Source organism: Staurois parvus, unplaced genomic scaffold (assembly GCF_062004578.1).
Source record: "Staurois parvus isolate SC_StPar_1 unplaced genomic scaffold, SC_StPar_1.0 ptg000390l, whole genome shotgun sequence".
Lineage (NCBI taxonomy): Eukaryota > Metazoa > Chordata > Amphibia > Anura > Ranidae > Staurois > Staurois parvus.
In genome coordinates, this window is record NW_028318186.1 from 7,211,516 (window position 1) to 7,355,694 (window position 144,179).

General features: G+C 42.8%; 1 protein-coding gene across 1 annotated transcript; it reads left to right on the top strand.

The window, feature by feature from the left end:
- Window positions 1–21,920: 21,920 nt before the first annotated feature.
- Window positions 21,921–115,205, top strand: CDC5L (cell division cycle 5 like). Its single transcript, XM_089686060.1, has 16 exons — window positions 21,921–22,143; window positions 34,145–34,248; window positions 36,688–36,849; window positions 37,442–37,569; window positions 45,965–46,064; window positions 46,160–46,378; window positions 50,355–50,502; window positions 52,155–52,343; window positions 56,258–56,406; window positions 66,382–66,544; window positions 70,011–70,175; window positions 72,023–72,103; window positions 73,515–73,760; window positions 79,072–79,269; window positions 106,568–106,780; window positions 114,533–115,205. Exons 1-16 carry the CDS (start codon window positions 22,099–22,101, stop codon window positions 114,635–114,637), a joined length of 2,415 nt encoding a protein of 804 aa, XP_089542186.1. The 5' UTR covers window positions 21,921–22,098; the 3' UTR covers window positions 114,638–115,205.
- The last annotated feature ends 28,974 nt before the right edge of the window (window positions 115,206–144,179 follow it).

Consider the following 144,179-nt stretch of genomic DNA (forward strand, 5'->3'; position numbering starts at 1 on the left):
GAATGTTTACATGTTATGTGCAATTAAACCATGGCAACATCTAATGTTTGTGTAGTATTTTGTTCAGCAGACTGTGTTCTTCTATTGTTGTGACTTAGATGACGTTCAGAGCACATTTTATGCCCAATTCATGCAAAATTCCACGTAATCCCAAGGGGTTCACATACTTTTTCTTGCAACTGTATATATATATATATACATACATATATACATATACACACACACGCACACACAAACTATATTGCCAAATGTATTGGAACACCCCTCCAAATCATTGGATTCAGGTGTTCCAATCACCTCCATGGCCACAGGTGTATAAAATCAAGCACCTAGGCATGCAGACTGCTTCTCCAAACATTTGTGAAAGAATGAGTTGCTCTCAGGAGCTCAGTAAATTCAAGCGTGGTACAGGGATAGGTTGCCACCTGTGCAAATTTCCTTGCTACTACATATTTCACTGTGCAGACAGACAGAGACATGATAGAATTTGGGATGCACTCTTGGAGCTAGTGAAGTCAGGAAAGGCAGTGGCAGAGCGGGATTTTGGAGAGGTAAGGAGCAGTGCTGCTCTTCAACTCGTGTGGACAGCAGGGCTGGCAGTCTGGAGCGCACATAGAGGAGTTGTGAGCAGGACCGGTGCTAGACTATTGCCCTAGGCAAGACTAACTACTTGCATCACCCCCCCCCCCTCAAAAAAAACGTTTTTAAAAACAGTAGAAAATATTAAATCAACAAAACATGAATCTACTAAATTTATTTTCATTTCCAAGAATAAGTGCCATTAGATGCCACCAGCACCACCACTAGACAACATACCGTATTTTCCGGCGTATAAGACGACCCCCTACTTTTCCTGTTAAAATATAGTGTTTGGGCTATACTCGCCGTATAAGACTACCCCTCTTCCAACGCACACCAAATAAAAATTAAAAAACATCAGATTTGATTTCAATATGGTATGGTATTTCAGTATGGTATTCCAATGATGGGGTGCTATTCCTCCCACTGACACCAATGATGGGGCACGAGTCCTCGCTCTGACACCAATGATGGGGCACTATTCCTCCCACTGATACCAATGATGGGACACTATTCCTCCCACTGACACCAATGATGGTGTCAGTGGGAGGAATAGTGCCCCATCATTGGTGTCAGTAGGAAGAATTGTGCCCCATCATTGGTGTCAGTGGGAGGAATAGTGCCCCATCATTGGTGCCAGTGGGAGGAATAGTGTCCCATCATTGGTGTCAGTGGGAGGAATAGCACCACATCATTGGTGTCAGTAGGAGGAATAGTGCCCCATCATTGGTATCAGTGGCAGGAATCGTGCCCCATCATTGGTATCAGTGGGGGGAATAGTGCCCCATCTTTGGTGTCAGTGGGAGGAATCGTGCCCCATCATTGGTGTCAGTGGGAGGAATAGTGCCCCATCATTGGTGTCAGTGGGAGGAATAGTACCCCATCATTGGTGTCAGTGGGGGAAGGAATAGTGTTCCATTGTTGGTGTCAGTGGGGGGTGGAATAGTGCCCCATCGTTGGTGTCAGTGGGGGGGGGATAGTGCCCCATCGTTGGTGTCAGTGCGGAGGAGGAATAGTGCCCCATCGTTGGTGTCAGTAGGGGGAGGAATAGTGCCCCATCGTTGGTGTCAGTGGGGGGGAGGAATAGTGCCCCATCGTTGGTGTCAGTGGGGAGGAGGAATAGTGCCTCATCGTTGGTGTCAGTGGGGGAGGAATAGTGCCCCATCGTTGTTGTCAGTGGGGGGGGAATAGTGCCAATAGTGTTCCAGCATGGTGCTGCTGCACACTTACCGGCCACTCCCTCACTCGATTTTCGCAGGGCCGCTTGGCTCCGCCTCCTCGCTGGTGATTGGCCGCCTGTGTGCCTTTCCTGAGCTACAGTTCTGACGCCCAATCACCGTGAGGAGGCGGAGCCGAGCGGCCACGCAAACATCGAGCGGCTGAACTGAATGAAGGAGCAGCCGCGCTTCCTGGACTGGATCGTTGTGGGACTGGGACCAGGTAAAAAACAGCAGCCCCCTGCCCGCCCCTGTACTTAGTGTCCCTTCCAATGGAAGGGGGGGGCGGCACCGCGCCGCCCCCCGAAAAAGTGCTGCCCTGACACCGGCTCGCTGTATTTCGGCGTATAAGACTACCCCCGACTTTTCAGAAGATTTTCATGGGTTAAAAAGTTGTCTTATACGCCGGAAAATACGGTATATATTAACCAAATATAAATGAACTCAATTAACCCCTTCCCACCGGTGCCTCCCGGCCCTCTAAGAGTTTCAGACGCTGGGAGGCGGGGTGGGTGGGGCGTGGTTTAGGGATCATGTCACCTCTGATGGCTTCTGCTGAGGTGTGGAGTCCTGGCTGCGGCTCTCAGTGAGGACAGGCAGCCTCCCAGCACTACACTGCTTCCCTCTCATACAATTGGATCCCGATCATCCTACTAACATAGGGTTAACCCTGCAACCAGAGCACACCCCCACCTATTGATTGGCTCCAGCTGTTTAGAAGAAGGTGGAGGCATCACTGGGCACGCCCTATGTGGTCACGAGCCAACTTCCTGTTACAGCTGGAGGATTGTGTGTGCCAGCGTGTGTACTGGAGATGTACGGACCGATCCTCTGATCAGAGACTGCTGACTGCTTGGGGTCCTGGGCTAATGTCATCACTTCCCATCCTAGGGGGAGCCAACACTTCACTGCTACATTGAATACTGATATATATTCTAAATGGTCGTGTGTGAACAGCCTGTGAGACAATTGTGCAGAGTAAAGATACCATCATTCCCTGTGTATGAGGAGAGGGGGACTCTGCAGAGAATGAAAAATTCATACAAGAGGTCCATAGGCCACACAGAGAGAGTGCCGGCCTGTGCTGCCCCTACGTGGCAGTGTGCCCTAGGCTGCTGCCTAGTTTGCCTAGTGGAAGCACTGGCCCTGGTTATGAGCTGCCTTCCACTGCAGCTCAGATCAGGAGAGGAGGAGAGGACTAGAATAAAAGTCACTAGGGTGTGTGTGCAGACGGGAAGCAGGAGCTGATGTGAGATCTGGTGCTGCAGAAAAGCAAGGAGCCATGGCTGTGGGCTTGTATACTTTGCAGCTTAGAAGAGAGACCAGGAAAGATGCAAGGAGCGGCACTGGAGAGGCTGACAGAGTCCAGGAAGGTGGTGGCTGTCTGAGCACAGGTGGATCAGTGGGGTTTACTTACAGCTCTTGAACGTCTGAAAAGGTGGCTGAGAAGAGGAGAGTGGGTCAAGTGTTGAGCCTCTGAAAAGTATGAAGCGGGATCCGGAGTTGGGGGGCAGAGCTGGGAGGTCCTGAAGCGGCTTAGACAAAGGTAGTTCCTTCCTAGTGTGTGCTTGCAAAGCACGTCATCAGTTGCTAAGACACTGGTGGTCCTAGCAACCAATGACTGAAAGGAGGGTTGACATGGAAGGGATAGCGGGAGAGGCAGAGAGCGCAGGCATGCAGGAGTGCTCACTGGGTGTAGTGTGTGAGAGCATGCACTGCATCCTTTGAGAATGTTCCCACTGAGTGAACCTTACTGGTTGGTTGGAAACGCTATTCTGGGGGAGGGGGGGATCAGACCCCCCAGACCCTCCCTTATCTACATCCCTGAGCAGGGGCACAGGATCGGGACCCAGGAGTGGAGTCAGAGCAAAGATCCTGAGTCTTGTGGTGCCACTGGGCGTCACAGTCCATTCGAGTGTGCATGCTCATGAGTGCTCATGCGCATGTGTAGATGCACGCACAGCCCTGGTCCTGTACACAGTTCTGTGGACTGTTCTTTGCTCATGCACATTTCTATGAGCATGAGCTCAGGTTTCCTGACACTGTTTCACTGAAATGTATTGGAGTCAATAGGGAAAGTAAAATCAAGGTGGTACTTTTTAAGATTTCAGTTGGATTTAATTTATCGGCTTCTGATGATTACATAAGCCCCTTTTAATTCTTAATTAAAATTTTATTTTAGTTTGTTTTTTTTGTAAGGTGGTTAATGGCTTGTTTTAGTGGCAATTGGCACTGTCATGGCTTTGTTGACAAAACAAGCCATGTGATTTTGTTTTCTCAAGCAAACATTTTCCCAAGTAGTCTGCAATGGTAACAGATTTTGTTCAGTTCTGAGTTCTAGTAGTAGCATTTCAGTGGTTCTTACCTGGCAGCATTATTCAGATGGTCATCACTTGATTGAAGCTAGTGAATACCTGCCTACCTGGCTGTGTCACTGTTCATACTCTGTTACAGTCTCTGTTGGTGGTCCCACAATGTAAACAATGTCCATTAATGGTGTAAGTGAATAAAGTGTATGTGAGTTCTACCAATTACATTCTCGTTTGTGTTTCAGTTCAAGATAAAAGTGTTTTGTTATACCTGTTTGATAAGAGAAAAAAAAATAAATTTTGATTGTGCCAGAAATCGAGCAAACTCCAAGCTACCCTAGCACTCTCCAGTGTTAGCACGAGCAATGTTTACTAGCCCTGCCTAGCTCATCTCTGCAAACTACAAAACCCATTCTCCATTTTATGGAGAATGGAAAGGGAGAGGTGTTCTGTAGTCCTTCCTGTCCAAGAGTGACCCTGTTAGTACTCTTTAGTAGAGTGAGTGAGCATTGTCACCCTAGAACCAGAAGTATGTTATTGGTAGGCAGGGGCGGACTGACAACTCATGGGGCCCCCGGGCAATAGGGGATCATGGGGCCCCTGTGTCCTTGCCCAAACTCAAAAAAGCCTATGAAATAGGTACCAAGGGCATCTCATGGGGCCCCCTACTGACCCCGGGCCCTCGGGCAGTGCCCGAGTTTCCAAATGGTCAGTCCGCCCCTGTTGGTAGGATCAACAGGAAGGAAAACAAGCCTGAAAAAAATGAAAAAAATCATGTGAATGCAGCCACCACATCTAAGGACTGGTAAGCTGGAATATAGTACACTTTTTGTCTTGAATTTAGATGCATTTTATTATAACCATATATATAAGGCTCATATCCAGGAAACACTGTTTTGTACAAGTTCCCCTTTTGTACCTTGAAAGCACTATTGGAGGAAATATGCTATCTAATCTTTTAATAAAGTTTACGGTTTAACCAGCAAATAAAGGAATGGAGAGATCATTTCATGTTTCCTGATCAAAAAAAGGCCTTTTGACTCCTTTCAACATTCCCTGCGCCCCTTTCCCCTACCGTTCTGTTGTTGGATTTAGCCACTAATGTCCAGAGATGGCCACAAGAAGGAAGCAAAATAATTATAAAGTTATCACAACTCTGCTCCCCTAGACATTAGCCCATTTGTAACACAATGACAAATACAGCCCTGCACATGTTAGTGGGAACCCAGCAGAGGCAGCAATTTCAAAAAATATAAAAACAAAGCAAAATATTTTGGAAAGTATATAGGGCTGTATTAATCATACATTCACTGGATGTTTTGCTGATGTGTGATTCTTGCTAAATTGAATATTGCTAATATCTAAAGTACAGTAAAATTGTTTTCATATTTCTTTTCTTTTTTATAAAGGTGTTTATTTAGTTTATTTTCATAAAACAGTTACAATAACAAAGAAAGAAAAACAAACAACAACAGCACCCCCGAACTAAGGACATAAGAATAAGGGTTACATAAAAAAGGGGAAAAAAACAGTAAACAGGTTATTGCCAGGGCTGCCTTGAGCCCATCTAAAAGAATGGTGACAGTTACATATAGAAATATTCCATAATAAAAAGAGAAACCAAAAAAACAAACGCATACAGTCACAAACAAACACAAACTCACACAACCACGCATCCACACATGCGCCACCTATTCCTCATAAATGACATGAGAGATAAAAAGCCCATAGCCGCCACTACAGTAAATAACAACCTCTTTCAGGTTGCGGAACCCTGTGACAGTGACCATGATAGTGGAATATCCTCCCAGAAAGAGTCTGAAATGTCAAGCCAGGGTTGCCATATTTTTGTAAACTTTTTAGAGCAGGCCTGACCTTTGTAGATCAGCTTGTATTTAGGCAGATCAAGATTAACCATTCAGTAGAATCTCTGTATAGAGGGCGGATTGGCACTTTTCCAATTTAACAAGACAAGTTTTGTAGCATAAAACAGCATACATATTAATATTCTAGGCTGAGTTTGAGGTACAAAATCATTCAAAATACCCAAAAGGCCAACTTCCAGTGTATGTGGAACCAGCAAATGTAGAGTTTTTTTCAAAAAAAGTAAAGAGGTTCTGCCAGTATGAAGCAAGAGCCGGAGAAGCCCAAAACATGTGCAACAGATCTGCACACCCAAGGCCACAATGAGGACAAGAGGCCACAGATCCGAAGCCCATATGGGCCAACCCAGCCGGGGTGTAATGAAGATGGTGGATGAACTTGAATGGAGTAAACCTATCAGCAGTGCTGATGAGATCTTGGAAACAAACCTCCACTGCCTTCTCTCAACCCTCCTCAAGCAGCCTAGGAAGCACCGCCTTCCACTTATGATGAGCATCATGAAAAGGGTTAGTTCTGGCTGCCTGGAGATGGGAATAGAAGGTACTGACCAACTTAACAATATCTGGGTCTGACAGTAACATTTCAAGGGATGTTTCAAAGAGCTCGAGGGCCAGAGTCCCAAATTGTACCCGTATAGCATGGCATAGCAGCAAAAATGTATAAAACAAAATTTGTTAGTCACTTTATTCCGGGTCTTTACGTGATCAAAAGATATAAAGCAACCATCAATAAAAACATGTGAGAGATGAGTAACACCAAGACAACTCCATCAACTTGAGACAGGGTGACCTAGAAGCTCAGGGATATTAGGGTTGTGCCACAGGAGAGATTGTAGGGACACTCTAGGAGATGGGGATAGCACCTTGCTCCCCTGGCCAGCCAGCTAGTATCTATCGGAGAATGGTGGGAGCACTGAGAAACAACAGACCTGTGAAAAGTGTCCCAAAGAGAGGCTGCAGAACCATACTGGGCAGATAGGAGAATAGTGGATGAGGCAGGAGAGGAGCCACGAAACCAATGATACACATAGGCAAGCTGGGAGGCAATAAAATTGTTATGGAAGTTAGGACACGCCAAGCCCCCATCCACTTTGGGTGCCTGAAGTGAGGACCTGGCTACTCATGAGTGTGATCCATTCCAAAGAATAGACGTCAAAATGGAGTCAATTTTTTAACATAATTTTCTAGGGAGAAAAATTGGCGAGGCCCTGAATACATATAAAAGTTTGGGTAAATATATCATCTTGAAAATGTTAATCCTTCCAATTAAAATAAGGGGTAACATAGCCCAGGTATGGACTCTAGTTTCCATGTGTGTAACAAGGGGCGTCACATTGAGAGATTCAAAGGCAGTGAGATCAGAGTGAATTTGAATACCTATTTAGCGAAATTGGTTTGAAAGTTGTAACTTAGAAGTAGATGAAAAATCATAGGGGACCATGAGGCCTATAGGAAAGGCTAAAGACTTGTCCCAACGAACTCGAAGGCCTGACACCTCCCCAAACTCCTCCACCACACACATCAGACCAGAAAAATGACTTTGCAGAGCCATCCAAATTTACCAGTGCATCATCTGCATAAAAAGTGGTAGTGCAGCACTAAAATTGATAAATTGATACGTAAACAACAGACTAATTAGATAAAAAAAACGCACATAAATGATAGGTGCGTTTTTACCATATAGAATTCACACAGTATGGTGATAGGTGTGTAATGACCATATAAAATTCATAAAATGTATAAAATGGTGAGTCCAACTCTGGGTAACAATACTGATACCAAACGCATATACGTGAAAAGCGTTCAACTCATAAATGTCATTAAATCTTAAAAAACGGATCGCCAGGTGATTTAATTAAATCTCAGTGTGTAGATAGTCCTCAGGTGGGTGTGCCGATAAATATATAAAATGCGCACTCACCAGATGTGCTAATAAAAAGCGCGTTGTATCATATAAGGTAGATCAGTCACAGGTCCCTTCTAAGGGTGGTCCGGGATGTAGCCTAGGGGTGGATGGCCTTCCTTAGGTAACAGGATGTTAGATAAGCCAGTATATGTGGTTCAGCCTCTTCCAGGCACTGGGAAGTTCACCGGGGATCGCTAGGGGATTTAAAGTGCTCGGTACAGAGCAAAGAATAGGGATAATCCCATAGTCTAGTATTTCAATAGTACTTTAATCGTAATGGTTAAGAAAGGATACATAAAAAAAAACGTACAAAAATTGCAGTGTAAGACAGGAGCAATATAATGACAATTGCATGAAATACGAACTAACCAGCTGGTGTCATAGGGTGTGATCCGGCGGCTTGACGTCAACGGCTTGCAGGGGCTCCTCCTTGGCACGTTTCGTACTACAAGTTCATTGTCAAAAGGGGTATGCCTATTATAGGATACATATCATGTTTAGTCTCTTTCATATGATAATGATCGTTTCTGTTTATTAAAGCAGACCTTCACCCAAAAGGGGAAGTTCTGCTTAAGGCCTCCTCCCCAACTACTGTTTGTGAAATGGGGCTTTTGGGGAGGAGGGGGAGTGGGTAACCGATTTCAACAGGTACCCACTCCGACTTCCATTCTGATAGCTGTTCTCCTTCCCCCCCTCCCTCCCACAGTCTCCTGGGACAAGTGACAGATCACAGAAGAGTGCAGGACCATTTACAGTGCACAGCGCCATTCGCACATGTGCAGAGGGCACCCAGCTGTGAATCTGCAAGCTGTCACAGCCAGGTGTCCATAGTAAAGATCCCGGCGCCAGGGATAGACACCCAGGGTGAAAACGGCGGGGCCGAATATAGCGCTGGAATGCAGGACAGGCTTTCAGGAGTCAGCTGCCGGGCCAGGGCCTAGCCTTTACATTTTAAAATTGTCCTGCTGCTGGCCAATTTTACACCGATTTGTCATCTGTGGTCTCTTAATTCTTGTAGCAAAACAATTATCTGTACTCTTTTCTCTAGTACATTTCAGTCAATTCTTCCCCAAGAAAAATGTCCTGTTGCTGTCCAATTTTGCACTGCTGTATCTGTGGTCTCCTAATTCCCAATGAGAGCTTGACAGTTTTGCATAAGCAAGAACAGGGACTGCCTGTTGGTACATGTTCCCCTTTGCATAGTACATGTTTATTAGAACATGCTTCCCATGCCTTTTTACAGTAGTTTGCCTATTATTGTTTCCAGTGTCAACTATCAAACAGTCCAATACAGCTTTTAATGATTGTTTCTGAAAATATAACCTCTTATAATCTTTGTATCCTTCATGTACCTGCAGCTGGCACATCTGAAATTCTTTGCCTACTGTACTCTAATTGAATTTATTGTTTGTTTTGAAATAGTTACATTATGAAAGGGTGACATTATTTTCAATAATTCAGCATTCAATAAAATCCATTCATTCAGCAATACATTATACTCATGAATAGCTCAGTGGCAGGTGTCCTTAGCTGACCTGTGTGCTAGGTAAAGATAATAAAATGTCAGGGTAATCAGCTTGTACCTATGTGGAGGACGTACATACAGTTCAGTACATATGGTCATTCAGTACATACGGTCATTCAGTGTCACAATATACTTAGAACACTTTGTGGCCTACTCCAAAAAGAGATTTTAAAAATCACATAACTATTTGTGCAGCAAAACTGCATGTAATACTTTCTATGTGAAATAATCACACTTTTCTCATTAAGTGCTAATTATTACTCGTGAGCTAATATGGTGAAATTCAAAAATATTATAAACCAAATTAAACAAAACAACAATCTTTTAAATATGCACAAATTGGTTCGCTAACACCCTACACCAACTCATGAACAGTGTTAATAACTGAATATAATCAAACAATAGTGCTGCGCTCCCGTGCTAATTAATTATTATACTAAAGAATTACGAAAAAAATTTTTTACCATACAATTGTGTCAAAAAAACAAAAATTATTTATATCATCATTGAAACTCGTCAGACATTTGGAGGCCTACAGTCCCCAACAGCCATCATCTAGGGAGATTGGACCATGCTGTCATTTTTGTGATGTGCTTTTTGAATTTATTCTTTTATGTGGAGTTTTGGAGTTAATACAAGGAGGAATAGACCCCTGGAGGAGAGAAGGAGAAAAATCCATCCATCCATTTATCCTCAGACCAACATAGGATAGTATAAAGAGGAGAGACACCAGGTGGATGATTAGAAAATCACAGCGTGGAACCATCCAAAGGAAGTTAAGAGCAACATTGTACTCATCTATCCTTTTAGGATAAACAGCTATTTTAGCCTATATATTGGGCTAGAAAAGGAGGTGAGCGCACAAGAGAGCATTATTTATTCCACAGCCATCCACGTGTTGGAACAAATCCATTTGTTTGTTTTTATAATATTTCATGAAAGGAGGACTTTTCTTTATTATGTTTCTGGACACATGATGATGGGATATATTGCTTATGGATTGAGGGAATTTATTGGTTTTGGTCATTAATACATTTCATTTATTTTAGGAGGATGATATAAATAATTTTTGTTTTTTTGACACAATTGTATGGTAAAAAAATGTTTCGTAATTCTTTAGTATAATAATTAATTAGCACGGGAGCGCAGCAATATTGTTTAATTATTGTTGGTTATGTGTTAGAGAAGACACTGGTAGTGATAGCAGAATTCAGACTTTACTTGTGTGGCTTAAGTTGCAAACATACAGAGCACATTTCTCAGCAGACATATATTACTTCCTGAAGATGATAGAGAGAAACCAACAAGTTTTCACATATATACAACAAGTAACCTTTAGTGTACAGTGCCATCTACTGGTCAAGTGATATTAACACACAATACTATATATAGTACATTATAGTACATGCTGTTGCATTCCCAACAATTATACACTTTTCTCATTAGTTTTAGGGATTTGTAACACACTGTGGCTGTTGTGCAAATCAGGCAAAATCAAAAGTTCTTTGGGTATTCTCTCTCCTGATCAAATGTTCTCTGAGTATTAACTCTTCTCATTTAGGGCCCATTTACATCTTTGCTTTGGCACCCCAAGTCACTGAGCCAACACATGGGGTGCAGCAATGTACCCTAGTGCATTGTCGTACAAATTTTTTTGGCACATCCGATTTTGAGGCCATTGTGCTGCAATGGCAGTCTATTGAGCATGAAAGTGGGCTTGGGGAGAAGGTGGGCAGAGGTGGGTAGAAGGGGTGAAAGTAAGGACAGAAATGTGGGAGATGGGAAAGGTCACCGCACATGTCGACTCTTGTTCATTGTTCTGTCCACGCTATGTTTCTCTGTGTGTAACTCAGCATGCAGCTAAACCCTCCTATACTGCAAAATGCCAGACTGAGTGTAATCTTGAAGCTTTATTAACAAAACAGGGTGGGTAAAGCTATTAAGAAAAATCAGATGAGAAATACATACAATCAATGTAAGAACATACAGAAAACACAATGGACAGTTAGGCTGTAGATGGCAGAAAATATAAGCCTACTAGCGGTTCATCCCTATGGAACCAAGACCCTACAGACCACTCTGGGGTTATACCCACCATGACATGTTAAGCCTGGACCCTCACTAGGAACCAGTGACATGAATTGGTAAGATAGGGTTGCCCTATACTAGACTGATACTGTAGTCTCACTTATTACAGGTTTCCCAAATAGTATTTGTTCTATGTTAAAGCTATCAGGAGAATTATGTTTGAATATTTGGTGGTAAAATTCCACCTTTCAGATTGTAATCACAGGTGAAAAATAGGTGTCACATCACTCCACGGGTCACACAATTACCACCACTTCTGCCTAGATGAGGTACAACTAGATTGGGAAATTTATGACAATTTGGTTATCCCTGAAAATATTTTGACCGCTCCAAGAATCATTGCTGAATGCTATCCAATGGAAAAGTTCTCCAAGAAGTGGTCTGTTCCAATAGTAGTCTTAAACATTTTATTGTGCCTATATAAGATGTTCCTTCCTTTAAAGATTCTGTATGTGCATAATCTTATGGCTAAAAGCCTGGAGAGCTGAAGGTGATTGCAAATGTCACTTCTCACGTATACTTTTTGAAGAAGGATGTGATTATAGAGAGGCACTTGACAATTCACAGGAGAAAAGTACTTCTTCCACAATGGAAGGTTCCTAAACCATCATCCTTGGGAAGCTTCTACCTCCACAAAAAAAAGTATTTGTCCATTGCTCTTCTCAGGCTTCATCTTCAAAGCCAAAAATGTAGTCCTTCCTATTAGCACAAAACTTAAAACACAAAACCTACCACCCTAAAACCCTCTTTGCAAGGAAAGAGCACCCTCGAGTTGGGAGGGATGTCTGTTACAATTTGCATTTCTCTGGGTTACCGACATCCCACTTCTGTGGGTTCAATCAGTTGTTTCAAAGGATACAAAATACAGCTTAACCACTTGCCTACCGGGCACTTATACCCCCTTCTTTACCAGGCCAATTGACAGCTTTCAGCGCTGTCGCACTTTGATTGACAATTGCGTGGTCATGCAACATTGTACCCATATGAAATTTTTATAATTTTTTTCTCACAAATAGAGCTTTCTTTTGGTGGTATTTAATCGCCGCTGGGCACTTTACTTTTTGCGCTATAAACAAAACAAATGCAAAAAATGTGAAAAAAAACGTTTCTTTGTTTCTATTATAAAATTTTTCAAACAGGAAATTTTTCTCCTTCACTGATGTGCATTGATGAGGCAGCACTGATGGGCACTAATAGGCGGCACTGATGGGCAGCACTGATGTGCACTGTTAGGAAGCAATGATAGGCAGCAATGATAGGCAGCACTAATGAGGTGGCACGGATAGGCGGCACTGATAGGCAGCGCTAATGATGTGTCACGGATAGGCGGCACTGATAGACAACACTGATAGGTGGCACTTACTGGCATCGCTGCTGGGCACTGACTGGCGGCACTGATAGGCATTGACTGGCACAACCACTGGGCACTGACTGGTGGCACTGACTGGCAGCACTGCTGTGCTGCACTGGTGGGTGGCATTGGTGGGCACAGGTGGGTGGCACTGCTGGGCACAGATAGGTGGCACTTCTGGGCACAGGTAGGTGGCACTGCTGGGTGGCACAGGTGGGTACACTGCTGGACACAGGAGGGTGCACTGCTGGGCACAGGTGGGCGGAACTGGTGGGTGGCACTGCTGGGCATCGATCATCAGGGTGCTGATCATCAGTGCCCTGATGATCGGTGCCAATCCCTGCTCTGACAAATGCCGGTTCTCGGTAGTACTTTCCTCACGCTCTGACAGCGTGAGGAAAGTCCAGCCGAGAGCCAGCAATTGCATTTCCCGGTGATCAGCGTGTCATTGGACACGGCTGATCATGTGGTAAAAGGCCGCTGTGATTGGCCTTTTACCACAATACGCGATCAGCTGTGTCCGTAGGACACAGCGATCACGGAGGTCACCGGGGGGGCACGCAAGAGAGTGCGTTCTGGGAGGACGTCATATGATGCCCTCCCAGAACTGGCCGGCCGCAGTGTAGCTGTCGGCTATCTGCGGTTGGCAAGTAGTTAAAACTCTACCCTCTCATTATTTTCTTCTCTCAAACCAACCAAAATCTTTCTCATGGGCATTTAAATTTGCAGACTGCCCTGAACCATCGGTTGTCCCAAACCTGTCCACGGTGCCAAAACCCAACAAGGGTATTCATTCTAGCCTAGACCTAAAATCCCAAAACAAATACCTACATGCTCTAAATTTTCACATAGAAACGACAAGGGCAGTTGCCTCTGAGAAAAGGGGAATACTGTCAGGGAAAACAAAGTATACCTAGGCGCACAGCTATGCGCCAGTGCCGGTTACCAGACGGACTATTTCAACTGCTGCTGCACTAGGAATCCTTGCCTTCTGGTCTACCACATTCCCTTATCTGCTGTCTCTTGTATCCTGATCCTGTTGCTGACCTGATCTGTCCTGACTTCGCTTGAACTCCGCCTTGATTCTGACGATGCCCTGCCTGCTCCCCCCTGCTATCTACCTATGATTACTGACTTCTGGCTTGAACTTCGACTATCCACTTACCTGCTCCCTGTACCTGATAGATCCCGACCTGGCTTGTCTGACTCTGCTTCTTCTCCAGCCTGTGCCTTGCTATCCGCAGTTTCTGCTAGAACCTGCCAGCCGGTGCTCCTGCTAATCTGCATCCTCCACTCACCTGCATCCTGGTCGTCCGGAGTACCCACCTGTCAGCTGACATTATAGACTTACCAGGCACTAGTACCACTTCGGGTTCCCGTGCTCTCTGTCTGCTCTATCAGAAGCAACGAGCAGGCGGTGCAAGCGGATACCCTCATCTCCACGTCAGGCTCCCCTACCTGGTACTTAACAAATACTAGGCATCAGTAAACATCCAAGAAGCTTAGAGTATTCACAAAGGTAATTGAGCTTCTTCGTCCCATGGCTATTCAGATAACATGGTACCCAGGCAACCTTCTCCCAATGGCCTCCTCTTCCCATCAACTGGATGCTAACATCCAAAAGGACTATTTAGATGCTTCAGACCTTCGGTTGGGTAATCACATTTCAAAAGTCTGCTCTCCAACCTTCCTATCACCTAGAATACTTAGATCTCACTCTGGACACAGCCCAAGATAAGGTCTTTCTTCCAGAAAGCAAAATTTTCTCTATAGCATGTCATGCTCAGATCTTAAGATCAAAGACACATCCCTCCATGAGATTCTCTGGGAGTTCAGGGCTTCATGGTAGTCTCATTTGAGGAAGTACCCTTTACTCCATTCCTTTCAAGGCTTTTCCAACACAACATTTTGTTGGCCTGGAAAAAGCTTGCTCCGCCTCTCAACCTGCCTTTGTGCCTCTCCAGCCAAGCAAGTAACTCCCTAGCATGGTGAATTTCCAGTTCAGCCTTGACAAGGGGGAAGTCATTTATATTGCATCCGTGGAGGGTGAAAACAAATGCCAGCCTCACAGGCTGAGGAGCAGTGTTCCAGTCCCTCAAAGTTCAGGGAACATAGCCACCCAAGGAAGCTCAGCTCCTTGTCAACATCCTGAAGCTCAGAGTGATAAAACTAGCTCTGAATCACTGGACCCCCTTCTTCAGAGTCACCCGATTAGGGTACAATCACTCAATGCCATGACTGTGGCTTATATCAACTACCAAAGGGGTAAAAGGATTTAGGCAGCCTTAAAGGAATAAGTCTGATCATCTCACGGACAGAAACACACTGTGTAGCCCCCTCTGCTGTTCACATCACATCCTTTACTCCAGGTATAACTATCATGTGTAGCCAAGTCTAAGGAACCTCTAGCACTGAGATTGGATGTTCTCATAATTCCCTGAACCCTATTCCATTTAATATAAATCATTCCTCCAGTGCAAAATCTGCCTTAACTGCTCTGCAAAATACAGCAAAGGAAGAAAACGGTGGTTTTCATTGCACCAAACTGGCCCATAAGAACCTGGTACACATACAGACATACTCTAGGAGATGATCCCTGGCCTTTTCCAAGCAGGCTAGACCTTCTTGCTCTGGGCCCCCTTTTTCATTCTGCTTCTCAGTCACTGGCTTAAATGGTATAGCTGTTGAAACCCACGTCTTGAAGGACAGGGGTGTTTATAGTTCTGTTATTCCCATATTGTCCAGAACCAAAAAAGTGACTTCCAGAAAAAAAGATGCTATCACCACTGGAAATCCTTTTTTGTCTGGTCTGAACACAGGCATTTCAATTCCAGCTATTTCTATGTGCCTCATATCTTGGCCTTCCTATAGTCGGGATTTGATGAGAATTTGATGTTAAGCACTCTTAAAGGGTACGTTCACCTTTTATAACATGTTACTGCTGCAGCTGCCCCTACGAACTCCCCCCCCCTCCAAGTCCTCGCTGTGACAGCAGGCTGGGGATCTTTTCCACGTGCCTACTGTCACATTTAAAAAACGTCCCAAAAGACCGCGTCATTCAATCAAAGAGTTCTGTGAATGGTAAACTACAACTACTGCCAGCCTTTTCAGCTAACGGCTTGTAGCACTCAAGGTAGTTCATTGATGCTTCCTTTCATTTTTTAACTGCCTGCCCATACGAGGTACGAGCAGACAGCTTACACTGACATATATTATATAGGTAACATGAGCTTAGTAGTACATTCCAGTGGACTGTACCACTAAGCACTGGTTACCTATATAATGTAGATCTTACTTACCCAGAGGGGTAGTATACATAATTTTTCCAGCAGCTGAGAATTCTCTTTAAAACTCCTCAGCCGCTGATTAATTATTTGATCTAACCTACACTGAAAGTCTGCAGAAGCTCTGCATAGCACCCATGATTCTAAAGGTCAAGACACCTCCAAGATTACATAGTTAGTCTGGCTGAAAAAAAGACAAAAATCCATCCAGTTCAACCATTTAAAAAAAAAAGTTATAATCCTACACCCACAGTTGATCCAGAGGAAGACAAAAAAACCCCAGCAAAGCATGATCCAATTTGCTCCTGCAGGGGAAAGAAATCCTTCCTGATCCCCCGAGAGGCAATCAGATATTCCCTGGATCAACTTTACCTATAAATGTTAGTATCGAGTTATATTCTGTGTATCCAAGAAAGAATCCAGGCCTTTTTTAAAGCACTCCACTGAGCTGGCCAGAACCAACTCTTGAGGGAGTCTATTCCACATTTTCACAGCTCTCACTGTGAAGAAACCTTTCCATGTTTGAAGATTAAATTTCTTTTCCTCCAGATGTAAAGCGTGCCCTCTTGTCCTCTGTGATGACCTCAGGGTGAATAACTCTACACCGAGTTCACTATATGAACCACTGATGTATTTATACATGTTGATCATATCCCCCCTTAATCTCCTCTTCTCAAGAGAGAATAAATTCCGTTCCTCTAATCTTTCCTCATAGCTGAGCTCCTCCATGCCTCTTATCAGTTTGGTTGCCCTTCTCTGTACTTTCTCCAGTTCCCCAATGTTCTTTTTGTGAATTGGTGCCCAAAACTTAACTGCATATTCCAGATGAGGTCTTACTAATGATTTGTACCGGGGAAATATGATATCTCTCTCTCTGGAGTCTATACCTCTTTTAATACAAGAGAGGATTTTGCTCGCTTTAGAACCCACAGCTTGGCATTGCATGCCATTATTAAGCTTGTGATATACCAGAACCCCCAGATCCTTCTCCACCATTGATTCCCCCAGTTGTACCCCCCCAGTATGTATGATGTATGCATATTCTTAGCCCCCAAGTGCAGAACCTTACATTTATCATCATTAAACCTCATTTGCCACATAGTTGCCCAATTACACAGAGCATTGAGGTCGGCTTGTAAATTGGAGACATCCTGTAAGGACGTTATTCCACTGCACAGCTTGATGTCATCTGCAAAGACTGAAATGGGATTTTTAATCCCAGACCCTATATTGTTTATAAATATATTAAAAAGTAATAATCCCAACACTGAACCTTGGGGTACACCACTGACACCCCTAGACCATTCAGAGTATGAATCATTAACCACTACTCTCTGAATACAATCTTTTAGCCAGTTTTCTATCCATTTACATACAGATTTTTCCAAGCCTGTAGACTTTACCTTACACATTAGCCATGTGTGGGGAACTGTGGCAAACGCTTTTGCTAAATCCAAGTATACCACGTCCACCACCACCCCTTTGTCCAAGTATACCACGTCCACCGCCACCCCTCTGTCCAAGTATACCACGTCCATCGCCACCCCTCTGTCCAAGTATACCACGTCCACCGCCACCCCTCTGTCCAAGTATACTACGTCTACCGCCACCCCTCTGTCCAAGTATACTACGTCTACCGCCACCCCTCTGTCCAAGTATACCACGTCCACCGCCACCCCTCTGTCCAAGTATACCACGTCCATCGCCACCCCTCTGTCCAAGTATACCACGTCCACCGCCACCCCTCTGTCCAAGTATACTACGTCTACCGCCACCCCTCTGTCCAAGTATACTACGTCTACCGCCACCCCTCTGTCCAAGTATACTACGTCTACCGCCACCCCTCTGTCCAAGTATACCACGTCCACCGCCACCCCTCTGTCCAAGTATACTACGTCTACCGCCACCCCTCTGTCCAAGTATACCACGTCCACCGCCACCCCTCTGTCCAAGTATACCACGTCTACCGCCACCCCTCTGTCCAAGTATACTACGTCTACCGCCACCCCTCTGTCCAAGTATACTACGTCTACCGCCACCCCTCTGTCCAAGTATACCACATCCACCGACACCCCTCTGTCCAAGTATACTACGTCTACCGCCACCCCTCTGTCCAAGTATACTACGTCTACCACCACCCCTCTGTCCAAGTATACCACATCCACCGCCACCCCTATGTCCAAGTATACCACATCCACCGCCACCCCTCTGTCCAAGTATACCACATCCACCGCCACCCATCTGTCCAAGTATACCACGTCCACCGCCACCCCTCTGTCCAAGTATACCACGTCCACAACCACCCCTCTGTCCAAGGTTTTGTTCACCCCCTCATAAAAAGAAATCAGATTAGTTTGACAACTTCTGTCTTCCATGAATCCATGCTGTCTGTTGCTTAAAATATTTTTTTCCAGCAAGAGCTCATCTATGTGGTCTTTTATTAAACTCTCCAGTATCTTCCCAACTATAGAAGTTAAACTAACAGATCTATAATTACTTGGTAAAGATTTTGACCCCTTTTTGAATATAGGCACTGCATTAGTCTTACAACAATCCAGTGGTACTATGCCATACATTAAATAGAAACAATGGCTTTGAAATGACAGAGCTCAATTCTTTAAAGACCCGTGGGTGTATGCCATCCGGTCCAGGTGCTTTATTCACCTTTATTCTGTCTAAATATTGCTGGATCATATCAATTGTGAGCCAATGTGGATTAGAGTTTTTCCTCACATCAGAATACCCCCCCCCCCCACATCAGAGTCCGCAGAGTTCCCCCCTTACACTACGGGAGCTAGGAACCCTGAATTAAGGGGGAATGCTGGGAACTCTCATGTAAGGATGGACACAAATGACCAAGAAACATTACATCAGAGTTCCCCTTTATACCAAAATCTGCAGACTTTCCCCTTATATCAGTGCCCTCCTCATCCCCTAGTGCCCCCGTAACTTAGGGTCCCCAGAGTTTCTCCTCACATCAGAGCCCCCCCCCCCACATCAGAACCTGCAGAGATGCCCCTTACATTGGGAGAGATAGGAACCCTGATTTAAGGGGGTATGCTGGGAACTCTGATGTAAAGAGGGACACAAATGACCAAGAAACCTTACATCAGAGTTCCCCTTTATACTAGAATCTGCAGACTTTCCTCTTCTATCAGTGTCCTCCTCACCCCCTAGTCCCCCCTTAACTTACGGTCCACAGAGTTTTCTTCACATCAGAGCCCCCCTCCCCCCCACATCAGAGTCCATAGATTTCCCCCCTTACACTGGGGGAGCTAGGAACCCTGATTTAAGGGGGAATGCTGGGAACTCTCATGTAAGGAGGGACACAAATGACCAAGAAACCTTATATCAGAGATCCCCTTTATACCAGAATTTGCAGACTTTCCCCTCATATCAGTGTCCTCACCCCTAGTGCCCCCTTGACTTAGGGTCCCCAGAGTTTTTCCTCACATCAGAGTCCCCATGCCCCCCCCCCCCCAAATCAGAGTTCCCCCTTTACGCTGGGGACGCTAGGAACCCTAATTTAAGGGAGAATGCTGGGAACTCTGATGTAAGGAGGAACACAAATGACCAAGAAACCTTAAATCAGAGTTCCCCTTTATACCAGAATCTGCAAACTTTCCCCTTATATCAGTGTCCTCCTCACCCCCTAGCCCCCCCCTTAACTTAGAGTCCTCAGAGTTTCTCCTCTAATCAGAGTCCCCATGCCCCCCCCGCCCCCCCACATCAGAGTTCCCCCCTTACGCTGGGGGTGCTAGGAACCCTAATTTAAGGGAGAATGCTGGGAACTCTGATGTAAGGAGGAACACAAATGACCAAGAAACCTTAAATCAGAGTTCCCCTTTATACCAGAATCTGCAAACTTTCCCCTTATTTCAGTGTCCTCCTCACCCCCTAGCCCCCCTTAACTTAGAGTCCTCAGAGTTTTTCCTCACATCAGAGTCCCCATCCCCCCCCCCAAATCAGAGTTTCCCCTTTACGCTGAGGGCGCTAGGAACCCTAATTTAAGGGAGAATGCTGGGAACTCTGATGTAAGGAGGAACACAAATGACCAAGAAACCTTAAATCAGAGTTCCCCTTTATACCAGAATCTGCAAACTTTCCCCTTATATCAGTGTCCTCCTCACCCCCTAGCCCCCCCTTAACTTAGAGTCCTCAGAGTTTCTCCTCTAATCAGAGTCCCCATGCCCCCCCCCCCCAAATCAGAGTTCCCCCTTTACGCTGGGGGTGCTAGGAACCCTAATTTAAGGGAGAATGCTGGGAACTCTGATGTAAGGAGGGACACAAATGACCAAGAAACCTTACATCAGAGACCCCTTTATACCAGAATCTGCAGACTTTGTCCTTCTATCAGTGTCCTCCTCACCCCCTAGTCCCCCCTTAACTTAGAGTCCTCAGAGTTTCTCCTCTAATCAGAGTCCCCATGCCTCCCCCCCACATCAGAGTCTGCAGAGTTCCCCCTTACACTGGGGGCGCTAGAAACTCTGATTTAAGGGAGAATGCTGGGAACACAGAGTTACCCTTTATACCAGAATCTGCAGATTTTCCCCTTATATCAGTGTCCTCCTCACTCCCTAGTGCCCCCTTGACATAGGGTCCACAGAGTTCCTCCTCACATCCGAGTCCCCACGGTCCCCCACATGAGTCCACAGAGTTCTCCCCTTACACTGGGGGAGCTAGGAACCCTAATTTAAGGGAGAATGCTGGGAACTCTCATGTAAGGAGGGACACAAATGACCAGGAAACCTTACATCAGAGTTCCCCTTTATACCAGAATCTGCAGACTTTCTCCTTCTATCAGTGTCTTCCTCACCCCCTAGTCCCCCCTTAACTTAGGGTCCCCAGAGTTTCTCCTCACATCAGAGCCCCCATGCCCCCACCCCACCACCACATCAGAGTCCGCAGAGTGCCCCCTTACACTAGAGGCGCTAGGAACCTTGATTTAAGGGAGAATGCTGGGAACACAGAGTTACCCTTTATACCAGAATCTGCAGATTTTCCCCTTATATCAGTGTCCTCCTCACTCCCTAGTGCCCCCTTGACATAGGGTCCACAGAGTTCCTCCTCACATCCGAGTCCCCACGGTCCCCCACATGAGTCCACAGAGTTCTCCCCTTACACTGGGGGAGCTAGGAACCCTAATTTAAGGGAGAATGCTGGGAACTCTCATGTAAGGAGGGACACAAATGACCAGGAAACCTTACATCAGAGTTCCCCTTTATACCAGAATCTGCAGACTTTCTCCTTCTATCAGTGTCTTCCTCACCCCCTAGTCCCCCCTTAACTTAGGGTCCCCAGAGTTTCTCCTCACATCAGAGCCCCCATGCCCCCACCCCACCACCACATCAGAGTCCGCAGAGTGCCCCCTTACACTAGAGGCGCTAGGAACCTTGATTTAAGGGAGAATGCTGGGAACTCTCATGTAAGGAGGAACACAAATGACCAGGAAACCTTACATCAGAGTTCCCCTTTATACCAGAATCTGCAGACTTTCTCCTTCTATCAGTGTCTTCCTCACTCCCCTCCTCCATCTGTACCCACCCCATGCAGGCTGTAGGACACTGCGGGCTGCCCACGTGAACATCTACTCGCTCTGTCCTTGATGCGTGCTGTGTGAATGTGACATCTAGCCAGCAGAGGGCGCACTATAAACACATATACGTGTGGTCATGGGCTCGCCTGTGTGAATGTGACATCAGGCCAGCAGAGGGCGCACTATAAGCACATACACGCGCTCTGTCAGGGGCTTTTCCTGTGTGCCTGTGACCTCCGGAAGGTAGATGTCGCTCCTCGGAACAGTGACCCCCATCTACCCAAAGTGTCTCTTCTCACTGGTGTCGGACGTAGCGCGCGTCACCGGCAGTCACAACAAGCGGGCCTGGATCGTGCGTGTCCCCGCCGCCTGCGTGTGTAGAGAGTCCTCGGTGCACCACGTGACAGAAACACCGCCAACATGCCGCGGATTATGATAAAGGGCGGGGTGTGGAGGAACACCGAGGTGAGGAGGGGCTAGAGCGGTCAGGTGTGCTGTTAGCTGGTTACCCTGGTGATGGGTGCCGAGTCTTCTCCCTGTATACTGTGTGGACTCCCCCCTGGGGATGGGTGCCGAGTCTTCTCCCTCTATACTGTGTGGACTCCCCCCTGGTGATGGGTGCCGAGTCTTCTCCCTCTATACTGTGTGGAATCCCCCCTGGGGATGGGTGCCGAGGCTTCTCCCTCTATACTGTGTGGAATCCCCCCTGGGGATGGGTGCCGAGGCTTCTCCCTCTATACTGTGTGGACTCCCCCCTGGGGATGGGTGCCGAGTCTTCTCCCTGTGTACTGTGTGGACTCCCCCCTGGTGATGGGTGCCGAGTCTTCTCCCTGTATACTGTGTGGACTCCCCCCTGGGGATGGGTGCCGAGTCTTCTCCCTGTATGGACTCCCCCCTGGGGATGGGTGCCGAGTCTTCTCCCTGTGTGGACCCCCCCTGGGGGTGGGTGCCGAGTCTTCTCCCTGTATGGACCCCCCCCTGGGGATGGGTGCCGAGTCTTCTCCCTGTATGGACCCCCCCCTGGGGATGGGTGCCGAGTCTTCTCCCTGTATGGACTCCCCCCTGGGGATGGGTGCCGAGTCTTCTCCCTGTATGGACTCCCCCCTGGGGATGGGTGCCGAGTCTTCTCCCTGTATGGACTCCCCCCTGGGGATGGGTGCCGAGTCTTCTCCCTGTATGGACTCCCCCCTGGGGATGGGTGCCGAGTCTTCTCCCTGTATGGACTCCCCCCTGGGGATGGGTGCCGAGTCTTCTCCCTCTATACTGTGTGGAATCCCCCCTGGGGATGGGTGCCGAGTCTTCTCCCTGTGTGGACTCCCCCCTGGGGATGGGTGCCGAGTCTTCTCCCTGTGTGGACTCCCCCCTGGGGATGGGTGCCGAGTCTTCTCCCTGTGTGGACTCCCCCCTGGGGATGGGTGCCGAGTCTTCTCCCTGTGTGGACTCCCCCCTGGGGGTGGGTGCCGAGTCTTCTCCCTGTGTGGACTCCCCCCTGGGGATGGGTGCCGAGTCTTCTCCCTGTGTGGACTCCCCCCTGGGGATGGGTGCCGAGTCTTCTCCCTGTGTGGACTCCCCCCTGGGGATGGGTGCCGAGTCTTCTCCCTGTGTGGACTCCCCCCTGGGGATGGGTGCCGAGTCTTCTCCCTGTGTGGACTCCCCCCTGGGGATGGGTGCCGAGTCTTCTCCCTGTGTGGACCCCCCCCTGGGGATGGGTGCCGAGTCTTCTCCCTGTATGGACCCCCCCCTGGGGATGGGTGCCGAGTCTTCTCCCTGTATGGACCCCCCCTGGGGATGGGTGCCGAGTCTTCTCCCTGTATGGACTCCCCCCTGGGGATGGGTGCCGAGTCTTCTCCCTGTATGGACTCCCCCCTGGGGATGGGTGCCGAGTCTTCTCCCTGTATGGACTCCCCCCTGGGGATGGGTGCCGAGTCTTCTCCCTGTATGGACTCCCCCCTGGGGATGGGTGCCGAGTCTTCTCCCTGTATGGACTCCCCCCTGGGGATGGGTGCCGAGTCTTCTCCCTGTATGGACTCCCCCCTGGGGATGGGTGCCGAGTCTTCTCCCTGTATGGACTCCCCCCTGGGGATGGGTGCCGAGTCTTCTCCCTGTATGGACTCCCCCCTGGGGATGGGTGCCGAGTCTTCTCCCTGTATGGACTCCCCCCTGGGGATGGGTGCCGAGTCTTCTCCCTGTATGGACTCCCCCCTGGGGATGGGTGCCGAGTCTTCTCCCTGTATGGACTCCCCCCTGGGGATGGGTGCCGAGTCTTCTCCCTGTATGGACTCCCCCCTGGGGATGGGTGCCGAGTCTTCTCCCTGTATGGACTCCCCCCTGGGGATGGGTGCCGAGTCTTCTCCCTGTATGGACTCCCCCCTGGGGATGGGTGCCGAGTCTTCTCCCTGTATGGACTCCCCCCTGGGGATGGGTGCCGAGTTTTCTCCCTGTATGGACTCCCCCCTGGGGATGGGTGCCGAGTCTTCTCCCTGTATGGACTCCCCCCTGGGGATGGGTGCCGAGTTTTCTCCCTGTATGGACTCCCCCCTGGGGATGGGTGCCGAGTTTTCTCCCTCTATACTGTGTGGAATCCCCCCTGGGAATGGCACTGATGCAGGAGAGCCACAACTGTCTATAGTGGTTGCTATTACTGGAAATGCTCATTGCCTGGCTCTTCTGAAGATTCTCCGGTCTCAGTGCTGTTTGGCAGGCAGGGCCAGGACAGGTCTGCAGATCAGAAAGTCAGGCTCCAATCACATTACGGCATTGTGAATCACGGGCAGAATCACCGCAATCTCCAAACGTTTAAATGATAAATCACAGAACCGTGTGTTCAGGAGCCATTCTTTGTAATGGTACATTAAAATGCGCTGTGTGTTTTCCACGCAGTAAGTCGCAGCAATCCGTGTTGTTCAAAAGTAGTTCTTGAACTGTGGGCTACATGCTTTGTGCAGTCCTGCATTGATAAACTGAGCTTCAATCGCAGTAAATCGCAGTGTTTTGAGGTGGCAGTAAAATGAATGGCTCTTGAACACCTGGTTCTGCGATATTTTTTTTTTTTTTTTTATGCAGAGCGTTTAAATCAAGGGCAGAAATGCGGCAATTCTGCCCCGATTCTCAGCGCTATAGTAAGCCCCTTTCACATGAGTGGATCAATCAGGTCCGTCTGTCCGTTTTTCGAGTGGCCCCGATCGGACGCTGCATCAATGTCTATGTAGCAGCGGGTGTAAATGGACATGTTGGTTTACTCCCACCCACATCCAAACCAATCCTGTCTGCTAAAAACAAACGGGTGTGGATCTGTTCTCCATCCGCCGATCAGATGACAGTCACATGGAAACAGCCCATAGGGGACAGCGGGCTGCGTTTGCTCTGCAGAAGTGGAGCGACTTGAACCTGTCATCCACTTGCTCAGCGGACAGATTCCCCTCTGGGCAAGTGGATCCGCTGACAGGTTCACCCCGTGAGAAAGGTGCATTATATTGTACAGCGCTGAGCAAACCTTTTAGCTCTATATAAATACTGTATAATAATAATTATAGATATATACAGTATCTCCCAGAAGTGAGTACACCCCTCACATTTTTGTTAATATTTTATTCTAGCTTTTCATGTGACAACACTGAAGAAATGACACTAAAATGTGACGTAGTGAGTGTACAGCTTGTATAACATGTAAATTTGCTGTCCCCTCAAAATAGCTCAACACACAGCCATTAATGTCTAAAGCGCTGGCAACAAAAGTGAGTCCACCTCTAAGCGACAAGGTCCAAGTTGGGCCCAATTAGCCATTTTCCCTCCCCGGTGTCATGTGACTCGCTAGTGTTACAAGGTCTCAGGTGTGAATGGGGAGCAGGTGTGTTAAATTTGGTGTTATCGCTTTCACTCTCTCATACTGGTCACTGGAAGTTCCACATGGCACCTCATGGCAAAAAATTCTGAGGATCTGAAAAAAAGAATTGTTGCTCTACATAAAGGTGGCTTAGGCTATAAGAAGATTGCCAAGACCCTGAAACTGAGCTGCAGCATGGTAGCCAAGACCATACAGTGGTTTAACTGGACAGATTCCACTCAGAACAGGCCTCGCCATGGTCAACCAAAGAAGTCGCGTGCACGTGCTCCGCGTCATATCCAGAGGTTGTCTTTGGGAATTAGATGTATGAGTATTGCCAGCATTGCTGCAGAAGTTGGAGGGGTGGGGGGGGAGTCAGCCTGTCAGTGCTCAGACCATACGCCGGACACTGCATCTAATTGGTCTGCATGGCTGTCATTCCAGAAGGAAGCCTCTTCTAAAGATGATGCACAAGAAAGCCCGCAAACAGTTTGCTGAAGACAAGCAGACTAAGGACATGGATTACTGGAACCATGTCCTGTGGTCTGATGAGATAAACTTACGGTAATACCTCGGTTTTCAAACGCCACGGTTAATGTAATTTTCGGTTTACGAATGAAAATCCATTGTAAATAATTTCTCGGTTTACAATTTTTTTTTCGCAATACGAACTGTATATCAGTGTTGATTTTTAAATGCACTTTCCGGCTTTTTTTCTTTTTTCTTCACTATATCTGACGGAATTGGCTGTCAATTTCCCCGGTGTTAATGGAGACTGTTTCTTTTAAGAAACTAAAAGGAAGCATTGTTTCTCTTAACTCCAGGGAAATAAACTAAAAGAAAACGTCCTTTCTTTTAGCTGGGCAAAAGTGACAGCTGAATTTCTGAGCTGTAGTGAAGAAAAAAAAAAAAAAAAGCGGTAATTACATTTAAAAATCAGCACCATAATAAATAAATAATTTAAAAAAACGGCATGGGGTCCCCCCTCGCATCCAATCCAAGCCCTTCAGGTCTGGTATGGATTTTGAGGGGAAATCCCACTCCAAACTTTTTTTAAAAAATGGCGTAGGGTCCCACCAAAATCCATACCAGACTTTTATCCGAGTATGCAGCCTGGCAGGTCAGGAAAAGGGGGGGGGGGGGAGAGGTGGCAGTGTGGTGCGAGTGAGTGCCCCCCCCCTCCCCCCGAACCATACCAGGCCACATGCCCCCAAAGCACCTTGGCTCCATTTTGATGGGGACGAGGGCCTCTTCCCCACAACCATGGCCAGCGATTGTGGGGGTCTGCAGGCAGGGTGCTTATCGGGATCTTGAAGCCCCCTTTAACAAGGGGGCCCCCAGATCCTTGCCCCCCTTTTGTGAATGAATATAGGGTACATGGTACAACTACTCATTCACAAAAAAACACGCCGTTTTTTAAATTATTTTTTAAATTATTTTTTTAATTGACGGCAATTCTTTTGCTTTCCGCTGTCAGTGGGGAAATATTAACACATGGTTGTCACTACTAAAATACCGCATGACTTGATAAAATAGCTCTTGCGGTATTGTAGTAGCGTTTACTTTTTTCTGACCTTCGGAAAGGATTAATTGGTTTTGAATGCATTCCTATGGGAAACGGCGTTTCGGTTTACAATTTGTTTCGCTATATGAAAAGTCCTGCAGAACGAATTAAATTTGTAAACCGAGGTATTACTGTATTTGGTTCAGATGGTGTCAAGCGGGTGTGGTGGCAACCAGGTGAGGAGTACAAAGACAAGTGTGTCTTGCCTACAGTCAAGCATGGTGGTGGGAGTGTCATGGTCTGGGGCTGCATGAGTGCTGCCGGCACTGGGGAGCTACAATTCATTGAGGGAACCATGAATGCCAACATGTACTGTGACATACGGAAGCAGAGCATGATCCCCTCCCTTCAGAGACTGGGCCGCAGGGCAGTATTCCAAAATAATGACCCCAAACACACCTCCAAGATGACCACTGTCTTGCTAAAGAAGCTGAGGGTAAAGGTGATGGACTGACCAAGCATGTCTCCAGACCTAAACCCTATTGAGCATCTGTGGGGCATTCTCAAATGGAAGGTGGAGGAGCGCAAGGTCTCTAACATCCACCAGCTCCGTGATGTCATGGAGGAGTGGAAGAGGACTCCAGTGGCAACCTGTGAAGCTCTGGTGACCTCCATGCCCAAGAGGGTTAAGGCAGTGCTGGAAAATAATGGTGGCCACACAAAATATTGACACTTTGGGCCCAATTTGGACCTTGTCACTTAGGGGTGTACTCACTTTTGTTGCCAGCGGTTTAGACATTAATGGCTGTGTGTTGAGTTATTTTGAGGGAAAGCAAATTTACACTGTTATACAAGCTGTACACTCACTACGTCACATTGTAGCAAGGTGTCATTTCTTCAGTGTTGTCACATGAAAAGATAGAATAAAATATTTACCGAAATGTGAGGGGTGTCCTTACTTCTGTGAGATACTGTAGATGACGAGGTCAGTGACCCGAAGAACATATCGGCCTCTATAGTTCTATCAGGACAGGGTCTGGTCACACCAGCAGGTGTTCTGTCCTGTATTAGGCATCGCTGAGGTCCATAGTCCATGAAGGGGTCCGGTGTTTATACAGCCTGAGCCGCCCAGTGCTGTGTGCAGGGATTCCATGTTACTTTATGGTGATGCTGCGTCTGCACGGAAACAGCCACTCGCCCTAAATTGACAGGTAAATTGGTGCAGGTGAGTGACCCCTGAATGCACGCTGTCTGTGTTCAGAGGCTTATCCCCCCATTAAATTAGGCTGAGCGTCTGTGTCTATGAAGACTCTGCATCACCATAAAGTAACATGGGCTCCCTGCACAGAGCACCAGGGGGCTCAGGCTGCGTAAACACCGGGCCCGTTCAGTGCCAGGTCCCACTGGAACACAATGTGGGAAACCCCCTAACTCTGTGTTTCCTACACCACGTTCAAAATGCACTGCAGTGGGTGTCTGTGTAAAGTTACCGCATGCACAATTTTTGGTGTGATTGTGTTGATGATTTGTGTTGGTATAACACATCTCATTTTTTTCTTTTTTTTTTATTTTCAGTATGATTGAAGGCAATTCTTTTTTTTATTTTGTTTTATGTAATGGAGGGTATATCCATGCTATTTTTCTTTTGCCATATGTATCCCATTGTGAGATTTCCCTTCACATCCTGTCCCATAGTCAAAACAGGAAGTGAGTGGAAATTTCTCCAAAGTGAGGGATTCCTGAAAACTATGCAGGCCATAGGCGGTTCGTTTATCGGCCAAAAAACAAAACATCGCTCATTCTGTTGCCACCAATAATTACGAAAATCGGCTGTTTTTTGTAAATTTTCTAGCATGACCGATAAAAGAAATGAGGAGGAACTACGAAGATCGGCCAATGACATTGCCCCACTACTGGCCCGATTATTCTTTCGGGTTAAAATTTGGCCAATAAATGATCTGTCTATGGCCTGCATTAGTGACCCCATTGGAAGATTTCCCTTTTATTTCTCTTTGGTGACAACACAAATTTAACTCTTGGTGATGTGAGTTAACAGGACAAATGGGGTGAATCTCCTTAAGGTCCTGTTCACATTAGAATTGCCACGATTCTGCCCACGATTCCAAATCACACCATGCTTAATTGGGTGGCATTATTCTTAATGGTACCCTCAGTGCGGTGTGATTCTGCTCTGATTGTCACATGGCGATCGCAACAAAATGCGAGTTTCAAAATCATGCTAAACTTACTGCCCAAACAAGAATTTCTTTTGGGCGACAAATACTCAACTGGTGTCACCATTGAATTCCCAGGGAAATGGGGACTGCTGGCACCATGCAGGCTGCACAGGTACAAGCAAACCTATGCGGGGATGTGCTGTGCACTATACATACTTGAAGTATCACCACAAGTTAAAAAACCTTGTTGAATATCCCTTGGGGCCCGATGTACCTAGCTATTGGCCATGTTCAGATACTTGACGTGAATATTAAAATGCTTTTCTTTACTGTTTGAGCTGGCTGTAGCTTCACCCCAGTCTATCGACCAATTTATGGAAGTGGATATGGGGACGTTACTGACCTCTACATTTTTGCACCTCTTGTTATCTAATCATTCAGCCCTGTGCCTCTTTATGTTCTAACCCAGGGCCCGACAAATCCCAGGCGCCAGGTCGCCATGGCAACTAGAAATTGCGTCCTGGCACCTGGGTTCACAGGAAGAAGGGTCGGCCGTACACTGGAGGATTGATGAATATAGTGTATATTTTTTGATCCATAGGACACACAAAACACCAGGACATGAGTACAGGACCTGCCAACGCGTTTCACACGATCTCATGCTTAATCATAACACAGAAAACAACAAAAGTGCTGTCTTATATAGGTATTAGTTAATAAAGAGCACCTGTCCTAATCAGAATTCCTGAATCCTGAGGAAACACCTACTAATGCATTGTAACAAAACATATAAAAACCATTGTATCAAAAACTGATCTCAGAGAACAACAAGAAAGGAGGAAAAGAAGAAGGAAAGTGAAGTGGAATAAAAAGCGAAACACTATATTCATCAATCCTCCGGTGTGTATCTGATCCTTCTTCCTATTGCATCGTGTGTGGTGGCGAGCCAGAGCCTGCACCTGTCGTGGATTGATCTGGATTGTTTGCCTGAGCGGTATACCTCTGTTCTTTGGATTCAGACCTGGGTTCACACACTGCCTCCCGTAGACTTCAGTGCAAAAACTCCTGTCAATAGGAATCCTATGTGAACATTTATCTCTGCATGCCACTTTATCACTGGCGAGTCTGGAACGAACCGCTACAAACTCGCACAGGACCCTTTAAGTAATGGCACTCGTATGGATCGCATCTGTGTAAACCACCTCAATAGGAACACATGATATCTAGTCTGTCATGTTAATCTCTGAGTTTGAAAACACATCCAGAATTGCATATGTGTGAATCAGGGTGGCTCCATTCACACCTGGGCATTTTGGGATTGCTGTGATCGCAGGTTCAGGTGCCTTTATTTTCAGTGGCACCTAAAACATGATATTGTTTTGCTGTGATTGCTGCACAGTAAATCGCAACGCACAAAGCTGTTGCCTTGGCCCGTGCGCTGACAACCCATGGCTCCTAATTTTCTTAGCGGGCTTTTAGCTTCAAAGCAAAATAGTCGAGCCCTGCCCCAACCCCTTGACCATCTTCCCTGTACACAGAATGGATCGATGACTGAGCCCAGACCCATCCACCTGTTAGAAAAGAGACACTAAGATAGTAAATAACGACACGTGTTAAATGACGGTGCACTGGAAAGCATCATTATTCACAACAACACATGTCAGCTACTACATTAGGCTCCCTTCCCAGAATAGCAGGTAGGTGGGTCTGAGAGACACCAGTGTAGTAACTGGCATTTGTTGTGACTGTTCATCTCCAGCACAATGACACAAGCCAACAACTACTTTCTCTCCAGCTCTCCTACAAAGTAATCGAGGTCCCTGCAGACTGAAATCTATAAATTAATCTTTCTAACCTCCATCACTTCCTTCTTCATGCTCTTCTTTAACCACTAGCCTACCGGGCACTTATACCCCCTTCCTGCCCAGGACAACTTCCAGCTTTTAGCGCTGTCACACTTTGACAATTGCGCGGTCATGCAACACTGTACCCATATGAAATTTGTTTCGTGACACAGCTTTATTTTGGTGGTATTTAATCACCTCTGGGTTTTTTTTTCTTAAACCAAAAACCACTGAAAATTTTGGGGGAAAAAAAATTTTTTTTCTTAGTTTTTGTTATAAAAATTTGTAAATAAGTGATTTTTCTCCTTCACTGATGTGCGCTAATGAGGCTGCAGTGATGGGCACTGATAGGTGGGGCTGATGGGCCCTGATGAGGAGGCACTGGTAGGTGGCACTGATGGGCATTGACAGGCATCACTGATGGGCACTGATTGGCATTGATGGGTGACACTGAAAGGCAGCTCAGATGGGCCCAGATATGTGGCATTGATGTGCACTGGTAGGCACTGATATGTGGCATGGATGAGCACTGAGAGCTGGCACTGATGGACACTGACAGGTGGCACTGCTGGGGCTACACAGATCATCAGGGCACACTGATCATCAGTGCTCTGATGATCTGTGTACATGTCCCCTCCGAGGAATGCCGATTACCGGCTCTCCTCTCGAGCTGTCACCATGCTGTTTACATGCGATCAGCTGTGATTGGACACAGCTGATCACATGACTGAGCCGACATCTTCGGCTCTTTCCGTGGATCAGTGATCTGCTGTGTCCGAGGGACACAACGGACCGCCTATCGCCACGCTGCACGCTCCCGGAGCCGCACATGCGCGCTGAGAATGGGAGGACGTCATATGATGTCCTCCCAGAACGAGAGAACCACCTTGCGCCCGTCATTGGACTATATGGCAGGCAGGAGGTGGTTAACCACTTCCCGACCGGCCGTTGTATATAAACGGCCGGACGGTGGCAGTACAGGGTCGGGTGGCCCTGGGAGCGCGCAGCACCGTGATCCGGTGCCCGCTGTGTCCTCCGGACACAGTGAAACACCGATTGTCGGACGGGACCTCTGTACGAGGTCCCGATCATGTGATCACTGATTGGCCAATCAGTGATCACATGCAAAGTAGTAAGCAATTGTCACTTGTGACATCATTGCTTACTACGTGTGAAATCTGTGAATGATCACAGAGGTCACATGGTACAAGCCTATTCACAAAAGCCTTGTACCATGTGACAAGCTGTGACCAATCACAGCTCACTCAGTACTTCTCAATGAGTGCAGGAATGCACACAGAGAAAGAGAAATGATTGCTTTTACATCCTATATGGGTGTAAAAGCAATCAGTAAAAAAAAAAAGAAAATCTTCATCACCCCCCACAAGTAGTACAGTGTCACCATGGTGACACTGTACTGCTAGGGTGACAGTATTTAAAAAAAAATAAATAAATAAAAAATAATATAAAAATGTTTAAAAATTATAATTTTTGGTTATAAACTAATTTTTTTTTTTGTTTTTTTTTACTAAAAATATAACGGAATACATTTTGGCAAAGATTTATGATGAAATATTATTTATTTGCAAAATTTTATTAAAAAAACACTTTTGTTCAAAATGTTTGGACTTTTTCATTTACATAGCAAAAAAAATAAAAATCGCAGCGGTGAATAAATACCACCAAAATAAAGCTTTATCTGTCTCAAAAAAATGGTAAAAAATTAATTTGGGTACAGTGTTGCATGACTGCGCATTTGTCATTCAAAGTGTGATAGCGCTGAAAGCTGAAAATTGCCCTGGTCAGGAAGGGGGTAAAAGTGTCCGGTCTGGAAGTGGTTAAAGTGGTAGTAAACACCGCTTGCTCACTTGTACCTACAGGTAAGTTTATAATAAAGCTTACCTGTTGGCACAAGAAATATCTGCTAAATATTCACTGCTTCGGAGATATTCACTACTTTGACCTCACTGACGCATGCACACTGCGCTCTGAAGGGATAGCATGTCGTCCCTTCAGAGCTGTGCGTTGCGGACGTGGCTTCCATGCACAAGAGCGACATCATCGTGGCCCTGAAATTCCAACAACGGGAGTCTGCGAACACAGAAGGAAGGCCAAGAGAAGATGGAAGCCCTGTCAGTGGTGACAGCGCACCACTGAAGGGCTTTGGTTTAAGGCAAGTCTCTTATGTGCCAGTATGCAATGCATACTAGCACATTATGACATTGTCTGCAGGGGGAAATTTATTTATTATTTATTTATTTTTTTTCCCCCGACACTTTACTACTGCTTTGACTTTTAAATGGGTAGTAAACTCTAACAAAATCAGTGCTGACCATTCTGTTTCTAAATGTCATTGCAAAACTCCAGACAAATACCCATTCCAGGTATCTATTTAAAACTAATTAAATGTGTTTGAAGCATTTCTAATATCTACCCAAGGTCTATCTTTATATTATCTTCCCACAATTTTCTGTTTCCTCAGTGCAAGAATATAGTTATTAAATGACAACTACATTTATCTTCTGCATATTCCAGATGTTCAGCATACATGATGAATGTTGGGTCAGTCAAATATGGCCCTAAATGGTATAAGCAAACCTTTTGAAAGGCCGGTGTTCAGTAAAGTGTGTCAGGTGTACTAGAGAAGGTGAAGTACATCTAAAGGCTCTTGTTTAGCAGTCTAAATGTATCTCATATTGAGTTATTGTGCAATGTATAAGCCTCATAAAGCCAAATCCTCCTTCATCTGTGTCTCCCACATTCCCCCTCCCAGACACTGCAGCTCACAGTGGGAGGGTTTCAGCAGCAGAGCAGTGCTGTCAATCCAGAAGGCAGTGGGAAGGACTGTGTGAGGTCAGGTGCTGAATGACAAGCTACAGACGGGGTCGTTGCCCCCTATTAAGTCTTGCCATCCAGCTGTAGTTCAAGCAGCCACAGCCTACATGGGGGGTTTCAACAAGTATTTGTGGAACTTTGCAGAAGGGCCAAAAGAAAACTGTCAGGGCACATGAAGCACATACTTTTAATAGAAGTTCATTTTTAATGTGATCGCTTCAGAATGGTTGTTTCTTCTGTTGTCGGTTATACAAGGTAAATTTTGCTGCCTTTCTCCTCACAGGATGAAATTCTCAAAGCTGCGGTTATGAAATATGGCAAAAACCAGTGGTCTCGTATTGCATCTTTGCTACACAGGAAATCTGCCAAACAATGCAAAGCCCGATGGTAAGTCTGGCTCTGAAAATTCATGCAGAATATTGCAAAAGGTGAACACATCTAATAGAAGTGCCTGATTTCCTCACTGGGGTCTGTTTTTAAGATGGCTCTGCAGAACTCCGTAACAGCACTATTTAAAGGGTAACTCCACTCCACTTTCAAGAGCAAGTGCATAGCAACCCCCCCCCAAAAGAAAAAAAAAACAGCATTTTCTTCACAAGCCAATATGTAATTTAATGTTTTTAAAAACTACTTTTCCTTTTCAAGCCACAGTCGCTGTAATTCTCTGTAAAATTCAATGCAATATGAAAATCTGGAGGCCTTCTGTACATAGTTGGTGTATAGAACTTTGCTAGAAATGTCATTTTCTGCTTGTGTGATAGGCTCACTAATTTTCCCAGAAGTCTGCAGCAAGATACAAGTCAGATTTTAGGCATCCTCTGGAACACAAATGTCATACTCCCAAAGGGTTAATTACTTCTAAAGGGATGCAGATCCTGCAACTTTCCTTTTTAAAACACTGCAAGTGCATCAGCTGATTAAGAATAAAAAGTCACTTTGATTCAGATTTACTGATCAAGAGGAAGCATGCATCCTGTGAAACCCAAACTTTTGATATGCATCCTTTTTTTTTTTCCTGGGTCAGAATCGGTTCACAATATTTAATATTTGAAGTTATTTGATTAGTATGAAAGTCAAAAAATCAGTAATGTCAGAAGGAGAGAACAGCAGTAGTTGCTTCCATGCATCCAGGGCAGCACAGTGGCTGAATGGTTAGTACCTCCATTTGGCAGTACTAGGGTTGTTGGTTCAAATCCCGACCATGGCATCACCTGCCTGGAGTTTGCATGTTCTCCCTGTGCCTGCGTGGGTTTCCTCCGAGTACTCCGGTTTCCTTCCACACTCCAAATACATGCTGGTAGGTTAATTGGATCCTGTCTAAATTGGCCCTTGTATGTATATGTATGAATGTGAGTTAAGAACCTTAGATTGTACACTCCTTGAGGCTTAGGGACTGATGTGAATGTACAATCTATATGTAAAGCACTGCATAAATTGATGGCGCTATGTAAGTACCTGTAATAAATAATAATGTAATAATCCTTAGGCTACTTTCACACTGATCCAAAGCAAAAACGCATAGGCAGTTTTGCCGCGGTTTCTAAGCATTTTTTAAAGGACTCGTGACTTAAAAACTGCACCAAAAACACTTCTCAGGTATTCAAGCGTTTTCCATTGATTTCAATGGGAAGAGGCATTTATGGGGTGTGTTTTTTTTTTTTTTAACTCACGAAACATGCCCCAAAGATGCTGCTAGCAGGAGTTTTTACACCACACCGCAAGCTCAACGCCTCACTGTGAAAACAAACATAGACATACATTCACATACATGGGGAAGCATTTTTCTTGAGCTTTTCAGGCACTTTTTTTAATGGAAAAACGCTTCAAAAACTCCTCAGTGTGAAAGTAGCCTTAGAGTGATTGTAAAGCTTCTATTTTTTAGTATTATTATCATAACAAACATACCTACCTGCTCTGTTTAATGGTGCACAGAGCTGCCCGAACCTCCTCTTCTTGGGTCCCCCATCGACACTCTTGGATTCTTCTCTTCTCAGTGTGCCACCATAGGAAGCTGCTTCCAAGCCAGGCTTTGTGCATCCATAGACACACACATAGTGCTGCTTGGCCCTTTCCCCACTCACTCATCACACGATTTGACTGACAGAAGGATCCAATGGCAACTGTTGCTCTCAGTAAGGCATGTGAATGTAGGAAGAGAGGAGAGCAGGGCTGCTGGTGGGACAGCATTGGATCAAGAGTGGTGTCAGGTAAGTGTTTGGCATGGAGGAAGAAGGCACAGACACCTGAAGCTTCTGTTTACCTTAATGCAGAAAATGCATCAAGGTAAGAAAAAAACCTTTTTGCCTTTATAGCCACTTCCTTTGGTTTCTGTCCTGTGTTTCCTTTAAAACATTTGACTGGCAATGCAGTCACAGGTGGATAGTGTAGGCTGTGGGAAAACATTGCAGTCAGTGGAGAGTTGTGTCTAATGCACATTCGTTGAGGTCGCACATCTATCTGGGTCACAATGTAGCTTTAAACCGCACTGAGCTGCTAAATGATCTCAGTAAAAGTTCAGATATATAGTGCAAGTTGTAGAGTGCTGCATTTCATAACATTCATTTGTTGATTTTGAATAGGAGACTGCAGGCTGGAACTTTGTACTGGTAAGCCATGGTTAGCAGAGGCTAAATCTGTGTTTTATTCTCAGTACAGACATGCGCAGAAGAATCTCTATTCATTCTTATGACAAGGTCTTCCACTATTGCAGCAAATAATAGATGGCCTTTTCATTGGAATGGACTGGGAAATGTTGGCTGGAGTTGAGTTTAAGTGTAATGTTCATTCTGCTGCAAGAATGCTCACAGTTGTATTCCTCAATGACAGGTATGAATGGCTGGACCCTAGTATTAAGAAGACAGAATGGTCTCGTGAGGAGGAAGAGAAGCTGCTGCACTTGGCCAAGCTGATGCCTACACAATGGAGAACTATTGCCCCAATCATAGGCCGCACAGCAGCTCAGTGTCTGGAACATTATGAATACTTATTGTAAGTACTGATTAGTGGTGCCAGTGAAGGTTTGTCAAAGTCTGATGTCTCATATGCTGCTTCTCGCATGTGCATATTGTTGTGTCTGTACCTGCCAGAATCTGCTGTGTGTTGCTGTATGTGCCCCCATCAGGGAAATTCACCCTCTCTATTTGTACCATATACTAGATCATTGAAAATTAAAGCTAAAGAAAATTCCAAATTTTGGATTGTCCCAAGAAAAGTAATAAAGGAGAAATCTTTCAGTGGGGATACAAGATCTAGTGACCCTGGTGACAGCCAAGGATCCCCTTTTTTTTTTTTTTTTTAAATGTCCCTATAAATTCTTTAAAGGAGATTCCTGACTTGTATAATTTTGATATTTGGTTATACCACACTGGCAACCTTAGAGTCCATTACAACATGTATGTATAGATACACAACTAATGCAGACATTGAAAACAAAATGTGCCATTTGCCTCTGCATGCATGTAGCTGGTAAGAGTTTTCTTTTATTCCATGGTTGTTGAATCTGTTTTGTCAGGCTGCAGCAGGCAATTTCAGTGTTTGCATATGTGTAAGGATATGTTTTTTTTTCTGTTTTTTAAATCAGAGATAAAGCTGCACAGAGAGATAATGAAGAGGAGGCCGCAGATGACCCCAGGAAGCTTAAACCTGGAGAAATTGACCCAAATCCAGAAACAAAACCTGCCAGACCAGACCCGGTGGACATGGATGAAGGTGCTTCATTCAACACATTTTAAAGCTAAACTCCAGGCCAATATAAAGCACAACTGAGTGCAGCTCTTTAATCATTGATACAGTGATGCATTTTTTTTTTTTGTATATGTAACCATTGTGAGTAACTGAATTTGACCTGGTATCGGCTTCTTGCAGTCCCCTGTACCATAGAGCTTAGACTGGGAAAGACTGTGGCCAAACTGGGAGACAGTCAGGTATGTGAATATGCTGACAATCAATAAGCTGTCAGCAGCTACTTTACTGTCCAAACAGCAAGCCAGGGGTAGGTTGGTGTTACCATTCCATAAAATGTTACTAAACCCTGGACCCTGCATTCACTATATCTGGTCTCTTACAATACACACAACATGGAAGTGCAATTATTTTAGTAAATCTAAAAACTGCTAGATACCATTTCTTATCAGCAGAATATGGCAGTCCTGTGACTTTTATCAGTGGCTGGCTGAGCACTAGGTAATCTTGTAGGAGGAGTTTTCATTCTCCCATGCCTGTCTTAAAAGTCTGCATGACCCCTGACCCTCTGTGTGGGACAGTGCTGATTGGCCCTGATCACATGCACCCTCCACACAAAACCTCTATATTATTATTATGCAGGATTTATATAGTGGCAACAGTTTGCTCAGCACATTACAACATAAAGGGAGACAATACTGTTCAATACAAGAGGGTTAGGAGGGCCCTGCTCCTTGGAGCTTACAATCTAAGAGCAATACACACCAAACTGAGCATGTGCAGAGTGCCTCCTAGGGCTCTGTACCAGCAGCAGATGGATTGGGGACAGTGGAAGAAGAGGAGGATAAGAGAAGACAGGATCAAACAGCCTTTTTACACAATGCAGAGGATTAACCCCTTAGGTTCCTCAGTGGGCATAACAAGCATGCTTTACTGCATATACAGACTGATTTTACTGTTGTGGGTTTAGTAACACTTTGTTACAAGGAACATCCTCCTGACTGTGTTTATATAATTAGTACATTTCAGAACTCTATGGGTATAAATACAAATCATTTGTTGGATAAAACAGCTTCCATATACGTTTCTACTTTATGTATTTATATGTTTGTCTGGAGTCCAGTTTTAAGGTCCCTTTGTTTTAAAGTTGAGCTACAGGCAGAAAATGTGCACAATTAAAAGTATAAAGTCAAAACTCTTTTTAGATTTATATAGAGTGGTGAAGGGTTAGAACCTCTGTTAGGGTTTTTATTGCTATCTAGGCTTCTGTTATGAAGATTCATTCTCTGATTTTCCTGACCACAATGCCGCAGAGAGTGACAGTGCGTTCAAATCCAGCATTGAGTTGACTCCAGAACAGGAATAGTTCCAATGACAAATGTCTAAGAAGGGATTTCCCTCGCTTCTATTGAGTCTACAGAGCAGGAAGTGAAGATAAATCTCCCTAGCAAGGCACTGATGGCAAAAAGAAAACCCTCCCTTACTCAAACCAAAATGAGAAAAAAAAAAAAAGTTTTGGCTTTACATATATATTAATAAGGGCGTTAATTGCAAAAATATATTTGCATAAGGGGATTTTCCCTAGGATGTTCTATGTACACAAATCCAGATGTCTGCTTCTGTAATCCCATGTGAACATAAATTTCATTAGGAGGTTCAGCGCCCTCAGCTGGTGAGGACTGAACTTAACCTTTTTTTTTTTTGTTCAATCACCCACTGCATGAGTGAATACTCCATTACTTTAGTTTGGTGAGTGGGTGTCAGAACATAAAGGATGCCTGAATTGTTGAAAGTAAAATAAAGTAGGAAGGGAGGGGTTCCTTAGTCCAAAGAGGAAAAAATAGAAACACATAAATATAAATGCTCTAAAGGTAACAAATTATAAGATGACAAGGTTCCTACCAGGATTTTTTTGTTTTTGTTTTGGACTTATGAAACCGATTATAACAGAAGTCTTTTAATTGTTTAACGGTCTAAAAGGGAGTAAATAAGAAAAGTTAATTGTTAGGAACTGTGTACCTTTTTAAAGGAATTCTATGGTCCCTTATTATTTTACAACATTAGCATTGTAATAGCAAAACAAACAATAGTTCTTTCTCCTCTGTTCGTTGAAGAACACAGTCAGATCTTCATGATGGATGGGTTTGATGTCCCTACCTGCAGGAGCAGGACCCTAGGTGTAACCAAAGCTAGAAAACACACCCTAGGATCGGCCCCCTGTTGGTGACCAAACTAACCCCCCCACACCTGCAACACACAGCTTAGTTTTTTGGCTAGTGCATAGGATTTAGGATCCTTTCATATGGGGCGGATTCTGTTTCAATCAGCATGGGTTTTGTGTGATGATCCCCTGCTTATCAGAGCAGAATGGGGTGGATGTCACATCTGTGTCTTCTCAGTTTCTGCAGAGCGGACATAGACAGACCCTGCTGTGCTCTATGGGCAGCCTGATGTAAAAGGACTCTACTATTTGTTTACACTCTACTACTTCTGGTCTGGTCTGCCAGAATTGGAAGAGGATGCAGTTCTCAAAGTTTCTTTTAGGAGACCTGGATGTAGGCAGGTATAAATGGCCACACAATTATGGACCTTCTGAGCAGGTCTGCCTGATAAACTGACAAGCAGACTGGATTGTAGCACCTGTGTGAAAAAGGCCTTAGGACTAATATTTTCTTTTCCCATATTTTTTTTCAAGTGTTTTTTTTTTCTCTGTTGATTTGATTCTTCCTTGACCGCAATCAACTGTGGTGCTGGATGATAGACCAGATAGATAGAGGTGTGTGTGTGTTGGACAAAATTATGGAAACAAGTAAAAGTATGATAAAAGAACAAAATTGTAGGACCACCTTTGCCATCCAAGACTGCTTGAATTCTCCTGGGAATTGACAAATATAAGTCTTGGATGGTGGATAATGGAATCTGATACCTCTTTTGGTCAGTTGACTGCGTGTATGCTTAGCAGATGAGGTTTTCCCAGAAACTATATATGCCGCCATAACCTTTTTGATACTGTACCTCGCAACATGGCAAATAAATTAGCAACTTCAGTCACAGAGGCACCAGCTAATCGGGCACCAGCAACTTGCCCTCTTTGAAACACCGTAAGCTCTGACACGACTGAATTACTAGCAGTGCACACAGTGAATGACGAAAGTGATAAGGAGAGAGAGAACATTTAAAACCAGGCAAATTTTAATGAATAAAACACTCACGTGTGAAGTAAAAACAGGCATGTCTTGGTAAGTGGGTTTGTGTGGTCTGGTGATGGTGTGGTAGCCTGTGCAATCTTCCTTGTTCTTGCCGTTCCAGTGGATTCCAGGGCTCGGGGGGGGTAGCAGGGAGGCTCTGGGTTGTGACGCAGCCCGTGACCAAAACTCCACATATGGTGCGCGTTCGGAGCATGCGCTCTCCTTCCTCAGGCCAATCAGTTGGCCATCATGAGTGAGGCTTATATGGGCAGTGAGGGCGAGCATGAAACCAGCAAGCCGATGGAAAATAACATATGTACTCAAGCGGCCTGATGGTAGTGGTTTATATGGCTATAGACATGCAACAATAACATTCTAATGAAAGGATATGTGCAGTATTTACAATCAGTGTTTTCTTACAGAGAGTTGTAGTAAAAAAAAAAAAAAAAAACTTTCATAAAAGGACGATATCATTAACAAAAGAGAGGGGCTGTAAGCATGACAGACTATAAGGGTCCTGTAAACTTGGGTATACAGGTTTCACACAAAATTTCACGTCTGCTCATTTGTTCTAACTGTCCCTGATGAAATAGCAGACATAGTAATGCACAGGGTTAAACTAGCACCAGTTGTACAGCTCCCAATGTACACAGAACAATGTCTTTTGGAACACTGACTTATGAAGGTTGGTGTTCCCCGTGACTGCGTGCAGCCTTGTTCTGTTGTCTGTTGGCGTGTTACAAAACTAGTCTTGAACCCCTCTGCCCCACCCCCCAAGCACATGCATTTATCTGCCATGGTAGGACGACTTTGCCAGCTTCCAGGCTACTATGCAATGGTAGACTCCTTGGCGATACAGACCTGGTCTTTCTGTCAAGTGAGTACTATCTGCAATAGAGTCGGTTATGACCTGAGACTTGGAGGTGGTATGGAGAGGGAACAGGGGGGAAGGGGTTCGAAATGCTAACAGTAGTTCTATTTGACAGTTCAGTAGTGCTGTATATCTGCTGGCCATCTCTTTCCACAACTTCTGGATTCCTTGTGTGCCTTGCATATTTTCTGTTGCTTTTTAGTTTTGATTTCTAAGGAGAACATATCCTATGGTGTTGCTGCAAGCAGTGATTCCCGTAATGATTCCACTTTCTAAAACTCCTCCTCTCAGCACCTCTGTAGTTCAGAATTCAGGCTCTGTGAAATGTGTGACACAGCAGTGCTTACTAGGGATGCACCGTTTCGGCTGAAAATACCCCTATCGGCCTTCGGCCAACATGAGAGTAAGTACTGATGCAGGTGCTGAAAATAACCCCGCCTTCGCCGCCACAAACGCCTAGTTGTTCTCAGCCTTACCTGAGAACCCATCCAACGATCCCAGCGCTGGGCATAGAGATCGGTGAGGAAAAGATGACATCCACTCATCTCTATGCCTTTGGAGGACCCGAGCATATAAAAAGTTTATATAAAAAAAAAGTAATATATTTTTTTTTTGAAATGTTTAAAGCCCCCCCATGTGCTCAGGCGTAGTGGTGAACTCATATGTAGGCCATGCCTTCATATGTAAATGGTGTTCAAACCACATATGTGAGGTATAAGAGCAATAATTCTAGCAATAGACCTCCTCTGTAACTTTAAACTGGTAACCTATAGAAATTTTTAACGCGTCACCCATTGAGATTTTTAAGTACCGTAGTTTTGGTGCCATGCCACGAGCATGTGCAATTTTAAAGCATGACTTGTTGGTTATCGATTTACTCAGTGTAACATTATCTTTCATATTTAAAAAAAAAAATGGGGCTATATATTGGTTTTTTTCTAAAGTATGCAAATTAGTACTTGTGAGCCACTTTGTGTATGAATTAATTAGTGCTAAGGTTCGCTGACATTACTCACATCCTCATTATATGTGTATTTATACTTCTTTAAAAAATAAAAAAATGTTGCGCTCCAAAATTAACCATTCCAATACCGGGCAATTTTACACCTTCCTGCCCAGGCCATTTTTCACGTTTCAGCGCTCTCACACTTTGAATGACAATTGCGCGGTCATACAACATTGTACCCAAACTAAAATTTTATCATTTTCTTCACACAACTAGAGCTTTCTTTTGGTGGTATTTAATTGCCGCTGGGGTTTTTATTTTTTGCTAAATTAACAAAAAAAAGACCAAAAATTTTGAAAAAAAATACGTTTTTCTTTGTTTCTGTTATAAAAGTTTACAAATAAATAATTGTTCTTCATAAATTTAGGCCAAGATGTATTCTGCTACATGTCTTTGGTGAAAATAACCCAAATGAGGATGTATTTTTTAGTTTGTAGGAAAGTTATAGAGTTCACAAACTATGGTATAGATCTGAATATTGATCAATCCTGAAGTACTGACAGCCAATCTAATTTCTTGAGGTCCAAGAATGTCAGAACAGTACAGATATCCCCCAAATGATCCCTTTTTGCAGAGTAGACAGTCCGATGTACTTCATAAGAGGAATGGCGAGTTTTTTTAAGTTGTATTTTTTTTGTCATAATTTTTCGGAAAATGAATAAATTAGAAAAATTAGTTTCACTTTTATTTTTATTTTTTTACATATTGTCACCAGTGCAGTACAGCATCTTCATATAACTGGCATGGCGGGGATCAGGGACACTGGTGACAGTATGAAAAAAAAAAAATATATATTTTTTTTTTTAAGATTTTTTTTTTCATATTTCACTATGTCCAAAGTAGTACAATGTTACCATAGTAACATTGTACTACTTTGGGGAAGTGATCAGTATTTTTTTTTTTTTCTTTTTACACGATTTGCTTATAGCAAAGAATTACTTTGCTATAAGCAAGCATTTACCTGAATGACATCGATTCATTCAGGGTTTTTTTTTTTTTTGTGCTTTGCTGTGATTTGGCCACAGCTAATCACATGACATGTGCATGTGATTAGTTGTGACCATTCACAGCTAGACACTAGTATACAATGGATGGCATGAATGAAGCCATCCATTGTATACAACTGTCATGGGACCTGCTGTGATTGGTCACAGCAGATCACATGGTACCGGCAACGGGGCCGATACTCAGATCTGTCATCAGCCGTGTCCGAGGTACACGGCCGGTGACAGATCGCGCCGCTGCACGGCTCTGCAGGAGCGCGATCTGCGCATGTGCGGGAGGACACCATATGGCGTCCACCCGGAACGCTGATGACATTTGCCGGCTGCCATTCGGCCATAGGGCGGGCGGCAAATAGTTAATAATAAATATTTAGTGTTATATCTCAACATCCACTTTCATGATTTTCTACTTACTAAATATAAATGTGCTTAGTGCCAAATATTCAATTATCAAATTTTTTTTTTTTAATCCTTAAAGTGTATTTTGTTCCAAAAAAATTGCGTTCGAAAAATATATTCATTTTTAAAAACTGTCCGTTTTTGGTTTTCGGCCAAGTGCATCCTGAATTTTCGGTTTCAGCGCCTGAATTTCCATTTTGGTGCACCACTAGTGCCTCCTTCACAGGACATAGTGACTACGTATCACAAAATTCAAGGATGTATGTGTTTTGGGGATTTTCACAAAATAAGTTTATAAATACCAAAACCATTCAGAATAGAAGAGTAGAAATTAATTGAAATACAATGTGAAAATGAATATACGATTTTTTATTTAGACCATAAATGCGCTTTAAGAAGTCAGGGACCTTGGGTCTACTCTGTATGCCTAGTAAACCTACCTTGCCTGGGATGTGACTGCGTGTAAATATCAGTATCTGCTGTGCGTTTGACTGTTTTCTGTAGCTGTCAGGAGCAGCTAATTGCAATGTAAAAATTTTTTTTTCTCACAGAAATTGCTAAAACAGTCCTAAAAGTATAAAAATATTTTTTCCGGAACTCAGTGACATGAAATAAAGACTTTCAATGGTGTAATAACTTATTGTGAAGAAATAATTGCACACCTATGGAATATTTGTGTCTGAATTGAACATTATGATGGGAATATCATGACAAGATGACATAATACACAACTATAATGTTGTATACACTGTAGTGAGTTTACCCCAGTTCCTTCCTAATGTAGACCTTTTAGTCTTGTTTGAAAAAGAGGCCAACGGGCAGTAGAACTAAAGTAACATCTTGGCTTTCATTATGTCCAAATCTCAAATTACCATTTAAAAGTGTTTTTTTTTTTTTTTTTGCTTGTTTTTTTTCCGCACCCTTGCAGCTTCAGAGCCTCCCTTATTTAATCAGTAGCTGTTGAAAAAACTGATTATTTTGTATCCCTCCCATCAGCCTGTTTACTTTGAGTACATTTACTTGCAGTGGACTTGATTGGCTTACAGTCCTGCCCCTCTCAGTCTCAGTGTAGCTGCGTATGGAACTGCAAAAGACCAGGTCAATTTCAGGTACCTAAAGCAGAACATGGTGCATTGTGATCCACCTCCCAAAGTGTGTATTAAAATAAAAACCCAAAAAACTATGCAAAGGTTTTTTTGTTTTTTTTTTTCCCTGCAGTCTTCTATCTGTTCTAGTAACTTCACAGAAGCTTCCTCCTCTTCCTTCGGCAACAAGGAGTGGGCATTCTACCAGGACTGAGTGGCACTCAGTACATGAGTGTCCTGGAAGAATGCTTTGTTGCTGAAGGAAGAAGTGGATGCTGCTGTGACGTCACCAGACCAGCTAGAAAGACTGCAGGAAAAAGGTATGTATAGTTCTGGAGTAATGTGAGCCCAGCCTACGTGATGACGTGGTCCTATAGGGCGTGTAAACAAGCTGGGCTCACAGGAAATGGGCAAAATTATGAAAACACCGTTCTGCTCTGAGGACCTCTAACACTGACAAGAGATCTTAAAAAGAGTAAGTAGAAAGTGGTGGTATTTGTTTTTAAATATATACTGGAAACTGGAAGATATGGGAGAAAAATGCAAAAAGTTATTAGAGTTCTACTTTAAATTAGTTGCCTTTTAAGATACACTTTAATGATTTATTAATAAATACCTAGATTTATAGTTTGTGTGTGTGTGTATGTATGTGTAATAAATATATATATATATATATATATATATATATATATATATATATATATATATAATCATTTTTTTTTGTTTTATATCTTCCTGGAGTTCACCTTTAAATTATACACAGAACTCTCACTCGGGTTGTGTTTTTCATTGCTTGTGTCTTGTCACACATTCAGTGCATGTTTGAAAAAAAAAAAAAAAAAAAGACATATAATGGTTCTATTTTCCAGACGAACTTGAGATGTTGTCTGAAGCCAGAGCACGTCTAGCCAATACTCAGGGTAAGAAGGCCAAGAGAAAAGCTAGAGAAAAGCAACTTGAGGAGGCAAGGTATGTTGCTTTATCATCTCAGGTGGACACAATGCTGTCTATTTGTGTATTGCATAATGGTTGCTGACTCTGTTCTGTGATGCTTCTGTTCCCAGGCGTTTGGCGGCTCTTCAGAAGAGGCGGGAGCTGCGAGCAGCAGGGATTGAGATTCAGAAGAAAAGAAAGAAGAAGCGGGGTGTGGATTACAATGCTGAGATCCCATTTGAGAAGAAGCCCGCACCAGGATTCTATGATACCTCAGAAGAGAACTATGATGCTCTGAATGCAGACTTCAGAAAGTTGCGGCAGCAGGACCTGGATGGGGAGCTGAGATCGTAAGTTATTAAAGCCTGTTTCTGAGCACAAGCTTTTTATTTATTTTTTTGGTTTACCTACACTTTGAGGTAAGTTATCAGTCACACGGGAGTACAGTTTTCTCAGTGAGTCAGCCACTACAAACTTGGATTTTAAGAACTATTAGTAAAAGGCAACCACTGTGAATCGCTGTAAGGCAGTCAATGGAGCCTGGGTTTGTAACAAGCCAATATAGCTACTCCTATTTACATTTGTAGTTAAAATCTATGTGAGGAAACCAGGCTTTTAAATCCTTAAAGAAGTTACATTATATTGTAATAATGTCCCCCAATGGACCAATTCCTATCTGCCTGGTAGTTGCTGAGCAGCCTGATTGGACAGCTTGCCCTCCTCTGCTGTCTGACCATGCTGTTGACATGGAAACAAATACAAAATAAGGGTTGATTGACAGCGCTCGTCAGTACAGCAGGCATATGCTGGAAATGAGCACTGTCATTCAGTAGGGGAGGGGACAGATTGGATCACACACAGGGCTGTACGGGGCTCCATGATCACGACTATTATTTATACAAACTATTCTGCAACAATAAATGCAGCCTATGTTTCATACTAGCAACTGATCACAGCCGTGCCAGTGTTGAGTGGGTTTGAATAGTTTTTGTATCATCCCTGGTACATCCAGGCTTTGTTTGTAAACTTACAGTTTGATTTACTAAAGGCAAATAGACTGTGCACTTTGCAAAGTACAGTTATACTCTGCAAGTTGAGTTGCTCCAGAGCTTAGTCAGTGACCAAAACCTCTGCTGACTTTCATCATCCAATCATCTTGTACATGATTGGATATTCTTTGCAAAGTTAAACTTTAGCTCATTTACTAAGCTCTGCACTCTTGCACAGTAGAGGACAGGGGAGAGAGAGAGGGACAGGGGAGAGAGAGAGAAACATATCAGCACAGGAGGCGGCAGAAGTAGTTTTGGCTGTAGCCCTCCATATAGGAATGCTAACAATTTGGGCTTCAGCTTGGGATGGAACTAAGCAGCACAATAGCAAAATTTACTTATAACAAATCACAGGGCCGAGGGTCAAAACAGGACCAGGTACTACATACACTTGGTTCCTTGGAGAATTCCACTAAGATTTTTTTGAAGGTAGTTATAATTCTCTTTAACACACACACGATTTTTTACATCACACTGTTTCTTATATGTTTAGATAACATGGTGAAAAATGTATACATTCACTTTCACAGCCAGCCTAAATGATTGCCCCCCACCTCATCCTCTATTTTCCAGCTATGGGATATCAACGCTGGGCTGGACTTGTGCTTTCTGGCCAGTTTACAGCTACAGTAGCTGAGAATGTGTAAATCTGGTAATCCGACAGGTGGCTGTACAGGTGTAAATCACTTGCACGCACCCCGAGTACATTTGTCCCCCTATGTGGCATAAAACATTTGAACTGACCACCCTTTTATTCTCCAGAAAATATATAATGTTTTGGGGTTTTAAGTAATTTTTTGATATGAAATTATTATTATTTTTTTTTTTTAACCACTTCAAGTTCGGACACTTATACCCCCTTCCTGTCCAAACCAATTTTCAGCTTTCAGTGCTGTCCCACTTTGAATGACAATTTCGCGGTCATGCAACACTGTACCATATGAATATTTTAGCATTTTTTGGAGACAGATAAAGCTTTATTTTGGTAGTATTTATTTACCACTGGGATTTTTATTTTTTTTTTCTATGTAAATGAAAAAGTCCAAAAATGTTGAAAAAAGTGTTTTTCTTATAAAATTTTGCAAATAAATAATATTTCATCATAAATCTTGGCCAAAATGTATTCTGTTATATTTTTAGTAAAACAAAAATAGCCCAAATTAGTTAATAACCAAAAATTATAATTTTTAAACATTTTGTTTTTACATTTTTATTTTTTTTTAGATTATTTGTTTTTTTTTTACATACTGTCACCCTAGCAGTACAGTGTCACCATGGTGACACTGTACTACTTGTGGGGGGTGATGATTTTTTTTTTTTTTTTTTTTTTTTTACACTGATTGCTTTTACACCCATCAAGGCTGTAAAAGCAATAATTTCTCCTTCTCTCTGGCTGTATTCTTGCACAGCTTGTCACATGGTAGAAGGCTGTTGTGAATAGCCTTGTACCATGTGACCTCTGTGATCAGAAGTGACATCTTGCTTACTACTCTGCATGTGATCACTGATTGGCCAGTCAGTGATCACATGATCGTGACATCAGAGAGGTCCCGTATGACGATCGGTGTTCCATTGTGTCCGAAGCACACAGGGGGCACTGGATCGCGGTGCTGCGCGCTCCCAGGGAGCGTGCACAAGCAGGGGGCGGGGAGGCCGTTTATAAACAGCCACCCGACCCTGCACTGCCACCGTCCAGCCGTTTATATACAACAGCCGGACGGGAGGTGGTTAAGTGTGCAAAATGCAAAAACAGCTCTGGCAGAGAAAGGGTTAACCCAGGAATCCATGCCATGTATTTAGTGTTACTAAACTCACAACAGTAAAATCAGTCTGTATATGCAGTAAAGCATGCTCACTGTGGAAGGGGTTAATCCTCTGCATTGTGTAAACAGTCTGTTTGATCCTGATTGCTCTGTTCCTCCCCTTGTTTAACCCCTTTACGCCTAAGGGTAAAACAAATCTAAATACCTAGGCAGAATTTTGCAACGTTGACATGTGTTAGTAAAACCGTACATATCATCACAACTACTTTCTACATCCAGGTGAATTATACTGCATTTTTTTCAGGACAAATTGGGCTTTCATTTGGTGGTAAATGGTAATGGATATCTCCTGATTTTTTTTTTTTTATTATCAAAGGAAAACTGGCCCAAAATGATACAAAAATAATAATTTTTTTATTTAGCTGTGTGTTTCTTGTTACTACCATAACCTACAACCAAAGAACAACCCAAAATAAATTCTCCAGCTCTTGATGTTCGCATCGATACTATATATGTGTATGTTATTTGTTGTTTGTACCCGTAATACTGCCCAGAAACAATAGTACGCATTTTGTTTTTGTCTTTTTTTTTTTTTTTTTTTTTTTTTAAACCTAAAACACACTGACACCGATACCATTTTTTTAAAAAACCCTGACCTTTTGACCTTGACCCAAACACTAATCCTGGCACGGAAATAGATCAAACCTTGATCTAGGTATTTTTTCTTTATTTTTTTTATATAATTTTTTAATATTTATTTATCTTTTTTTTTTTCACAAACTTTTTTTTTTTCTCTCTATGCCAGGAGTTAGAGAGATACAATTTATTTCTCTTCTCCATTCATAGAGAGAAAAAAACAAGGGGGCTGGGCTGCACAGTGACTGATCACTGTGATAGCCAATCAGATGCTATCACAGCGATCATGTGACCCGGAATCGGGGGTCCCGATTGTTAGAACAGGACCCGGGGGCTCTCAGTGACACCGAGGTCTTTGTGCTGGGAGCGTGCAGTGCGGCTCCCTCCCAGCACAAAGACAGGTACGCAAATATGCGGCCCCGCGGAAAAAAGCCCAGTTCCGTAAGGCCGCATATTTGTATGACGTCGGCGTCAAGGGGTTAAGCAACGACTTATCTCCTAATAAGACACTGAACTGTAGGCATTTTGCACATGCTCAGTTTGGTATCGCTAGAGAGGTTTTTTTTTTCTTGGGAGAGTGCATGTGATCAGCAAAGGGCCAATCAGCACTGGTCAGACAGAGGTCAGGGGTTCTGCATCCTCCTAGAGCAGAAAGAAAACTCCTATAAGCTTTAGCTAGTGCTGAGCTGAACACTGATAGAAATCACAAGACTTCACTAACTGCTGAAGAGAAAAGGTATTTAGCAGTTTATATATTCTAAAATAATTGCATTTCTATGTTCTGTGTGCTGTGGGAGACCAGATATAGTGAATGCAGGGGCCTGGGTTTAGTAACACTTGAATGTAAATTGGTTCACTCACATAATTTTCAATTGCAGTGAAAAAGAAGCACGAGAGAGGAAAAAGGACAAGCAGAACATAAAAAGGAAGAAGGAATCTGATCTACCTGCTGCCATCCTTCAGACAACTGGTGGGGTCTCTGAGCTGACAAAGAAGAGAAGCAAATTAGTTCTGCCTTCTCCCCAGGTATAAAATGAGCACACATATGTGCTAATATAATATTGACAACAGGGATGTTTATGCCCCAAGGTAGTCCTAAAATCTTGATGTCCCTGTGGATTTCCCTGGAACATCAAGATCTACCACAGATTCACTCTCCTTTGCTACCTTTCTGCACTAGGAGTCCACCCAGAGTAAGCTCCTTTGCCACAGCTTTCCTGGGTTGGCGATTTCACTACCTCTTGTCTCCGATTACAGTGCTCAGACCAATGTACTGTCATATGAGGGAAGACATGCTCCTGCATACCGGGACACCTTACTGCCTTATAGCAACAAGGGCTCTGATGGAGCAGGGAGACAGATTGGGAGTGTGGATGGCGGAATATACCTTGCTGAAGAACGACTGGTTATCAGTAAAGAGTGTCACTTTTCCATCAAGCCCATCTCTGGGCACTAGAAAAAAATACACTTACAGTGGGGCCTTCCCACACTTCAAGGGTTAAATACTTAAGTCTGCAGTTAGAGGAATGAGCTGTAATACTTCTAGGCTTTTGCGTTACAAAAGTGGAAGAAAAACTCATGATCATTATGTCCTATGGAACTCTTCACGCTGGTCAGTTACGGATCCATGGCATTTTTTTAAAATCCTGCTTGCTGCATTTTTTGTGCCTGAAAACAAAAAAAGCACCAAAACCAACCTGTGGTTGCATTTTTGGGTCCCATGTCCTTTTTTCACATGTGCAAAGCACGGTAAAAACGTAGCCTTATTCATTTCTCCAGAAGTCTTCCTCCATGCTGTGTGACTGGTACCTCCCTGTGGCTCTGGTGGGCGGTCGCACTCTGACTTCATCGAATACAATGCAGGACTAATAATCCTGCCTTGTACATGAGGACCCGCACACAACCCAGATCTTCAGGGAGAAGAATGCCAGTGGTTAGGGAATGGAGTAAGTAATGCAGCCTTTTCTTCTACCCTTCAGACTTAATTCGCAATTAACCCTTGTTAAGGAAGGGGGTAAGGGTACAGTCACACCTCTGAATTTTGGTGTGTTGAGCAATACATAAAAACAATCCCTCTTACTGCATCCTTCATGCAGTTTAGAGCAAAACACCCCTTCTGTAGGGATGCTTGGTAACTCAGGTGCACCTAGTACACAGAGGGCTTAATGTAGCCTAGTGACCTACAAATTCATGTTTATACATGGAGCTGTACCTCAACACGTATGGTTAGATTGTGCCTTTGTGTCATGCTATCTTGCCAGCTTTATGAGGGACTACACACAGGGGTTGACTTACTCAAACTGGAGAGTGCAAAAGCTAGTGCAGTTGTGCATGGTAGCCAGTCAGCTTCTATGTTCAATATGTTCAATTTAGCTTTGACAATTATAAGCTGGAAGCCAATTGGTTTCTATGCCCAGCTGCATCAGATTTTGCACTCTCCAGTTTTAGTAAATCAACCCCACTGTGACACTTTTGAGCACGGAATTCTTTGTGCCAGAATGTGTCATTCCCAGGACCAGAACTTGTAGGTTTCACTTCACTTCCGTATGTGGAAATGGTATTACATGGACTCTCATTTAAAAGAAAGTCCTTCTAGCAACTGGAATTCGAATCTTTTTTTCTGTTGCAGAAATATAAATTGCGCTTTAAGGAAATGTACCTTTTTTTTTTCTCTTCAGATATCGGACGCAGAGCTGGAGGAAGTAGTAAAGATTGGCCAGGCCAGTGAGCTTGCCCGCCAGACAGCAGAGGAATCTGGAATCACAAACTCTGCATCCAGCACCTTGCTTTCTGAATATAATGTTGCCAATAACAGCATCGCCTTGAGGACGCCCAAAACTCCTGCCGCACAGGACCGCATCTTGCAGGTAATCTAGACATTTTTAAATTGGCAGTGCATTATGACCAAACTGAAATGTAAATTATTATGACCACTGAATCGCAAATCTGAAATCTAACCATGAATTTTCATTTTGTAACCTCACTTCTCCCCATTTTCTTTACTGCCTGAATTAGACACTGTCAATTTAAAAAGAAAACAAAAATGGTCTGCGACATTTACCTTCTTTATTATGTGATACCCTTTCATGATGTGTTGTACTGAAGGGGTTGTGAGCCACAATCGGGTTCAGGTTTGGATATCTGCTAATTTTGCTCTCCTAATTTTGAGAAATGGATTGCACGTGCACGCCGGAAAATGATCACACTGACAACTGTCCAGTTTAACCACTTCCTCATCTCTGTTTATTGCAGGGCGGTGCTTAACCTTTACACACAGAGAACAATAGGGTATACGTCATTATAATATAAAAAAACAGTCACAATCTAAAAGACACATTTTGGTTGGCTGAAATACAGAAAGAAGGCAGGAACTTGTTGCTTGAAGCTTGGTTGTCGCTCGTTATCTCTTCACTCCCTCACATATTCAAGGTGCAATTGCAAGATCTTCACAGCTCGACGGGAGGGGTCGAGAACATTGCTGAACAAACATTTTTGAGTTAAGGAGGACTACAAAGCCCAGCATACAATAGATATACACACAACATCTATATTTATATTTATAAATATGAAAAAGTATAAAAGTAGATAGGTGAAAAATGTATATATTCAACAGGAAACCAGATAGGCATTTTACCATATCCATCACAGTACTTATGCATCTACCACTAAACCCAATAAAGGTATGAAGTTAAAAAAAAATACTTGTTGGTATAAAGTATAGACACCTAGAGGTGTATGCAAATAATTGATGCAGCATATAATAAACCGCTTTTATGACTGAGCCTTGGATGTTCTGAAAGGCAAAGCTGACATTTATTTGTAACAGACATCAGGTAATGTTGGGCTTTGTATCACCCAATTCATTATGTTTTAATATAACTTCAATTCTCAGTCACAGACACATACACTATATTGCCAAAAGTATTGGGACAGCCCTCCAAATCATTGGATTCAGGTGTTCCAATCACCTCCATGGCCACAGGTGTATAAAATCAAGCACCTAGGCATGCAGACTGCTTCTACAAACATTTTTGAAAGAATGGGTCGCTCTCAGGAGCTCAGTGACTCCAAGCGTGGTCCCGTGATAGGTTGCCACCTGTGCAATACATCCATCTGTGAATTTTCCTTGTTACTAAATATTCCGCGATCAGCTGTTTAGTGGTGTTATAACAAAGTGCAAGCAACTGGGAACAACAGCAACTCAGCCACGAAGTGTTAGGCCGCATAAAATGACAGAGCGGGGTCAGCACATGCTGAAGCGCACAGTGAGCAGAAGTCGCTTAACTGTCTGCAGAGTCAATAGCTGAAGACCTCCAAGTGGCCTTCAGATTAGCACAACAGTGCGTAGAGAACTTCATGGAATGGGTTTCCATGGCCGAGCAGCTGCATCCAAGCCTTACACCACCAAGTACAATGGAAAGCGTCAGATCCAGTGGTGTAAAGCGCACCGCCACTGGACTCTAGAGCAGTGGAGATGTGTTCTCTGGAATTACGAATCACGCTTCTCTGTCTGGCAATCTGATGGACATGTCTAGGTTTAGCAGTTGCCAGGACAACTGTACTCTCCTGACTGCACTGTGCCAAGTGTAAAGTTTGGTGGAGGGGGGATCATGGTGTGGGGTTGTTTTTCAGGGGTTGGGCTTGACCTTAGTTCCAGTGAAGGGAACTCTTAAGGCATCAGCATACCAAGACATTTTAGACAATTTCATGTTCCCTACTTTGTGGGAAGAGTTTGAGGAATGCCCCTTCCTGTTCCAACATGACTGCGCACCAGTGCACAAAGCAAGGTCCATAAAGACATGGATGAGCGAGTTTGGGGTGGAGGAACTTGACTGACCTGCACAGAGTCCTGACCTCTACCCGATAGAACACCTTTGGGATGAATTAGAGATTGCAATCTAGGCCTCCTTGTCCGACATCAGTGCCTGACCTCAGATGTGCTTCTGGAAGAATGGTCAAACATTCCCATAGACACACTCCTAAATCTTGTGGACAGTCTTCCCAGAAGAGTTGAAGCTGTTATAGCTGCAAAGGGTGGGCCAACTCAATATTGAACCCTACGGACTAAGACTGGGATGCCATTAAAGTTTATGTGCGTGTAAAGACAGGCATCCCAATACTTTTGGCAATATAGTGTATATCTTTTCACTAGCAATGCTTGGCTAGGTAGTGTTTGCATCTAGCAGTGTTCCTTCCATCATGTGTGAATGCAGTGTCGGGTGCAGGTTGGCAGTATTTGATCTGCACTATTGGCCATGTGTGGATTATGAGGGTTTAGGAGGGGCTTTTCCAAAATGGCAGGTAGTATGTGCTTTCCTTTTGTTTTTCTGATACTCCCCGCATATTAAATCTCAACTGCTATATCATATGTTTTAGATCTTGGCAAATATTTTTTGAGGCGGAGTTTATTAGGTTTGTTGCCAAAAGAATCGTCATGTAATTTATTACACAATGCCTTATAATTGACTTTAACTTATAAGATAAGAAAACTTTCAGGCAGTATTTTCTGAATGTTACTTTTCCCCTTTCCATCCTCCACTGTATACACATACAGTTCTGGTACCGAGTCTACCAGCTTTTCACCAAAACATTTACCTGTTGTTGGTACATCCTGCTGTTTGCACATGTGACTGTATATTTAGTGACGGTGCCTCCGTCTTTTAACCTCCATTCTCCATATATACTGGCAGTCGGCTTCTGGTATAAAAAGTCTCCCACTGCTAATAACTTATTTGCATCCCTTTCAGTAGATCATGTGGCATGTTGCAACTGCTAATAACTTATTTGTGATGGGAGACTTCTGTACTGGGAGCTAATTGCTGCAGATTAGCCAATGTCAGGCTTGTCACTAAATGTCAGGTCCACTTTGAGGGTAATGAAGAGACTTTGGGATAAACCAAAATAGTTCCAATACCTGGCACATGCACAATAGCAGCAGGAAGGTAATAACACTGTTGCTACTACACATGCACAATAGAATGTGCCATCCACAACAGCCATACCCAGCTGCAGGTACATACTGTGGTCCCTGTAGAAGGTGTGTGTTTACAGTGGGATTATTTTTGGTCCTGTCGCTTCTGCTGTGACTTACGTAGGCAATGTAATCTCCTGCCTGGCAGCTCACACCCCCAACTTCCCTGCTTGAACTGTGCTGCTGGCCAAGAAGAGTGCATATAAATTTACAGCTGGAAGCTCCTGTAACCACCCCCTCACCACCACAGCCCTAGTACCTCTACCCCTCTAACCACTGTGCTTGCACTCCCCACAGTGCCAACAAACTTCACACCGCTGTGCTTTCACCCCCCTCCCCCCATGCCTTCACCAGTTCTGCTGACCCCCGTTCTACTTTTCCCACCCCACACCTGCATACCAACCCCCTCATGCCCCCTCTCCCACATGCATAAGCTTCAGTTGCCACTGCACCAGCATCCACCTCTGTGCTAATTGTCACTGCACCACTGCTTTCACCAGTACCCACTGCCACTGTACCAATATGTGCTTCTGTGCTGTCCACTGCAGTGACACATCCTCCAGATTCCCTATATCCAAGGCTCAATATGTTATTAAAATGAAACATTCATTACAATTAAACAATATTCACTGAGACCCGGTAATGCAGTATACAGTAACCTATAATTACCCAGCAGGCCCACTATCTGGACTGCACTTGTTTCTGTGCATTTTTCTTCTGTGCTAACAAATCTAAATGTTTATTCTACAGTGAGCATCAAATATAACTGAGGATTTGGTAAACATGATGTGATCTTTATGTATTTTGCAGGAAGCCCAGAACTTGATGGCACTTACAAATGTTGATACCCCTTTAAAAGGTGGGCTTAACACGCCCCTCCACGAAAGTGATTTCTCAGGGGTAACTCCACAGCGACAAGTGGTGCAGACCCCAAACACGGTGCTGTCCACACCATTCAGGTGAGAATACCCATTCTGCTTATTTGTAATCGACTAAAGGGTTGCTTTTCTTGCTGATCCAACAGCTCATCCCAGTGGTAGTCATGGTAGCAAGGCACTTACAAGGCTGTTGAAGTTTTAAAGTTATACACATTTAATAACCAGATGACTCATTTATGCTGTGTGTAGATTACTGCTCAAAACGTACAATTATATACACCAAACGTATATCATTCTTCTTGATTGCTTAAAGTGGGACTCCAGTCTATGGTATCTGTATACTGACTGCACTTATTTAAATCTCTCTATCGTCCCTTAAGGGATACAGCATTATTATCAAAAGCAACCAAGGATTTCCTGCCATCTATAGGAGAAATGGACACTAGCAAAATTAGAATCTGAGGACCAGTCCCCTAGAGGCTATAACTCCTCCCACTTCAAACCTGCTCAGTTATGCTTAGTGTCCTTAGGAGAATGGATGGCGCCTTCCTTTCTGCTGTATTTTTCGCTTCGATTTCTTCACTTTGCCATGGATGACAACCGTTAACAGTTTGTGGCTCTTCTCTTCAACCTTGCTTTGACCCCAAGAGTGTTCACAAATGTCCTTGTGTTGGTTCTGGGATTTCTTTGTCTCTGTATTCCAGTCATCACATATCTCTATAATCTGCAACTGCGTGAACAGACTCCTGTGACCTTGGATGCCAGTGTGTCAGTTTCAGTGCAGACCTTGGAGAACTTTGCATTGATACTGAACTTGACAAAGTCATCTTTGATTCTGTCATATTAAGAAAAATATACAGTAAGCGCTCAATACTGGTGGCAGCAGCTGAACATAAAAGGAAAACGCATATAAAGTCCCACAATACATAAATATACAAATGCAGCGCTTCAAAGAGTGATAAACACAGTCCAGTGAAAGAAGTGCTCCGTGATTCCTAGTGCAAATGGTGGAAATTTACACTAACCAGATAGCATAAAATTATACGCATGTGTGTATATATCCTGTGGAATCCCCTTCTCCACTCAGATCTGGTCAAAAGAATAGCCGGAAAAGGTAGGTATCCTGCGCCCTCGTGTGGTGAAAGAGTGGTCCAGCAGGTCAGAGTGATGCCAATCTGAGAAAAGCCTCCCCCGTCTCAGGAGATCCTTAGGGGCTGTGAAAATGGAAGAAGCTCCTCACAGGAGACACAGGGGAGTACTCATAGTGTAGTAGAAAAGGCTTTATTTTAAAACATCTGTGCACAATGAACAGGGTATAGGCAGATATGGATGAAACACACTGACCCCTTGATATCACAGATGGCCGCCGGGCCTCCTCGTGGCACCGGCGGCTTAGTGTCAATGGCGTCCTGGGTCCCACCTATACCCACCTATACCCTGTTCATTGTGCACAGATGTTTTAAAATAAAGCCTTTTCTACTACACTATGAGTACTCCCCTGTGTCTCCTGTGAGGAGCTTCTTCCATTTTCACAGCCCCTAAGGATCTCCTGAGACGGGGGAGGCTTTTCTCAGATTGGCATCACTGTGACCTGCTGGACCACTCTTTCACCACACGAGGGCGCAGGATACCTACCTTTTCCGGCTATTCTTTTGACCAGATCTGAGTGGAGAAGGGGATTCCACAGGATATATACACACATGCGTATAATTTTACGCTATCTGGTTAGTGTAAATTTCCACCATTTGCACTAGGAATCACGGAGCACTTCTTTCACTGGACTGTGTTTATCACTCTTTGAAGCGCTGCATTTGTATATTTATAGATTCTGTCATATTGTTTGGAGTACTTACTTGGGCCGCCTTGTGGATACCTTTTAGGCCAAGGTCTTCCTACATCTGGAGAAACTGCAGAGTCAGATTCAGCAGCTTCAATCCCTATGTCTGTGTTCCCCTTGGAGCTTCATGCTACTTCTGGGATTGAGGTATCCACTTTTGAAGCGGCTCCTTTTGCTTAATTCAGTGCCACAACTTTACAGCAAAACATCCTAATAGAGTGGAACAAGTCCAGTCTTTGGATGATATGATCTGGTTACATCCTCAAACCAAGGTGCCTCTATCATGGTGGTTGCTGTCTCTGGAATTGTTGGAGGGCAAACTTTTATTATTCCCCTATGTTAGAAGATTGTCACAATGGACTCCAGCCTTCTGGGTTGGAGCAGAGTTTTGGACCATCTATCTTTTCAAGGTTGTTGGTCTCTGGAGGACTCCCGGAGTTGTTAGTGATGTCATTACTTTTCTGGACTTCCCTTCTGACCTCTCCCCCCTCATCTGGTCCTGGTTCAGTCAGACGATGCCACAGTTGTGGCCTACATCAATCAGGGGCACCAGGAGTGTTGTGGCAACAGAGGTAGATTCTATCCAGTTGTCGTTAGAATTTTATTTTCCAGTGATCTCTGCTGTGCACATTCCCAAAGTGGACATCTAGCAGGCACATTTTTCTTAGCAAATGAGGTCTGGACCTGGAAAAATGGTCTCCCCATTGAGAGGTGTTCTGGAACATACACTATACAGGCATACCAGGGTTTACGAATTTAATGCGTTCTGCGGGATGTTTCATATTGCAAAAAATTTGTAAATCGAAATGCGGTTTCCCATAGGAATACATTGAAAACTCCGTTCCAGAGGTCAGAAAAAAGTTTAAAAAAGTCTTTTTATCTGTCCAAAACTCTTTAATAAGTGCACTTTAAAGGCATAAATTCTGTACAGGGACATCATTAAAAAACAATTAGTAAATTAATTGAAAACCAATTAATCAGTTTCGGTGGTCAGAAAAAAGTAAAAAAAAAGTCTTATCTGTTCAAAACTCTTTATAGAGTGCACTTTAAAGGCAAAGGGCCGGTGCTATAAACGCTTCTTATTGCGAAAACAATTTGTAAACTGAGGCATTATTTTCAATGGATTTTCATCCGTAATTCAAAAATGATGTTAACCGAGCCGATCATAAACCGAGGTACGCCTGTATTGCCAAATGTATTGGGAGATCCAAATCATTGGATTCTGGTGTTCCAATCACCTCCATGGCCACCAGTGTATAAAATCAAGCACCTAGGCATGCAGACTGCTTCTACAAACATTTGTGAAAGAATGGGTCAAACTCCGTGAATTCAAGCATTGTACCGTGATAGGTTGCCTCCTGTGCAATGAGTCCATCCTTGAAATGTCCTTGTTACTAAATATTCCACAGTCAACTGTTAGTGGTATTATATCAAAGTGGAAGCAAATGGGAACAGCAACTCAACCACGAAGTGGTAGGCCACATAATATGACAGAGTGGGGTGAGCGTACAATTATTATTATTATACAGGATTTATATAGCAGCAACAGTTTGCTCAGCGCTTTACAGTATAAAGGGGGACAATACAGCAACAATACAGTTCAATACAAAAGGACTAGGAGGGCCCTGCTCCTTGGAGCTTACAATATAAGTGGGAAGGGCTGGTGGTACAAAAGGTAATAACTGGGAGAAAGAACTGATAGGAGGAATACAAGATTCCATTATTAGCTGAAAGCAGGATAGGTTTCCCTGAAGAGAGAGGTTTTCAGAGATCGCCTAAAAGTGGTCAGAGTAGGCGATAGTCAGATAGATTGGGGTAGAGCGTTCCAGAGGATGTGGGAGGTTCTGGAGAAGTCCTGAAGACAAGCATGGGAGGAAGGGAGCTAGAGAGCAGGAGGTTGTGGGATGAGCGGAGAGGACGGTTTGGGTGATATTTGGAGACAAGATTGGTGATGTCATTTGGGGCAGAGTTTTAAATGGCTTTATATGTTATTTGTTAATGTTTTAAATTTTATTCGTTGGGCAATGGGAAGCCAGTGGAGGGATTGTCCGAGAATGATGGCAGATAATGGAACGGTTCGTAAGGTGGATGAGTCTGGCAGCAGCATTCATGATGGACTGAAGAGGGGATAACCGGTGATAAGGTAGGCCAATGAGGAGGGAGTTACAATAGTCAAGGCAAGAGATAACAAGGAAGTGAAAAAGATGCTTAGTGGTTTTGGTGGTTAAAAATGGGCATATCATGGAGATGTTGCGGAGGTGAAGTCTACAAGATTTGGACAGTGATTGGATTTGGGCCTGAAAGGGCAGATGGGAGTCTAGGATTACACCTAGTACCAAGGCATGAGGGGAGGGACTGATGATTGTGTTACTGATCTTGATGGAGAAGTCAAGGTAGGGGGCATGGGCTGGAGGGAATAGTATGAGCTCCATTTTGGAAAGATTTAGTTTGAGGAAGTAGAGTGACATCCGTGCTGATATGTGACTTAGTAGGTTAGTAATGCGAGAGAAGACTGAAGGGGTGAGGAGTAGAAAGATTTGTGCGTCATCAGCATAGAGATTGTACTTTAAAGCCATGAGAGTTTATCAAGTGACCAAGGGAGGAGGTGTAGATTGAGAAGAAAAGGGGTCCAAGGATAGAACCATGAGGGACCACTACAGAAAGAGGAAGTGGAGAGGAGGAGACAGAGTTATAGGTAACACTGAAGGATTGCTGCGATAGGTAGGAGGAGAACCAGGAGAGCGCAGAGTCTCGAAGGCCAAGAGAGTGGAATTTTTGGATGAAGAGGGGATGGTCAACAGTATCAAAAGCCGCAGAGAGGTCAAGTATTAAGAGTATGTGTAAGGATCAATTCCTGTCTGTAGCCCAAACTGTCCCTGTTTATTTTCCCTACCACGCCTAGGAGAAATAAAGCTCCAGTCACCAAAGTGTGCAAGCTAAAGCTCTGAAAGTTTAATGCAAGACAAGAACTGTTATACAGAACTCAGTGGGTGTTGCTTAATTTTAGGATGACCAATAAAACATTCCACTCTTTATCAGTATAGTTACGTGGAGAACAGAAACTGCAAATGGTTGATAACTACCATATAAGGTGGTTCCGTTTACTGAGGATAGAAACTAAACTCCAGAAACGAGAGAGAAGTTACAAGCAAAACTCAAAACCGAAACGAACTGTTGACACATCTAGAAATGGTTTGCAGTATACAAAATGCAAAAATGGATGCCAGTTAATAAGACATATTTACTTACAGTTCCTCTCTTTTGTCACCTAGTGACAACACGTCAGATTTCACAGTTGTTTCCAATATGCATCCGGGTTCTTTAAAAGCTTGTCAAAAATACACATACAAAATTTAGCAACAGCATAAATCATAAATATTAGTAAAAGACATAACAAAATCAGCATGCCTACTTAAACCATCCAAAAATATCTCCAAAACTTCCCAACCCTTTAAAAGGGTTCCTGCCATCGTCGGCTATGGATCGAGCTCAAGCTTCTAAAGCATTTACCTGGGCTCTATGATTCTCAATGACTTCATAGTAATCTGGAATTTCAGCAGATATGTTATGTATCCATGTACAACACTCATAGCTCACTCACACAGCCTGGTCAATGCTGCACCCATTTGTTCTATTTTCATTTAATTCATGAGCATCTGTTTTCAGCTTTCAAGTTCAACATTCAAAAGATTCTAGATTCACTTCTAGTTGTGTTTGATTTATAATCTGATCCATAATATGTGAATAATTATTTAACCTTCTCATCAATTCTACCCCCCACCCAGTCCATGTAGGGAACCATGACCAGGCTTGGTCTTCTGTTTTAAACAATTTCCACTCATGCCTACGTTTCAAAGGATATTGGGTATGACTACTAGCCAGTAAAGCATCACTGTGTGTCCCATAACATCCATTACTGGTGCCAAGGTGGATAAATAACACCATCCTTCCTGTTCCTGGGGGATCCATGGATAACAAGTATTCCCACAACATACCAGGACTCCTTCAGTAAAAGCTACTGATTTGATTTTTCCATGCTTGGCTCACATTTGGGTTAGGGTAACCAACTAAAGCTAGATTAATAAAAACTCAGGTTTATTATTAATCCATAATATTTTCTGTGGTATGCATTGGGAGGACTTTGTCCATTGTGTTAAGGCAAATGAGGTTAGGTTGAAGAGTTGGGATGCAGCTGGGTTTTTCACATTAATGGGGATGTTAAAATGAGGCTTTAGGGATTTTCACATGTATTTTTCTTGAGTCATACATTTGGGGGTAGAACAACATTTAGCCCTTAGCACCATCAAGGGTCACATGTCTGCCCTGGATGCTCCTTTTTAAAGTCCTCTTTCTAATAGTTCACTGATTCTTGATTTCATTCAAGCAATTGCACATGTTGCACTCGCTTTTTAATCTTCACCCCAATCTATTTTGTGGCCCTATTTTGAACCCTATTCAGGACACTTCCTTAACGCTGTCCTGTAAGGTAGCTTTTCTTGTGGCCATCACTTAGGATAGAAGAGTCTGAGTTATCAGCATTGATTTTACATGACAATGTTTTTTTGAGGCCAAGGACCTCCTTTTTTGCTCTAAGTCATCTCTACATTTTGCTTTAATGAGGATATTGTGTTTCCTTTGTTGTGTCCAGTTCCAGTTCACCTCAAGGATACCTCTCTCTATTGTCTGAATTTAGTGAGGGCCATCAGGGTTTACCTTCTTTTAAGCAGACCGATTCCTGTTTTGTTCAATCAGAGTTTCTCTGCTTCCAGGTCCACTCTTCCAAAGTGGATTTGTGCAGGAATATGAGTTGCCTCCTTCTTCTGGTAATGTCCACTTCACCGAAAGCAGTGAGTACTTCTTGGACTTTTAGTTCTCAGATCTCTGTGACTTAGCTGCAAGGCTGTGATCTGGTCTTCTATTCACATATTCTGTAAGTTTTGTGGGGTGGATGTATCTGCCACTGTGGATGATAGTTTTGGCCAAAAAGTTCTGCAAGCAGCTATTTAGTGCCCTTGTTTTTCCTATTTTTGGGTTTACTCTTGTTGGACTTGTTTGCTAGTGTTGTGGTGTCCCTCCCCTCGATTTGTCCCTCAATGGTCTCTGAGAAAGGGTGAGTACGAAAATTTTATTTTTCGTTTCTGACGCTTTGAACGTTCTCAAAATATAATGTTTTTAAGCTCTAAAATGTTAATATTAAAGCTCAGTATGTTACCTGAGGAAAGCATTTTATGGTGAGTACAAAATCTTACAATATGATGTGTTGCAGTTCTAGAATTCCCTAATATAGTGCCTGTACATTTGAAAAATTGACAGTAGTGGTCACTCTAGAACAGAGAGTGTTTTAAGAGTTACAAGGCGAAGGGGTTCTCTAATCCAGGGACTAATGGGAACCATGCTAACTGATAGGTCACCATAGTCAGAGAACTCAAAATGTTATTAGCTCACGAGATTTTAGGCTAGATCAATTGGTATTATTTAGGCAAGGTCAGTAGGTATTTTTTGCACTTATCACAGAATGGTACACTTTCAATAGTGTTTTTACAGACCAAAAGTAATCAAATAAGAGAAAAGAATTTTTAGGGTCTGCGGTTGTTACTTTATAACGCTAGAAGTTACAGTGGGCATACTCTAGTGGTTTCTGCGTAGGTGTGTAACATAGCCTAGTAGTTACCTCCATGCTGCCAAACAAGCCTAATTTTTCACTGCCATTAGTACTCTGTCATTCTGCCCTCATCGTCTCTTCTCTACTTTTAACTCTCTACTTTCTCCACCACCATCACCTCCACCCAGTAACTCCATGCTCATGAGATTGCCAGTCACTTAAAAAAATAAGTCTGATGCAATTTGTGGGGGATCTCCACTACACGGATATCTATCCTACTTAACATAATCTGTATAAAACCACACTCAATACTTTCCTCTTTTGACCTTGCTACTACTGAAGAGGTTGCTACACTTTTCTCAGAAGCTCACCTTACCACCTGTCTGCTGGACCCTGTTCCCTCACAACTACTATGGCCACCCTCCTCTTCTATGCTGCCTCACTCACATCTTCAATCTCTCCCTCTCTACTGGCACTTCTCCCTCCCTACTGAAACATACACTGAGCACCCCAATACTTAACATTACTGGACCCCACCAGTCTGAACAACTTAAAACCCATTTCCTTGCTCACATGTACCTACTGTAAGAACGCTTAGTCCACAACTGTCTAAGCTCCTATCTCATTGACAGCATCCTTTTTGACCCCTTACAGTCTGGTTTGCACTCACTGCACTGAAACTGCCCTAGTAAAACTCACTAATGATTTACTAACTGCTAAAACCAATGGTCACCTCTCCATACTCATACAACTATACCTTTCTGCTGCCTTTGATACTGTTGACCATCCCTTCCCTCCTCAAAAAAACTCCACTCTCTTGTCCTTCAATACTCTGTTCTTTCCTGGTTCTCCTCCTACCTATTACAGCACTCCGTCAATGTTACCTATAACTCTGTCTCCTCACCTCCACTTACTCTTTCTGTAGGGGTCCCCCAAGGTTCTGTCCTCGGACCCATTCTTCTCCATCTACATGTCCTCCCCTGGTCACTTGATAAACTCCCATGCTGCCAGTACCATCTCTATGCTGATGACACCCAAATCTATTTCTCTACCCCTCGCCTCACTCCTTCAGTCTCCTCTGGCATCACTAAAATTATTAGCTGACATATCACATGGATATCACACCACTTCCTCAAACTCAATCTTTCTATAAGTGAGCTCATAATATTCCCTCCTGCCTGTGCCCCCTTTCCTGACTTCTCCATCAAGATCAATCATGCAATGACCTGTCCTTCAAGTCCCAAATCCAATCGCTGTCCAAATCTTGTTGAATTCATCTCCATAACATCTCCAAAATACACCCATTTTTAACCGTTGAAACCACTAAGCATTCACTCCTTTATCTCTCACCTTGACTATTGTAACTCCCTCGTCACAGACCTACGTCTTCGCATGCTATCCCCTCTTCAGTCTAACATGAATGCTCCTGCCAGACTCACCTACCATATCAACCTATCAATGTCTGCCACCCCTCTATGCCAGTCCCTCCTCCTGCTTCCAATTGCCCAACAAATAAAATTCCAAATATTAACATACAAAGCCATTTGTAACTCTGCCCTGAGCTGTATCACCAATCGTGTCTCCAAATATCACCCAAACTGTCATCTCCACTCCTCCCAAGACCACCTGCTCTCAAGCTCCCTTGTCTCCTCCTCCTATGCTTGTCTCCAGGACTTTTCTAGAGCCTCTCCCATCCTCTGAAACTCCCTACCCCAATCTGTCCAGCTTTCTCCAACTCTATACACTTTTAGGTAATCCCTGAAAACTCACCTCTACAGGGAAGCCTATCCTGCCTTCAGCGAATAACTGAATCTTTTTTTTTTTTCTCCCATTAGTTAATCCCTTAGTTGTTTTATATTTTGTTTCACTAGCCCCTCCTTATTAGATTGTAAGCTCCCATGATAAGGGTCCTCTTAACCCTCTTGTATTGAATTGTATTCTTGCTGTTTTGTCTCGCTTTATGTTGTAAAATGCCACTCAAACTGTTGGCTCTATATTATAATAGTAGTAGTAGTTGGACTTTGAATCATATACAATGTTTTTGTGGGAGCAGATCTCAGTGTTCCAGACAACCACAAAGACCCTTGGATTGAAAAACTCTCATTTTATTTTGCTCAGGATAAAAACTGTTTTGGTTGCAGTTTCTCTTTTAAAGAGTCAGTCCACCCAAGACTGATTTTGTTTTTTTATTTTTTTGGCAGATGTTAAACCCCTAAATAGTTTTTTATCTCTCACACATTCTGAGTTTCTTGATCTACACATCTCCAGTAACCATTGAGAGTGGTTCCCATTTCCCTTGCTAAAATTGTATTAATTTTATATTCTGAACAATGTAACTATAGGAGATGGGACATGCAAATGTGGGCATTTGCTTTCAAATTCCCAGGTGGATAGAGAAATCACACTGCTGAAGTATTCAAGACTTAATCAGAAGCCAATGAGCTAACTCAGTCCACTAGGTTCCCATTGGTTTTTGCCTGATTCGTTAATATTTAAAACAAAGCAACATCCTGACTAGTATTCACTCTGGTTATGTGTTAAAATTTATACTTACTATTTTGCAGTCTTTTTTTGATCTCTGTTAGACATCTTCATGATTCGTGTACTCCTTTTCTAGAACACCCTCTCAGACCTCTGAGGGTTTAACCCCTCGTGGTGGCATGACTCCAAAGCCAGTTATCGGTGCCACACCAGGTAGAACACCACTGCGAGACAAGCTGAACATAAATCCAGAGGACGGATCGGTAGATTATAATGACCCAGCTTACATAAAGCAATTGGTAAAATCACGTATTATGTCTTTTGTTGTTTCACTATGTTTTGACTTTCTGTAGAACAGTTTGCGGTCTATTCTTAGGAAAGTTCTTCCCCAGACTGTAGTTAAAACCTAATTTAACTTTCAGTTTAAGTTACCTAAACACATTCCAAGTTCACCAAAAGGTGTGCAAAGTTTTTGGCTTTTTTTTCATCCTGAGTAGAAAAGTCTTTCTACTTTTACTTGTTCTCTGTGTGGTCCAGCACACAGTTTGCTGAGTCAGAGCTAGAGCTCTGCGGTCAGGAACTTTCATGCATTGAGACCAGAAACCGAACACAAGGGTTGATCTCTGCATCATGCTGGCTCCTTTCTAAAGTGACCTTGCACACTTTTTGTGAAGACATTGGAGGTAATTTACTAAAAGAAGAGCATGCATAATCTGGTGCAGCTCTGGATAGAAACCAATCGGCTTACAGGTTTTTTTTTTTTTTTTGTCAGACCTTAATTGAATGAGTTGAAGTTAGAAGCTGATTGGCTACCATGCACCGCGCACCAGATTTTGCACTCTTCAGTTTCAGTAAATCAACCCCACTGTCTATGCACTGACCTATGCTATTCTTCAGATGTTCATTGCTGCATAACTGCTGCAGTGTACTTTGGCTCTTTGCAGTATATCCTTAAATGAAAAATTGGTCCTGAAGTACAAAGGTCCTCTGAATGATGGATCAAAGGATTAACTGCAGAGGACTTTATTTTTGCATCTTTAATCACTTGCCCTCCGGAGGATTAACCCCCCTTCCTGACCAGGCCATTTTTTGCAATACAGCGCTGCATTACTTTGACTGACAATTGCGTGGTCATGCAACGCTGTACATTAAATGAAATGTCTGTCCTTTTTTTCCCCACAAATAGAGCTTTATTTTGATGGTATTTGATCACCTGTATGGTTTTTTTATTTGCGCTATAAAAAAAAAAAGACCGACTATTTTGAAAAAAGAAAACAATTTTTGACTTTTTGTTATAAAACATATCCAGTAAAAAAGAATTTAAAAATTCAAATTTCGTAATAAATTTAGGCCAAAATGTATTCTGCGACGTGTCTTTGGTAAAAAAAAAAAAAAATCCCAATACGTGTAAATTAATTGGATTTCGTGAAAGCTATAGCGTCTACAAATGGCGGTATATATACTGGGATTTTTAGTTTTAGTTTTTTTATACTAGTAATGGTGGCGATCAGCGACTGCGGTGGGCATTCTGACACTGGGAACTAACTGCCACTGACATCCCAATGACACTAATACAGTGATCAGCGCTAATAAAAAGCACTGACCCTGTACTAATGACACTGGGAAGGAAGGGGTTAACATCTGGGGCAATCAAAGAGTTAACTGTGTGCTTTTTTACATTGTGTTGTGTGTGTTTTACTAGGGAAACATGCTGCTGTGTATGTCTCTGCTGTGCAGAGACATACACAGCAGCATGTTCTTGCTGGGAGGAGAGAGACCTGTTGTTTACACACAGGTCTCTCCTCTGTCAGTGCAACTCGGTGACCACCGGGTGCCGGCAGAGAATCTCCAGCCAGGACCCAGTGATTGACAGCCGAGGCCGCAATTAAAGAATCACCCTTTCCTAGGGAGGGCTAAGTCCAATGGCGGCGCGTGTAGGGCGGCGCTCGCACCCCCTACTCGGAAATGCAAATCAAGTGTGTGTATGTATGTGTGTGTGTATATATTTATATATATATGTGTGTGTGTGTGTATGTGTGTATGTGTGTGTGTATATATATATATATATATATATATATATATATATACAGTTTTGCCTGTAGTTATACTACTCTGTCCAAAACTAAAAATTTTTTTGCCTGTAGTTATACTTTAACCTCTTCCCCACTGCCATATAGTAGAATTACTGCTACAGGGCAGCAGGACTACGCAAAATCACGTGTGTGTGTATATATATATATATATATGTGTGTGTGTGTGTGTGTGTGTGTGTGTGTGTGTGTGTGTGTGTATGTATGTGTATATATATATATATGTATACGTGATTTTGCGTAGTCCTCCTGCCCTGTAGCAGTAATTCTACTATATGGCAGTGGGGAAGAGGTTAAAGTATAACTACAGGCAAAAGTTTTTTTAGTTTTGGACAGAGTAGAGTGTGTGCCCCCACTAGGAAGATTCTCCCTCTCGATTGGTCCCGTTTACCGTTCTCATCAAAAGTGAAAATAAAAGAACCCCTAAATTTTGGGCTGTACCCAGAAAAGTAGTAGAAGGGAAATTTTCCTATAGGGACACCAGTTCTGGGGGTCCCTAAGGAGTTACCTTAATTTGCAGAAATTTTCTTCCTGTTTTGGCTATGGGACAGGAAGTGAAAGTAAATCTCCCCAATGCGACACAGATAGCAAAGAACTGACGGGTTATAACCCTCCCTTACTCTCTCCAAAATGAAAAAAAAAGTTTTGCCTATAGTTCTACATTAAAGCTGAAATCTAACCAAATAGCCAAATACATAGTTGAAATATTTAGAGGTGATGTGCTATATACCCAGGATCAAGCCTCTGTTCAGACCCTGCAGATTCTGGCATCATGACTCCACTTCTAGCATTCAATATGGACTATTAATGAGACACTGTCATTCCTGTAAAAATAAATAAATAAAAGCACAGCATTGTAAACTATACACATAATTGTTAGCGTGCAAGTTGATTCCAGTCTTTGCTCTCTTGAATAGTGAGATCCACCACTAGAATCTTCAGTATCTATGGATGTCTGTGTCCCAATGTGTGTGTTCCACCACCGCTAGATCACTGTGTCCCTACTGCTGAGTAACTTGTTAGTGATGTAGTGGCCAGATGGGAGGTTGCTGCAATGGAAAGAGCCAGGTAACGACACACCAGTGTTGTTTCTATAGGAGGTTCTAGCTCTGAAAGAGAGCAAAGACTGGAAGCAAACGTTTCTTTGAACTTTGTGTACATCATTACATTTTTGTTGGGCACTTTATTGATTTTCCTTTATCTACCAGTGGTGAAAACACAGACTGTTTTATTTTTTGGGTTGTCGGTTGTGAGATTTAGGTACTTAATGATTTACTACTAAAAGAAAAAAACTGTAATAAGCAACAGAAAACAGAGTTACAGGATCAACTTGGAGACTTGTCAGTCCCTTCCCAATAAATAAAAAAAAGAAAATGAATCTAGGGTAGAGTTTTAGCAGGAAATAATATAAATCAGATCTTGACAAATACTTTTAGATATTTAAATACATAAGGTATTATTTGGAAAACTATACAGATTTAAGATGCTAGTAATGTACAAGTCAAGGGGGTACTTGGCAAAAAGTGGATTTTATAAAGGAGTAGATACTTTTCTAGAACTGAGAAACACTGGTTTAGGTCCTAAGCTGATGGCCTTCACTGTAACCTGTTTTGCTGTTCAGTAAATCGAATGTTTGCCAGCTAGATCTATAATGCATCTCATTATATGTCCACAGGAAAGAGAATCGCGAGAACATCTACGCCTGGGTTTAATGTCTCTGCCAACCCCAAAAAATGACTTTGAGATTGTCCTGCCAGAAAATGCTGAGAAGGAACTAGAAGAGCGCGACAATGAAGAGACATTTGTAGAAGATGCAGCAGATGTAGAGTCTCGCAAACAGGTGGGGATCATTCTGTGTATAGCCTAGAAGAAAGGCATTGAATGTTGTCTCACACAAAGGACCATCTCTAAAATTTTTTTGTACTCATTTTAAAATCTCGGTATATGTAAAGCCTAAATCTGTTTTTCAGTATCTTTTTTGACATCATGTCTCCCTGTATACATTTTTCTTAAAGGTTAAGTTTGGGAACATGTTACATGTTCCACCCATTTTTAGGGTGGAACATGTAACATAGCTGCAGCTGCTGCCCCCGCAGCCTCCCCCTCCCTCTGACAGATAGTAATGGGAGAAGACTCCCCGTACCATATGTCAAATTTGAAAAGCGTGCGGCCGTGCGTGGCTCCGCCCACACGGCCAGATCATTCATTCACGAACTTACATGAATGAATGAACTGCAAGTCCCGACAGCCTAAGCGACTGTCGGCTTGTAGTTTTCAATGATCTACCACAGTGCTGTGGAGTGCCGTGGTAGTTCATTGAAGCTTCCTGTCAGAATATCTGCTTGTTTGTGCATCCCGTATGGCAAGCAAATATTCTGACAGGTCTGCAGGGGACCTGCTTGAAAACTGTAGACAAAAATAATAAATGCACATTATTTTTACCGCAAAAAAAATGTGCATTTATTGTTTTTGCCTAAAAAGGTGAACTTATCCTTTTAAACTTTTTTTGGTGAATCTTCTGTACCATGACATCCTGCTAAAAGTAGCACTTCTGTTTCAAGGTGACAACGCTAAGTCACTGCCTTGCAATTAGCAGCAGCATTGTCAGACTGCCGTGGGAGCTACTTCAATTGGCTATTTGACTGCCTGCCTGATAGTGAGGCCAACTGAAGGAGCGTTTCCATAGGCGGATAACCCTGCTGCTAATTATGAGGCAATAGCTTAGCATTGTGTATGGATAGATTGCATTAGATGCCTCTTGGTGTTTCTCAAATCAAAACTTAAAAGAAAAAAAAAAAAATTGACTACCGTCCATAATACAAAAAGTTTTAGCAGAATGTGTTAGTACTGCTCAGACCTTAAAGACGGGTGTACAACATGAAAACTTGTCATCAAAAATTATATGTTACTGCATTTAAAAAAAAAACGGCACTGGATTGTTTCTGTCAAAAGTGCACTAACGTGACTGCAATCACCTCAAGCAAGGTTTAAAAAAAAAAAATTAAAAAAAAACCTGTCTAGTTTTACTGCTATCTGGGACTCTGAAAGAGATTTACCTTCACTTCCTGTTCTGGCAATGATTTATCAGACAGGAAGTGAGGGAAAAATCTGCAAGGTGCAGCAATAAATACCTAACAGAGGCTTTAGCCTTCCCCTGCCCTACCAATAAGCATTTTTATTTGTTTCCATTGGAGGTTTAATCTCCTCTCTGTGTGACGAAACCTTGTAAGTAGCACAGGATGTGAGGGTAAATGGAGAGACCTTTCCCCGCTCTATCCACAACTTAAAAAGCTTTGACTGGACATGCGCTTTAAAGGGAAAGTATGGTGTATTTTGAGTTCTTTTTAGCGTTTCCTTTGAATCATGTTTAATATTTTACCTTTTCTTTTATTTCCACATGTTGAGCACCTTTTCTGTGAACATTGTCAACAGGAGTGTAACATAAATTCTCTACCCTTATGGTTAATGCTGTTTGTGCAAGGTAGACCTCTACCACCCCTAATACCGCCTTTCCTTGAGTTGTTACAACTCCATAAATATGTGTATACTGAAGTTTTCTAAAATATTTTGCATGAATCATTGATTTTTTTTTTAACTTTAAGATGTGCTTTTTTCATATTAGAGAATATATTTTTCAAAAAGATAGTCTCTGAATAATGTGATTGATTGTTATTGATTGTTTCTTAGGCAATTAGAGATGCACAGCGGGCAAAAGAGTTAAAACAACGGCACCGAGCAGTACAGAGGGATTTGCCCAGACCATCAGAGGTGAGCAATACCAGTACTTTTTCTTGTTGCACTCACCAAAAGGAGTTCTAAAAATTGAGGAATAAAAAACTTATAAAAATTAAAGGAAACTTGATGTGTGAAAAATGGACTATTCTGGTTATGCAGAGGCAGTTTTTTCAGAATTCAGAAACCATTCAGTCTAAATGAAGATCCATATGACACCTCTTTAGACGATTGAGTATGCATTTCCATAGACCGTAGGAAGAGTCAGAATTAATTACCCACTTTTTTTTTCTTTTTTTTTAATCTTTTAGGACTTGCAAATCCTAAATCCTAAATTTTCCAGCAAATCCTTTTGGGTTTGTTTAACCCCTTAGTGCCGGAGGGTAAAACAAATGTTAATATGCCTAAGCACAATTATTCATATATATATATATATATATATATATATATATATATATATATGTTATACCTTGTTTTTTTCAGGACAAATTGGGCTTACTTTGATGGTAAATGGTAAAATATCTCTTGTGTTTGTTTTTTCTTTTGTTAAGGAAGACTGGCCCAAAATAGTAAAATATTTTTTTTTTAATTTAGCTGCATATTTCTTGCTATTACTCTAATTTACCACCAAAGAACAACCATAAATAAATTCTGCTCCTGACGATCACAACGATACCACATGTGTATATAGTGGTTGTTTGTACACATAGTAGGGCCCAGAATCGATGGTGCGCTTTTTTTTGTTTGTTTCTTTTTTTATCCTGCCAAAAGCACAGTAACGCTAATGACACATTTTAAAAATGTGCTGTTTTTTTGTTTTGTTTTTTTATTCTACCTAAAATATGCTAATGTGACCTTTGACCCTGACCTGGACCCTAACACTAACCCTGGCAAACCTTGATCTTGTTATTTTTCTCTTTTTTTTAATTCTTTGTTAAATGTTTTATTCTATTTTATTTTTATTTTTTTTACACACTTTTGTGTGTATCTTCCTCTCCTGCAAGAATAGAAAGATACAATGCATCTTTCTCTTCATTCAGAAGAGGAAATAAACACAAGGGCAGGCTCACAGTAACTGTTACTGTGATAGCCAGTCAGAGGTTCTCATAGTATCAGGTGACCCAGAACCAGAAGTCCCGGGTCCTCATTTTTAGTACGAGACACGGGGCTCTCGGTGAGATCCCGGTCTCTGTGCTGGGAGTGCACCATGTGGAGTGGTCCCAGCACAAAAGGAGATGCGCATATATGTGGCCCATTGAAAAAGACCAACTTTCGTCAGGCTGCATATATGCCTATGGCCAACGGGAAGGGGATTACCCAAAATACCAGTTTTACTCTAAATTCTGGGCTGTAAACCTGTGCTTAGGCCTATATGTCTTTGGAGGTTTTATTTGGGCATTATCTGCTGAAAGTTTGGAATTCCCATCCAGTTTATTCTGTATCCTAGGTAAATGAAACTATACTGAGACCTTTTAATGTAGAGCCACCACTGACGGATCTGCAGAAAGCTGAAGAGATGATCAAAAAGGAAATAATCACAATGCTTCATTATGACTCTCTCCACAATCCGTACGGTGACAATGCAGCAAACAGGAAAGGGAAGATGCCCAGCTCTGTTACCACCAATGCTGAGCATGTGACCTACTTGGAACAGAGCCCATATGAAAAACTAACTCAAGAAGAGCAAAAATACGTAAGTAACAGATCATACGACTGAAAGTTTTCCTTCACTGTCCAAGTTTTCCTTTATCTGTTGGGTGCCACATGCCCAGGACTTGTTCACGTATTGTCTACTGGAAGGAGGCTAGTCAGCCAATATAAACTGACAGCACCAATAACATTTTTAAATATAATTTGGTCATGTGTCCTAGAGCTGTGGTTTCTTTCATGAAAGAAACTATTTTAGGGCTTCTGCTAACTATTGAATTTATTACAGCAGGGCGGGAAGTGTTGTGGAATTTTGTATCTATCTATTGCTCAGATGTTAGGTCATGGAATATCCAGTAGTAACTATTCTGGGCTTGTTCTGCAATGTTGAAGATGTTTTTTAAATTACCAAGTCACTTCTTCAGTTGCTAGCGGGTCAGTAAGATATCCCAGAATTTATATACACACATTATTACACCCTAATTTTGGTACTCTAGGAAGTGAAGTAAGTTACAAATGGTCATTAACATTACAAAACACGTCCACCTGTTGTGACTAATACTTGATATAGTGAAGGAAATAAGTATTTGATCCCCTGCTGATTTTAAATGTTTGCCCACTCACAAAGAAATGATCAGTCTAAAAATCAAATGGTAGGTGTATTGTAACACTGAGAGACAGAATAGCAACAAAAAAATTCAAAAGAAATGCATGTCTAACAAATGATGCTCTGATTTGCATGTTCATGAGAGAAGTAAGTATTTGATCCCCTTCACAAAACATGACTTAGTACTTGGTGGCAAATCCCTTGTTGGCAATCACAGAGGTCAGACGTTTTCTGTAGTTGGCCACCAGTTTTGCACACATCTCAGGAGGGATTTTGGCCCACTCCTCTTGGCAGATCCTCTCCAAGTCATTAAAGTTTGGTGGTTGACGTTTGGCAACTTGAACATTCAGCTCCCTCCACAGATTTAAAATCGGATTAAGGTCTGGAGACTGGCTAGGCCACTCCAAGACCTTAATGTGCTTCTTCTCGAGCCGCTCCTTTGTTGCCTTGGACGTGTGTTTTGGGTCATTGTCATGCTGGAACACCCATCTACGACCCATTTTCAATGCCCTAGCTGAGGGAAGAATGTTCTCACCCAAAATTTGCCTGTACATTGCCCCATCCATCGTCCCTTTGATGCGGTGCAGTTGCCCTCTCCCCTTAGCAGAAAGACACCCCCAAAGCAGAATGTTTCCACCACCGTGTTTGACAGTTGGGATGGTGTTCTTGGAGTCATAGGCAGCATTCCTCCTCCTCCTCCTCCAAACATGGCGAGTTGAGTTGATGCCAAAGAGCTCGAATTTGGTCTCATCTGACCACAATACTTTCAACCAGTCCTCCTCTGCATCATTCAGATGTTCAGTGGCAAACTTCAGATGGGCCTGGACATGTGCTTTCTTGAGCAGAGGGACCTTGCAGGCACTGCAAGATTTCAATCCTTGTCGGCGTGGTGTGTTACCAATTGTTTTCTTGGTGACTGTGGTCCCAGCTGCCTGGAGATCATTGGCAAGATCCTCACGTGTAGTTCTGGGATGATTCCTCACCGTTCTCATGATCATTGACGCTCTTGCATGGTGCACCAGACCTAGGGAGACTGACAGTTGTTTTGTGTTTCTTCCATTTGTGAGTGATTGCACCAACTGTTGTCACCTTCTCACCAAGCTGCTTGGCGATAGTTTGGTAGCCCAGTCCAGCCTTGTGTAGGTCTACAATCTTGTCCCTGACATCCTTGGACAGCTCTTTGGTCTTTGCCATGGTGGAGAGTTTGGAATCTGTTTGATTGCTCCTGTGGACAGGTGTCTTTTATACAGGTAACAAAATGAGATTAGCAGCACTCCCTTTAAGAGACTGCTGAATGAGCTGAATGATAGGGGATCAAATACTTATTTCCCTCATGAACATGCAAATCAGTGCATCATTTGTTAGACATGCATTTCTTTTGAATTATTTGTTGCTATTCTATCTCTGTGTTACAATACACCTAACATTTGATTTTTAGACTTATCATTTCTTTGTGAGTGGGCAAACATTCAAAAACAGCAGGGGAGCAAATACTTTTTTCCTTCAGTGTATATTGCATTAACTAAGAATACCAGCAATAATGAACCAGTCCAGTGCAGCTGGCTCCAATGCCTTTTCCTTGACAGAATTTTGCAAATGAAGCACCAAACTCTTTTCAAGCTAAAATATTACTTGCACCATTTTCAATTTAAAAAATAAATGGTACTGTAAGCACCCTATAGGCCCTATAGTATTAAAAGGGGAACTATAGTGTATTTTATTTAATTAAAGTTGCTGTGATTTTTTTCCCTACATTAGTGTCTATAGCAGAGTAGGGTATAGAATAGTGTCTATAGCAGAGCTGGATATGGAATAGTGTCTATAGTAGAGCAGGATATGAAATAGTGTCTATAGTAGAGCCGGGTATAGAATAGTGTCTATAGTAGAGCCGGGTATAGAATAGTGTCTATAGTAGAGCCGGGTATAGAATAGTGTCTATAGTAGAGCCGGGTATAGAATAGTGTCTATAGTAGAGCCGAGTGTGGAATAGTGTCTATAGTAGAGCCGGGTATAGAATAGTGTCTATAGTAGAGCCGGGTATAGAATAGTGTCTGTAGTAGAGCAGGAGACACAAGTGTACATTCCCCTGCAGTTAGGATGTCATATCCAGCAAGAGGGGAATATAAAGGAAGCACAATAAGGAAGAAACAAAATATTAAGATAGGAACTAGAAAAACAATCAAACAACTAAATGTAGAACTGCAGTTTAGTATTTGTGAAGATAAAGGTGATAATGGGATACTGAATAAATCAACCCTTTTACTTGAAAAACTACAGGTTAGAGTTGTAAAGTGTCCATCATATTGCTTTGCATACCATTTTATGTATTGGAAACTGGTCATTAAACCTCTGTGTTGTTTAAATTCCTGAAGTGAACTGAACTATAATATTTATTAACTGATCTGGTATACCTATCTGGTTTCATTGGGGTCCCCCCCCATTGCTTTAAGAACTACTGGATATCGTTTGTGGTTTGAATTCACCAAGGTATTGAAAATGTTCTTAAGTGGAACAGACATTTAAATAGACCCTGTCACCAGACCATTCTTTTAAACAAAAAACTTCCCATAAGATTACATGTGCATTTAATATGTTTAATCATGTTTTTGCTTTGAAAAGCTTCCCTTGTGCAGACCTCCAAAAGCCCTGAGACTGCTGATGGGCACTGTCATATTGGATATGATATCAGCTACCCCAGTAGACTCAGAGCTGTCATTCAAGTGACACTCTGGGGTTTATTTACTAAAGCTGGAGAGTCCAAAATCAGACTCCCTTCTGCATAGAAACCAATCAGCTTCTAACCTCAGCTTGTTCAATGAAGCTTTGCCAATGAAACCTGGAAGCTGATTGGTTTCTATGCAGAAGGGAGTCTGATTTTGGACTCTCCAGCTTTAGTAAATAAACCCCTCTAAGTCTATAGTATATCACTTCACGCCTCCTCCCACAGCTACATAAAAGGTTACATGGGGACGGGGGCTGGACCAGCACAGACAGTATTTAGACACTCCCACCGGCGCAAAGGGCTTTAATGTGGAAGGAAGGGGAGGGCTGTGCTAGAGAATTGTCTTTCCCTGAAGTAGTCACATTTTCTAGCAATTGCAAAGGCACAAAAAATCCTTTATGGAAAGGGAAAACACTGCAAGTAAGCATTTACAATATTTGATTTTTCTGTGATTTTACCTACCGTATATACTCAAGTATAAGCCGAGTTTTTCAGCACATTTTTTGTGCTGAAAAACAGCCCCCTCGGCTTATACTCGAGTCAACGTCTACAGATGTCTCTTACCTGGCGCGAGGCTCCGTCAAGGGGGGCACGTACAGGGGTGGGCAGAGGGCTGCTGTCTCTTACCTGGCTCCCACGATGATCCATCCAGGAAGCGCTGCTCCTTCCGTCACTCCGGCCACTCCCTCACTCCTGCCGCTCGGCTCCGCCTCCTCACCGGTGATTGGCCGCCAGAACTGTAGCTCAGGAAAGGTACACAGGCGGCCAATCACTGGCGAGGAGGCGGAGCCGAGCGGACCTGCGAAAATCGAGTGAGGGAAAAGCCGGTAAGTGTGCAGTGCAGAGGTGCTGCTGCAACCACATATGCTGGCTGCAGCAGCACCATACTGCAACAGGGGTCAGCAAGTGTCATTGGGAGGAATAGTGCCGCATCATTGGTGTCACTGATACTAATGATGGGGCATTATTCCTCCCACTGACACCAACGATGGGGCACTATTCCTCCCACTGATACCAATGATGGGGCACTATTCCTCCCACTGACACCAATGATGGGGCACTATTCCTCCCACTGACACCAATGATGGGGCACTATTCCTCCCACTGATACTAATGATGGGGCACTATTCCTCCCACTGACACCAATGATGGGGCACTATTCCTCCCACTGACACCAATGATGGGGCACTATTCCTACTTATAACAATTTTATAGACAAATGATACTATTTACAGTCTTTATTTTTTACATTGACTAGTAGGTGCCTCATTTCCCACCCTCGGCTTATACTCGAGTCAATAGTTTTTCCCAGTTTTTGTGGTAAAATTAGGTACCTCGGCTTATATTCGGGTCGGCTTATACTCGAGTATATACGGTACATTGTTTTAAATTGATGACCTGCTCTCTTTAAATATTCTTAAGCAGTAAACTAGCTTTTTAATAAAGCCCCCCTCTGACCTCTGTAGCTGCAGATACTGCAGAGCAGTTTATCCACAAAGTTCACAAGAAGTGTATTGTTTTGTAATTTATGTATGTATGTACAATGTGTATATCCTTGCTAGATATGAATCAAAAAATGAGGCAACATTAAATGTAATGGCTTATGTACAAAGCTCTATCTTTTATAAAATAAAGACGTATGAACAAACATAAAATAAGCAAGTCATGTCAGAAATTAAAGTGGCCCTCTGGCTATACCATTTTTTTTTTTTTTTATAAGCCATTTCTGGAAGTTTTCCTACGGCCTTTACTAAAAAATTTCTCAGGATCAGAGTGACAGTCAGCAGCATGGGCACCAGGCAATGTAAGTATGTACTCTTTTTCTTTTACAGGTGCTATAATGTAGTATAGCAGCAGGGTCGTTTTATGATGAACACTGTTATAATAGTTTGCATGAAAATTATACTTTTAAAGGAGATGTCCACTACCTTTGCCTGCAACAGACTCTGCTCCTATGGTTCATTTTAATAAGTGAAGTGGGTGGACTGCACAGCTTCTTCTTGACCCTTGTTGATCCTTTCATTTCAGGCAGAGGATCTGCTAAAGCAAGAGATGGAGGTAGTCAAGCAAGGTATGGGTCATGGAGACCTCTCTCTGGATGCCTTCAATCAGGTGTGGGAGGAATGTTATAGTCAGGTGCTGTATCTGCCTGGACAAGGGCGTTACACCCGAGCCAACCTGGCAAGCAAGAAGGACAGGATAGAGTCTCTGGAGAAAAAGCTAGAGGTAAGTGCACCTCTCCTGCTTGATCCCTCTTTTGGTTTGTCTATAGTATGTGTACTATGCATCTCATATATAGCACATTTTAATCGAATGACCATTAAAAAAAAAAGCATAAACACTGAGCAGATCACTTAACATTCAAAGGGCCCTCCATTGAAATATCACATTATTTCCATTAATTCCCACAGTGAGGCTGATCAGCTGGTTATGGCAATCAGCTTATTAGAATGGAACTCTAGAAAAAATTTAAATTGTGCGGTTTCTAAAAAAAAATCATAAGCTACCTCTAATGATCATATGTCTGGCTGCTGCTTACTGAAAAAAATGAGTTTTATTCATGGTGAATACTACATGTATTGCTTCTCTTCTGGATGTGCAACTGACCGTTCTGGCGATTAGTACAGTGAAGGATTGTTTGTTCATTTTTCTTTTTCTTCTCACCTTGTTGATTTGCAAAAAGCTTTGTATTCTTTTAACTAAAGTACCTGGAATGGAGTCGCTGGGACTGTTTTAAGTTGCAGCACAGGAAGAAGAACGATGTGTGTAATATTCAGTAAAAATTAAACTGTCATTTCTTAATTGAATATTACAGGATAGAAAGGACTTCATATTCATGACTGCTAGGGTTGTGCTGCTACCTTCATGTGAATTGAAACACTGACCAAAATAAAGCAGGAATCCCTAGTTTTTTGCTAGGCCTCAGCTTTAACTAGTGATACACATGCCTACTGTTGTCTCCTTGAAGATTTTCTTTCATGGGCTTTAGTTCCCTTATGCTTTGTGACCTATTGCTCACATCCCTTATGGGGTAGGGGAGAGCTTCATCTGGATTGGTAGCTATGGCCAGTTGGCCAAAAAGGACTGTATCAGGAACCCGTGTGCCAGTACAGAGACAGCCTGGAATGCTGCTGGATCCTGCAGGCAGTGATCTTCAGGATGACCCTGTACCAAATTACCTTGGCAGAATTCTCTACAGGTCTAGGGCAGTGATCCCTCTGGGAAGGGAGGTGCCTGCCATGATGGGTGAAGTTTGCATTTTGAACGGTTGTCCTCTGGGCTAAGTGGCAGAGGTGGCAGTATCCCTCTATAATGTCCCTTTGTGCTCTGGTTTGCGAGGCTGTTAAGTTTTGACTGGAGCACCACTCTGCAGTAGAGACTTTCAAAAGGGGTGGACTGGCTATCTGTGCAAGGTGACATCATTGAGCATTTTGCTCATCCCTTCACACATCAACACATTTCCAGGCTTCTGCAACTCGGCAAGGCCAGTGGGTTAACTACTCTGTCTGAGCACACAGCGCAACAGCTTTAGCACAGGGGGCAGCAAGTATTGGGGAGACTGGTTCACAGGGAGTGACTGCTACTTAGGCATTGTGGCTTGTGCCTGAACCCCACTTAGCTGGGTGGTTTCTCTCTTTTGGGGATTGAGGCCTACAGATCCTCAGCAAGCCATGGCTTCACATAGGCAGAGCGGTGGGATTGGGGGGCAACGGTGTGGACTCACAGATCCCTCTATCAGGTAGGAAGCACAGTTCACCCTGCAGTGATTCCCCAAAGGTACAGATTAGTTCTAAATCCCTGCCCTTATCTGGTATTTCTGGTATGGAAATGTTGTGTACCAAAAATATGTAGCAGAATACAAATTGGCCTAAATTTATGAAAAAAAATTAGATTTTTTTTTTTTTTTACATTTTTTTTATTTGATGTTTTATAGCAGAGAACAAATATTGTTTTGGGGTTTTTTTTTTTTTTTTGTTTTTGTTTTTTCAAAATCGTCGGTCTTTTTTTTGTTGATAGTGCAAAAAACGCAGTGGTGATCAAATACCACCAAAAGAGAGCTCTATTTGTGGGGGGGGAAATGACATGACCATGCAATTGTCAGTTAAAGTAACGCAGTGCCATATAGCAAAAAAAGGTTTGGTCGGGAAGAGTTATAAATCTTTTGGAGGTCAAGTGGTTACAGCTTGTTTTAATTGTGCTTCCAACCCCCCCCCCCCCCCCCAAAAAAAGAACAAAAATTATTTTTTTCCCCGGAGTTTAATGTCTGGCTGTGTGAAATCTGAGCCATTACATGAGATCAGCTGTATTCTGACTGCTCTGGGTGTTTGCTCGGGGTTGTCAAGGCAACATATGCAGAACAAAAATGTAAAAATGTTCGGTAAATGTGTATAGAAAGATATCCAAGTCCAGATATATATATTAGACCTATTATAATAGGTCACAGTTCTGTGAAGACTAAGATTGAGCTCTGCAGTCACCATTGCAGCAGTTGTTTTCATATTCCAGGTCACAATCCTCCACGGTGTCCTTTTTCTCTTTTTCGGTCAGTTGACCGCACTTATGCTTTTCAGAACACGTTTTCCCGGAAACTATATATGCCGTCATAACCTTTGATACTGTACCTCGTGACACCACAAACAAATTGCCAACTTGTATCACAGAGGCACCAGCTAAGCGGCACCAACAATTTTACTCTCTTTGAAGCTCAGTAAGCTCTGACTTGAGTCCATCTTATTAGCGCATGCAGTGAATGACGAAAGTGAAGCTTCCCACCTGTTAGCTAGGTGTCTCATCACACAGCGGAAGCAAAAGAATGTTACATCACTTCTGCTTTCAGGTGCTGGTTGCATAATCTCTCTCCTAAAGGTGAGGTCTGCCAGTGTGAACTGAACCGCCTCCTTCAGCAGAGATCATGCTTTTGATGTGTGAACAGAAGTGGGGAAGGTGGGGTAAGCAGTATTTTTGTCCAGGACAACAAACTCTGTAAGCCCTTTTTTTTCCCCCAGCGTACCTATAACTTATTTTTATGATGATGTTGATAAAGGTCCACCTTAATTCTTACCATACCTTAATAGACTTTACTTCCCATATGGTGAAATATTTGGTACCATGACAGTGGGTTGGATGTGAAGTTTTCCTCAAACTAGAACCATCTCAGACTTCAGTGTATATACTGCACCTAGGATACTACACAAGGACCGATCTGTCCTTACCAGTGTAATCTAGCTCACAGATGTACCGTTACATTGATATGAGTGAGCTCCTGTGTCATTGGGCATTACTACTCTACTGATAGTTTACCACTTCAGTTCTCGTACCTGTATTATCTTGAGACCAGAGACCTTTTTGCATTTTCACTGTGGGCCTGTTTGCCAATAATTTTGTCATTCCTTAAAGCGGTTCTTCACCCTAGAAAAAAAAAAGCTGCTACAAATCCTGTAGCGGCTGGCTTTTAACAAAAGGGCACTTATCTGTCCAAGGATCCAACTCTGTCCTTAACTGGGCCAGTTCTTCACCGGTCTTCAGGTCCCTGGTGACTGCATCTTGAGGCTCCATGCACACTGGGCTTAAAAAAAAAATGCCAGTTCCCTTGGCAGAAAAAAACTCTGATATAGAGCATTTTTGTACACAGTTTAGCCAAGTGCAGGAAAGTTTAGCATTTTTCTGTCAAAAAGCTTCAATCAAAAACACAAACCACAAGGGTTTTTTTCTTGCCTCTAAATGTTGCGCTTAAAATATTCCACTAATCGTCCTAATGTGCGTGGACACATAGGATAACACTGAGCTGCTTCTACCAGCAAAACACAAAATTCCTTTAGAAGCAACAATTTTTACACCAGTTTGCATAGAGTCTCAGTGTGGGAAGGCGGCTATGCCAGCTTGCGGTTTCACAGCCATCTTCCCACTGTGCATGCATGAGTTGCGCTGAGCTTTGTGAATGGTCCCGCAGCATTTTGGAACCTTTGATGTGTCCCAGAAAGTTGCTGACAAATGGGGGAGTATAATGGGGGCAACTTTCGCTCGGATTGTCTAGGCATTCAAAACTAGGTGCCTCCCCAAAAATTATATGCCGAATGTGGTAGGGGAGGAGGACATAAAGCAGAACTATAATGATTATAATTTAAAGCACAAGTTAATTTTCTTTTATTCCTTCCTTTCTTTCCTTTCCTTTTTTCTCTGTTCTTTTCTTTTTTCTTTTTTCTTTTCTTTTTTTCTTTTCTTTTCTCTTTTCTTTTTTATTTTCTTTTCTTTTTTCTTTTCTTTTTTATTTTCTTTTCTCTTTTCTTTTCTCCTTTTCTTTTCTTTTCCCCCAGCGTACCTCTAACCTATTTTTATGATGATGTTGATAAAGGTCCACCTTAATTCTTACCATACCTTAATAGACTTTACTTCCCATATGGTGAAATATTTGGTACCATGACAGTGGGTTGGATGTGGAGTTTTCATCAAACTAGAATCATCTCAGACTTCAGTGTATATACTGCACCTAGGATACTACACAAGGACCGATCTGTCCTTACCAGTGTAATCTAGCTCACAGATGTACCGTTGCATTGATATGAGTGAGCTCTTGTGTCATTGGGCATTACTACTCTACTGATAGTTTACCACTTCAGTTCTCGTTCTAATTTAAAGCACAAGTTAATTTTCTTTCCTTTCCTTTCCTTTTCTTTTTTCTCTTTCCTTTCCTTTTTTTCTCTTTTCTTTTCTTTTCTCTTTTCTCTTTTCTTTTCTCTTTTCTTTTTTCTTTTCTCTTTTCTTCTTTTCTTTTCTTTTCTCTTTTCTTTTCTTCTTTTCTTCTTTCTTTTCTTTTCTCTTTTCTTTTCTTTTTTCCTTTCTCTTTTCTTTTTTCTTTTCTTTTCTCTTTTCTTTTCTACTTTTCTTTCCTTTTCTTTTTTTTTTTTGGGGGGGGGGGGGTAATATTTTTGTAAAAATATATTTTATTTTGCATGGAATCTTTAAACAAAAATACATTTTTAAAAATGTATTTTTCCTGGTTTAACTAGTTTTTAAAAACATTTAAAAAATCTTTCTTTGTATTTTCTTGCCATTCAATACTAAAAAATTAACAAAGCAAAGAAATCAACAGAAACACTTACAAAGGGGAGGAAGTAGCTAATTAAGGTTGATATTAATGTTAACTTAAGTTAATAATGAATTCTATAGGAATACAAAAAAACAAAATAACTTAGAGCCTAGGTTCACACATATGCGTTGAGAAATTTGAAGCTATTTTTTAACAGGTCCATTTTTGAATCTGTCATGTTCATAGAGGTTTTTGGTCTCTCTCTTATGCGAATTGGTTCTCTATTCTGGAATATTCTGTCTTTAAAGCCCCAACTCCACCTGACACTGACATTTCAGTCTGGCATGGTTGCTAGCAAGGTCAGTAGCATGCTAGATTCTTGTATCTCCCGGGTACTACATGTTTGGATCTGTCATGTTCATAGAGGTCTTTGGTCTCTCTCTTATGCAAAAACACCTTGCCTTCTGACACTTCCTGTTGACCTCTACAGAGCACCAATTCGCATTGCCCTGACCAAAAATCGCACAAGACCCTTTTCGAAAATTGCACTGCGGATCAACCACACATATATGAACACCCTCACAATAAACACATGCAAATGCAATTCCCAATGTCACCCGCATCGCACAAATCGGATTTCAAATCGCATATATGCGAACCAGGGCTTAAGGTTTCTTTAAGTGATATCAAACCTTTACTCTACATATGAATGAAATAGTAACTACAATGAAATAATACTTTGATTTATCGTATTTGCTCAGTGACATTTGCAGATTGTTTGGAAGGTTAGTTTCAGACAGGAGAGCCTCTATTTTGACAGCTGCTTCTGTTGCGTAATACAGAGCAATTACCGACTGTCAGGCAGTTTCTGGTAAGACCGGTCAGATGGAAGCTGGATGCTAGTGACGTATCCTAAAAACATTGACGTTTTTTAAAGTGTATCTCTTACATTCTAAATCTAGAAACGGTTAAAGAGAACCTGTCAGGTTAATTTGTATGAAGTGTTTTCCGGTGCAGGAAAATCTATTTTGGATGTTCTCCTCTCCTTCGGGCAAGTCCTTACTGGCTATCTGAATAAAGCCAAATTGTGGAAGTGTCTGCTTTGTGGTGGGTCCAGGCCTGTGTAGTCCACTGTCAGTGATATCTCTACCCTAAAAACAGCAAGAGGCAGTGAAGGGAATTCATAAAGGAGGTAGATTGGGAATATTCAAGTCAGAATTACTCCAGTTGTACTAAACTGCATTGTCTTTAAAAAAAAAAAAGAAAAAAGAATTCAGTAATTTATCCTCCACAAGAGATACAGTTAGGCTTGTCCACCCTATATGCAGTGACCTATGTTTTTTCTGTACTGGATAAACGCAGGACAACTGTTTTCTGTGTGCCCTGTTGACACCACCATGCTGGTCATGTGTGGTGCAATTTGGATAAATGCAGCACGTCTGCATTTTTTATTACCGCTCTGGATGGCAAGCCCTTTAGATTGTAAGCTCCACAAGCAGGGCCCTCATATTCCTTCTGTACTGAAATGTATTGTAATTGTATTGTCTGTATCTGGTCTCCCCGGACCCTGCATTCTTTATATCTGGTTTCCCGGGGCCCTGCATTCACTATATCTGGTCTCCCCGGACCCTGCATTCATTATATCTGGTTTCCCGGGGCCCTGCATTCACTATATCTGGTCTCCCCGGACCCTGCATTCACTATATCTGGTCTCCCCAGGACCCTGCATTCACTATATCTGGTCTCCCCAGACACTGCATTCACTATATCTGGTCTCCCCGGACCCTGCATTCACTATATCTGGTCTCCCCGGACCCTGCATTCACTATATCTGGTCTCCCCGGACCCTGCATTCACTATATCTGGTCTCCCCGGACCCTGCATTCACTATATCTGGTTTCCCGGGACCCTGCATTCACTGTATCCGGTCTCCCCGGACCCTGCATTCACTGTATCCGGTCTCCCCGGACCCTGCATTCACTGTATCCGGTCTCCCCGGACCCTGCATGCACTGTATCCGGTCTCCCCGGACCCTGCATTCACTGTATCCGGTCTCCCCGGACCCTGCATTCACTGTATCCGGTCTCCCCGGACCCTGCATTCACTGTATCCGGTCTCCCCGGACCCTGCATTCACTGTATCCGGTCTCCCCGGACCCTGCATTCACTGTATCCGGTCTCCCCGGACCCTGCATTCACTGTATCCGGTCTCCCCGGACCCTGCATTCACTGTATCCGGTCTCCCCGGACCCTGCATTCACTGTATCCGGTCTCCCCGGACCCTGCATTCACTGTATCCGGTCTCCCCGGACCCTGCATTCACTGTATCCGGTCTCCCCGGACCCTGCATTCACTGTATCCGGTCTCCCCGGACCCTGCATTCACTGTATCCGGTCTCCCCGGACCCTGCATTCACTGTATCCGGTCTCCCCGGACCCTGCATTCACTGTATCCGGTCTCCCCGGACCCCGCATTCACTGTATCCGGTCTCCCCGGACCCCGCATTCACTGTATCCGGTCTCCCCGGACCCCGCATTCACTGTATCCGGTCTCCCCGGACCCCGCATTCACTGTATCCGGTCTCCCCGGACCCCGCATTCACTGTATCCGGTCTCCCCGGACCCCGCATTCACTGTATCCGGTCTCCCCGGACCCCGCATTCACTGTATCCGGTCTCCCCGGACCCCGCATTCACTGTATCCGGTCTCCCCGGACCCCGCATTCACTGTATCCGGTCTCCCCGGACCCCGCATTCACTGTATCCGGTCTCCCCGGACCCCGCATTCACTGTATCCGGTCTCCCCGGACCCTGCATTCACTGTATCCGGTCTCCCCGGACCCTGCATTCACTGTATCCGGTCTCCCCGGACCCCGCATTCACTGTATCCGGTCTCCCCGGACCCCGCATTCACTGTATCCGGTCTCCCCGGACCCCGCATTCACTGTATCTGGTCTCCCCGGACCCCGCATTCACTATATCTGGTCTCCCCGGACCCCGCATTCACTATATCTGGTCTCCCAGGACCCCGCATTCACTATATCTGGTCTCCCCATTCTCAGTGTCCAGCAGAGTACTGGTTAAAGCTTGTAGGAGGAGTTTTCATTCTCTTCTCACTCTTCTATAAAATGGGGACTGTGGAAGAAGGGGAGTACCAGAGAAGACAGGATCAAACATCTTTTTTTTTTTTATACCATGCAGAGGATTAACCCCTTAAGTTCCACAGCGAGTATAACAAGCATGCTTTAATGCATATACAGATTGATTTTACTGTTGTAGGTTTACTAGCACTTTTAAGCCTGGATTTACACGATGATAATATTGGACGACTGAGCATTCGTTTTTGGGGGGGTTTTACATGCTAGTCTCATATTGAGAATGCATAGGTTATGAAAATTCTTGTAAGATAGAATGACCCCACATTATGTAATGTATTGGAATGTTTTCTTTAGTTTCTGAGCATGCCCTGTCTAGGTCATTCGATTTTTTTTTTTTTTTTTTTTTACGGGCGTTTACTGTACTGATTGAAAGAAAATCTTCTGTTATCGTACCAGAAAAACGTTTGTGTTTTTCCCTTCAGATAATTTTGCATTAATCATTGTGATCGGTTCTCAAAAGCTGTGCACTAACGAACAGATTATCAGACGATCGCTCCGAAAGCGATATTTTTCATCCGATTTTCTCATTGTGCATACTAGGCTTTAATGTTGAGATGCTTGTGTATTTGTACGCTTGCATGTCTTTTCCCAGCAGATGGCAGTAGTGTCATTTCAAACTTCTATCACCGTCCTAGCCTGGCTGGCTTTTTGCTTCCCGCTTTGGAGGTACAGTTGAAGACGAATGATCATCTGCATGTTACATTATCATTAATCAGCATTATTTTGTAACACCGTTAAAAGGCTGACTATTTTCCTTCTGATCAGGAACTATAGAGAGGATACGGGCAGCACAGTGGCTAAATGGTTAGCACTTCCGCCTGGCAGTACTAGGGTCGTTGGTCCGAATCCCAGCCACGGCACCACCTGCCTGGAGTTTGCATGTTCTCCCTGTGCCTGTGTGGGTTTCCTCCCTCACTCCAAAGACATGCTGGTAGGTTAATTGGATCCTGTCTAAAATTGGCCCTAATATGTGTATGTATGAATGTAAATTAGGGGCCTTAGATTGTACACCCCTTGAGGGTTAGGGACTGATGTGAATGTACAATATATATGTAAAGCACTGCGTAAATTAACGGCGCTATATATGTACCTGAAATAAATATATATTTCTTTTTGGAGTTTATACAGCTACACATCTGGTAATCCGGATATGCTTTGCAGAGTAGAACTAAATATAAAGATTCCCATTGTAAAATGCCTGCTATTGCTAAGCAGGTACTGCCCATGGGGATGTTAGGTGTATATACAGAGTGGATGACCTCTGGTTGTCTCGGGTGGTTGGTAGGGAATTGCTGGAGGACTTTTCTAGCTCGGAAACATTTTTTATGTGAAGCACATTATATGGACTGTCATGTAATACAACTGTGTGAGCACCTGCACTGGCTGATAGAATCCTAGAGAAACAGCTTAGAGCAGGGCTGAATGACACAAAATCATATCTGTAGTATGTCCTGTTTCCCCTGTATCAGGGTTGTATTTACATTGGGAAGAGGTTGTGGAAGATAATTTGACAGCTAAGAGATCAGGTAAAGCTCAGCATCTTTCACAGGGCACAGTTGAGTTTCTTGCAGTTTCAGAAAACAAGTCAGGGATGTCACAAATGGGAGTAAGGGGATGTCACAAATGGGAGCAAGGGATGTCACACATGGGAGAAAGGGATGTCACACATGGGAGCAAGGGATGTCATAGTAAGATGTCATAGTAAGGGATGTCACACATGGGAGCAAGGGATGTCATAGTAAGATGTCATAGTAAGGGATGTCACACATGGGAGCAAGGGATGTCATAGTAAGGGATGTCACACATGGGAGCAAGGGATGTCACACATGGGAGCAAGGGATGTCATAGTAAGATGTCACACATGGGAGCAAGGGATGTCACACATGGGAGCAAGGGATGTCATAGTAAGATGTCATAGTAAGGGATGTCACACATGGGAGCAAGGGATGTCATAGTAAGATGTCATAGTAAGGGATGTCACACATGGGAGCAAGGGATGTCATAGTAAGGGATGTCACACATGGGAGCAAGGGATGTCACACATGGGAGCAAGGGATGTCACAAATAGGGATGTCATAGTAAGGGATGTCACATATGGGAGTGAGGGATGTCACATCACTATCAAAAACAACTGATTTGCGCCATTGTTTGTGACCAGATTCCTCTTTAAATTGTGTATAAGAGTGTGTCGTTTGCAGGATGGTTAAAGCAGCTGCTGGTAATATTTTGCTGGATGCAGGCAGATAGCATGGCAGGGTCCTACTGAATAAACTGGCAGAGAATTGCCTGCTCTGGTTTTCATCACTCCACTCTGGGCATGAGCCCGTATTATTAATCACCCCCTGAGACTGGATCATATTGATTGAAGGACTGACTTTTCTAGACCGAAGTCGTTGGCATCCTGCATGATTATTAATTTGGCTGCATGAAGACTCGTAGCTGGCACCCTCACAGATGTGCACAGTGCAGTCACGTGCTCTTGCAGGAATGTTGGATCCAATCAGCTGTTATGCTGCAGAGATTTTCTCTTGTGTGCTGGCTGTGCACTGCCAAGGATTTTTACTTTAGCAATTCTGGAATTGTGGGTGCATGTTTCCTGGGAATATTTTGTCTTTTAAAGCCCCAACTCCACCCAACACTGACATTTCAGTCTGGCATGGTTGCTAGCAAGGTGAGTAGCATGCTAGATTCTTGTATCTCCCGGGTACTCCATGGCTGTCCGGCTGCTCTGTTGAATGCCAAACTATGACATCACATCCTGAATTGTCCAAAAAGTAGACCGGTTAGGTGCATATCTGTGCATCTGCATTTTCATGTTTTTTCCTTTTTTTTTTTTTTTTTCTTCATCCATTTTAATGCATTTCTCATGTACTACTACTGACTGCTATGGGGCCAAAAGAAGCACCTGTATCTTTTGCCAAGCTACATGGTTGCACGTAGCATAGATGTCATGTATTGTTGCGTAACGGCCAAAGCGCAACAAATCACACGGGGAACTAAGACTTGGTGACACTAGGGCTTGAGTGGCAGGTGAGACATAAATGACTGTAACAAAAAACACTACAAACACCATTGTGATTATTAAAATTAGACTTTTCAGTAGCATAACATGTCCTCTGGCATGTATTCCTGAAATGGTAGTTACTTTGGTAGTTAAATGGTAGAATAATTTTTCAAAAAAGATTCACCTTTATCATTAGTAGTAGTAGCTGAGATTCAGTTTAGCGACTTTGCCTAGACAGAGGTGATGTCATCAGTCTGCATTGAGCAGACGGAAGCATTCCCTCTGACTTCTCTACATCAGTGATCAGCCTGTGAAATGTGTCACTATTTTTAGCAAGTATCATTATTCGAAAAGCTACATCTTTTATCATTAAAAGCTCCTGCCCAGTGACTTTGGTGTCCCTTGCCTCCGCCTCCTCTGATCAGACACTGTAACATTATAGCAAGTCACAAGAGGTCAGGATTAGAGATGGGAAGGCCCAGAATAAAATGGTAAAATTGGGGTGAAAAATGTTTTTTTTCTTCGTGTTTTTTAAAGTGTTTTTTTACTTGCTTTTTTTTTCTGGAAAAAATTAAAAAAAGTGTGGAATACGATCTTATACAATGATAAATGATTTATATATGGCATGGCATTCAAACTATATAACATGAAGACCATAATAAAAGATTTCTGAGACTTTATGTAAAGTAAATTATGGCAAGTTTTCTCAGCTGAAGACAAGCAAATCCTGGAATACAGTTCAGGTAACACTGTACTTCTCAATGCAGTTCTCATACTAGAGAAATATTCATTCTGCAACTAGTGGGCACTGCAGGGGAATGGCTCCAGTTTAGTTTGCTTGTGGGCTCCATCTTCTGTGCTTTCTGTCCTCTCAGGCCTTAATTGACAGGTAAGAGGGTAAATTTGTCTGAAAGATTAGTTTATCTTTATAACCTTTAAATGATTCCTATTAATGTTCTCCACTATCACAGCATAATGTTTACCTATAGTCTGGTCAGTATATTGGTTTTTCTTTTCCTTCTCTCTGTAAATAGTGAGACCAACATCTAGAGTTTGGAAACATTTCCACATTACAATTTCTGCTGAGAGCAAAGCTGCAATTTGCAAATATTGTGAGAAGAAATATTCTTTTCCAAATGCTACAAGGATGACAAAACACATTCTGCCATGCCAAAGGTGCCCTAAAGACATTACAAATAATTTTTTGGAATGAAATGATGAGGGCCATAATGAAAGTGCAAGTAGCTTTTTCCCTCAAGAGTTCTCATTCCAGAAACATTCTTTCTACTCTTTCTGGATCATCACAAAGTGATGATCCAGTTCGTCACCAGCAGCATCTTCAAGTAAGGAAGTGTTGCAAACCACGGCCTCCCAAAAATATAAATCTCTTCACTTATAGGTAAAATGACACCTGAAAATAAGGAGAACATTGATCAAGCTCTTACAAGAGCAGTATAAGTGCCTGGATCAGCATGATCAATAATTGAAAATGTAAATCTATTAAATTATAATGAGTGAAAGGGGGTGGTTACTTGTTCTCATGTATTGGTAAAATATTCTTATCATATACAGTCCTTGTTATTCCATTTATATGAAAAATAACCTTTTAAAAATCAAATTTAGTTTATTTACTGGATAAGCTGTGCTTTTCTTTTTTTTTCAAGCATAAGGCCTCATGCACACAGGATGTTTTAAAAACACTCCTCTTGGCAGCAGCATTTTGGCAGAAAAAATGCCTGATGCTTGTGAAAGTGTCTAATGCTTTTACAAGCGTTTAGACACATTTACAAGCGTCAAGCGCTTGGGTGTTAAATTCATTTCAATGACCAGAATAAATTATTATTCTGGCCAATGTAATGAATTTACACTCAAGCACTAAACACATCTAGTGTTAACACATGTTTAGACACGCTTACACGCATGAAACTTTTTAGATGTGCTGACACGCATCAAACTTTTTAGACGCGCTGACACGCATCAAACTTTTTTTTTTCCTGCCAAAAGGCACTGACAGTTTTTTGTTTTTTTTATAGCTCCTAAAAGCTCCTGCCACTAATAGCTTCTAAAAGTCTATGTGTACATGGGCACCTAGGATAATATGGAGGGGCGTTTGGAAGATGTAAAATAAAACACCTGACGCCCCTAAAAGTGGCTACAAAAACGCCCTGTGTGCATGAGGTCTAATACTTTTTTATATACACCGTATTTCACATTCCAGCCCCGCACAGCTGTGTAGCTTTTACACACACACACACACACACACGCACACGCACACACGCGTACGTGGGAGGGGGATTAGGAAGTGGGTGCTTGGCAACATATTCCACTCTAAATATGTCACATGTTCCTAAAGGTGAACTTAACTTTTAAGGTCCCTATATAATGCTTAAATTTGAGCTGATAGCTGCTGAATCGACCAAAATTTGAGCTGTGGGTGGACCTCTATTCACCAACCCAAATTGATCAGTGAAAAATTAACCACCAAAAGGTGACTTCAGCCTATTGGCAAGCAATGTTCAGCTGTGCTATTAAATACCATAGCCAGCAGTGGGTTGGCATGGATGGGGGAATGGATTGATGTTCTTTTTGTTCAGCTTGAAAGCAATCCATGTATGGAAATCTTTAGTGTATGTCTTGGGCATTGTCTTTGGTTAGTAAATGCCTGCTAGACATGCACAGGTCATGTGTTTAGGTGTTGGAGGGTTGTGTCAAAGATCTTAAAGTGGAGCTCCACCCAAAAATGGAAGTCCTGCTTTAACGACTCATCCCCTGCTCCCCGTTAGGAATTTGCATTTTTGTGTAGTTGGGGTGGGGGCAGCGGCTACCTGATTTTGACAGGTACCCACTCCCACTTCCACTCTGACTGCCTAGGCTGTTAGAAGCAGAAGTTCTCGCCCCGCAATTTTTTGTAATTGCTGACTTTTAATTTTTTCACTGAAGACTGAAGCTCCACTTTAGGTATTGCCTTGTGAACCGGATTCAACCAAATATTTTAAATAATACAACAAATGGAAATGACATCAAATCAAAGATTGATCAAATTGATGGGACCAATAGGCTAATATTTTGTTGTACAACCTTTAGAGGCAATTGCTGCAAACAAGTGATTTCTGTAGCTCCCAATGAGATGCCTGACAATAGGTTGGGTCATTGTCCTGTTGGAGGACCCATGACCTGTGACTAAAAGAGCTATCTGAAAAAAGGACAACACATCTCACTCCAAAATTTTGTGAAAGTTGATTTCATTGTGACCTGCACCCTGTGCCATACACCACATGAAGCCCCAAAAAGTGACTGATCCCTCCTCCATGTAGGTGGTTGCTTTCTTTGAAAGCTTCATTTTTTCATTTCTGAGCATAGAGCTGATATGACCTGCCAAACATTCCAGTTTTATCCCATGTATCCAAAGGACATTCTCACAGAAGAGAGATTGGTAATATCTTTTATTTTAACAGTGGAGCCCTCTAGGGTTGTCTTCTTTGAACCCACTATCACTCAAAATGTGATGGATGGTGCTATCACACTGATGTACCTTGACCTTGAAGTTCCCCTTGTATCTCTTTGTTCATTGTCTAGCAGTCACACTATCCCTTTTCTTCATTCTGCGGTCGATTTTCCTATTGTGACAGGAAGATTGGCTATACTCCAATAGACCTTCAATTTTTTTAGTAATATTTGCATCTGTAATCGGAGGAACATCAATCAGGCTACTTGGAGGATGATCTTATAGCCTTTACCTTTTCAACATGCTGATTTAGAATTTTATTTCGGATTCCCTCAGACCACTCTCTCCTTTTGCTTTCTCTGGTGCATGTTCAGTATGGTGCACATGAAGATACCGCAGAGCAGATGTCACAGGGTGACTACTTTTCCCATTTAACCTTTTTACCTCTACCGGCAAACATCATACAACAGTGGCAGCGAGTGGGTTTTACACACACTGCTGGCGGCTGCAGCCTCCGGGAGTGAGTGTAAATCTGCCAAGTAAACTGGGTTGTTTCCAAACACCCCAGTAACGGTTTCATTAGATCAACGTCTCATGAATGGGAATGGCCATAGATGAATTGAAATTCTTCCAGTCCCTGCTAAATGGGCCAAATTTTCATCCTTCTGTGGCCAGCTTAAAATGTTACTAAACCCACAACAGTAGAATCAGTCTGTATATGCAGTAAAGCATGCTTGTTATACTCACTGTGTAACCTAAGGGGTTAATCCTCTGCATTGTGTAAAAAGACAGTTTGATTCTGTTTTCTCTGCCCCTCCTCTTGTTCAAATGTCCACATCTTATCTCCTGATAAGACAGACTGAACCCGTAGCCACATGCTCAGTTTGGTGTGTATTGCTAGAGTGTTTTTTTTTTTTTCTTAAGAGAGTGCATGTGATCAGCACAGGGTCTATCAGCACTGTCCAGAGAGAGGGTCAGGGGTTTTGCATCCTCCTAGAACTGAAAGAAAACTCCTCCTACAAGCTTTAACCAGTGCTCTGCTGAAGTCTCCAGACTGCTCTGCTTATGAGAAAAGGTATTTAGCAGTTTTTATATTTACTAAAATAATTGCATTTCCATGTTGTGTGTACTGTTAGAGACCAGATACAGTAAGAAACAGAAGTATTTGAACACCCTGCGATTTTGCAAGTTCTCCCACTTAGAAATCATGGAGGGATCTGAAATTCACATTGTAGGTGCATTTATTTGTCTTGCACTGCTGAACATAAGTATTTGAACACCTAAGAAACAGCAAGAATTCTGTCTCTCAAAGACCTGTTACTGTGCCTTTAAAAAGTCCACCTCTACTCCACTCATTAATCTAACTTAGTAGCACCTGTCTGAGCTCTTTAAAGACACCTGTCCACCCCACAGTCAGTTAGACGCCAACTACTACCATGGGCAAGACTAAAGAGCTGTCAAAAGACACCAGAGACAAAATTGTGGACCTCCACAAGGCTGGAAGTGGCTACGGGGCATTTGCCAATCAGCTTGGTGAAAATAGATCAACTGTTGGAGCAATTGTTAGAAAATGGAAGAGGCTAAAGACAACTGTCAGTCTCCCTGGGACTGGGGCTCCATGCAAGATCTCACCTCGTGGGGTATCACTGATAAGAAAGGTGAGGAAACAGCCCAGAACTACAAGGGAGGAGCTGGTCAATGACATGAAGAGAGCTGGGACCACAGTTTCAAAAGTCACTGTCGGTAGAACACTACGCCGTCATGGTTTCAAATCATGCATTGCACGGAGATTCCCCTGCTCAAGTCATCACATGTCCAGGCCCGTCTGAAGTTTGCCAATGACCATCTGGATGATCCAGAGGAGGCATGGGAGAAAGTCATGTGGTCAGATGAAACCAAAGTAGAACTTTTTGGTCTAAACTTCACTCGTCGTGTTTGGAGGAAAAAGGATGAGTTGCATCCCAAGAACACCATCCCTACTGTGAAACATGGGGGTGGTAACATCATGCTTTGGGGGTGCTTTTCTGCGAAGGGGACAGGACAACTGCACTGTATTAAGGAGAGGATGAATGGGGCCATTTATTGTGAGATTTTGAGCAACAACCTCCTTCCCTCAGTCAGAGCATTGAAGATGGGTCGTGGCTGGGTCTTCCAGCATGACAACGAGCCGAAGCACACAGCCAGAATAACCAAGGAGAGTCTCCATAAGAAGCATATCAAGGTTCTGGAGTGGCCTAGCCAGTCTCCAGACCTAAATCCAAAAGAACATCTTTGGAGGGAGCTGAAACTCCTTGTTGCTCAGCGACAGCCCCAAAACCTGACAGATCTAGAGGAGATCTGTGTGGAGGAGTGGGCCAAAATTCCTGTTGCAATGTGTGCAAACCTGGTCAAGAACTACAGGAAACGTTTGACCTCTGTAATTGCAAACAAAGGCTTCTGTACCAAATATTAACACTGATTTTCTCAGGTGTTCAAATACTTATGTTCAGCAGTGCAAGACAAATAAATTCTTTAAAAATCATACAATGGGATTTCCTGAATTTTTTTTTTAATTCTGTCTCTCAGACCTTCAATGTGAATTTCAGACCCCTCCATGATTTCTAAGTGGGAGAACTTGCAGAATTGCAGGGTGTTCAAATACTTCGGTTCCTCACTGTATAGTGAATGCAGGGGCCTGGGTTCAGTAACACTTTAACCACTAGCCTACAGGGCACTTATACCCCCTTCCTGCCCAGGTTAATTTCCAGCTTACAGCGCTGTTGCAATTTGAATGACAATTGCGCGTTCATGCAACACTGTACCCATATGAATTTTTTATAGTTTTTTTGTGACAGAGCTTTATTTTGATGGTATTTAATCACCTCTGTGTTTTTTATTTTTTCTTAAACAAACCAAAAAATTTGAAAAAAAAAATTTTTTTCTTAGTTTTTGTTATAAACTTTTGTAAATAAGTGATTTTTCTCCTTCACTGATGTGCGCTAATGAGGCTGCACTGATGGGCACTGATAGGCTGCACTGATGGACTCTGATAGGTCGCACTGATGAGGTGGCACTGATGGGCATTGACAGGCATCACTGATGGGCACTGAAAGGTAGCACTCATATATGCCACTGATAGGCGGCACTGACTGGCACTGATAGGCGGCACTGACTGGCACTGATGGGTGGCACTGAAAGGCATCTCAGATGGGCATTGATATGTGGCACTGATGGGCACTGGCAGGTGGCATGGATGAGCACTGAGAGATGGCACTGATGGACACTGACAGGTGGCGCTGCTGGGGCTACACAGATCATCAGGGCACACTAATCATCAGTGCTCTGATAATCAGTCCACATGTCCCCTCTGAGGAATGGCGATAACCGGCTCTCCTCTCCTCCCGAGCTGTCAGCGTGACAGCTCATGAGGAGAGAAATGCCGATAACCGGCATTTCCCTGTTTACATTTGATCAGCTGTGATTGGACACAGCTGATCACATGACCGAGCCGACATCTTCAGCTCTTTCCATTGATCGGTGATCCGCTGTGTCCGAGGGACACAGCGCATCGCCGCGCCGTGAGCTCACGGAGCAGCACATGCGCGGTTAGAATGGGAGGAGGTCATATGACGTCCTCCCAGAATGAGAGAACCGCCTTGCGTCCATCATTCTACTATATGGCAGGCGGGAGGTGGTTAGGCTAAGACAGGTCCGTCTGCCGTGATAAATAGGAGTATGTCCCTACTACATGCATCATTGAGCTGTGTGTTTACTCTGATCTCCCCAATTCTACAGGCCTGTTTTGGTTTGTGAACAGAGAGCTGTAATATTTCTTAACAGATTAACAAAGCATTTTTTTAAACAATATTGCCTGCTCATTTGGTCATGTATTTGAAACCTTCTAGTGTGAGAAAATCATTTGTGTGGTTCCTGATAGCAGAACTATTTGGATCTCTAAAGCTGGGTTACTAATATGCAAACTAGCTGATCCCCAAACCAGATACTGAGTTTGTAGCTGCCCCATTATTACAGTTAGGTCCATATATATTTGGACACAGGCACAATTTTATTTTTTTTTCAGGTATTTACTAAAACATATTCAAGCTATAGTTATATAATGGATTTGGGCTGAAAGTGCACACTCTCAGGTTTAATTTGAGGGTATGTACATTCAAATTGGCAGAAGGGTTAAAGAATTACAGCTCTTAAGAGAAGCCACCCCCCCCTTTTTCAAGGGACCAAAAGTAATTGGACAATTGAATCAAAAGCTGTTTCATGCCCAGGTGTAGGATACTCCTTCATTATTTCTTCATCAATTAAGCAGGTAAAAGGTCTGGAGTTGATTCTAAGTGTGGTATTTGCATTTGGAATCTATTGCTGTGAACCTACATCATGTGTTCAAAGGAGCTCTTCATGCAAGTTAAACAGGACATTGTAAGGCTTCAAAAATGAAACAAATCCATCAGAGAGATAGCAGTAACATCAGGAGTGGCCAAATCAACAGTTTGGTACATTCTGAGGAAAGAAGAAAGCACTGGTGAGCTCAGCAACATAAAAATGCATGGATGTCCACAGAAGATAACAGTGGTGGATGATCGCAGGATCCTCTCTATGGTAAAGAAAAACCCATTCACAACATCCAGACAAGTGGACACTCTCCAGGAGGTGGGCATATCATTGTCAAAGTCTACAATTAAGAGAAGACTTCACTGAGCGCAAATACAGAGGGTTCACCACAAGGTGCAAACCATTCATAAGCCTGAAGAATAGAAAAGCCAGATTATACTTTGCCAAAAGACATCTAAATTAGCCAGACCAGTTCTGGAAAAGCATTCTTTGGACAAAAGAAACTAAGATTAATCTGTACCAGAATGAAGGGAAGAAAAAAATGTGGAGAAGGTTTGGAATATCTCATGATGCAAAGCACACAATGTCATCTGTAAAACATGGTGGAGGCAGTGTGATGGCATGGGCATGCATGGCTTCCAGTGGCACTGGGTCATTGGTGTTTATTGATGATGTGACAGAGGCAGCTGGATGAATTCTGCAGTGTTTAGAGATGTAAGCTCCAAGGATCAGGCCCTTCTATCCCTCTTGTATTGAACTGTATTTTTGCTGTATTGTCTCCCGTTATATTGTAAAGTGCTGAGCAAACTGTTGGCGCGATATAAATACTGTATAATAATATACTGTCAGCCCAGATTCAGCCAAATGCAGCAAAGTTGATTTTACGGCTTTTCACAGTACAGATGGACAATGATCCAAAACACACTGCAAAAGCACCCCAGGAGCTTTTGAAGGAAAGCAAGTGGAATATTCTTTAATGGCCGAGTCACTCACCTGATCTCATCCCTATTGAGCATGCATTTCACTTGCTGAATTCAAAACTAAAGGCAGAAAGACCCACAAACAAAGAACAACTGAAGACAGCTGGAGTTAGAGCCTGGCAAAACATCAGAAAGGAGGAAGCCCAGTATTTAGTAATGTCCATGGGTTCCAGACTTCAGGCTGTCATTGCCAGTAAAGGATTCTCAACAAAATATTACAAATTAACATTTTATTTAGGATTATATTCAATTGTCCAATTATTTTTGGTCCCTTGAAAAAGGGGGGATGGCTACTCTTAAGGGCTGTAATTCCTAAACCCTTCCTGCAATTTGGATGTACATACCCTTAAATTAAACCTGAGAGTGTGCACTTTCAGCCCATATCCATTATATAACTATACCTTGAATATGTTTTGGTAAATACATGGAAAAAATTACAATCGTGCCTGTGTCCAAATGTATATGGACCTAAGTTTATATTGCCATGACTGATACAAGGGACACAAGAAGGGAATTTGCTGTTTGTATAAACCTACTTTTTTTCTTCTACAAGTTCATCAAACGCTGCTAACACTGGTGTCTATCCTAGGACAGCATTCAGTGGTAGACTTTTCAGCCCAAAGCAGAGCTCCAGTGGTGGCCCTCCCATGGGACACCTCTACTGTTATGTGGGGGATGATCAATATGCATGACACAGACTTGCAAATTGGACTGCAAGTGGCAAAAGTACATTTTGCCTGTAGAATCCAATAATATGGCAACCTTCCTATTTCCAAGAGGTCACACGAATTCCCTTGACAGTGCATTCATCTCCTCAGAAGGAGGAAGTCATTTTTTTTCTTCTAGGGTCAATATCTATTGCCCGCACTGAGCTTCTGGCTCAGAGACAGCAGAACCATGTGAATCCAGATGCCTGTGTATTACATGGCTGCACATTCAAATGTCTTGCGCAGATCAGCACCTGCAGCAACCTCCCACCCTATAACTTGTTACAATGTTGCAGTCTAATCACTGGGGCAGAGATGACTGAGGAAATGCCTTCTCCTGTCTGCAGAAAACTGATATAATCTCAGCCTAGACCAGGGGTCACCAAACTTTCTAAACAAAGGGAAAATTGATTGTCTTTCAGACTTTAGTGGGAGGCCAGACTGTTGCTAGTGGAAATTTTCCTGGCATCAGTAGGAGGAAACATCACCATATTCAGTATTAGGGGGGAAGAACAGTGTCCCATCATTGGTATTATTGGGAGGAATACTGCCCCATTATTGGTGTCAGCGGGAGAAATGGTGCCCCATTGGTGGTATCCGTTTGTAGAATAGTATTTTGTATGAGTGGGAGTAATAGAGTGCCTATAGGGCCAGATAAAGGCAAAGGGCCACATCCAGCCCCAGGCCCATAGTTTGGAGACCACTGGCCTAGACAAAGTCACTTGCATGGAGCTCATAAACTGCTTTTGAATGTAAAACAGCACAACTTTATTGAAAAGGATACTTTTGGTGATTATTGAGATATATAAGAAATGTATGCAGGCTTGTAAAGTTACTGAAAGGTGAACTTTAATTACTTTTTCTTTGCCCAGCTTGTCAGCGGAAAATTGGAAAATGCTGTCCATTGTTTCTGCTGTAGTCTGGGCAGGTGAACAGGAGCAGCAATCCATCTGTATGAATGTACAATCACAGCTGTGTCTCTCCTTCCCCCATCCTATGTGCGGCCCATGCCTTATTCTGGCTGGTGAGACCTAAGACTCCAGGATCAGCAGCCAGTTCTGACACAATGGCTTTCCAGGCTGATCTATAGAAGCATCTGGAAGGTATTGGAGTCCGGGTGTGATCCTGCATCTGGCAAGGGCTTCACTTTTAGCAATTTATGAGAAGAGAAGCCTGGCACACAATCGTGTGCCTTTCACGTGTATGAAGACAAAGGCTTCTTATCTTCCTCCTTACTCCTGCCTAGGGAGGACTTCCAGTAAATAGGGTCCTCATGTCTCCTGGAAATATCTAGAGCAGCAATAAATGTTCCTTCTGGGTGATTGTCTTAAAGGGGCTCTCTGCTTACAGTGGAAAACCATTTCAGTCTGAGACTTGTCCCACAGCAAAGGACTGTAAGTTGATGGACACTGAACTTTTCAGGCTCCAGTGAGGAAAAAGGAAACACTGCTTCTGCATTAAAAGCCTAATCTACTATGTTCTATGTGTTTCCTGGCAGTTTGAATCAAATGCTGACTTGTTATACATCACGGCGACTTAAAGCAGACCTTCACTTAAAAGTGAAAGTCCTTCTAATCTGCCTCTTCACCACCCCCACCTCCTGCTCCACATTTGAACGTTTTCTTTTGGGGAAGTGGGAGGAGCGGAACAGGTAACATTTTCTGACAGTTACCCACTCCCACAATTGTCGCCTAGGTGAGAATTGCATATGTTGGGCCCACCCACCCCTGCAGAACATGCCACACATCCCTGGAGGCTGCAGGACCAATCTATCAGCACAGTGTGGTCTCAGGCGCAGTGGGGATCCAATTGTATAACAGCCGGAAGTCACAGCCGGCTCCCATAGCCAAGATGGCAGTACCAGGGATCTGAGGGCCTGCAAAGAGAACCGACCCAGGTGAAGGTAGCGCTGGACTCCTGGGCTGGTGAGTATCTGTTTCTTAAAAGTCAACAGCTACAGTATTTGTAGCTGCTGAGTTTTATTTATTTATTTATTTTAAACAGCCGAAGTTCCTCTTTAAGCCGGAAAGCATCCCAACGTGAATTCTCACAGCTCTGCTCCCCTTCATTTGGTAGATAATGCTGTCATGCTCCTCCCCTGGATTCTCTCCATGTCTCTTGTGGTGAGAGAGTGATACATTCAGTAGTGGCTTTGGGTTAGGAGCAGCGATGTACTACTGCAGAGTGATCTCACCTAGATTCTAAAAGAGGTGAGGGATTTAGCCTACCAGTATGCACACAAATCCTAAAGCAGAACTAAAGTCACAGCGGGTCTCTGGAGCAATTGCTGTAATGTGAAAGTTTGAGTTTCACATTATGGCAGAGTTAATTGCCACAGCATTGACAACACCTCATGATTTCTAATTTTCTTCTGCTCCGGTATCTTCTTTTCACCCAATGGGCAGCCACTGATGTTACCCCTTTGCATGTGCACTGTACTTAACATCGTACCTGCACCATTCTCTACATTGTACTGGCCTGGCCTGAAGTGTATACTGCTCTGCATTAGTGCTGTAGGCACAGTACACTAAAAAAATAAAAAGCAATAGTCGACAGGTAGTGGCACTAGCGCTTCCATGTAGCTTTTGTTTTTTTGTTTTTTTTACAGATTTTAATTTTAAAGTGTGACTGGAATACTGCTTTACATCATAAGATGTCAGGTGCCATGTAGGACATCCAACGCTGAGCTCAACTCGAGCATTGTTGTATTTGAATGCAGGTTAGGAGGCCTCCAGCACTTGAAAACCATTCTAATCACAATGCGCAAAATGAAGTGATTTTGGAGAATAGAAGGACTGGAAAATAGGATTAAAGGTGGCGTATTTTTTTAAAGAGACTTCCTCCCTCTGTTGCGTGAAACAATCTTAAAGGAGAAGTGGGGCCAGAGCTATTTTTGCCCTACTTTTCTTGGGGATCACAGGAGTGCACTTAGTTCTGAACTTCAGGCTGTGACCCATATTCAGCCGACAGTGGGCTAAAGCTTACTGTCGGTTTACATCACTGAGATGATCCAGGCTCTGGAGAGACTCTGATTTTAAAGTAGCGTTCCATTGAAATTCCTACCCAGCATCTGGCTCAGCCTCACAGCGAGCCACTAAGTGCCTGCGCCAGCTGCTCCCACCCGCTCCACAGCCATGTGCTCCAGTGAGCACTGGAGGGACAAAGCAGAGAGACAGTGCCTGACCATTGCCACTCTCTGCTCACTGAAGACTGAGAGCTGAGCGATCAATGGTCTTTGATCACTCATTTCTATGTGTAGAGGCCAGGGACAGATGCAGCATTGGAAATTCCTACCCAGCATCTGGCTCAGCCTCACAGCGAGCCACTGAGTGCCTGCGCCAGCTGCTCCCACCCCCTTTGCGGTGAGGCAATTGCAGAGTGTGGTTTGGTGAATATACATTGCTGAGGGGGTGGGCTGTCCGGAGGCATGGTCACTCTGCCCTGAATGGGAAGGCATCAGTGACTCTGTAAACTGTCTGTGCTTTGACTGTTATGGACATCATTGGAAAGCAGACCAGTCTACTTTGATGTCCCCAGAGCAGTCTTTCTCCACCTGTTTAACTTGGAGGAACCCTGGAAAACCTTTCTGGTCTCAGTAAGCTCTTGCTGGTATTTAATATGTATTACAGCTCATGGTACAGTACTGTACATTGATGGTTATTGGGAAGAATCTCTCACCTTACAGATAGGCAACCACTGACAACAATGATCGTTTTCTCTGTCTGAGAAGTAGAAATTACTCATAGCTCAAGGAACCTCTAACAACCTCTAGAATAATCCCCAAGGGATCCACAGAACTGCAGTTGAGAGATGCTGGCCTGGATCTTCTGTATTGCTCCAGAAAGTGTGCCTTGTTCTGAAGATGACCCTCCAGGAATCGTTCTCATGCTCATTCTAAAATAACAGTCTGTATGAATTTGCATTCTGTGAAACCATATATAGAGCAGTCACAAAGGACCTTTATGCAATCCTGTGCCTGTCTCAATGCATCTTTACTCCTAACATATTCAGATTGTATGGCGGTGAACTTTTGCCCTGTATTTCATTTGGCTCGGTGTTCTTGCTTGACGGTTGTTCGTACGATCCTTCGTCAGAATATCCACAGACAACCAAACCTCATTTATTATGCCAGAGAAGTTGTGCAATTGTACTGTGAATGGGCTTCTGTGATGTGCAGCAGGACCACGGCTGTCTGCTGTTGTCTGATGTTTGATGGAACATTAGACTGAAACATGTCAAGCTGTGTCTGCATTCTAGCACTGATTTCTGACTTACAAGGGCAGTGCTATGTGTAAGATGCTTTCTTTAACCCCTTATGATGCATGCCGTAAATAAAGCTATATCAATTTTGTGTGTGTGTATGCTTCTATGGCTGGAGCTTGTGCACAAGGTTGCTCACAGCGTGTTTTAATTGACAGCACTTCCAATAAAGCTGGCCATAGATGACGCTTTTTTATTTTTATCAGCCAGGATTTGCCCCATTCACACAAACAAGATAGATGGAGGAATTTTCCCCATTGTGCTATTGTATTCTGACAGCCAGGACTCCTCCACTGCTGGAATACACTGATCAGCTCTGCAGTTGTTTGGATGCAGGCGTTGATAGAATGAAAATTTACAAACCGGCCCATTCGAGAGTAGTTGATCGTTAACCATTTCAATACCGTGCAATTTTACACCTTCCTGCCCAGGCCATTTTTCAGGTTTCAGCGCTCTCACACTTTGAATGACAATTGCGCGGTCATACAACATTGTACCCAAACTAAAATTTTATCATTTTCTTCACACAACTAGAGCTTTCTTTTGGTGGTATTTAATCACCGCTGGGGTTTTTATTTTTTGCTAAATTAACAAAAAAAGACCAAAAATTTAGAAAAAAAAAAACACGTTTTTCTTTGTTTCTGTTATAAAAGTTTACAAATAAATAATTGTTCTTCATAAATTTAGGCCGAGATGTATTCTACTACATGTCTTTGGTGAAAATAACCCAAATTAGGATGTATTATTTAGTTTGTAGGAAAGTTATAGAGTTCACAAACTATGGTATAGATCTGAATATTGATCAATCCTGAAGTACTGACAGCCAATCTAATTTCTTGAGGTCCAAGAATGTCAGAATAGTACAAATATCCCCCAAATGACCCCTTTTTGCAGAGTAGACAGTCCGACGTACTTCATAAGAGGAATGGCGAGTTTTTTGAAGTTGTATTTTTTTTGTCATAATTTTTCGGAAAATGAAAAAATGAAAAAAATTTTCACTATTTTTTTTTTTTTTTACATATTGTCACCAGTTTTTTTTTTTGTGCTTAGCTGTGATTTGGTCACAGCTAATCATATGACATGTGCATGTGATTAGCTGTGACCATTCACAGCTAGGCACTAGAATACAATGGAGGGCATGAATGAAGCCATCCATTGTATACAACTGTCATGTGACCTGCTGTGATTGGTCACAGCAGGTCACATGGTACCAGCAACGGGAGCCGGTACTCAGATCTGTCATCGGCCATGTCCGAGGTACACGGCCGGTGACAGATCACGCCGCTGCGTGGCTCTGCAGGAGCGCAAACTGCGCATGTGCGGGAGTACGCCAAATGGCGTGCACCCGGAATGCCGAAGCACTTTTGAAGCCACCAAACGGCCATTGGCCGGGCGGCTAATGGTTAACTTGACTCTTTTCAAATGGAAAAAGCCACATATAATCAAAATTTGGCCGTTCCCTGCTGAAACATCCAAACTTTGATCCATCTAGGGCTAGCTTAAGAGCCCCAAACTAGAGCAGTAGGTTGCTTCAAAGACTTCAGAAAATCGGCTTGAAGCTTACTGAAATCTTTGCAATTGCTTTGTTGAAGCTTGCTGTACACACTGCTCATGTACAAGCAGAATCTTGTGTGTAGGATGATGAGTATTCTGAATGCCTCTAGAGATGTAATTTTCTGTTTTGGTACTGCATATCACAAATGCGTTTTATTTTTTTTTTTCTCATCCTTTGTTGCATCTCATAGCTGCTAATCTCCTGTCACCTTTTGTAACTCTACCCTGTCTACATGCACTCATGATTAAGACAACAGTGTCTCTGTTGCCTTCCCATTCTGACAACCACCTCTGATAAATATATTCTGAAAAGACCACTTGTGTCTCCATTGGAAGGAGACATGACAAGGCAGGAACACAGTAGAAAATGGATCCGCACAACTGTAGTTGCTCTTAAGATTCTTGCATTTATTGAGAGAGCACAGTGTAAAAGTTGCAAATACAGAAACTTGTCGCATTTCAGCCTACATGGCTTTTCTCATAACAGTTATGACTAAAGCCATGTAGGCTGAAATATGTCAACTTTTTGTATTTGCAACTTTTACTCTGTGCTCTCTCAATAAATGCAAGAATCTTAAGAGCAACTACGGTCGTGTGGATCCCTTTTTCTACTAAGTATCATACACAGCTGAGCAACTGTGGATTGGGCACCACTGGTCTCTATGGAATCAAGATATATGGGTAATAGCACTATCATTGTATTAGTTTCAAGACAGGAACACAGTTTGGAGACCAGAACAAAACATCGCTTTTTAAAAAAGAATTGTTAGTAAAAGGAACTTCATGGCAGGACCATGTGCTGCTATTTTGATGAAAGCTGCAGAATTCAAAAACCTGCATATCACTTTTGAAATTTCTTTGACATTTTAAAGCTTAGTTGAGATTTTAGTGATTGGATTTATATCTAGTTTACCTAACCATTTTGTAATATTTGTAGTACCAAATCCACTATAGGGTTTTTCCTTTGAAATGTCCACCAGCCTTCCAGTTTCTGATAAGGAATTCTTGTTAATATTGGTTTCCTCAAAGACTGGTGTCTAAATGAATGGTCATTTTATCTTTTCAGATTAACAGGGCTCACATGACTGCAGAAGCCAAAAGAGCGGCTAAGATGGAGAAGAAACTGAAAATTTTACTTGGCGGTTATCAGTCTCGAGCCATGGGACTTATAAAACAGCTCAATGAGATCTGGGATCAGTACGAGCAGGCGAACTTGGAGTTTAAGACATTCGAAGAGCTAAAGAGACACGAGGATGTCGCTATTCCCAGGCGGATAGAGGTAAATGCTTTCTATCCAAATTAACCTAAGATTCTACCCTTCTTGGTATCTATTTTTATACACTGGTAAATATTTGTCTGCTGTGTACCCTTATGATTGCTGGTGGGAATTTGTTTATGTGGTTACAGCTCAAACTGAGCTTTTATTTAGTCCTTCAACTTAGATAACTGAACATAAATTTTAGCTTGGTATGTTACTTTGTTGATTTCAGCAGCTACTCGTTTGCAGGCAATATCTTGCTGTTTCATTAGATCAGAACAATGTGTTAAAGCTGATCCCTAGGCTTATCACACACACACACATACTAAATATGAACACGTTTAAAAAAAGCCCTACCTGTATGGGTCAATATTTACCTGATTCCTTGGTCACATGTTGGGTCCCAGGTCTTCTGAACTGCAGAGTGGAAGGGTTTTTTTTTCGGGAGCCCACACAGCTACCGAGTAAAGTGAGCAGTTCCCATTTTCAGGGTTCTCCTAGGTCCTAAAATCTCCAGTGGCAGCAGCATGACAGGTTAGTGGTGAATAACCAGTTTTCACTCCCAGAAAAGGTGTCCGCAGCTTTGGACAAATGGCTGTAAGTGAATGAGTTATGTGGTGTAAACCATTGCCCAAAGAAGGGAAACCTGCCATGCTAAATTTCTGACACCAAACATCCTGCCTTAGACCAAAGATGCCTGCTTTTATCCTAAACATAGAAAAAATCTGTGACTAAGGCCTAGGCTTCCCCAAAACACAAAAAGAGGGTGAATCAACCTAGTGCATTATCCCACAACTTTTATTATAAAACCACATAAAAATATATTTACAGACATCCGATATAAAAAGCATATCAAGCTACAAAATACATGTGACTTAGCAACCTCCAGAGCCCAAGGGGACCTCAGGATCTCGATTTGGCTGACACGTTTTGAAGGATCAACCTTTTTTCTCAGAGCCAAACAGTTACAGTTCCTTCAGTTCTATATATACACACACACACACACACACACACACACATACTCATGATTTTGACTTGACGATCTGGAGCACATCCCTGACAAAAAAGGAAAGGGTCTACCAAAGGGGAAAGAGGTACCAGCCAAGAAATCTTTATGCCCCAATCAGCATATGCCAAGTACAGGCATCCAATTAAAAGACAGATATTTAATACCACCATGCAAACTAAAAAACTAAACGGTGTAAGAAATCAATATAAATCACCCATCTCATGACATATATAATAAAGGATTTGCATTAGTAACAGAAGCTGGAAGGGTCCAAAGGAGAGGTATCCCCACTATAATTACAGACTTTCACCATCAGTGATTAACCAATCATGATACATATCAAGTATTTTAACACTGTTCCTGTGTTCCCTTATTTTTGGTGTAAAGGAGGATTCTCTATAATGTATCCACCTATGTGGGTGCAGATGTATACAGTGGAACGCACATCGGAGCCCAGAGCCAAAAGCTTGGGCCGGAAGTGCATACAGGACATAAATTCCAGTCCACTTCCCAAGTTTGGGAATTAATCTGTACCCACCACCTGTCCTGTTCATCCATGTGATAATAGGTAAGGCTTGGTTACAGTAGCAAGGTTTATTTTCCAAGCTGGAAAAGTCCAATCCTTAGTGACAAAGTATGCTGTAGGACACTGGAAATGAGCCTGTTGAAAGCAGACATGGGGAGATGCCACCACATAATACTTTTTAACCACTCGCCTACAGGGCACTTATACCCCCTTCCTCCCCAGGCTAATTTCCAGCTTTCATCGCTGTCACACTTTGAATGACAATTGCGCGGTCATGCAACACTGTACTCATGTGAAATTTTTATAATTTTTTTGTGACAGAGCTTTATTTTGGTGGTATTTAATCACCTCTGGGTTTTTTATTTTTTCTTAAACCAAAAACCACTGAAAATTTTGAAATTTCTTAGTGTTTGTTATAAAATTTTGTAAATAAGTGATTTTTCTCCTTCACTGATGTGCGCTAATGAGGCTGCAGTGATGGGCACTGATAGGCTACACTCATGGACACTGATAGGTGGCACTGATGAGGAGGTACTGGTAGGTGGCACTGATGGGCACTGAAAGGCAGCACTCATATATGGCACTGATAGGTGGCACTGATGAGGAGGTACTGGTAGGTGGCACTGATGGGCACTGAAAGGCAGCACTCATATATGGCACTGATAGGTGGCACTGATGCACACTGATAGGCGGCACTGATGCACACTGATAGGCGGCACTGACTGGCACTGATTGGAAGCATTGATAGGTGGCACTGATTGGCAGCATTAATAGGTGGCACTGACTGGCACTGATAGGTGACACTGAAAGGCAGCTCAGATGGGCACTGATATGTGGCATTGATGTGCACTGGTAGGCACTATGTGGCATTGATGTGGCACTGATGGGCACTGGCAGGTGGCACTGATGGGCACTGACAGGTGGCACTGCTGGGGCTACACAGATCATCAGGGCACACTGATCATCAGTGCCCTGATGATCAGTGTACATGTCCCCTCTGAGGAATGCCGATTACCGGCTCTGCTCTGCTCTCGAGCTGTCAACGTGACAGCTCGTGAGGAGAGAAATGCCGATAACTGGCATTTCCCTATTAACATGCGATCAGCTGTGATTGGACACAGCTGATCACATGACCGAGCTGACATTTTCGGCTCTTTCCGTTGATCGCTGATCCGCTGTGTCCGAGGGACACAGCGCACCGCCGATCGTGGCACTGCGTGCTCCTGGAGCCGTGCATGAGCAGTTAGAATGGGAGGACATCATATGTCCTCCCAGAATGAGAGAACCGCCTTGCGCCTGTCATTGTACTATATGGCAGGCGGGAGGCAGTTAAGGGTGTATGCTCCAGGTTTGCAGACTGCCCCTCCTGTACCTAAGAGTTTGTGTCTGTCTGCTAGGAGAAGCCTGGCATCTATCTGCTAATTGTGCGAATACAGTAAGCCTTCAAACACACACCACAAGAGAAGTCTTGGTATCTTATGTAAACTGCATACTGGCTTTTTGCACTTTTAGAGTACATTTCTGATATAAAGCATGAAATTATGTACAAAAATAATACAAATGAAGCAAAAAAAAAGTTCATATGAATATTATATTTCTGATTTTTTTTTTTTTCTTTCGATCTGTTAAGTATATTTTTAAAAATTATAATTAATTACTCCTAATAGCCACCAAAGCTATTTAGAATGTATCATTTTTTGTTTACTTTTTACAAGTACCTGTTTACAGGGACCAGTAAAGACATCTGTCTGCAGTTTTGCCACCGAACTAACTCTTGGCTCTCACACTTAACACAGGGTTCACCCTAGCCCACAGTCTGGCTGCGGGTGCAGGAGTCACACCTGTTCCCACACCCACATGGCAGCCCTACACATTTCGCAAGAGTAGTCTTGCTAGATGCGTGGGGCTGCCATTCATTCTGAAAGGCACCCCCACACATCTCCGCCTGCAGCTCGATCACAGGTGGGGGAACCGCAGGGCTAAAAAGACAATGCGGCTTCCCTGTGGCTGTGTTTTTTAAAAGGTGCATGCACTTTTTTTGTGCCGGACACGTGGCACAGCAGCCCATTCAAAGGAATGGGCTGCAGTGCCTGAGCAAATGCGGGCCACAATAAGGTGAACCAGGCGTTAATGCAGATCCTAGCAGTTACTCTAAGATGTGCAAAGTACATCCTAGACCCCTAACTGTTTAAATGATACTGGTCTGAGTCGCCGAAGTTCTCTTCCTTAACATTGCTCATGTACGGGGGGGATGCAGAATTACAATTAGTACTGGACCAGGATAAAATATTGTGCTTTGTTCATCCTTCCACAATATCATGAAGGTTTAAGGAGTTGCAATAATCCAGTAATGAGTTCTTTATATCTTCTTCTTATTGGAGCTCCTGCCAAAACTATTTTGTTTTGATTAGAGGGGACAAGTGTTAAAACTTATAACACGCCAGGAAGTAAGCAGAATCTTCCTAACAGGAACAGAGACGGCAATAAAAGTTGTTTACTGGTAAAAAGGAGAGGATTTTGAACTTTTACAAGGTTCTGTAAAGTTTTAGTGCTGTGTGTGTCCCTATTAAGGGGTTTCTACTCTTTTAGTTATCACAGGGGACACAGACAAATATAAACTGGACAGAAGCTCCATTCCTTCACTATTCTAGAACAAAAAATATAGAAGAATAAAATGTGTTATTTCAATTTCTAGTTGAGGACCTTTTGGTCCCCTCCCCATAATTTGTTCGCAGTTGACAGAATATCATAGACGATTTTTATCAGTGTTGTGTGTTTGAAAATATCACTCCCTGCCTTCTTTTTTTTAATGCCTTGAGTTTTGATAGCCCATCATATCTATCCATTCATGTATCCATGAATGACAGTAACATATTTCATATAAATGCTCTTTGGTTAGTGTCCTGTTCACTTCTCTGACCAGTAGGTTGATTGACACTTGGCTTTAGAGTACATTGGCAGGATAATTGGCCATAGTCCTTACCTAGTATGAGTGGTCAAGTATATCCTAAAGCATTGCTAAAGTTCCAATGCAGTGTAAAGATGGACGTCAGGCAAACCACTAAATACACAGATGAAATGCGTTTGAGAAATGTTTTACCTGCCAAAGGATTTGTTGTTTTGAGCTCTGCAACACTGTCCAGCAGGGGCAGGAGACTTGATTTTTTTCTGCTGCAGCTCACTAACACTTTACAGGTCTTGTCCCTCCCCTAGCCTGTGACTAGACAATGAAAGGCAAGGAAGCTTACTTTATAGATGTATCACTCTTCTCTGTATTCCTATCACCATGCTCCTTTCACTGCAGCACAACTTATTGCTTCCTAGTGCTGCTTTTCCTCCTCCCCTGAGCTCTGCTCTGCAGGGACTGCAAGTAACTGGTTGATGCCAGGTCCAATTCCTCTGCTCACACGAATTGTGTCAAAAATGCATTAAATTTAATAATGTCTTCATTAAGACAGAGCTGCATTAATTTGTATATTTTTATATCTGCCTGGAATCCAGCATTAAATAGATGTATTGCAGTAGTTGTAAACCTATGCCATTTAGTTTGGTTAAAGCATTGTGTATCATAAATAATTCCCTTTCTTAATCGTACTTCACAGGACACAGAGGTCTTCATATTCATGAATACTTGGGTTACACTGCCACATTCAGGTGAATGGACAGTGGCTAAAAAGGCAGTTTTTAGCTAGTGTACCTAGGTGATGGATGTGTCTACCCATGTCTCTTTGAAGATTTTCTTTTGTGGTCTTTAGTTTCCCTAATTCCTGGTTTGTTTCTAGCCCCCGGGAGGGGGGTAGTGGAGGGCTTCATTCAGATCTTTTGCTACAACCATTAGGCCAAGAGATAACTGTACCTGGGCCCCGCATGCAAGGGCAGGGACAGACTGTAATGCTGCCAACTGACACTGGATCCAGGAGTCTAGAGCAGCGGGTCAAGTCTCTAAAGGCTTTGAGGATGCACTCGACCTGATGGTTGAAGATTTGGCCTGCTGGCCCTGCAGCATGAACTGGTAAGTGCCTCTGGGCCAGGTGGAGCAGGTGGCAATCTTGTTCTACAGTGTCTTTTGTACATTGTGGCTGTTTTCTGCAGACATTGTTAATGTCTTGGCAGTCAAGCTGTGGGATCTTCCAAATCAGCTGAAATTGCTGTTGCAGATACAATCTTCCATCCAGCTTTAAGGTTGCTAGCTTTGATGGCATAGCTGGTAAATCCCAATTTCTGTGGGATAGGGTTGTTTCTGGCCATCTAACCCATACCCTCCGCAAGCCAAGAAAGTCAAACTCCTGAAAGGTGTATCGCCATACATGGAAAGCCTTTTTTTGCCCTGGGTAATGCTCGTAAATTTCATTCCTGACAGTATGTCATGGAACATATACTGGATTTTCTTCAATCTGGTGTGGAGTTGTCTCCACACCAGATCAAGGAACAGATCTCCGCTTTAGCCGTCCTGTTTCAGTGACCTATTGTGTCTCATTCCGTGGTAAAAGCCTTCGTGCAGAATGGTCACATGGAATGTTCTAACTTTGCAGACTTCCTTGTTTTAGTGAGATCGTAATTTGATCTTGTCTGTTTTGTTGATTTATTTTTTACTTCTCCGAGAGATCCGCATAACACTCAACAAGGTTGTTATTTTGGCTGCTGTTACATCAGCTCACAGGGCCTCAGAGTTGGCTCGATTTTTCTGCAAAAAAAACCCTTCCTGATTCTTCATCAGAATAAGATGGTGTTAAGGCATTGATCCCATTTTCTCTATGGTAGTTTGGTTTTTTTTCACTTGAATCCGAGCATTGTTTTTGTCCTAATCCTAAAGTTGGGCATACACTAGTAGATTTTCAAATGAACGTTTGTTTTGAAACTTTTCAGTACATTTGATGGCTTTATGGATTTCGTTCAAAAGTGGATCAAAATTTCATTTGCATTTAACATTTGATTTTGGAGTAAAAGGACCTTACCAAACGATAAACGTATACAGTGTTGGAAATTTGTTCAAGAAATATATTTTAATCCTGCTCCTAACATTGATTTGACCACATTAAAGATTGGAGAGTATGAGCAAATGTTTTTAAAACAGAAATCTTCTTGTGTGTACGCAGCTTAAGTAGAGTTTTAAGGAGAAGGTGCTTCAGTTTTTGGATGATGTTAAAGCTGTCCAAAATTACCTGAAGTCTATAGTTTTTGTTTTGACAATCTGATTCTCAGTTTGTTCTGCCTGAAGGTCCTTGCAATGTTCAGGCTGCTTCTCAAGCCACAATTTATAGGTGGAATTGTAAGCTCATTTCTCAGGCATATGTTATCAAGGGCAAAGTTCCTTCTTTCTTCTTTAGCATCAAGCTTCTGTTAACAGTTGTATGGATGCAACCTATTCTTGTCTTCCCGTGTTTGCTAAATTTTATGGGGTAGATGTTCACACCTCTGAGGGCACCAGTTTTGGGCATGAGGTCTTGCAGGTGGCTTTATAGTGAGATTCCCTGTTTTATTTTTGGGTTTTGTACGTGTTTTGCCTGGAAGTGGCAGCATAACCCATGTAGTCCTCATTTTTTTTTTTTTTTATACAATATCTGTTTTCACTTTTTTATTCCTTAGTTGCATCTTGATGTTGCTGATCTCCTACCTTTTTGCCTCTTTTTGTCGACATGCACTCTGTTGATGCCTGCATTGTAAATCTCAGAGTAGGTTTCCTGGTGGTGACAACAGTGGACCGTGCCTGCAAAATGTGGTCCAATTCGGTCACTTGTAGTCTCCATTGGAAACCCATACAACAAGAGCACAATTGGAAGACAGGGACACTCTGTAACAGGAAGTGCCTGAACAAGGTCCTTCATGGCAGGATCTTCAGGTATAATTAAGTAAAATTAAAATATAAAAAGCCCTGGGTAAATTATCGGCATGGTGTCTTGGTGTTAGAATGAGTGCACTGCATGGGAGTTGTATCATCCTGCACTGGCAAGTCAAGATGGCCCGAAGACTTGGAAGCCATTGAGAAGATTACTGCGGGTCACTGAAGCAGAGGTGAGTATTCGCAGAGTTTAATTCAGCATTTAATGAAAATTGCAGATTTAAAAATGGTGAAAATGGCTTTTGAAATGACATCAACTTGATACAAATTTTAATTTTTAGATTTGTATCTACTTTAATAGTGCAAGTGTTTGTTCCCATTAAGTACAAGTTATGTTACTATGTTATACCTGAATTCAGTTTCAAATGAATGTTTAATCTTTTTTTTTTTTTTATTAAGTTTCTGAAAGAAGATGTTCAGCGGCAAGAGGAGAGAGAACGGGAACTTCAGCAGAGATTTGCAGAACTCCTGCTTGAGAAGGAAGGCTCTGTATCCAAATACTAGCAGCTTAAGGTTTAGCCAGATGTTGGCCCTTTTTTGCATGTACAGCTCCTGCTACCTGTGATCAGTGAAGACCTGCTACATCCCACTGCTACAGTGTGTGTTTGCTTTGTCCTGAAGACTGTTCTGTATCGTGTGGGGAGCCGTGCTTTAATAGCCCATAAAAGCCTAAACCCATTTTATTTGCCATAAACTGATCAGACAAATCTGGTTTAAAGACTGTCCCTGAAACTAATTGAAATGAATTAGGCAGAGAACATTTATTTTGTTATGTCCAGAGTCCCTTTCGTTTCATCTCATAAACAGATGGGCTGCAGTCCAGTGATACTTTCCATCTTGGTGTCACTCACACAGTTTTACTAGGTGAATATGTTTGTTTGCTTTTTGTTTTGTTTTTTTGTTTTTGTCTTTTTTTTCTACTGATGAAGATTCGATAATTCCATAATTCCGTTCCAAACGTGCATGGTGGCAGCGTTGGATCATCCTTTAATCTTAGAGGTTTTATTTGCCTGCTGGTTGTTGATGTATAATAAATATTAATGTAAAATAAAGTGAATGCGGTTTGAGTTTATATTTTTATTTTCTATATCTGAACTTATGAAAGATTTTGAAAAAACACCTTGGCTTGTATAGCTACCGATCACATTTTCTTTCTTGTCCATTGAGGGGCACAGGAATTCAGCTACAGTTGGGCTATGCTCCTGCCTTCAGGAAATTGGGAACTGCCAAACAGGAAAATTGTAGGCCAGCCCCCCATATATATCCTGCTCCTACCAAGAAATCTAGCTTTTTTCCACTTTTCTGCATGGATTCTTCTTCAAAATAGATTCCTTGCTATACCGTTGCTTGTCTGTACTTAGCAGCTTTTCCATTTCTTCCGCATTACTTTGGAGTGCCATACCCAAACCCCACTGGACTGGTAAAGTAGAGCTAGCCCGGCATGTGACCTATGGGCACTGGACCCTGCACTGTGGCTTTTTCTACAGGAAATTGGAAACTGCCAAACAGGAAAATTGTAGGCCAGCCCCCCATACATATCCTGCTCCTACCAAGCAATCTAGCTTTTTTCTGCATGGATTTTTCTTCCTTTTGAACTCATTGGTATACCGTTGCTTGTCTGTACTTAGCAGCTTTCCCATTTTCCATTTCCTCCGCATTACTTTAGAGTGCCATACCCAAACCTCACTGGACTGGATGCGTGAGGCTAGCCCGGAATGTGACCTATGGGCACTGGACCCTGCTCTGTGTCTCTTTCCAGACCTTAAGAGTACTGGTAAAAGTTAGCCACAGCACTTTCTAGGATCTTAGCCATTGCAAAGCCTCTGAGCATGACCCTGCCTCCAAAGAGTCTTGCTCTGTTAGGCCGTTTGAGCTGAAGAAGACTCTTCTGCATGAAGATGTGTTCCCATTTCTGCAAGTTGGCATCTGACAGGTTCTTGTCAGACAGCACGGCAAAATGGTGGAGCAGACAGAGCGCCAACAATGGATGGACCATTGACGCTAATGGATGATGCCACTGCTTTAGGCTTTACTGCACATTGTTGGAGCACTATACTCTCCCCATCAGCAGCTCTCACTGACACAGGAGAGATCACATGACCGGAGTGGCCTGAAAATTGGTAAGTATATACATTTTTCTTACAGAGGCTACTTAGGTGTTTGGAGGTGGATGGGGGCAGTTTTTTAAAGCTAGTTTGGACTAAGCTTGAAACTTCATTTTAATTGTACAGGTAAGTAATGTGTTTTGTTAACATTTTTTAATACCAGGGATGGTACTTGCATTGAATGAAATGTGTCCCTTCTGCTTATGGCTGCCATATTTGTTGAAATCATCATTCTACTGCCTCTCCTATGAAGGTGGGCAAAAAGGGCAGATATAATTGTTACTCTGATAAGTACATATGACCAGCTCAACAGCTTTATTAACCTCTGACACAGTGGAAGATGACAACACTGGGGATATCGGAGGAAGATTTCAACTAAACCAGGAGCAAGCAACAAAAAGAACACATTGAGATGATAAGCAATGACCTTGTGCTGATTTTGTCTTCTTATTTTTGACTAAACTTAAGCTTTAAATGTGGTGGCTGCATTCGTTTTTCTGTGTTTCGGCCTTTAGGGATTCTGACAGCAAGTATCTACGTATAATACTGCCACATGGTCTTCAATTCATACCTTCTCCAAGTTCTTCCAGGTGAATGTCCAGACCTTTATTTTGACCTGGTGGTTCCTGTGATTTTCATTATTGTGTTTCCACTCTTAATTGGGGAGCATAGAGAAACCTTTTTTGAACAGCAGAATTGTCAGTCTGGGAAGAGGGTAGTGTTAGATGCACTAGCAGATTTAGACTTTTTAAACTATTACAGTAACAGGTTTGTTTTTCCTTTTTAGAATAAAGGTTTTACATAAATGAAGCTAAATAAAGTTGACCATTGTGAGCACCTCTGTCAGTGTTAAAATGTTTGTCTCAACCCTCTAATGTCCACTTATGCTGGACAGCTTGGTCTGTTAAAGTAAGTAAAAAACAGATTTACTGGCAGGATCCCCTGTTGAAAATAAAGGGAAAAATAAATGCAGCCACCACATTTAAAGCCCATTTCTGGGTCTTGCTGCAAGTATCTGCTATTTTTGTCCTGGGGATAGGAGAAATTGTTTTACTTACCTGATCCTCTGCTTCCCCCGACAGATGGTGCTCCCCCATGATTTAGTGGTGGACTGTCCCTTGGTGTCTTCATGCCCAGAGCAGGGCTATGGGCCTTGCTATGGTCCTGATGACATCAGGACTCTATAGTGTGGAGGTGCAGAAGCTGCAGGGAGGAGCAGAGGACTGGTTAAGTATATTTCCTTTTATTGTTCCTCTTAACATATTTGAGCAATTAATCCTTTCACTGCCCCACTGCAAGGGATCATTTTTTAATTTGCCCGGAGTTGGACTTTAAGAATTGGCAAGCTGCAATATGTTAATTTTTTAGTTTTTTGAGTTCAATAATGCATTAAAAATATTTAACAATAACTTTAAACCACTACTCGGCTGTTGCATGCTGAATAACTGTTAACAGTTCCATTCATAGAGAAGCTTTCACCATGTCTGTTTCCCATTATGGAGAATGGACGGAGCGCGGAGGAACATTTCATGTCTCGCAGACGCAGTGAAATTCAGCTGAAGTTCCTGCCTGGAAGAAAGGACAAGGAAAACAGTTGAAAAATGTGCCAGTCACATCTTGTGAAAGGTATTCTGCTTATTAGATTAGGTTTTCCTTGGCACACTCATGCAAACATCGGCCCCATCACTCATTTGCCTATAGGAGAGGGAAGACAGTGTGAGATGGCTGTTTAGCTCATGTGTGTTTTTCAAGGGTAGGGTGGAGTAAGAATGTAATCAGAAGAGGGCAGGTCCCAGTTAATGGTTCTTTATTGTCCATATAATGAAAATGTGTATAATTTTATTGTACATGTTACCACAAACACTGGTATGCCAATTTTAATACATAACCTCTAAATGAGACCCAGTGTCTGCTTGGCACCCACCTTAAGCCTGGGTTCACATACGTGCGGCTCCGTGTATATCATGTGATTTGCACAGGAACTGCACCGAATTCCTGTGCAAATCACGTGTGATTTGTGTGCGGTGCGATCGGAACCATACATTTTGTATGGCTCTATTCACACTGCACCCACACCAAAAACATGCAGGACACTTTTTTTGGGTCCACACTAGAATCGGATCGCATAGTGTCAGCGACCAACTGGCGGTAGCCTCTAGCAGTCCACTTGCCGGAATCCCTCAGGGCGCGGAGTCTAAGCCTCAGTCTGCTGGTTCACCGGAACCCCTGATGGTGGGGATGGACTTGAAGCAGCCTGAGACCAGGTCGCGACCCCCGAGGGACACCAGCTGCGGTAGAGGCGGAAGCCAATGGCATAGAGCAGGTGAGAGCCAGATGTGAAGAGGTATGCGTGGTCAGACGGGCCGGGTCAGTAACAGCGGAGCAGACAGTGCAGAGCGGCAGGCAGAAGAATAACAGGTCACAAGCCAGGTTCAGTAACAGGAGGTCAGGCAATCAGGAACAGGTACAGAATAGTCAGGACGTAGCCAGGGGTCAGAGCAGGAGAAGGCAGCAGTATCAGGACAGGCTTGGGTCGGCAACAAGGTATCAGGAACACAGGAGTAATCAGGAACACAGGAACAGGTCAAGACCAGAAAGCGATTTGGAGATGCACAGGGCAGGTTTATATAGGCCGCCCTGTGCTCTCATTGGTGCGGCCGCGATCGCTAGTGCGCATGCGCCGCCGCGATCGCCTAGGATTCAGTGCTCGCTGGATCGGACGAGTCTGCGCTCTGCGCATGCGCGCACCGCCGAGGCGCCGGGATCCCTGACACATAGGTATGTGATCTGATTCAACACATCACACCACATTTTGCTGACCGTTTTCGGGGTGTTGTTAACATACACACAACGGTTCGCATGAACGGGGTGCGATTCTGATGCGGTGCGGAAAACGCTGCAATTTCCGCACTGCATCAGTGTGAACCAGGGCTAAAGCTAAATTCCAGGCACAAAAGGTTTCATTTAAATATATTCTTCATTAGCCACAAAGATATAAAACTTCCTTGTGTCCACTAAATGCCTTTGCAAATGCAGATATTACTTTGTAAATGTGGTGACTTGGCAGGCCCCACCCACTGCAGGCTGCCTGCAGAGAACTACAGGAAGGGGCAGAGACCAGATCAGATATCTTGTACAAGAAGAGCGAGTAGCAGTAATTAGGCATTATTACAGGAAGTCTCACATTGGATTACTGCACAGATCTGGAAAAAACACACAAAGAACACCAAAATTCAAGGAAAAATACATGACGCTTGTATTTATACAATATTTACTTATCCCGGAGTTCAACTTTAAGATCCTCCCACTTGTCACTCGATGTTCCCAAAACAGCTTTTTCTTTTTTTCTTTTTTAGGGTTTCCCTAAAACGATGATATTTCCTGGCTGGCTTAAGCTGAACTCTAGGCAGATATAAAACATACAAATAAATGCAGCTCTGTAGTAGTTAGTACAAAATGATATATTATTGCAAGCACTGTAAATATTGAATCTGACCGGATATTAGTCTCTTGCAGTCTCTGCACAGCAGGGCTGGAGTGTGAGAAGATAACCAGCGCAAGGAGCCTGTCAATTCATGTCCTGACAAGAAGCATGCTGATAGAAGGAGAGAGCAGAGACATGAGCTCACCGCTGTGCTGCTTCTATTTTCACTGTTCAGTCACAGACTGGGACAGCTCCAGGAAGAGCTGTGCTCAGAGAAAGTGACTAGAATGATGCTGGCCAGACTGACATCTAATGGAAGAAAAAAGTACTACAGGAAAAATCTCTGGTTTGAAGGTGAATATTGCAGCAAAAGCTGGATTTTGTTTTTTTTTTTATCTTTCAATTGCCTATTCATTTATTTATCTCTTTATTTGCAACTGAAGTTCTGCTTTAATGAAAGCAAACCTGGAGTCTAATAGAACCTCTAATCTGATTTCCACACCTCTGCTGCCCTACAATCTAAGGAGCTGAAGCCATTGGCAGTTTCAGGGGGAAGAATCCGCTATGGAAGCTCACGCAAGCATTATCTTGGTAAACTCCTGTGTGAAGACAAAGCATTCCCAAAGTTTTGAGATAAGCTATCAGCAAGCCTGCGGGGCAGAGACCACTTTTCCGTTGGGGCGCATGGAGAATTGGTGACCCTTTCAGCTGAGAAAAGTACAGGGCTACCTGCTGTTCCAAGGTTAGTACAAGGGGGATATACTTAGAATGGGGGAGTGTAAGGATTAGCATAGTTACCCTTTAAACTTCCTATATACCCTAACTTTATCATTTGGTATGTGTGACATCATGCCATTACTGATAAATGGCTCGCGGTTAGCAGCATTGTCAGTATGCCATGTGTGCTCCTTTAGTTGGCTGTTAGACCGCAACTGGACAGGCAACTGGAGGAGCTTGCATGGCAGGCTGGCAACACCTATGCTAACTGCTAGGCATTGGTTTGGCGTTGTCAGTCTGAACCAGGAAGTGCTGTTTCTTCTAAAACCTTTGCAATAGATTCACAAAAGAAAACAATTTGTTTAAGAAAACTGTATACAGTGAGGCATGATGCCAGACAGCCTGAAAAATAGAATTAGGATTCACATAAACTCTAAGCAGAACCCAAAACCGTTTGATAACAATTCATGTTCTTTAACCGCATGCCGCCCAGCCACTGTACATATACGGCGGCAGGGCGGCACTCACAGGCAAAACCACGGTTTAAAACGTGCGTTTTGTAAACAAATAGGGAGCGCGCGCGAGGCGCGCTGCCGCCCTATTTGTCCTGTGGATCACCGCCGCAGATGTCAGTTGCCGGGTCACAGCCACTCATTAGCGGCTATGTCCCGGCGATCGGCAGTAAACGGTGACAGAGAGCACAGCTGCAGTAGCTGTGCTGTCTGTCACCTCTCTGTCAGCTGGAGGATGAGCTGATTGAGAAAGAATAGTTTCACTTTCTCGATCAGCCTTGTCCCGTCCAGTACACCCCCCCCCCGCCCCCTAGTAAAACACTCCCCTCACTCCTATAACCCTTCCCTGCAAAATAAAGTTAACCCCTTCCTCCCCATTGCCATTAGTACAGTGCCAGTTTTGTTTTTTTTTTGCACTGATCACTGTATTAGTGTTTTTGGGGATGTCAGTGACCCCAAGTCAGTACCCCCCAATGTCAGAATGTCTGCTGCAGTCCTGCCATAAGTCGCTGGTCGCTGCCATAAGTCCCTGGTCGCTGCCATAAGTCCCTGGTCGCTGCCATAAGTCCCTGATCGCTGCCATAAGTCCCTGATCGCCGCCATAATTCGCTGATCGCTGCCATTATTAGTATAAAAAAAAAACTAAAAATCCCAGTATCTTTCCCGCCATTTGTAAGCGCTATAACTTTCACGTAAACCAATTAATTTACACATATTGGGGTTTTTTTTAGCAAAGACATGTCGCAGAATGCATTTTGGCAGAAATTTATGACGAAATTTGATTTTTGCATTTTTTTTTTTACTGGACATGTTTTATAGCAAAAAGTCCAAAATATTGTTTTTTTTTCCTCAAAATTGTCAGCCTTTTTTTTTTATAGCGCAAAAAATTAAAACCGCGCAGGCGATCAAATACCACTGAAAGCTCAATTTGTGGGGAAAAAAAGGATGTAAATTTAATTTATGTACCATATTACATGACCGCGCAATTGTCCGTTAAACTAGCGCAGCGCTGTATAGCAAACAAATGGCGTAAATTGCAGTATTTATACCATAGTTTGTAGACGCTATAACTTCCACACAAAGCAATCAATATACACTTATTGGGATTTTTTTTACCAAAAACATGGAGCAGAATACATTTTGGCCTAAATTTATAACTAACTTTGAGTTTACTATATATTTTTTATAGCTGAAAATAAAAAATATTGTTTTTCTTCAAAATTTTTGGTGTTTTTTTGTTTATAGCGTGAAAAATAAAAAGCGCACAGGTGATCAAATTACACCGAAAGAAAGCTCTATTTGTGTGAAAAAAAGGACTTAAATTTCGTTTGGGTGCAGCATTGCATGACCGCGCAATTATCAGTTGAATTAGTGCAGCGCCAAGTAGCAAAAATAGGCCTGGTCATTAAGGGGGGTAAATCCTCAGGAGCTCAAGTGGTTAATATATGAGCCTACAATGGGTATAGAAAAGAATCACCCCCCCCCCTTAAAAGAATATCATTTTGTTGCTTTGCAGCCTGAAATGAAGACAGGCACAGTTTTTGTTTTATCCAGCTGTATTTACTCGCTGAAACTTATAACACCAACATGTCAGAATTTTTTTTTTTTCAAATTCTAAAACAGAATCACGGAGTTGGAAAAAAGAATCACCCCCTTGTGTCAGTATTTTGTTGAACCACCTTTTGCTTTACAGTATTTTCCGGGCTTTAGTCTGTTGGGATGTGTCTCTAATAACTTTTCACATGTAGACTTTGCAATATTTACCCACTCTTCTTCGCAGTGCTGCTCAAGTTCAGTTAAATTTGATGGTGACTGTTTGTGGACTGCACTCTTCAAGTCCTTCCACAGATTTTCAATGGGGTTCAAGTCTGGGCTCTGAATAGGCCATGTACCATTCACCACCTTCTCCTCCAACCACTGTGTAGTCATTTTTGCTGTGTGCTTTGGGTCATTGTCATGTTGGAAAGTAAACCTTCTTTCCATTGACAACTTTCTAGCAGAGGGCAGCACATTTTTCTCAAGAATTTGATGGTACTTTGCCCCATCTATTTTTCCTTCTATCTCGACAAGTGCTCCAGTCCCTGCTGCAGAGAACCCCCCCCCCCCATAACAGGATATTACCACCTCCATGCTTTATTGTAGGAATGGTGTTCTATGGATGGTGAGCTGTATTGGACTTCTACCAGACATATCATTTAGTGTCGAGGCCAAATAATTCAATTTTAGTCTCATCTGACCATAAAACCTTTTTCCATGTGGCCTCATAATCTTCCAGGTTACATTTTGAGGCATTTTTTGGCAAAGCTCAGTCATGACTGCATGTGGCCTTTCTTGAGGAGTGGCTATTTTTCTTGCAATCCTCCCATACAAGCCACATTTGTGGAGAATTTGTGATATTGTTGTCACATGCACACAAATACCACTCATTGTCTTCAATTCCAGTAACTGCTTCAGAGTTGCTATAGGCCTCCTGGTAGCCTATCTGACCAGTTTCCTCCTGGCTCTTCCATCCAGTTTGGAGTGACGTCCTGATCCGGGGAGGGTCTGTGTTGTACTAAATACCTTCCCCTTCTTAATATTAGATTTCATTGTGCTTTTAGGCATTGATAAAGCCTTTTGAGGTTTTTCTTGTATCCATCTCCTGACTTGTGCCAGTCCACAACTTAATCACGGAGATCTTTTGACAGTGCCTTGCCATCCATAGTTGATTATTTGCTTCAGTTGAACTACCAGGGACTGAAATGTTCCAGAAAGTTATTTTCATACTGAGCTAATCAAAATGACCACAGTTGATCAGTTGAAAGTCAAATGGCTGTGTGTGCCATTGAGAAGGTGATCAGCTACACCTGATTGACTTTACAAGTTGTTTTTAGGAGGGGGTGATCCTTTTTCCAATTCAGTGATTCTGTTTTTGAATTTTGTTTTCTGAGATGTTGGTATATCTTTCAATTGGATGTTATAAGTTGCACTGAGTAAATACAGGTGGATAAAACAAAAATTGTCTTTATTTCAGGCTGCAAAGCAACAAAATGTGATTCTTTTCTATACCCACTGTACATTTCACATGAATAATTATGCTACCAAAATCCGTGTATGTTGTAAATTCCCTCCAGCATTGTTCCCGTTTCTTCTAGCTGGAGGCCGCCATTTTGTAGAAGTCCAGATTAGTCACTTCCTTATTGGAAGCCCTCCTCCACTTGGTCTCAAAAACTGTCACTTTCTTCAATTAAAATACGTACATTTCCAGCCTTGATTGTATGTCTTGGCTCAGATAGAGGGGAAGGCCGACAGAAGCTTTACAGCACTGAAGTTCACAGATCTGCCAATGAGTGAGGATGGAGAGAATATCAGGGAGATGAGATAAAACACCATTCTTGAAACTTCGACTCTTGTGTCTCCCTGGCAGCAGAGTTTGTCTTGTCACCCCCCCCCCCCTCCCCCTGCACAGTCAATGTCATTCTTGCTGTTTTATTCCCCCTTCAGTACCTGTAAATTTAAAGCTGGCAGCTTATCATCCTCTAGTGGCTGATATTTGGCAGAGAGAATAGAGAGCAACTGAGCATGTGCAGAATATGGTGAGACAGTGCATTACTGGATTTTAAACCGTATTGGCACTTATTTTAAAGTGCTTATAAACCTCAGACATGAAATATGAATAAAGCACATTAATTTATAGTGTGTACTTGTCTCAATCCAGAGCACTAAGTGTCATTTCTGTCTGCTGCCTTGTTCCTCAGCTATCAACAAGTTTTCCTGACACCATGTGATCAGCACAGGGCCAATCAGCATTGCCCAGGTAGAGGTCAGGGTTTTGTATACTCCTTTATCAGAAAAATTCCTCCTGCAAGCTTTAGCTAGTGCTTGGCTGAACACTGATAGAAGTCACAAGACTGCTCTAACTGCTGATGAGAAAAGGTATTTAGCAGTTTGTATTTACTAAAATAATTGCATTTCCATGTTTTGTGTACTGTGGGAGACCAGATATAGTGAATGCAGGGTCCGGGGAGACCAGATATAGTGAATGCAAGGTCCGGGGAGACCAGATATAGTGAATGCAGGGTCCTGGGAGACCGGATATAGTGAATGTAGGGTCCTGGGAGACCAGATATAGTGAATGCAGGGTCCTGGGAGACCAGATATAGTGAATGCAGGGACCTGGGAGACCAGATATAGTGAATGTAGGGTCCAGGGAGACCAGATATAGTGAATGCAGCGTCCGGGGAGAGCAGATATAGTGAATGCAGGGTCCGGGGAGACCAGATATAGTGAATGCAGGGTCCGGGGAGACCAGATATAGTGAATGCAGGGTCCGGGGAGAGCAGATATAGTGAATGCAGGGTCTGGGGAGAGCAGATATAGTGAATGCAGGGTCTGGGGAGAGCAGATATAGTGAATGCAGGGTCCGGGGAGAGCGGATATAGTGAATGCAGGGTCCGGGGAGAGCGGATATAGTGAATGCAGGGTCCGGGGAGAGCGGATATAGTGAATGCAGGGTCCGGGGAGAGCGGATATAGTGAATGCAGGGTCCGGGGAGAGCGGATATAGTGAATCCTGGGTTTAGTAACACTGTAATTAAAACAGAACTTTAGTCTGAAAATTATGTGGGTTTTATGTAATTTCACAATTTAAAAAAAAAAAAAAGTATTACCAAATACATGAAATGGACAGTTTATAACTGACTTGGTAATTGTATCTTGTCTGGAGTTCTCCCTTAAGTAATAGATTTAGATTGGATTGGTAAAATAAATTCAGGAATAGAATGGCGCCCTCTTATGGATGCAGCTGAGCAGCACACAGAGGGTGAGCTACCAGTGTCTGACTTCTCCAGTTGGTGGGAGACGATGTCCATCTCTTTCTATAGTAATTGTTAAACATGGATCAGTGTGAGAACAAAGTCTTGTCTCTATTCTGATCTGCGTTTGGTTTCTGTCCAGACATACATAGCTCCTAACGTTTTTTTTTCCCTTTCTGTACACTGACTGATTCCTTCTGACATTGCTGTGATTGGTCAGTGGCGCTGCAGTCTTCTCCCATAAACTGCATTTTTTATTTAATTTAAAGAGTATTTGGGAAACAGAAAGGTACATCTGGTATTTGTTGAACACTCCACACTTTACAAAGTTCTGGAAGCATAGCCAAAAGTTTGGTATTTATTAGAAACCTGCGCCGGGAACAGCACACACCTATTTAAAGTGGAACTCTGCTTGTATTTCTATTTGGTGCAATCCTTCTCCTACACTGTGTGCCGAATGCAAAATGTACAGGTTCACTGTAAAATGAACTGAAATGGTATCTACAGCCAAACCTTTTGGTTTTTTTTTTTTAATCTATACAGCTGGATGGACGGAAATCTGCCCAGTTCAGCAGGGATCAGTCGAATTTTGATGAATGTATTGGCCGTCCCTGTTTGACATAAGTAAAACTTTACATTGACTTCAAATTGGAAAACGTTTGTTGATCTGCAGCTGCTGATCAGCGCATTCTGACAATGCGAGGTCCCAGTGTCAGAATACAATGGCCCGGCATGGGGGGAATTCTCCAGCCGCCTCCTATGTGTGGATGGAGGAATCTGTTTGTTTTTTTGTTTTTTTTATTATTTCACTGGCTGAATGAAAAAATCTACACATCTATGGCTAGTTTTTGTGTTAGAACCCATGTATTTGTTATTTATTTCAGGTACTTATATAGCGCCGTCAATTTACGCAGCGTTTACATATATATTGTACATTCACATCAGTCCCTAACCCTCAGGGGGTGTATAATCTAAGGTCCCTAACTCACATTCATTCATACATACACACACTAGGGCCAATTTAGACAGGAGCCAATTAACCTACCAGCATGTCTTTGGAGTGTGAGAGGAAACCGGAGTACCCAGTGGAAACCCACACAGGCACAGGGAGAACATGCAAACTCCAGGCAGGTGGTGCCGTGGCTGAGATTCAAACCAACGACCTTAGTACTGCCAGGTGGAAGTGCTAACCATTTAGCCACTGTGCTGCCCAATATAATATATAAAGAAAAAAAAAGACCAAATAAGTGACTTGTTTACATTTTACTGTACCCCTCATTTCTTTACCTTTAAAAAAAATAACCCCACAATTGCTTGTGGTCAGCGGCACTTTAACTCCCCTCCCCCCCCCCCCCCCCCATCCCTCTTCCCCACACACATAAAACGCAAGAAAGTTTAAGAGCAAACTCTCTAATTCTTAACCACTTGCCTTCCAGAGGATTTACCCCGCTTCCTGACCAGGCCATTTTTTGCGATACAGCGCTGCATTACTTTAACTAACAATTGCGCGGTCATGCAACACTGTACATAGATTAAATGTATGTCCTTTTTTTCCCACAAATAGATCTTTCTTTTAGTGGTGTTTGATCACCTTTGCATTTTATTTTTGTGCTATAAACAAAAAAAACTGACGAATTTGAAACAAAAAAACCTATATTTTTGACTTTTTGCTATAAAACATATCAATTAAAAAAAATTAAATGTATTCATAAATTTAGGCCATAATTTATTCTGCTACATGTCTTTGCTAAAAAAAAAATCCCAACATGTGCAAATTAATTCCCCACACGCATAAAACACAAGAAATTTTAAGAGCTAACTCTCTAATTCTTAACCACTTGCCCTCCATAAGGATTTGGATACACTAACAAACTAAAGCCAAACTCCAGCTAACACTTTATAAGTAGTTACAGCAAGCAGTTTTTTCTTTCTGGGATAAAGGTTTAACATAAATGAAAGCTAAACATTTTAAGCACTCCTGTCAGTGTTAAATGGTTTGTCTCATCCCTGTAACTGCTACATCTGCAGGACAGCTTGTTCTATTGGAAAACAGACTTACTGGCTGGATTACAAGGTGAAAATAAAAGGAAAGAAAATGTAAAAATGCAACTAATGCAGTCACCTCATCTGAGAATTGTTAAGCTGCAAAATGATAAATATTTGCTTTCAGGTTCAAACACCCCCTGCCTTTAAAAATAACAATCTCACAATCATTAATAGTCAGTGGCACTTCAAGCTTCCCCCCCATCTCTCTCCCCCACACAGATAAAAAACACATTTTAAGTGATAATTCACAAATTCTTACTGTAACCTGTTACAAAAGGTAAATGTATCCTTTGAACCCAAAATCAAAAATGTAAAAATTGTGGTGACTGCATCAGTTTTTTTTGTGTTTGTTTGGCTTTTCCCTCTCTGTTTTCACTTGTTGATCTGGTCAGTAACATGCCTCCTGCATTAGGAAGACACAACTCTGGAAGAATGTCTGATGTGTCAGGAGACACATCAGACAGCAGCATTTTCAGTCTGGGGGGAGGGCAGTGTAAAATGTACTAGCAGATTTAAGTACAATAACAAATTGAAGCCAAACTCCAGCTAAAACTGTATAGTCGGTTACAGCAGTTTGTTTTTCTTTTTGGGATAAAGGTTTTACATAAAAGCTGACCATTTTAATCATTCCTGCTAGTGCTACTAAACCCCGGACCCTGCATTAACTATATCTGGTCTCCCACAGTACACACAACATGGAAATGCAGTCATTTTAGTAAATATAAACTGCTAAATACCTTTTCTCATCAGCAGTATATAGCAGACTTGTGACTTCTATCAGTATCAGCAGAGCACATGTTAAAGCTTGAGGAGGAGTTTTCATTCTCCCCTGATTGTCCTATGAGGCTGCATAACCCCTGGACCCTCTGTCTGGACAGTGCTGATTGGCCCTGTGCTGATCACATGCACTCTCCCAAGAAAACAAAAACCTCTCTAGCAATACACACCAAACTGTGCACGTGCAAAGTGACTCCACACAATATCTTATCAGGAGATGAAAGGGGGACACTGGAAGAAGGGGAGGATCAGAGAAGCCAGGATCAAATAGCCTTTTTACACAATGCAGAGGATTAACCCCTTAGGTTCCACAGTGAGTATAGCAAGCATGCTTTACTGCATATACAGGCTGATGTTACTGTTGTGGGTTTTAAGTGATTGGTCTCATCCATGTAAACTGATACATTCTGCTGGAGAATTGAGCTTCTGAAAAAAAACCAGACTTGCTGACTGAATCACCAGATGAAAGCCTAAAAAAAGGAAATAAATGTAGCCATCACATCTCAGAATTGGTAAGCTGCAATATAAGAAATGCTTGCTTTTGGATTTAATATTGCTTTAACATGAAAACAAATTTGTGACGCTAGGTTCCCTTTAAAGGAATATCACTGCTTTTTAAATCTCCTTTTTTCTTTTCCTTTTATTATGTATTTTTTCACCCTTGATTGGTAGAATCATTCTCTCATGTACCACACTATCACAGGGGGACTTCTGGTCATCTGAAAGTTCTTCTATCAAGTTCATGTCAAAGGTTTTCCCTAATCCGATAAACCAGACTCGTCCTGCCGGATCATGAGATCATTTTTACATTTGCAGCTCATAACAACGTTTCTGGAGGATGCCAATGGCCATTGTGTGAATATCCCCGGTGGAGACACAAAGCAAACATCCTCCTCAGATCCTTTACGGGCAGCGAAAGCATTTACGAGCTGTCCGGGGAAGTGCGGAGCCCATTTGTCTTCTACGCAGCTCATCCATCAGCCATCTTGCCAGCTGAGCGTCACAGGTACGTGCCATTTGGGATCCAACTGGCCACGCCTCGCCTTTGAAGGTACGTGCATCATATTCTGTTTAATCTCGCTGTTCCTGGCAAAGCGTAGATGCAGTGTTTGCCGCATCACCCTTTACAGGAGACAAGGACGGATCCATGGATTTTAAATCCAGTCTCATCGCTGTATTGTAAAGGTGGTCTGGTGGACATTAATGACTAAGCTGCTCAGGACAACATCTCCGGACTCCTAATATGATTGCTTGAGTGCCACACAAAAACCACAAATGCGGGAATGGGAGACGGTATCTGTGTGGCCATAGACGGCTCGAAATCAGCTGAGATTCCAGCCATGGGTGGCCCTGCATACTGTGGTTATCAAAAGTTGATTTATAAATTATCAGCCAAAGAGCGACTGCATCCTCTACAACATAGGTCTCCAAACTGTGGCCCTTTTCTTGCTTTTATCTGGCTCATGGGGGACTATTCCTTCAACTTGACATCATTGATGGCGCACTATTCCTTCCATTAAGACAAACAATGGGGCAATATTCCTCCAACTGAAACCAATAATGGGGCATTGTTTTCTCCCACTGATTCTGGGGCACTTTCCACTCCCAATGGCCACAGACTGGCCCCCTTACAGCCTGAAGGACTGTATAATGGCCCTTTTGTTTAGAAGGTCTGGAGACCCCTGCTCTACAGCGGCACTGTATTCAAGCAGCCACAAGTGCTGACACTGCTGAATACAATAGCTGGCAGTGGAGATTCCTTCATCCACATTGTGACCCTGGTTGGGGGAATCTACTCACTTTATCTGGCTTCCCATTGGCCAACAGATAAAATTCAAAACATTAATAATAACATATAAATCCATTTATAACTCTGCCCCAAATTACATCACCAATCTTGTCTCCAAATATCACCCAAACTGTACTCTCCGCTCCTCGCAGGGCCTCCTGCTCTCAATCTCCCTTGTCTCCTCCTCCCATGCTCGTCTCCAGGATGTCTCCAGAGCTTCCCCCATCCTCTGGAACTCTCTACCCCAATTTATCAGACTATCGCCTACTCTGCTCACTTTTAGGCGATCTCTAAAAACCTATCTCTTCAGGGAAGCCTATCCTGCCCTCGGCTAATAATGGAATCTTCTATTCCTCCTACCAGTCCTTCCCCCACAGTTATTACCTTTTCTACCACTAGCCCCTCCCTCTTAGATTGTAAGCTAAGCCTCTTGTATTGTTGCTGTATTGTCTCCCGTTATACTGTAAAGCACTGAGCAAACTGTTGGCGCTATATAAATCCTGTATAATAATAATAATCTTGTTCAGACACTGGGCTAAAGGAGAGAAAAGAGCAATGTATGGTCAGTTTAAAGTAGTATAAGGCTGCTTTCAAGCTGTTCCATTGAAAAACATGGTAAAAACGCATATGCCTTTTTTTCCCATTTCTGGTGCATTTTCTGGTTGCCTGACTCCCAGCATGCACCTGTGAAGCATGGACATGTGACTCAATGCACCAAAAACACAACTGCGGTGCGTTTTTTGACACTTTTTTTATGCATTTTCCATTCATTTAAAAGGGGAGCTGTGTTTTTCGTGCACATGAAAAGCGCATCAAAAATACAGCATGCATGACGTTTCAAAAAAGCACCTGCAGCACAGTGGCCTGAAGTGTCCCATAGGAATTGAAGGGATATATCTTTATTGTGTTTAGTGTCAAAGCAGCCTTAAATAAACCCTCAGCTTTTTTACCTGAATACACGCAGCACAAAAAATAAACATTCCATGGTAATACTATTTGTTAAAATTCTTACCCCAGCACTTTGCAGTTTAGAACGTTTGATGCTACTGGCTCCTGATCTCTTAGTGCCACTTTCCTAAACATCCAATCTTCACAGGAATAGGTTAAAGTGATACTTACCGCTTCCTGACCACCCTATAGCAGAAGTACTGCTACAGGGCGGCAGGGCTATGCAAAATCACGTGTATATAAACATGATTTTGTATTTCCGGGTAGGGGGTGCGTGCACGCGCCACCATTGGCAGCTACAGCTGTAGATCACCAGGTCCCGGATGGAAATTCCCCACAGGCACCCAGCGATCGGCGAGGAACAGTGACAGAGGAGAGGTTTGTATGTAAACAATACAGATCTCTCCCCTGTCAGCTCCAGCACTCTGCTTTGTATTGCTCTGCATAGCTATAACTTTATACGCAGACTAAATAATATACACTGATTTGGATTGTTTTTACCAAAGTGTAGCAGACCACATTTTCGCCTAAATTTATGAAGAAAGATTATTTGTTTGCAAAATGTTATAAACGAAATTTTTTTTGTTTATATAGCAAAAAAAAAAAAACCCAGTGGTTATTAAATACCACCAAAAGAAAGCTCCATTTGTGTAAAAAAAAAAATTATATACATTTTATTTGGGTACAGTGTCGTATGACTGAGCAATTGCCCATTAAAAGTAGCATAGTGTTGAATAGCAACAAATGGCATGCTCATGAAGGGGGTAAAACCTTCAGGAACTCAAGTGGTTAAGTAAACCTGTCACAAGCAGATCAAAAGGTTTATTGTAATTTACAAGCAAATTGCACTTACTGACTCTGAGAAGCAAGCAGCAGTAGAAGGGATGGGAATCGCTGTACTCTTCTGCTGCTTGGTATTGATGGGTGCTGGCTCAGAAGCTCAGTGCTGATGGGCAGAATCAGCATGCTTTTGACCTCAGAATGAGACATTTCTGAGAGGAAGGTCACCTTTCACCATACATGAGGTGTGAGCAGATACTCTAGGGCAGTGATGGTGAACCTTTTAGAGACCAAGTGCCCAAACTGCAACCCAAAACCCACTTATTAATCGCAAAGTGCCAACACTGCAATTAAACCTGAATACTGAGGTGTTAGTTTAGAAAAAACAACCCATACATTAACATCTTTTGTCTTAAAAGAAAAATACAATAACAGAGCTTCTACTGACCACCAGCACAAGGGGGCAAATTTCCACTGACCACCAGCACAAGGGGGCAAAGTTCCACTGACCTCCACCACAAGGGGGCAAAGTTCCACTGACCTCCACCACAAGGGGGCAAAGTTCCACTGACCACCAGCACAAGGGGACAAAGTTCCACTGACCACCCGCACAAGGGGGCAAAGTTCCACTGACCACCCGCACAAGGGGGCAAAGTTCCACTGACCACCCGCACAAGGGGGCAAAGTTCCACTGACCACCCGCACAAGGGGGCAAAGTTCCACTGACCACCCGCACAAGGGGGCAATGTTCCACTGACCACCAGCACAAGGGGGCAATGTTCCACTGACCACCAGCACAAGGGGGCAATGTTCCACTGACCACCAGCACAAGGGGGCAAAGTTCCACTGACCACCAGCACAAGGGGGCAAAGTTCCACTGACCACCAGCACAAGGGGGCAAAGTTCCACTGACCACCAGCACAAGGGGGCAAGGTTCCAATGACCACCCACACAAGGGGGCAAAGTTCCAATGACCACCCACACAAGGGGGCAAAGTTCCAATGACCACCCACACAAGGGGGCAAAGTTCCACTGACCACCAGCACAGGGGGGCAAAGTTCCACTGACCACCAGCACAGGGGGGCAAAGTTCCACTGACCACAAGCACAAGCTAAAATCTTGTGTAAATAAAAACTAATGTATTAAAATTCACAGCCAGTCCAATATATATCCTTGGCAGCACACTGACTGGCCATGAGAAAGCTCAGACAAGTCACGGCTTGTGACATCATCACCTGGCGCAGCTACTCCTTTGTGGGCGTACGCATGGCCCCTATATGCGCTGTTATCTAATGCTCGGCTGCTGTAGCGATGCTGGGGTGATTTGGCTCACATGCCGACAGAGAGGGTTCGGAGTGCCCACTGCGCCATAGGTTCACGATCACTGTCCTAGGGTCATAATTCACAGTTGACTCTAAAAAGATGACTTGTAAAGGACGTGCGATCCTGCACAAGACAACAACTAATGTACACTGCTTGCTCCAAACAAACAGTAGTGAGAGGGAAAAGGAGAGATTCTGGTGCTCACAGTGGATGCTACAGGGAAGCAGAAAAACACAGTAAAAACAATTTCATATATGTATTACAGGAACATATAAGTAGTGTATGTGTATGAATTATTTTCAGAAAATTTTAACTTTTGTTACTTTTAGGCTCTCTGGCAGCAGAGTTTGCCCTGTCACTCTCCTGCTTTTCTTTTCTACCTTCTTAATCTGTGTCAATCTCCCCCCACAGGCTGTCAGCTAATTGGCCTCTAGTGGCTCTGATTTTAGGCTCAGTCCAGAGAATAGAGAGTGATTAAGCATGTGCAGAACAGGGTCAGACAGTGCATTACTGGATTTTAAGTTTAAAGTGCTTGTAAACCTCTGACATGAAATATGAACAAAGCACATTCCTCTGTAGTGTGTACTACGTCTCAATCCAGAGCACTAAGTGTCATTTCTGTCTGCTGCCTTGCTCCTCTGCTATCCGCATAGCACATGTCACATCTGACAAGTTTTCCTGACACCAAAAGAAAAGACAGACCTCTAGCACACACAGCCTGTGAATGACAGCCTCAGCTCTGTGTGCTGCGTGAAAGGGGGTGTGTCTCTTCCCTCCAATCAGCTCTCAGCTCTTCTCACTGAGCTCTCTAGAGTTTAACTTCAGCTCTCTGTCCTGTTTTCTGAAAGCTAAAGTAGGCCATACATGAGTCGAATTCCGAACGATTCTTCAATTGAAAATCAAAAACTTTGTTCGTTCTGTAGTTCAATGGTGCCACCAATGATTTCGAAAATCTGCAATTTTTCACAAATTTTCCAGCATGCCCGATAAACGTAATGGGGAGGAACCACGAAAATCAGCCGGTGCCATTGCCCCACTAACAGAGCGAAAATCAACCAGTTATTCTTAGGTCCGATTTTCGAACGAAAAATTGTTCGGAAATCAACCCATGTAAGGCCGGCCTTATACAAGCTTTATTAATTCAGCCTGTAGAGGGCAAATGGCTGCAGATAAACAGGTACCACATATGTAGGAAAATTTGACAGCATCAGCTCTGTTCCTGTGTGTTTTGTGAAGGGAGGGGGATCCCTTCCATCAAGTCGGCTTTCAGTGCTCTCCTCACAGCATGTAATTTCAGCTCTCCACCCCCTGTTTTCTGAAAGCTCAGACTAGCCGAATAAATTCTGCACTTTAAGCAGATGTAGAGAAGAGAACACTGAAGATCGACAGGTACAACTTATGTAGGAGGAATTGTTTTATCTCTAAGTATCACTTGAGGCCAGTCACGTCACTGGATATACCGTGTGTAAGGGTTTACAACCACTTTAACTTCTTGGCGCCGGCCGAACGCAAATGTGCGGCCTCCTGGCGTCTGGGCCTAGATGCTGAGTGGCCGCACATTTGTGATCTATTAAGAAAAAACATATGTGCTGAGAGCGCGTGCCCTGCACGCTCCCAGCACACATGTCCGGTACTCATGGAAAGGTCCCAATCTCCTCTTTCGATCGGGACCTTTCCCGATCATGTGACTGCCGTAACGGCGTGTCATGGTAGTCACATGACCCTAAACCCTGCCCCACCTCCCGGCTTCTGAAACCCTTAAAGGGCCCGCCGGCACCAAGAGGTTAACTTTTAATGTGTTGGTTTAGATACCACAAGAAAGTTCTTCTGTATTTATTTTAGATTTCAGTGGCATTTATTTGCTAATGAGGTTACAGGCTGCTAGTTAATTCTATCTCCTTGCTCTGTCTGTCTGGACCCGTGTTGCCAGTCACATGTTTATGTGTCCATCTATTAATTCCCAATCTGTGAATTCCAGAACTCGGCCCAGAGCCTCAGGTTATACTCATCATGTAGAAACGCAGCAGATCAGCGGCGTGGACATTGTGCTGGGATAGTGCTGCCAAGCTCTGTTCTTCCTTAATAATCAGTCTCTGTAGACAATGATTAAAGGATCTCGGGAACCTTCAGGCATGCAGATATGAGTTAATAGCTGGCTCTGTAAGGGCCGGGGCTTAATCAGATTCATAGCTCTGATTGTGTCTGAAGATTTTCCCAATGCACTTTTTTCATGTAAGCCTGTCAAGCTTCTTTCTTATAAGAACAACAAATAAAGTGAAGAAAAACATATTTCAGTTATTTTATGTTTCTATATATTTGTTGAAAATGTGATTTGCTGTAGACATAGTAGGATTGACGGAGACCACATAGAAAAATTAAACATCGACTCACTTCTTCATCTTAACCTTATCAAAAACCCATGATGGGCCCTTTTCAAACAGAGCATTTCAAATTTATTGAATATAGAAGATACATTGCTTATAGATCTGTATAGACGCTTATATAATCTGAACAGATCTTTGCCAAATCAAAGGAATCGCTCAGGAGATATGCTGAGTTACCAAGGCTGCCATTGCTCAATTCTGCTTATGAAAATGCTATTTGCTTGACTGTCATGTTCATCTGGTGGTTTCAGGGAACACGTTTGTAGGCTGAACTCTATGGATAAAAAAAACAAAAACAAAATCCTTTTCCTTTACCTAAAAAACTAACCTAAAACGCCACTCATGTGACAAGAAGGGTTTCAGGTCTTCTTTCTCCTGTTCTGTAGTGTGGAAGAATACACAACTGGTCTGCAGCAGCAGGGCAACTCAAATAACATGGATCTTGTGGTAGCAGAACACCCCAAGTTACATGGAATCATTGGGGGCAGAACATTCCAAGTTACATGGAATCATTGGTGGCAGAACACCCCAAGTTACATAGAATCATTGGTGGCAGAACACCCCAAGTTACATGGAATCATTGGTGGCAGAACACCCCAAGTTACATGGAATTATTGGTGGCAGAACACCCCAAGTTACATGGAATCATTGGTGGCAGAACACCCCAAGTTACATGGAATCATTGGTGGCAGAACACCCCAAGTTACATAGAATCATTGGTGGCAGAACACCCCAAGTTACATGGAATCATTGGTGGCAGAACACCCCAAGTTACATGGAATCATTGGTGGCAGAACACCCCAAGTTACATAGAATCATTGGTGGCAGAACACCCCAAGTTACATGGAATCATTGGTTGCAGAACACCCCAAGTTACATAGAATCATTGGTGGCAGAACACCCCAAGTTACATGGAATCATTGGTGGCAGAACACCCCAAATTACATGGAATCATTGGTGGCAGAACACCCCAAGTTACATAGAATCATTGGTGGCAGAACACCCCAAGTTACATGGAATTATTGGTGGCAGAACACCCCAAGTTACATGGAATTATTGGTGGCAGAACACCCCAAGTTACATAGAATCATTTGTGGCAGAGCACCCCAAGTTACATGGAATTGTTGGTGGCAGAACACCTCAAGTTACATAGAATTATTTATTAAATTCTTTTTGTGATACACATCCAAATCACCCAAAAATATCTCCAAATATAACATAATTAAATAAAACCACACATAATAATACCAAGTGAATAGAATAGATATATATATCTAAAATATATTAATAAATCCCAAAAGTGTCCAAGTCCCAAAAATAATTTCCAAAAATATTTTCTTATAAGTCCAGTGAAGCAAAAACGATTCAAAATACTCCTTGATAACCTCAAAGAAAAGAAAAAAATTCATAGTGTATTACCCTACAAATATAAATTTATATACTTCACTCTGTGCACAACTCAAAACACATCAAAAAATTGTGCAAATCCAATTAATTAAATATCAATCCAAATAAATAATAATCCAAATAAATAATAAATTTTAAATAAATAAAATAAAAATAAAACCAAAAGCGTGAAAATTCGTGATCACTCCAACCACAAGTGAATGGTGATACTAGGTACTAGTACCCTTTAAACTCCAGCCAAAAGTGATACAAAATACCATTACCCTCTTCCAATATTTTCAAGCATAAGCTGACATAAGGAAAAGGTCTCTCTCCATCCTTCTTTTCCAGGGGTATTCCTCATACAGGTAAAGAAAGGCTCTTTTAGACAGGATCCATAAAAAGGAACAGATTTTAATCAAAACTTACATATAAAACAGGGATATCCAGCTTCCAGCACTAATCTTTCAAATCCTGGGTTGAAAACCATATGTTTCCAACCAACAAAATGGCCGCGGTGACACTTCCGGTTGGCGTGTGTGCGTGATGACGTCACTCCCCTAACGCGATTCGTCACTTCCGGACTTCATCTTAGAGCAATGTGTTAAATGTGAGGATCTTCCACATAGCTCAGCATCTCAAAATTGCCTGTTAAGATTACAATTCTGGGTTGAATGTTTGGTGAATGTCGTAGCCACTGCTTTATAAATACGGCCCTTTCAACTCTCCAGACAGGACTTGTCTGATCCCCAGGCCAAGAGCAGAACACCTCAAGTTACATAGAATTATTGGTGGCAGAACACCCCAAGTTACATGGAATTATTGGTGGCAGAACACCCCAAGTTACATGGAATTATTGGTGGCAGAACACCCCAAGTTACATGGAATCATTGATGGCAGAACACCTCAAGTTACATGGAATCATTGGTGGCAGAACACCTCAAGTTACATGGAATCATTGGTGGCAGAACACCCCAAGTTACATGGAATCATTGGTGGCAGAACACCCCAAGTTACATGGAATTATTGGTGGCAGAACACCCCAAGTTACATGGAATCATTGGTGGCAGAACACCTCAAGTTACATGGAATCATTGGTGGCAGCAGAACACTACAAGAAACATGGCCCTTCTGGCAGAAGAATACCCAAGGCAGCATGATGGCTGTGAAAGCAAAACACTTCAGGTAAGTGCTGATTTACACATGTGCAGTGTTTCACACCTAATTGACACAGTAGCTGTTCACTGGTTCAGATCAGGTTTTCATCAGGTTCTGGAAAGAATCAGCTCTGGATTGTATCCTGTTCGCGCACGTCAGGTTTAGAAACCGTTTCTATAGAAGTCAATAGCCAGTAAACTGCACCTGAACCTGACCACACTGCTCAGAAATCGTACATGATTTCACAAAAATGGACTGGACAAATTTTTGGCACCCTAAAATTAATATTTGGAAGCACACCACTTGGATAAAATAACTGAAATCTATTGCTTCCTGTAGCCACCAATGAGTTTCTTATACCTCTCCACTGGAATTTTGGACTACTCTTTTATTCCCCAACTGCTCCAGGTCTCTCAGATTGGAAGGGTTCCTTTTCCCAACGGCTGTTCTGAGATCTTTCCACAGGTGCTCTATGGGACTGAGATCTGGACTCATTTGGTGGCCATTTTTGGGTGATTTTTGACTTGTGCTTTGGGTCATTGTCCTGCTGTAAGACTCATGACCTCTGACGGAGACCCAACTTTCTGACACTGGGCCCTACATTGCACCCCAGAATTCTTTGGTAGTCTTCAGATTTCATAATGCCGTGCACACGGTAAAGACATCCAGTGCCTGAAGCAGCAAAGCAACCCCAAAACATCAGTGACCCTCCACCATGTTTGACTGCAGGGACTGTATTATTTTCTTTAAAGGCCCTTTTTTCTGAAAACAGTAGAATGATAGGATTTACCAAAAAGCTGGAATTTTGTTTCCTCTGTCCCCACAGCACACTGTCCCAAAAGGATTTTGGCTTCCTTATGTAAGTTTTGGCAAACTCCAATCTGGCTTTTTTATGTTTGTGTCAGCAGCGGGGTCCTCTCTTGTCTCCTACCATAGCGTCCCTTTTCATTCAGATGGTGACATATAGTGCAAGCTTTATCTATATTCCCCTCGCACACATTCCTGGAAGTACGGCTCATCAATGGTGGGTGCTGTAGCAACTACCAGCTGGAACTAGAAACATCATAGGCAAACGTATATATTTACCAACACACCATGGATCTCCAATATGGTCCAAAAAAGATTTTTTTTGTAAAAAGATCACATCAGAAAAAGTGCAATGTTTCACAGCCGCGCAGGACCCCTTCATCAGGCATGCTAGACGAAGGGGTCCTGTGTGGCTCAGAAACTTTTCACTTTCTTTTGTGATGTGATCTTTTTGCAATAAAAAATCTTTTTTTGGACCATATTGGAGATCCATGGTGTACTGGCAAATATGTGCGTTTGCGTATAGTGCAAGCTGACACAGTTGTACCCTCAGCCTGCAGGTCGGCTTGAATTTGTCTGGAAGTTGATCGAGATTCTTTATCCACCATTGGAAATATCCTAAGTTGCAATCTTTGATCAAATTTTTCTCTTTCATCCACGTCCAGGGGGATTACCTACAGTGCCACGGGCTGTAAACTTCTTGACAATGTTGCGCACAGTGAACACAGGAACATTAAGATCTGTTAATTGATACAGGTGAGTTTAATTACAAATTACAGGAGCATCACAAACTTGGAATGCGATTATTTTTTTACAATTTTGAGAAGGTGCCAATAATTTTTTCCAATTCATTTTTGGGGTTTTGCGTGGAATGTGTCATTTGTGGCTTTTTGTTTCTCCACTTTTTTGTGTCATACCAATACAAACAAAAGAAACCTGAGAATGCCTAAAGATTTGTAATTGCAACAATTTTTTGGGCGAGATGGTGCACTATCTGACAGAAATGCAGGGGTGCCAACCCCTGTCTGTGTATATGTATATTTATATGTGTGTATGTATATATGTGTGTGTGTGTATATATATATATATATATATATATATATATATATATATATATATATAATATATTGCACTGGGGCACACAGATGCCTTTTTAAAACCGTGAATTGTAATATATGAACCCACAGAAATGTAGTGACTCTAAACCAAATGTTTAACTTTAATATAATGCCTCTAAAACAATGCATTTCAGTTTAATAAAATGCCATTACTCGACATGACTGGCTTACACATAATGCTTCTCTGCTTACCTAATTAAGGTACTAGCTACAGTGGGCATGAATTTTTCCTTTCTTAATTCCAAAGAAATTGCAAACCTTAAAATGTAAAAATCATTAATATGGTCCAAACACACAATGTTAGTTTTTCCAGGCAGAAAGAATTTTCAGGAAACACATTAAACACGCTGGGATTTTATCACAGGTCTTTCCTTTGGCTATAACCAAGGGGATAATGCCGTAATTATCTGCCGCTACAAGTTGGAAACCCGAGACGACTGTGCGTGTAGTCCAAGGTGTTTAATATGCCTGTCCTGCGACTACTGAACTGCTAATAGACCAAAAATGCTGCAAGACGCCAACTCCACCATTTATTCTGTCCCCTTTTTTTTTCAGTGCAATGAAATATGAACATGTAAAGCTATTTTCTATTAATTTGTTTCTAGAGAATATATGCCGAAGCAATTGGGGGTTCTAGGATTTAAGGAGAAAGGCGTTAGGGATTCTCAATCTATAAACACATACAGGATCTCACCAAAAGCTCATAAATATTGCCTGGGCCTGGCCTTTTCACTTTGGGTACTTTGGAAACTCAGAATCACTGAGTTGGATTGTTTTTACTATTCTAAACACCTGTCGTCTTGGTGTTAGACCACCATTACACACCCAATTGATAGGAGGAAATGAGCAACAATGGGGAAATACTGTTCTGTTTCAAATGCTACTTTATGCATTTGGTATACCTCCTCATTCCTAGTCTCTCTGGACAGTATGGTTACCTGCTGATTTAGCAGCATCTACAGGCGGCTTAATGCGGAGTTCCACCCAAAAGGGGAAGTTCCACTTTAAAGATTGGTCCCCCGCTCCCCATTAAGGATTGGCACCTTTGGGGAGTGGGGGGGGGGGGGGGAATGGGTACCCGAATTTGACAGGTACCCGCTCCCACTTCCGGGTGCCCATATGGAGATGCTGGCCTCCTGGAATATAGGACGGCCGGTGAAACGGGCTGCGGCAGGGGCAACGCGGGATCGTGGGACAGGTAAATGGCTGTTTTTTAAAAGTCAGCAGCTACAGTTTTGGTAGCTGCTGACTTTTATTTTTTTTATAGAGTGGGTGGAACTCCGCTTTGTGAATAATACGAACACCCCCAAAAATAAACAATAACCTCAATGGAAAAGATAAACTACTTTCACCCTTGAAAGTGATATAATCAGCAAAATGTTCTTTTCATTTCCCCTATATACCTTTTCCCTTTTCTTAACTAAATCTATAAAGATATCCAAACCTAAATGTGCAATCTTAATTACCCCAAATACACATCTATCAACAACAAACATAAAATAAAATAAATAAAACACAATAAAATAAATAAATTAACTTAGTGTCCAAAAAGTGTCCTTTTTCTATATACAACAAGTCCAAATCACTTTTTCTCCACTTCAATCGCTTCTCCTCGTGATATTTTGTATGAAATTTCAAATACAATGATCCAGTAGAAAAAACCCTCTGGAGGTAATAATCCGCTTTCTGGAATGGTAGATAACTGCACCTCCAATTTTCTCAAACTTCCATTAAACGTATGCCCATATCCTTTCGGTATATCTCCATATCCCTCATAAGGTGAAACAGGCAGTTAGAGACTGAGTAATAAGGGTACAACACTTTTATTACATCCACTTACATAAAAAACTCCAGCTTTTGGCTTGTTTAGCACATGGACAGGCACTTTCCTGGAGAAAATCGCATTTTCCCTAATCAAAGATGGCCGCACACCTACAAAGTCCAGGAAGTGACGAAACGCGTCTGGACACGTGACGTATGACGCAATTACGCTAGACCGGAAGTAGGTGTGCGGCCATCTTTGATTAGGGAAAATGCGATTTTCTCCAGGAAAGTGCCTGTCCATGTGCTAAACAAGCCAAAAGCTGGAGTTTTTTATGTAAGTGGATGTAATAAAAGTGTACCCTTATTACTCAGTCTCTAACTGCCTGTTTCACCTTATGAGGGATATGGAGATATACCGAAAGGATATGGGAATACGTTTAATGGAAGTTTGGAACTCTGCTTTAACTCTTCAATAAGACACAGAAGTTGAACCCAACGCAATTTTACTTCAGATAATTGCAGTACAGAGGATGTTTTTCCAGTCTTCTGAAGTATAAAACGACTTTCCTAACCCATGTCTCTGTAAATAAATAGGAATGAGGGAATAATAAGAAACAGGAAGGGTATAGCTTAGGCTAAAATACCTACACTAAACAGGAGGAGAGGTTCAAGGGAGAAACCAAAATCACATGTAAACAGATTGTAGTAACCCAAAATCTCCACTGAATGTCGGCATACCACGAAAAAATAACAACTTGATACAGTTCAATACAAGTTAGAAATATTACATAAACATGAGGCAGAACAAGTGCAATATAAATGGGTAAGTATCCCTATCAATGAACTTCTTATGTTTAGTCGGGTATGTGGGACTTGGTACAGAATAAAATCGTAACATAAAAATATTGGCTGTCAGAGTTTCAGTATCACTCATACCTTATACAGTGCCTTAAAAAGTATTCATACCCCTTTAAATTTCCACATTTTGTCATGTTACAACCAAAAGCGTAAATGTATTTTATTGGGATTTTATGTGATAAACCAACGCAAAGTGGCACATAATTGTGAAGTGGAAGGAAAATGAGAAATGGTTATCAACATTTTTTACAAATATCTGAAAAGTGTGGAGTGCATTTGTATTCAGCCCCCCGGAGTCAATACTTTGTAGGACCCCCTTTCACTGCAATTACAGCTGCAAGTCTTTTTGGGGATGTCTCTACCAGCTTTGCACATCTACAGAGGGACATTTTTGCCCATTCTTCTTTACAAAATAGCTCAAGCTCTGTCAGATTGGATGGAGAGCGTCTGAAAACAGAAGTTGTCAAGTCTTGCCATAGATTTTCAATTGCATTTAGATCTGGACTTTGACTGGGCCATTCTAACACATGAATGTGCTTTGATCTAAACCATTCCATTGTAGCTCTGGCTGTATGTTTTGGGTCGTTGTCCTGCTGGAAGGTGAACCTCCACCCCAGTCTCAAGTCTTTTGCCGACTCTAACAGGTTTTCTTCTAAGATTGCCCTGTATTTGGCTCCATCCATCTTCCCATCAATTCTGACCAGCTTCCCTGTACCTGCTGAAGAAAGGCATCCCCATAACATGATGCTGCCACCACCGTGTTTCACGGTGGGGATAGCGTGTTCAGGGTGATGTGGAGTGTTAGTTTTCCACCACACATAGCATTTTACTTTTAGGTCAAAATGTTCAATTTTGGTCTCATCTGACCAGAGCAACGTCTTCCACATGTTTGCTGTGTCCCCACATGGCTTCTCGCAAACTGCAAATGGGACTTCTTATGGTTTTCTTTCAACAATGGCTTTCTTCTTTCCACTCTTCTATAAAGGCCAGACTTGTGGAGTGCATGACTAATAGTTGTCCTGTGGACAGATTCTCCCACCTGAGCTGTGGACCTCTGCAGCTCCTCTAGAGTTACCATGGGCCTCTTGGCTGCTTTTCTGAATAATGCTCTCCTTGCCCGGCCTGTCAGTTTAGGTGGATGGCCATGTCTTGGTAGGTTTGCAATTGTGCCAGACTCTTTCCATTTTCACATGATGGATTGAACAGTGCTCTGTGAGATGTTCAAAGCTTGGGATATTTTTTATATCCTAACCCTGCTTTAAACTTCTCCACAACTTTATCCCTGACTTGTCTGGTGTGTTCTTTGGCCTTCATGAATCTGTTCACTAATGTTTTCTAAGAAACCTCTGAGGGCGTCA

Coding starts and splice junctions, on each gene's coding strand:
- CDC5L (XM_089686060.1), top strand. CDS start 22,099: ATGCCGCGGATTATGATAAAGGGCGGGGTGTGGAGGAACACCGAG. Junction 36,850..37,441: donor GAACATTATGAATACTTATT/GTAAGTACTGAT, acceptor TTTTTAAATCAG/AGATAAAGCTGCACAGAGAG. Junction 70,176..72,022: donor ATGTAGAGTCTCGCAAACAG/GTGGGGATCATT, acceptor ATTGTTTCTTAG/GCAATTAGAGATGCACAGCG.